General features: G+C 42.7%; 1 protein-coding gene across 1 annotated transcript; it reads left to right on the top strand.

Annotated features, from left to right (window-relative positions):
• Positions 1-5,922: 5,922 nt before the first annotated feature.
• Positions 5,923-101,822, top strand: TRAPPC10 (trafficking protein particle complex subunit 10). Its single transcript, XM_065416068.1, has 23 exons — positions 5,923-6,031; positions 31,866-31,947; positions 32,643-32,778; positions 41,826-42,022; positions 44,271-44,466; positions 46,556-46,667; positions 47,894-48,141; positions 49,610-49,756; positions 51,716-51,830; positions 53,208-53,284; positions 56,749-56,840; positions 58,337-58,477; positions 59,640-59,752; positions 66,263-66,777; positions 77,930-78,071; positions 79,163-79,321; positions 81,228-81,457; positions 82,662-82,762; positions 83,243-83,369; positions 86,205-86,375; positions 93,204-93,381; positions 96,539-96,733; positions 101,513-101,822. Exons 1-23 carry the CDS (start codon positions 5,923-5,925, stop codon positions 101,749-101,751), a joined length of 3,822 nt encoding a protein of 1,273 aa, XP_065272140.1. The 3' UTR covers positions 101,752-101,822.
• The last annotated feature ends 8,222 nt before the right edge of the window (positions 101,823-110,044 follow it).

The following is a 110,044-nucleotide window of genomic DNA, read 5'->3' on the forward strand; positions in this document are numbered from 1 at the left end:
ACTGGCTATAAACCACTCCACAATCATATATTCCTTTCTAATCGCCTCATCATCTAAACTGCAGTTGCAGCCCTGTTCTGCTGACATGGATGTCTCCAAATATGACTAGAGAAAACTTTCAGGTGTGTGACACAACAGAGATTGAAATGATAAATAGCAAAGATTGCTGCTTTGCTCACTGGGCTCAAGACCACAGTAGTGCGTGGTGGTTTGTGTATGAAACTGTGATTTTATCTTGCTGACCACAAAGAGATAAATTGAAGACAATTCTGGCACCACAATGGCCAAGCAACCATAAAATGATCAGTGTTAGTGTGTTCTGAAATACAAAATTAATGGCCACTTACAAATATATGATTTCAAGACAAGATAGCTCTTTAGGCACCATCAGAGAAAACAAAGGGATAAAGAAAGCAAATGAATTAGAAACCATTCAAAGAATTAAGAATATCTTGTTTTTCACTTTACCCTACTCTTCCCTTTCCATAATTACTTTGACCCTTTTGTCTCCCCCTTTCCTCCTGAAGGATACTAGCAATGTCTTGCCTCACTTTTCAAAACATAGTTCAAAACATAATTTTGCTTAACTTTGAGTTTGTATTTGTCTTGTTTAATGATTCTCTACTCTTGGAATTATTATTATGTATGCAGGATATTATCACAATAGTAACTGAACCATCAATTCCTTTATTCAATCCAAAGGCCAAATGGTATCCATACAATTGCTCTAAACATACCTAAACAGCCTAAATAAACAATTTAGTACATTCAAACAATAACAAAACATGTATAAGCCAAGTGTAAACAAGGCTGATGGACTATTACTTGCTAAGTGGCCATTCTTTGATTGGAAAGTGGGGTGCAGGGCCAAAAAAATCTACATCTTAGCAAAGAAACAGTATGGAGTTTCTTTCCACAAAGACTGCCTGTTGCCTTGCTTCCAGCTGGAAATGCTTCTCAAAGTGGGAGCAGGACTATAAAAGGAAGGGGCAGATGCTCCTATTTCTCTCTCCCTGCCCATTGCATTCACTGTACCTGAAGAGACAAAGGAAGCAGCTGTTGCACTCTGGGGGAGGGGTCTTGACTTAAAGAGTATGTCAGTAAAACTGCTGAAAGCATATGGTGAAAGAACTTTGCTTTGAATCTAATGTAGTTTGTTAAGTTAGGCACCAGTAAGCATTTTATCTTTATTCTTCTTGTAACCATTTCTGACTTTTATGCCTCATTACTTGTACTCACGTAAACTCTGTCTCTTTGTAGTTAATAAATTTGTTTTATTGTTTTAATTAATGTGTTCAAGTTGAAGTGTCTGGGTAGCTCCATTTGGAGTAACAAGTTGTGTGCATATCATTGCCTTAAAGGAATAGTGAAATTAATATATTGGCACTGTCTAGGAGAGGGCTAGGCAATACAGGACAAATGTTTCTGGGGAAAAAATGTGAGACTGGGAGTGTGTTGGGGTCACCCTGTGGTAATTTTTAAGTCTGGTAAGAGCCAGGGTGGGGCTGGCTGGCTGGCTGCAGCACATACACAGACATAGTTGGGAGTTTCAGAGTAGCAGCCGTGTTAGTCTGTATCCGTAAAAAGAACAGGAGTACTTGTGGCACCTTAAAGACTAACAAATTTATTAGAGCATAAGCTTTTGTGGGCTACAACCCACTTCTTCGGATGCATATAGAGTGAAACATATATTGAGGAGATATATATACACACATACGGAGAGCATGAACAGGTGGGAGTTGTCTTACCAACTCTGAGAGGCCAATTAAGTAAGAGAAAAAAACTTTTGAAGTGATAATCAAAATAGTTGGGAGTGACTTACATGCTGGAGGCTGTTTGTGAACAGTCCAGGTTGGAGGCTACAGCAGCAAGGCATTGTAAAGGGCAGGGGTGAGACAGCTACTCATTGGCCTGGATTGTACCCTCATATGTCACCCTCTCAAACCAACAACTTTTAGTAGCACAAAACTAATTAAAAAACAAACAAAAGACTACCCCCTGCCACGCCTTCATTCTCTAATATGTGTTGGACAATATCACTCTGCCTAGATCCTATTAGTTCACTTTTGTCAGGCTTATTTACTGCCAGTTACTACCATTTTAATTACTTTACTCACATAGGCAGTGAGTCTTGAATAGGTGAGGGTTTTGACAATTTAAAAAAAAACGTAGTCTGTTCTCAATTTAACGCTATAATGGATGATTTTTGAGGGGTTTTGTAGGTCAGATTTCTCAGACATTTTATGAGTGGTCACATCAGGATTTGGTGGGGATGGGGGACTTCAACTACCCTGATATCTGTTGGGAAAATAATACTGCAGCACGCAGATTATCCAACATGTTCTTGGAATGTATTGGAGACAACTTTTTATTACAGAAGGTGGACTGGCAAATCCATAAAAAAATAAAAAACAAAAAACAAACAAACAGCCACTCTGGTCAAATACTGGCCAGGTGGTAACTCTAGTTTTCACCAAAAAAAAGTTAACAATAATCAGATGACTAACATAGTGAACATCAAAAAGAACAAGTTAAAAATTACTTAGACAAGTTAGATGTCTTAAAGTCTCCAGGGCCTGATGAAATACATCCTAGAATACTTAAAGAGCTGGCTGAAGAGATCTCTGAGCCATTAAGCAGTTAGCTTTGAGAACTTGTGGAGGATGATGGGAGAGATCCCAGAGGACTGGAAAAGGGCCAATATTGTACCTGTCTATAATAAGGGGAATAAGGACAACCCAGGGAATTACTGACCAGTCAGCTTAACTTTGGTGCCCAGAAAGATCATGGAGCAAATAACAAACAAACAAACAATTTGTAAGCACCTAGAAAAAAATAAGGTGACAAGTAACAATCAACATGGATTTGTTAAGAACAAATCATGTCAAACCAACCTAATATCCTTATTTTACAGTGTAACAAGCCTTGTGGATGGGGGCAGCAGTAGATGTGATATATCTTGACTTCAGTAAAGCTTTTTGTGATGCTGTATAAAAAAGAATGATAACTAGTTACACTAATACAGTCACCACTGTTGCAAAATTGCAATAAATATTGTGCAAAGTATGTCATGTAAGGCAGTGGTCCTCAAACTAGGGCCGCTGCTTGTTCAGGGAAAGCCCGGGGCGGGCCGGGCTGGTTTGTTTACCTGCTGCGTCCGCAGGTTCAGCCGATCGCGGCTCCCAATGGCCGCGGTTCGCCACTCCAGGCCAATGGGGGGTGCAGGAAGCGGCATGGGCAGGAAGCGCCTGAGTGCAGGGGACTGGACTAGATGACCTGTCAAGGTCCCTTCCAGTTCTACATTTCTATGATGCTATCATAATAGAGTTATTTTCTCCTGAACACCCTTTCTTTCACACATGACTGCCTAGACCATATCCTCTCCTAAACATAATCACACAACTACAGCAACTGTTTTCATACAAAAGTAATAGTAGGAAAATTTTAGTTTATTTATAGCTATTTTATTTGACTGTAGCTGCTAGAAATGAGAGGCTGCGCTATATGCCTATTCAGTTCTCTGCAGCCTGAAGTTTGAGAATCTTTTATATTGGTTTGCACTGGCTAGAGGCAACGTCATGGTTCTTTGCAGAGCAAGAGAAAAGTAATGTCACAAGTCATCACTGGCTCCTGGTGGGGGTCTCCAGTGTAAGGGGGAAGAGGCACAGTATCACAAGTCATAGAATTGCCTCTACATTAGTGATTACCCTCGCTCCTATAGAAGAGTCAAGGGACTAATTAAACTAATGGTCTGTTTGCTAAATTTCTCCCTCAAGTGAAGCTGTGCTCCATTGTAATCCTCTATCCGTCCCTAAACTTGGGCATAAACGAATGCTGCTGAACTATTTACAACTTTTATTTGCAGTATTGTTGTAGCTAGGGTGACCAGATAGCAACTGTGAAAAAATGGGACGGGGGTGAGGGGTAATAGGTGCCTATATAAGAAAAAGTCCCCAAAAATGGGACTGTCCCTTTAAAACCAGGACATCTGTCACCCTAGTTGTAGCTGTGTTGGTCCCAGGAGATGAGAGAGACAAGGTAGGGTTAAGTGAGGTAAAGTTGGTCCAGTAAAAGTTATGACCTCACCTACTTTATCTCTTTATTTACAACTTTGTCAGATATATGATTGTGGGCTGGGTCCACCAGCACCTGCAAGAATCTAGGCACAGGCTGGGCCAGTGTCCCTGCTGCGGTGTGAGCAGCATGAACCCTGAGATGCCTAGGCCCAGTTACCTCTCACCTCAAGGGAAGGGACTGGCCACCCATGCCCTGGCCCAGCAGCTTTGAGTGGCGTGCTATGCTGGAAACTGGCCTGAGTTCCACCAGCTTGCTCCAGCTAGCCCCTCCCAGACTGAGGCAAAAACCAAAACCCCACTCCCTGCCCCTCACTGTAGCCAGTGGCTCTGGGGTCTGTGACAATCAGGGTCCAGATATTCAATGGGAGAACAGGGGGGCTGAACCCCAAAGAAAAAGCAATTGAATCAACTGCTTATATACCACGTTACTGTGTAAAAACATGTTGAGTGAGGTCTTTTATGAAAGCTTGTAATGTTCTAAACTTGATGGTCATTATCAGATATGTATACAGACTTCAGTTACGAATTTATGTATTTGTGCTGCAACATTCAGCTCCATCTCACCAGAGGTGGTCAGCAAGGCAGGGACAGTCTGCCTCCCTACCCATATGAGCCTCGCTCCAATCACCTAGCATTGTACAACCCAGAAAAAGATGAGGTGACCCATTAAAATTCATGGGAAAACATGGAAACAACTTGATATTGAAAAGAAAACCGCCAGTCTTGCAAAACCAAACAAGGGGGAATTTCCCCTACCATGCATCACCATAGGCTGGCAAAAAGGAAAACTCCCCTGCAATTTGCAATCCCTGTTAAAAGAAAAGGAGATTGAAGTGATGAGGGCCAGCATCTAGGCGGTCTGCTGTGTGTGCAACCCTGGAGCCCGGTGCTAGGCCAGAGGCTATGCCAGCCAGGAACTCAGCAATAGCTGTATTAGGTTAGAAAAGGAATTTTTAACTTCCTAAGTGTAAAACCTGAGGTTGCATCTTTATGTTTTGTGTCTGTGTAACTTGCACCCGTTTGCTTCTCTTCACTAGTTCACCTTTGAACACGAGATTTGCTATTAACCTTGGGCTTACTCTCCCTCCCCCAGCTCTGGGGTGCAACCTGCCTGGAGTGTGCCCCGAAGAGAACTGATGGGAGGGGGCGGGCGGGTTTGCTCCTTGGGGCGAGAGGAACCAGACGGGAGGGTGCCAGGTAGCGAAAAACTCAGGGAGGTGGAACTGGGGACCGGAGGGGGCTGCCGGGATGCCCCCGCGAGGAGCAGCCGGGGCCCGGAGAGCCAAGGCGCGAACTCAGCCTGGCATCTGCCGGGCCCTGCCCCACGCAAGGCGGTCCTGACAGCGCCCGTCTCCGGGGCAGCTCGGGGGGTGGGGGGGGGCAGGGGCTCAGCCGAGGCCCCGCGCGCGGCTCCCCGGGGTCTCCCGCCGCGCCCTCGCTAGCCTGTCTGTCCCTTCCGCCACCCGCCCCTTGTCCATCTGCCCGCCCCGCCCGCCGGGGCTCTTCTCTTCAGCTCGCACCCGCCCCGCCCCCTGCGTAACCGTTCTCCCGTCCCCGCCCCCCCCTTAAAACGTATTTTGTGTCGGCAGCGCACCGCCCTCTTCCCTTTAACCCCGCCCCTCCCCCCGGAAGCGGTAATGCTCCGCCAGCCACACGGGAAGTGGGGGAGCTCGAGACTCTGGAGCAGGGCCGCGGGGGCAGCGCGTGCGGCGGGGGGGAGGGGGATCCCAGCACGGACCGGCCCATCCCGGCCCCCGGCGCGGGGCAGGGGGAGGAAGGCGGCGGCGGCAGCAGCGCTGGTTCCATGGCGCGGAGCCGGAGCCGGGGCTGAGGACCCCGCCCACCCATGGACCCCGCCGCGGCGGCGGCCGCCGAAGAGGAGGAGAAGCAGCAGCCGCCGCAGCAGCAGCAGCCCCCGGTGATCTACACCATGGAGAACAAGCCCATCGTGACCTGTGAGTGACCCGGGCGCCGCCTGCGGCGGCTCGGGCCGGGGGGCTCCCGGGTCCAGCGGGTTTCGTGGAGGGCGGGTGGTGGCGAGTCCGCCCGGCGGAGGTGACCGGGCCCGGCCTGTCGGACTGGCCTCGCGGGCAGCCCCGAGGCTAGCGGGGGTCAGGGTGGGGAGCCCGGGCGCTCTGGGAAGGGGCACGTCCGGGGACACTTCAAATCGCCCAGTTCCTAACGCCTCAGGAGAGAGAAAGTGGCAGCTCTAGGAAGCCGGGGCGCCGCTCCCTACGCTGGTTCCTTTTCTGTTCTTCCCTAGTTTTTTGGAGCGCCAGTGATGATGATGATTAATAGCCAGTGTGATTTTTCAGGTTTATAACACTGCACTGTTGGGTTTACAGCCCGTGCAGGGGCACCTACGTTTCTCTAACACTAAACGTTTATGTGGATTTTTTTTATCCGAAAAATCCGAAGAAGTGAGGTTTTTACTCACGAAAGCTTATGCCCAAATAAATCTGTTAGTCTTTAAGGTGCCACCAGACTCCTTGTTGTTTTTTGGCTTTGATGTTACTCTGGATAGTCTTATCTACAGAAACAGTAGTTAATTCTAACAGATTTTAGAAGAGATGTTCATGCTTCATAATGTAAACCAATCAGTGTTGGAGATTAGGATGAGAGCTAATGTTTGGTGCAAGCTTCCTTCCCTATGCCTGCCAACTACACAATTTTTTTAACTGTCTGGTGCTGGCTACTGTCAGAGACAGAATACAGGACTAGATGGGTTTTGGGGATGAGCCATTATGACTATTTGTATGTTTTTACAGAACCACAAGTTCCCATTAAAAAACAAAAATTTCCCTTAAGCGTATAAGAACATGTCTTCACAACTGACATAGTGGAACATGCGAGAGAGTTTTCAAACTTTGCTATGTTTTAACTCTTGGCACCAGAATTTGAGATCCATTTGTAGGCATTATCAGTTGCTAGCAACAAGGAATTCATTCAAGTATGGCCCAATCCTAGCAAATGTTTTCATCCTTCAAATTGCAACAGTCAATTCCATTCAGGTATGATTGTGGGAAGAGGGAAAGGCATGAGAATGCTACTTTGTCCCATCTGTCACTTAAAATATTGGTGCTTCTCTGCAAGTCCTACTCAATCCATCTGTCCAGTTTTATGGGGTATCTACTGGCAGTTGCACAGTTCTTATAAGAATTATTTTTGGAATGCATGTTAACACTTCAAAAAAAAAAACAACACCTGATCAAATGTATAGTTATGCTGTGATGAACTGCTTTTGGAAGAAGCTGAGGGAGAGGCAGGACAGAAGTTAATTTTAGAGGGCGTTGGTGATTGGGCAGGAGCAAACCTGAGGCTTGGAGAAGGATAAAGTCTAGGGAGGGATGGGATCAGATCAAACACAATTAGCAGATTAGAGTTTAGTTGAATAACAGTGTAACAGTTTTAATACTGTAGTGCTGTCTCAGAATATGTAATCATATCAGCTTCATACTGGTATGGTCTGACTTGGTACACGCCAAAAGCAGCAGTTAACTTGGAATTATATCAGGAAAAAATCTTCAGTATTTTATCTAAGTATTTATAGACTTACAGGCACTTCCAGTTATAACAGTGAGTGGTGGTCCCTGTAAAAACATCAGAGGCTCTTAATTGTTGTATGAAAAGTCCAGAGAAACAGTTAAACTTAATTGAAATTAGCAACTTCTTCCCCCATTTAACAAAATGGAACTGTTAACTGCTTGTTCATAGTGTCTGTTGGACCAGAGTTATCGTTTTTTTTCTCCCCCCACTTTCATATTAGCAACATGAGAAATAGCCTATTCAAAAAGTTCTGTCAGTTGAGCACACTGAATATTTTAGTGCTATGTGCTGTGCTCACTTCCAAGCTATCTATAAAATAAACCCAAACCCATTGGGTAGACAGTGCACCTTCTTACTTTAACAATGTTACATTTTTGTATATGAGTTCTGTAAAATCTGTCTGATTTTCTAGACTGATTTGGTACATGGAAAAGACTCCTAACTATAAACTTAGTAGGATTTACTTATGCAGTCTGGAATGATGTTTTCACAGCTTGCAAAGTACTTAAAAATACGTGGTCTTTTTTAATACGAGTACCTGTGCCTGTTTGTTTCTTCATTGATACTGCTTGTAAGCTAAATTTAATGATATGTAGAACCTTCCTTCTATTTCCACCTACTCCAAGAACCTTTCAAATTAGTTTCACTCCAAACTTGCATTAAGAAAAATACACATGAATGAAACTTTAAAAATGTCATCATGCTTTCCTTATTACAGTATTACGTTAATATTATAGGGCTAAGGAGGAGGGCATTCATAGACTCACTATTTTTAACTGTTACCCACCCTTGCCAAATGTGACTTCAGACTGAAATATTTTGTGCTTCATATCAGGGTCTGTTATTCATCTGTCAATTCTGATGAAACTTGATTGAGTTGTTTTTGAACTGAAAAATACAACAAAATTCTTTGAGTAACTGCACTCATACCCCTTAAAACTTTTCAAAATGCCACACTTAGAATTCCATTCTCATTTAGCACCAATCACTTTGGAATTAAAAATACATCTGTGTTTTTACAAACTGTAAGTGAACTTAGTGCTTGTGAAAAGTGTTGGGATGACAGCCCCAAAGACTGAAATCACCTATACACAACATAGATGTGGTAGACCCAGCTTGTGGGAGATGAGGTATGCATTGTGGATGTGCATAGCTGAGGATTTTTCAGGGCTCTGTGGAAGTACTTCTACAGATCTATATGTGAATCTAGATATGAGCTATAAGACTACTAGGGCCCTTCTTTTTTGGTTTTTATTTTGTTTAATTTTCCCCAGGAATTTATCAGTGTTTATTACCACAATAACAAAAACAGGTGAAAATCAATGCAAAAAAATATTAATAATTTTTGTGGGTAAATCTCAAGGTTTATTTTGGTGGACGGAAAGATGTGTGTGGGGGGGGAAGTATTCAGTAGATTAGTGCTTTGAATTCCGTTCATCAATGTGGTTTGCTGCAGAAACTAAAACCGAACTCAAAACACGCTCCTCTGAGTTTAAGAAAACAATACATCTCTAATCCCCAAATAAAATTTTCGTTTGAATAAACCGTTTTCTGTTGTAGACTTAGAACTATTAGCCTATAAATATTTACATATAATAATTGGGCCACACCATTTGCAGTGCATACACTCAACTTCATCCTTTTCTCCTGTTTGTTTTTTAAAAACTTTTGAATACTTCCTTATGTTCTGAAAGGTACTCTGATACAGATTTTCATTTTCTTCCCATTTTAGTGTATCATCTTTAAACTGTTACCTGCTAACAGCTTGAAATGTGTGAGTGAGATTCATCAGTATGTTCAGATGCTCACGCACTTCAGAGCTTGTGTGTGTCTCTTTATTGTGTGCATCTTCTAGATTAATACATAGTATACACATTAATGTATTCTCAAAATACATACATCTCATGCAATGTATTGTATATCCTAATAAAACAAGTTATTTATATATTCAAATAATATACATCATTCAAATGATACAAAAGTAGGGTGGAAATCAGAAAAAAAATAATGTACTTTATGTAAAACCTGGGAATTTTTTTGGTAAAAATCGGTTTAAACTGAAAACAAAGGGGCTTAAAGACTACATACCTAAGTCTGGCGAGTTCATAGTAACCATGACAGTAAAGCTTGAATGGTTTGTGACCTCATCAGAATTCTGAGTTGTTTTCTATACCTTGTCAATTTCCTGCGATCTTTTCTGTACTTGATATCACCTGAGAGAAAATGCTTTAAATCTTACACCGTACAAAATGTTCATGTGGCTAGTACAGAAAATAATTTAACATAAGTACTTTATTGGTAGCCAGGTTATGATGTTAGAAGTAATTCAACACGTAATACCACCGCTTACTTTGTATACTGCTGTTCTTTTTTAAAATAATGTGAATATTCTCTTGTATTTAAAAAGGTTTTGTGATGTACAATCTTCAGGTACCTATGACTAGGAGTAATATTTGCCCACGGTTGTCAGTAGGCTCTTTATGTCTGATTAAATGTATAAAAATTTGATGTTGAGGAAGTGAGATACAAAGAAATAATGCCAACCAGTTTCTGGTTATATGAATTAAGGGTGAACATTGAATAAACTGTTTTTTATACTCTAAAAATATCTTTTCTGTTACAACCACAATTGGATCCTTCTTCACTGTTCAGCGTCTAGTAAACACTTATATTGTGAAATAGTCCTCTTTTAGAGATATTTCTGCCAATCTAAGAAACCTGTACAGCTGTTCTAAATTTAAAAAAAAAAGTTGGAGGGACCCAGTCCTTTCTAAGCTGAAACTCATTTTGAACACAATCCTTTTCAACAAGCTGTATTTTAAAATAAAAAATTGTTGCTGCCATAGGAAATCATAGGAAGCCTGGAAATTGCTTTGGGAAAAGTGCTACTTTTTTCTAAAGCAAAATGTAACCTCATGCCTGTGAGTAGTTCTGCTCTGTCAAAATAATTCATGGCAAGATCAAGAATTCCAGCTTTATCTGTGTTTGCTGCTTTATAGTGGGATTATTATGTTTAAATACAGTATAAAAAAGTAGTAATTTAGTTTGATACAACCCATCTTGTGAAGTCCTATCAGTGATTGTCATAAGTGTACCTTGGAAAGTAGTCTTTACTTAACCTGGAAACATACCTGGCTTAAAATCTTCTTTACTCGCCAGTGGTGACTAGTCCTCAAATGGTCAATATCTTTTCAGAATTCAAGCTTGGATTTCTGAAATGGAAATGTTACACGTTTTGGTGGTAACAGAGTGAAACTGATAGACAAGTCAGTTTAATGATCGCTATTCAGAACCCTGTAAGTAGTTTCTGTTCTATTTAGGTTCTTATACTATACAAATTGTTTAGGTGTCTGAACACCTTCTATTTCATATCCGTAAAATTATTCACCCCCAACAGAAATGTGACTGTTAAGGAGGGATTGAAAGGTAACATCTTTTTCAATAGCATCACTGCAAAGCAGTTTAGGACAGGAACTCAAGACTGCTTTGTGAAATTGAAATTGCAAGAGGAATTTAGGTAAGAGAATGCAGTTGGCCATTTTTGGCATTTGGCATATAGGCTGGCAAAATATAAATATTTTTAAACTTGACAGACTAATATAGTTCTTATTCACTTATATCCCCAGGAAAAAAATCCTTAAGGTTGAGAATACATATAATTTAGGACCAACAGTAATTTAAGCAATAAAAATCCCAACATGAATGTGGTAGTTACTTGAAAAACAAAAAAACACATTAGAAATCTAGGATGTACAAAGTGAAGAAATTATCATTGCCATGGAGGTCTGGCTACTTCTTCTGAAATAGCCATTGGGGCTCTGTATAATGGTATGAGTAGCTATTTCATCACAGCCAGTTTCTGCTGGGTTGCAAACCAGAGGGTTAAGCCGGAATCCAACACACTTTGTGCATGGCTGTGTTGGACTATGGGTATATTGCCAGCATAGCCCTGATTTATAGTTTCTCTTTCTCATTCATGTTTATTCTGGAAGCATAGGAAGATAATTACTGAACAGGAATATACTTTAGCTTTCCATTGTAGTATCTTCACGCAACAGCTGGAGTCTGGAAGATGACTAGTCATATTAAGTGGTTCAAGTAAGTTTCAAGCTTTTGGAGCCAATGCTGCTGCAGAAGTATTACTGTGCTGCAAATTTATTAATTAACGAATGTTCTTTTAATGTGAACGGGCAGTATTTGAAAGTCAGGTAACTGAAGGGGAAAACTGACAAGTCTTGAACTCAGGTCTTTGTTTTCCTTTGAATTAACTGATCTCACTAACACCTTAAAACAGTACAGACTGCATTCCTTGGTATCTTAAGTTACTTTTTTAAAGGTTTGAAATTTCACATTTGTTCTAAAATGCTTAATACTATCATCCATACATTTTGAAGAATAAACAAATTCTAAAGGATTTTAGATGCTCTGAACAGTAATTCCCAGGATATTCATGTACTAGCATGTCAGAATGTTCTTACAAATATATATATAGACCAGTGTTCTGATGATATAGCCTGGTTTCCTTTAACTGACTTGCTATTAAATTGTTGTTACTATCCATACTCTCCATTTTTAATCATACCATTTGGCAGGGATCTGTCAGTGAGTCTTCTCTAGTCCATCTCCTGCAGATTGACTACATTTTCGCTGAACTATCCCTAATAAAGCAATACCTCAGATGCTTGTTTTTGCAATTTCCTCAGCGGCTGCTTCTTTTGTAGTTGTTCTTGTAGTTATGCAGGTCTTTAATTTTCCCTGCTGTAGCTTAAGCCCATTATTTTGTTATATTCTCACTAAATGAGTATTGGTCCCAAAGAAGTAGAGAATTGCACATAACACTTTCTCAGCAGAAGAAAAAGAAAAATCTAAATAGGATTTCATCATTTGCATTTTATCCCTGTCATTGCTGCTGCAGAAGCACTGTAATGCAGGGCTAGCAGCAAAACTGCCACTGGTGCAGTTCTGGGGATGAAAGCTGTATATGCAGAAGCTAGGGGAGAAGTCAACAGTACAGGTTAAGAGAAACAAGGGGAGGGATGATCCAGGGAAGAGATGCACACAAATGGAGAAAGAGGAGACAGGAAAAAAATAGGAAGAGAACTGTTGCAGTTTGTGAGGAATAATGGTCTTGTAGATAAGATCCTGGACTTGGGCCGGAGAGTTCTTGTTCATATCCCAGCTCCTGTATCACAACCTTTGTGACCTTGGACAAGTCACTTGCACGGTTATGCTATATCTGTTCCCTTTGTGTAAAACAGGACTCAATACTTTATCTCACAGAGAGGTTGTGAGGATAAATTCATTAATGTTTCTAAAGTGCTCAGATACTAAGTGTCCATTTTTGGCCCAACAGGGTCTAGAAGTGCTATGCAGAGTGTCTTTCATTGTTCTTCTAAGCAACTGTCGCCTTGAAGGAGAAGCATTTGTGGTCTGTAGAGGGAGATGAGTCCAGCTTGTTGCCAGAGAAATGTATGCTGTCATTGCAGAGCCTTTGAGGGAGAGAAGTTTTAAAGAGGTCACTGAGGGATGGGAGGAGATAATCCTTCTCTCAGCCCCCCCCCCCCCCCAAAAAAAAAACCAACAAGAAGGAAGTGCCTCCCTGCCTGGGAGGGAATAGAAAGATCTACAGAAACAAGTGCAATGTGCAACCCAAATCAGAAAAATGTGTGGGAGTGAATAGTCTTTTTAATTTTTTTGTTAGCGGTAATTGTTAGATTTTTTTTTTTTGGTAGTTAAAGTGATTCATATTACCTAGGGTTGTGCTACAGGTGTCTTTAAGCTGTGAATGTCTCTCTCTTGCCCTCAAACATAATTAAATCTCTGTAGCCCATTATTACTCTCCAGCCAACACTTTGCCATTCTATACTTAGTTGAGGAAGAATTCTCCCCCTGCCCCCTTCCAGATGAGGGCTGGCTTACATTAGCCAAATTTAAGGGATACAACAACAAAGGATGCCTCCTTCTAGTAGTGCATCTTCATAATTTTTATGTCTACAAGGAAATCCAAGGTTTACCTCAGCCAATTCCAAAAGAACAAATACTTTCTCTTCCCAGGAAGCAGCCTGGCTTCAATCCTGTGGAAGGTTCCAAAATTGTTCATTTCCCATTTATGCACACCCTTTCACCTCCCTCCCACATCCTTTGCTAAACTATGGGTTGGAGGTCCTTTCCTTCTCCACAGCTGATTTGTGCCCTCTGAGTATTCTTACAGTGAAGGCAGATGGCTGTATCCCATCCAATGAGAAGGGAATTTACTGTTTGCCTGCCAGTTGAAGGATGGGGCCTATACAACCTGTCTCCGTTTGGTATCTTTCTGAAGACAGAAATTACCTGAAATTCTGCTGCTTTGAAGTTATCGTCACACAGGATTTCCGTCACTTTGGGATTCTCCTTCACTTTTATATTTCAAGAGTTGGTTTATTGACATCCTTGAAACATGTTCCTTTTTGTGAGACTGTTTGTATTTGTGTGCAACTGAAGTTTGTGTGGGAGCTCCTCTTGTGACTTTTAAGAACTCACTCTAAGTAGGTTCTAGAGGGGGCTTGAGGTAGTGGCATTTGAATAGAGCATGAGGGAATAAGCGCATGCTCCAACTACTGATGCCTGACAGCCAAAAATCACAGAGCTAGAGGAGACTTCCAACATAGCTTGTGCTAGAAAGTTGAGACCCAAGAGTGGGGATCTTGCATGACATAGCCTTCAAAGGAGCAGAATTAGTTATGGGATATTTCCTTCTGCTGTTCTGGACTTGCACTTCTAGGTTTGTTTGTCTAAATAATCTCATGAGTCTTCTCTCTTTAGCAACGGAAAGCACACTAACTACTTAATTGATAAGTGTCTGGCCTTTGTCCTATCCTGAGTATCATCTTTTAATATTACACTCTGTTATAAATAGTCTAGGTACTTGTCTTGTTTACCTACAACATCTCTGACCCTGTATGCCAGTATTCTGTAGGTGATGTTTGCATAGAATAACCTTAAGTGCTACTACTAAATTAAGCCAAATTTGCTGATTTTCTTTATCCCCCACTAGACAATCTCAGAAATGTTTATATTCCTTTTGGTGATTGTAGTATTTGGTAGTTGCATTTGTTCCATTTTTGAGATCGTTGATATCGCCAGGAAAAAAGATGCTTTTCCCCCCCATTCATCCTCCGACTCCTTCTGCCCAGATCATAAAACCTGCTGACAATTTCTGGTATTTGCTTATAAAAATTATTATAAGTAGCACTATTGTTCACATTATTTATCTTTGTAAAGTTGATTTTAGGGCCTTGGTTTCTTTCCAGACAAGGAAAGGACCAAAGTCCTTCAGTTTCATTAGATATTCTCTAGAATTATAGATTTCATGTTTTGTTTCAGTAGTACCTAAATCTAAAGGCCTTTCATATTTATTACAGTAACTTGAAATGGTGCCATCTGATTTAAGCTATTTAAATACTATATTTAAACGGAGTATACCACTAAATACTGTACATTTTTATTACCAACGTTAATAAAAAGCATAAGAATGAACTCTTCTGAGGAGATTAGGTAGCTTGAGCGCTTGGTTGTGGGACATATAATACATTCTATATCTTGGCCCCCCGTTAAAATCTAGCCTGCGTTGGTAGGTCACCAAACAGCCGTAAAATAGGAATGGTTTTGAATTACATACCAGTGCACATTGGATTGAATCCGAGACTAGCAGATTAAAGGCACTGTGGACTAACACCTTGCCTGAATGTTTAAACACCAGTGCAAGGTGAGTGTACGATGCTATAAATCTGTAGCAGCACTAAGAATTGAACACTAGTCTTCTGAATCTCCGTGTACAGTGCCTTAACCACAAAACCATTTCCCCCCCAGATATGTAGAAAGTTAGGTACCCAGAATTATAAGCTACTGTGACATTACCCAGGGTACAATTTAGACTGTTGAACAGCGGTCCCCCCCCCTCAATTCTCCAATCTGGGGTGCCTTTTACCCTGTTTTGCTGTGAGAGCAACCACTCCTGGTCTGCTCTCATACAGCCTCCAGCATGTAAATTACTCCCACCTAGGGTGTCCAGCTAACAAGTGTGAAATATTGGGACATAGTGTGGAGGGTAATAGACACGTATATAAGGCACAGCCTGGAATATCGGGACTGTCCCTATAAAATCAGGGCATCTGGTCACCCTACTCCCACCTATACTGTATGAGTGCTATGGCCAGCCACTCTTGAAGTACACTGCAGAGCATCACCAGCCAACTTCCAGTCCCAGACTTTCCTCCAGAAAAGTACATCTTATACTGCGCAGCCCTCTTCTGGACAATAAACGCTCATCTAATTTTCATTAATAGAAAATGATATGCACAAATCCTGTTATCTCAAATGGAGTTTCTCAAACACTTCAGTCCAATAAAACAAGTTTATTAATGACAGAAAGATTTTAAGCAATTGCAAGTAACGAGGCATAAAAGTAATTGGTTACAAGAAAAAAGGTAAAATGCAGCTAATATCTAACTTAAGCTAAATGAATTCAACGAAAAGGTCTCTCACCACATGCTTCAGCAGGCATACTGGCCGGATTCCTTTCGGACAGGACACCTCCAGTTCAGTGTTAGTTCCCTTGTCCTTCAGGTGTTGTTGATGCCACCTGTGGAGACAGGAACCCCCAGCTGTTCTTTTGCCAAGATATAAATTTCTCGCTCACACCTTTTCCTGCCAAATAATAGCCACTTGACCAGCTGATAGTCCATTTGATATTGTTGACACCTGGCTGAGGCATTGGTTTACCTTTTGTTTCTGAGGAACTAGTTTGTGGTTGTTCTTGTAAACTTGGAACATGTCTCAGAAGTATTATATAGTAGAATCTTAACTTTATATACAATGTTGCCACACCATTTTACCAGGACAATAATAATCAGCAAATTGTGAGTTTTCAAATGATCTCTCACAAGGCATACTTTGTACAAAATTTTGTAGTCTTATAAGAGGGGTAGACATAAGGGTACAGACTGCCACAGCTACTCTTGAAAAAATTGTGCCTGGTTCCCTTTCCTGTAAAATGGACATAATGCCTGTATTACAGAGTTAATTGGTTTAGGGCCTAATTCAGCACCCATCGAAGTCCAATGAAAGACTCTTATAGATCACCTGTGCTAGATCCAGATCCTCTCTTTGCAAAGTGCTTTGAGACCCTCTGAAGAAAGACAGTGTACAAATGCCAGATATATTTCACATTGTTGTATGACCCTTCTTGCATCTTCCAAACTCCTGATGAAATTGATGGGTCAACAGTGAGTAATTGAAGGAAAAAAATAAAGTACTTACTGTAGGTTCAGACATAAACCATTTGCAGATAGGTGGTTTATGACTCTGCGATTTTGCTGCTCTACTCTAGATGCCTTCCTGCATGCTCCCCTAAGGAACAATATATGTGCTGTCATTCCCTTGTAAAGATCTTTGCCTCATCTCTTAAAGTCATGGAAACATTTTTACTAATCAGAAGTATGCGTCTCCGTTTGAGTTAAGATGAACCAGACTTTTTAAACTTGGTGTGGTAGCTTTAGTTATATTTAGGGCCCTACCAAATTCATGGTCCATTTTGGTCAATTTCAGTCATAGGATTAAAAAAATTGTAAAGTTCAGGTATTTAAATCTGAAATTTCAGTTTTGAATCCCTGGGGGTCCCAACCTGAAAGGGGGCAGTAGAGGGATCCCAAGGCTATTGTTGGGGGGGGGGTTGCAATATTGCCCCCCTTACTTCTGAGCTGCTGCTGATGGCAGTGCTACCTTCAGAGCTAGGCTCCTGGCCAGCAGTCTTGGAGCTATCTGCAGCTTGGGGAGGTTCCTGGAGGTGGGTCTGACCCGACCCCAGTGGCCCCTACAGGGGCCACTGGGAAGTCCAGTCACTTCCCATCCCAGCCGGGATTAGTATCTGGAGACCAGCACACAGTAAGAACCCCCAGCCCTGCTTCTCTCCTACACTAGCCAGATTTCACGGGGGAGATCAGATTTCACGGTCTGTGATTCATTTTTCATGACCGTGAATTTGGTAGGGCCCTAGTTATATTCTAGGTTTTCAGCATTAAAAGGCTGAAATATTGTAAATATATATCTAACAAAAATAAAATTACTTTAAGAGGTGGAGGAATATGTATAGAGCCAACAAAACTGACTCTCTGATCCATCTAGCATTGCTTTTTTTTAGTCTGCATGAATGGGATGCATACATGACTACATCTAACTCAATACCTCTGGTTCTTTGCTCACGGGGTGCTATTTAATCTGGTATAAACTGTAGGTCATGTGAAATGCTACATACTTACAATTAAAAATCCTGGGACTCTTGCTATTTGGAAAAGTATTGGTGTAACAAGGTTGTTCATTTAAGGTTAGGTTGTTTTCCAAATTTCCAAATAGCTTCTTTTATCACTTAAAATAATAGTCTCTGTGTACAGTATATAGTAGAGTGCTTTATCAGTTTGCAGCGATAGATCTCCTATCTAGTCTTCCTCAGATGTGGAAGTTATGATCAGTCTGTTAATGTTATTACTTTTTTGACTAGGGGTCATCTAGGCTTTCTTCTCTCCAGGTCTTTTCACCCTGCCCTTGCCCTGAGGGATTCTGTTATAGTGTTGATCCTTTTGGCTCAAGAGTCTAAATGCTGAAGTCTTCGGGAGTATCTGCTAGCGGGGTCTCTGGGGAGCAATGTGAAGTGTTCCATTTCATTACATTCACTCTCCAACAATAAATGTTGGGATTTTTTCTTTTTAGCCTTTGATAGCCCTTGGATCAGAACTGTCATTTCCCATCTATGTGCCACCGAGCCGTTACTAGACCATTAAGGTGTAATTCATTTTGTACAAACTGCTGTGACTTGAAAATCAGTAGCTGTCCTCTGTGGCTTGGCTTCTCCAGCTACTACAACTTGCTGTTAACACAAAATCAGAGATAATGGGGATTAAATTTGTTTCAATGTTAAACTTACAGTAAATTTCACAAACTGTAACCTTAAATCAGTTGTAAGGTCTGGTGTAAAGCTCCTGGATTGCAATGCAGGAAGAGTACTATGGTGAAGACTGAGTAGCAGAATTTCTATGGTACAGTACAGGCATCTGGAGATCATAGTCTGAAATAGAACTGTACAGTCAATCTTGAGAAACCAGGGTGGATGAAAATGGATGATTAAAAAAAATATTTAAATTGGATTATTTTGATTTTATTTAATGTTTTTCTTTTTAAAAATAAACAGTTTAAAATGAAATCTAAATTTAATACAAAATTTATGAAGCCCTACACATTATCTCTTAAAACATTTAAAAATAAATATGCTGAATCCATGAGCCTCTATCAAAAGTTAAAGGCTGCTTTTCTATCTAAAGAAAGAATGAGGGGGGAAATGATTTAACTTTTGAGGTCAAGGTTTATTATATACATGGCACTAATAAGTGGTACTGTGTAAGGGCTCATTTTGTTTAATAACTTTATATGCTGTTTTGTGTTTGTTTAAATACCAGTTACCATCCTAATATCACTTGACACAATAATCTAATAAATAATAGATTATTCACCATTTTCTAGCATACTGCAAGTGTACAGTTAATTAGAATCTGAAAATATTAAGCTATATGATTGCTTAAATAAATATATATAGTTTTAGTGTACCCACCTAGGTAGCACAAATGTTCCAAATCTAGTGTAAAGGCTCTATTTAGTTGTAAATCACAGATTTTAATGGTTCTATTAACCAGTGCAAATGCACCTTTCTCTAGAAAGTAACTGAAGTACAAATGGAAAAGTTGATTAAAATGGATTTAAATAGCCTTGATTTAAATCAATTCACCCTGTAAGAAACTGTACTAAGTGAATAATGTCTATTAAATATGTCACAAGAAATGAATATTTTGCTGACAACACTGTTGTGCTCCTATGGGACCATATTAAAATCTTTTCTCCAGTTTGCTATGTAATGGGTCAGAATGCTTTCATTTTAACAGGCTTCATGGGGTTTCAAGAATCATGTTGTAGGGAAGGTTCCCTATATAAATGCTCAGTTATGTTCATGTTGATGTCTATACTGAATTTAATGTGTTTTAAACATGTAGTTATAAGGAACTGTTAATTAAGGTAATGTGGCTAATGGACCCAGTGATTCAAAATGGAGTCTGGACCATTAACAACTCTGATTCCATATCATAGATTCATAGATTCATAGATTCTAGGACTGGAAGGGACCTCGAGAGGTCATCGAGTCCAGTCCCCTGCCCGCATGGCAGGACCAAATACTGTCTAGACCATTCCTGATAGACATTTATCTAACCTACTCTTAAATATCTCCAGAGATGGAGATTCCCCAACCTCCCTAGGCAATTTATTCTGTCGCCCTTCTTCTTGTCACTTGTGGCGGAAAGAGCAACAGCCACTAGGGGTCCAGTTCAGACCAGTTCAAACCTGGAATGTTTGCGCCATAGAATATATAAAAGGACTGCGCGCCCTAACCAACAGGCTGTTCATCTGAGAGGCACCCGGTTTCAGTCTTGTTTGCACGGGCTTCAAGGGTCACCTCTACGGATCAAGATCTACCCCATCGATCTGGATGACATCTTACACCTGAATCAACGTCATCTAACACCTGAGACAACCTACCTGATCCTGGTTCCAGCGTTGCTGTTTCCTGGTTCCTGTACGTGGATGGTCCAGTGTTCCTCCTGCCATAACCAGGCTGCGCGGTCAGTCGTAGGTCCAGGATCCAATGAACCTGAGCTGCAAGGACAGATATCACCATCAGCTACCTAATTCAGACCAAGGTTATCCGTTGTGACACAGCATAGTTTTGGGGTGTTTTTGTTTAGGATTTATTCTGTTGGAATTTATTGCTTAAGGGGTTGTTGAAGACCAGGCTTCACGCCTATCTTTCTGGGGCAACCACAATTGTAGTTTATTGCTTCCTTTATAAATCTTCTGTGTGTTTTCAAAGAATATCTGTCTTTTCTTTATGAAAGTTAAGAGGGCGGTGGGAGGAACTGACATCTCTACTCCATAGGAGATAGATACTGTAGGCCAGCTCAAGTACCTCACCTGTCTACTAGTTTGAACGTAACAATATGCCTGAAATAATAGAAAGTCAATGGACTAGAGTGTTTTGACAATCTAATATATTGCAACGTTAAACTAAATGCTGACGAACTTATGGAGAATGAATATTGGTATGTTTTATGTTTCACAGTATTTTTATATAAATACTTTGGCTCCATTTCTATGTTTATATTCTTCAGCAAGATTCTTCTGATCATGTTTAGATCATGGATATTGTCTGTTACCCCCTGTGTTTAGGTTGGCTAACACTTTCCATTCTAAAATATTCTAGCAGCCACTTTTTTGGTGAAGCTCAAACATCTTCATTGTTTGTAGCAGGGCTTTGAAAGTTGACATGGGGGAGCCCTCTGGCTAGTCTTTTCTTTCTCATGAAATTCCCTTGAGATTTATCTGAGTTAAACTGTTAATCCCCATCAGACTAGAAATAAGGGAAAAAAAATTAAGTGAGAGTAATCATTGAAACAATTTAAAGTCAGTTAGATGTTGTTTTGCTAAAAGATATGCTCTAGGTCAAATAAGAATTAACTTAGGGAAGCCCTTTGGCCTGACTGAAGAAGGTTTATAGCTATTGCTTTGTGGCATTATGTATATGGAGTAACACTCCATTCTGTGGTACCAAATTTGGCTTAAATGCATAGCTGAATTTTTCTCTCTACCTTGGCCAGGTACAGAGAGATTTGAGAGGCCTTGAAAAGGGTACATAAAACTGACCACAGTTTCAAATAATCTGTGAAGTACTGCCCTAGGGGGGTCATATACAAAAGTGTCTTTCTTACTAACATCTGATACCTTGCAGAGAATAAAAGATGACTACATTTTGCCCTACCACCTCTTTATCACAGTCTCCTATGTTCTACACTGAGTAGTGTGGCGGCTTAAATCTGGGGCACTTTCTATTCTGCTTTCCACTTCAGTATCCCAGAAATTAAATGTAGTATTCAAAACATGATCTTGTGGACGCAGTAACAGTTGGCTGAGTTGCACATGGAACCTTGGATGAACTACACCATTGCACTAAGAAATTACAGGAAAACTGAAAACTTTCCCTAGGTAAGAAGTCATCACCACCAGGTTAAAAAATAGATATTTCATAAACTTCAGAAAGAGGGATGTTGCCAGTAATCTTCATGTAATTAAGGGTTTCCTTAATTTCTTAAATTTCAGAGACTGCTGAAGTAGGAAAACCCCCTTAAATATTTGCCTAATTAATATACTTGCCAGCAGTGTTCCCTCTAATTTTTCCCACACATGTGCGGAATGAATTTTATGTGCACCATTATGGAGGTGATGCGTGACACATCACCTCCATATTGGTGCACACAACAAAATTCATGTGGTGGAGGTGGAGCTGAGGGGTTCGGAGTGTGGGAGAGGGCTCAGGGCTGGGGCGGAGGGTTGAGGTGCAGGGGTGTGAGGGCTCTGGCTGAGGGTGTGGGCTCTGGGGTGGGGCAGAGGGTTGGGGGTGGGGGCGGTGAGGGCTCCAGCTGGGGGTGCAGGCTGTGGGGTAGGGTTGGGGTGGGGGGGTGAGGGCTCTGGCGGGCGCTCTGGCGGGCGCCGGGGATGAGGGATTTGGGGTACAGGCTGCCCCGTGGCTATGGTGGGGTGAGAGGACTCCCCTCTCTCTCCCTGCAGCAGCACCTGGGCTGGGGGGGAAAGTGGCCCCTCTCCCCATGGCGGCAGCTCCAGGGCTGGGGCCGTGGGATAGGTGCCTGTCCCCCGGGCCACAGCAGGGCTGGGGTGGTTGGGGCTTGGGTGCCTGTCACCCGGCTGTGGCAGGTCCACCGGGGCTGGGTTCCCTGAGCACCTGTGTGGCGCTTAATAGGCTGCTGCTTGGCTGCGCAACTTACAGGGAACTTAGCTTGCCAGTTGTCATACAAATCGGTTAGAACTTTCACGTTTAGGTGAGCAGGAAAGGCCATTGATCTGGTCAATTTACTGTACCCTCTCTATACATGCACGCGTCATACGTCATTAGAAAGCTGCTTATGTCTACTTAATATGAGGTATGATGTGGAACTGTTAAGTGGGGCCATTACCATAGAAACAGGGATAAACAATGACATCATCGATGCATTAAAATGACCACTTTAATATATTTGCATTCATTTCGGTTAGCTTAATGACTATTTCAAGACATAAAATTGGATTTCTTTGATCTCAAAGCATCACAACAACAAACCGAAGGGTAAAACAAAATCTAATAAATTTTTACAGGTATCATTGAAATGTAATAGCACTAATGACATTTCTAGTCAACGTTTTTATTATCATCATCTTCATCACTTTGATCTCTATTGAGAGTGCTTGGGTTACCAGTCTTTATTGCCTTGGCATGTACACAGTTCTGTGCAGGGAAGAGTATGCTGACTGTAGATAATTGATTTTTCTTGCATACTTTTTCATGGCAAGTCGGTTCTGGGTCTGTTCTAGGTTTTTCAAACACTGCATACTGTATAAGAGACTCTGATTATCCAGGGAGACTACGTGGTATTTCCTGTGATGCAGCACTACCTGCAAACTGTTCTTGAAACCCACTCTAGTCATTAAATGGGATGTATTCTTTCCAGCAATGGTCTGTATGTTGGTGTCTATATTGTCTCCTTCATGAATGAGATTTCCACCATCCTGAAGTGGTACAATTCCATTTGGAATGAACGTGCCTCCTTGGAATCTTTCTGCTTCAATTTTTGCAGCCTGATTGATGAACCCTCAGCTCACCATAATTGATGCAGAATTCATGGGGTAGTTGTGCTGCAAGACTTACGTGCAGTAGCGTGATAATTTTGGAACTCTGCAATTGAGAGGTGCCTTCTTTGAATGTCGTCTAAAGGATGATGCTCATTGCTGGCTGAATATATGCCTCTTTATCAACCAAAGGACAAACTCCTGCACCAGTTGGGGCACAAAAGTAGCTGACCTCTTAACTACAATCACATGGCTTTGGGTTATATTACGAGGCTTTCATTTTGGCTATTTCAGACTGAGTGACTAAAGAGACATAATACAAACCACTTGAACAGCTTTCAAATGAACATCAGGCTCACTCATCAGAAGAACACCCAAAAAATATTTGAATGACTTAAGTTCCTGCTTCAGATTACTAGTAGCTTGGATAGCATCAGCTGCTGTTGCACTGCATAGAACAATGGTAGACTTGCCTTATCCATGCTGCGCATAGAATTAAATTGCAGAACCATACTGTTTTTTTTAATTTTGCCTGTAACTTTCTACTGGAATAGCTTGCAGTTTTTCCATCTGAGGGAAGTAGGGCATTATATCTTTGTAACAGCCTGGATGTGGGAGAGGAGCCTTGTACATAAAATCATTCTCTCTCTCTCTCTTCAATCAACTGATAAAATGTGGTGTGACAAGGTGATTGTGTTGTTGCAGCGTAACTAGACGATTTTGCTTTGATTCATTTTACTCCGTTAGGAAGAAAGACATGTTGAGGGATAAACTGCATCCTTAGCAATCAAGTCAAGCAAAAAACAGTGCAACAGGTCTGATTGCTGGAAGATGTGCTCGCTCTGGTGGCTACAGAAGCAGGTGAACGTGATGCTCTGTGAACAGATTCAGAGTCTGTTTTCTTTCCTGGGTTCAATACAGACTCTGACTTGTGCCAAAGTCGACTTGCTTGTGTATTTCTGTGAGCAATCCCTGTGATAGCATATTGGTGGCCCATCATCTAAAACTATAAAACTCATCCAGTAGCCACCAATTCATCTCTTCTGGCTTCTGCTGCCAGCATCACAGAATTCTGTCCAGCACTGGTAGCTTTTGACAGTTTTATGCATTCTTTTGATTTTATTGACAAAGCACATTTTTCAAAGTTTGTGGAGAGTCGTTCTTTTTGATGTAAGATTTAAGGGGCTTGTATCCTCTGTCTTCATATACTGCCCTGTAGAAGTAAAATTCCCAAAATGTATTGTTAGCATTAGCATCACCACTACCAGTTTTTCACAAATATACAGACTCATGCTAAATTAGATATATATTAGTAGTATATTAGTAATTGCACCTTTTGTTTAATGAGCACTTACTTTGAAGCCCAATATGAAGCTGTATATTGTCATCTTTAACACAAATACTGTGCATAAGTGTCACTGAATTAAGCTAGTTTCTAGGATATTTCAAAGGCTGGTACTACATGCATAGGCGGTTACAAATTAAAACCTTCTAGCAGGCAGACATGATGCTTTGCTGTAAGTACAATAGCTTACAAATGGAGAAGCATTACATTAGGAATTCACATACATTTATATCAACCCACTATGCAGTATGGGCATGCAATCTGCTGCTACTGGTGTACAACCTTCAGTATAAAACTTATCTGGTCAGAAAATTTCAATTGAAAATACAGAAAACTATTATCACTTGTGAGATACTTTGACAATTAAGAATATGCAATGTGAAAACATTTCATGTTTGTATATTGCAAAATGTTATTTGCCGTTTTTGCCACATGCTAAAAAAAAATTTCCCCATGCAAAACCAATAAGTCTTTTAATACATTATTTGGTAGCTTTAACCAATAAGCACCACATTAAGATATTGAAATTAACTTAAACAGTAAAAATTGTAGTCATAATCATGTTGCAGTGTTTTTGGAACTGCAAGAAGTGATGTGTTCTCATTTTAGGTACCACTGTTTTACCTCACCTACAGGCTTGTGAACCACTTGACAGCTCCACATCATACCTCATCTACATGTACAGAAAATAAGCTTTCAAATGATATATGATCATGTGTATAGGGTGGGCACACTACACTCCAAAAATGGAGAATTGCCGCACGCCTAATTGTAGACAACCTCTAACTTGCACAATGAGTGATCTTTAAAAATGAAGCCTGGAAAGGGATTTTAAATTCTAAGTTGGGCAATTACTTATGGCTTTTGCTGTGTGAGAGATTGCATATGGGGAACTGAAAACTAATTTTTCATTTATTGTAAGATATGGGAATTCATTTTTGATGAATAGAAGATAATAGTCCATTGTGAATACTCTAATTATTCATGAACAGTGTTACACAAAGCCAATGTCAATTGTGTCCACCCTAATTCATTCTGTATTACTATCTTGTGTTTGCAATACGTTTTATACATATTATGCAAAATGTTTGCAGGAAAGTGTGATGCAGTTGCATATATTATGCTAAACTACTTATTACACTTTGAGCAGGGTGATTTCTAGCAACATTATCCTCTTTGCCATATTGTTCAATTTGTTAAAATGTTAAATCTTCAAAAACTTCATTCAGTTCTATTTTTGTCACTGAGGCATAAATCTTGTAAGAAGATACTGATATCTGTAAAATTTCATGAAGTATTCATGTACCTGTGCTTGTCTGTATTGCACAGTCATTACCTTAGCTTTAAAATTTTTGAAAAGTATTTTCTATTTCTAATAATCTAATGCAATCACTGAAAGCTGAATATTAGAGGGAAGGGAAATACTGTTGTTAAAAAATACACTGAAACCTAATAATAAACAAATTAACAATCCCATAATTTTCTTTAAATTCTGAAATTACAATTCTAGAAGTGACAATATCTTTTAACATCAAATGTTGCTGTTCTGCAGCATGTTAATCTTCCCTCCCTAGCAAAGTTAACTGCAACGTCCTAAACAGCTCTGAGATGAGTACAGAGCAGTATGATTATGGGATAACGTAATTCAGTGGTTCTCAAACTTCTGTACTGCTGACCCCTTTCAAATAGCAAGCCTCTGAGTGTGACCCCCCCCCCTTATAAATTAAAAACACTTCTTTATATATTTAACACCATTATAAATGCTGGATGCAAAGCGGGGTTTTGGATGGAGGCTGACAGCTTGAGACCCCCCCATGTAATAACCTCGCGACCCCCTGAGGGGTCCTGACCCCCAGTTTGAGAACCCCTGACGTAATTCATGTTCAGATTCCCGTGCAAGCACTTAATACTGACTTGTGCATGCATACAGTACTCTTCCTTTACTGTGATATTGCTGTTGAGTGCTAGAAATACAGAAGGTTTGTGGTTCTGGTCACATTTTTCTCTTGTGTGCATATTCATTGTCTGTACATTAGGTTTTCTGCCTTTTCCTTGTTTAGGGTTTGATGCAAGGTTCCTCATGTGATCACCCAAGCTGAAAGCCAGTTCCACTTACTGGCACACAAAAAGGTACAATAGCCACATTGGGGGACCATGCTTATGTCTGTCTGGAAGGAAGAAGTGTGTGGGGGAGGAGGACAGGAAGCCGTTCTTTGAGGCTCTCTGGGCCTTTCTTTCCAGCCAGAATTGTTCACCTTTCTTTCCTTCCTGTTCCAGCTAACAGGAGTTTTGATAGGCTAAGGGTCTTTTGCCAGTGTTTTAGAGCAGTTGCGCTCAATCTTTCCAGACTACTTGTACCCCTTTCAGGAGTCTGATTTATCTAGCGTACTTCCCAAGTTTCATGTCACTTAAAACCTGCTTGCTTACAAAATCAGACATAAAAATATAGACATGTCACCGCGCACTATTGAAAAATTGGTTATTTTCTCATTTTAACCATATAATTATAAAATAAATTTGAATATAAATACTGTGCTTACATTTCAGTGTATAGCACGATATAAACAATTCATTGTCTATGAAATTTTAGTTTGTACTAACTTCACTAGTGTTTTTTATGTAGCATGTTGTAAAACTAGGCAAATATCTAGATGAGTTGATGTACCCCCCTGAAAGACCTCTGCATACCCCTAGGAGTATGTGTACTCTTGGTTGAGAACCACTGTTTTAGAGGAACAGGGGAATTCCTGTTGCCAATTCCTCAGCACAGTTAGCAGTTGAAGTGAGGCTCAGTGCTTTAGTCCCCATTCCTGATCTAACCGTGTGCTTGCATCCTCTCCCATGCTTTCCAGTAGCACTGGGAATGGCTGTCTAATGAGGTTTGTGGCTGATTTAAAGCAGGGTCTTGTTTTAGCCTGATTTTTGAGTTTTTTTCTCCATTTTCCCCCTCACCCTTCGAGGAGGAGAACCTCAAGTCTTCCACAATGCATATGTGATGCTTTAGCACAGTGGTCTCCAAACTTTACAGGTTTGCACCCCCACACACACACTCCAGTGGAGAGCTAGGAGCGAGGCTGGCCGAGGCCTAGGGTTTGCCAGGTGCCCGGTTTTCAACTGGGAAGTCAGGTCGAAAAGGGGACCTGTCAGCGCCCAGTCAGATGTACTGACCGGACACCAAAAGTCCAGTTACCGCATGACACTGGGAGGTGCCTGGTCATTAACCCATGCTAGCCCCTGCTCAGCCTAAGCAGCCTCCTACCTGCAGGCAGGCTCCTTTTCAGGCTCTCCCAGCCCCAGAGCAGAGGGAGCCCAACCGGGGGGGAGGGGGGAAGAAGATGTTAGAGCGAGTGATGATGGGGAGATGTGGGGGAGAGGAGCATGTGATAGGGGAGGCAGAGCGGGCCGGGACCTTGGGGGAAGTGGTGGGTCAGGGCCTCAGTGGTCCAGTTACCAGCAATTAGAAAGGTGGCAACCCTACCTCCCCCCCCGCACTCCCCAAACATTCCTCCATGCCCCTTAGGGGCACATGCCCCATAGTTTGGGGACCTCTGCTTTAACAGCTGGAGGCCACCAGAAACCTTGCATGGAGAGTTGTTTAAAAGACCTGTTGGCCATTGTCATCAGCTGTGAAAATCACACATGTTGCGCTCAGCTGACAAGCTTGCTGCTCTTGCCAGAAAATCCCATCTGAGGAAAAAGTGAGATCCTTGTTGCTTGATATAAAAAAAAATATTTTCCTGCTTGCACAACCTGTTTTGAATGTCTCACTCAGTTTGATGGGGAGCTATGGCCTAAATGAAATATGAAGGGATCAGAAATTACCTTCCTTATTGTTCAACATCTATTCCCTCCAAATACAAGGTATTACTGTTGTCAATACCTTTTTAGTTTGTTGCAAAGATTGTTGGAAGGAAAACATGCTTTGCTATTTCAGTACATATCACTTGCAAGGCCACACAGTGGAAGATTTTCTGATGACTTGAAATCATTCTGACAAGTTTTCAGCCTGTGGTTCACGGACTCAAAGACTTCAATGTTAGAAGGGACCATCATGATCTAGTCTGACGTCTGCATATTGCAGGTCATAGAACCTCACCCACCCACTCCTGTAATAGACCTCTAACCTCTGGCTGAGTTACTGAAGTCCTCAAATCATGGTTAAAATACTTTGTTACAGAGAACCCACCATTTACACTAGTTTAAACCTGCAAGTGACCCTGTGCCCCATGCTGCAGAGTTAGGTGAAAACCCCCCAGGGTCTCTGCCAATCTGACCCGGGGGAAAATTCCTTCCTGACCTCAAATATGGTGATCAGTTAGACTCTGAGCATGTGGGCAAGATCCACCAGCCAGACACCTGGGAAAGAATTCTCAGTAGTAATTCAGAGCCCTCCCCATCTAGTGTCCCATCACCAGCCATTGGAGGTATTTGCTGCTAGCAGTCGCATATCAGCTGCATGCCGTCGTAGGCAGTCTCATAATACCATCCCCTTCATAAACTTTTCAAGCTCAGTTTTGAAGCCAGTTAGGTTTTTGTCCCCACTGCTCCCCTTGGAAGGCTGTTCCAGAACATCACTCCTTTGATGGTTAGAAACCTTCATCCAATTTCAAGCCTAAATTTGTTGATGGCCAGTTTATATCCATTTGTTCTTGTGTCAACATTGCTGCTGAACTTAAATAACTCCTCCCCCTCCCTGGTATTTATCCCTTTTATGATTTCTTTCTATAAATACATATCTCCCCATAGCCGCCTTTAGCTTAGGCTAAACAAGCCAAGCTATTTGAGTCTCCTCTCGTAAGGTAGGTTTTTCCATTCCTCGGATCATCCTAGTAGCCCTTGTCTGCACCTGTTCCTGTTTGAATACATCTTTATTAAATATGGGAGACCAGAATTGTGCACCGTATTCTAGATGAGGTCTCACCAGTGCATTGTATAATGGTACTAACTTCCCTATATCTACTGGAAATAGCTTGCCTGATGCATCCTAGGTCTGCATTAGCCTTTTTCACATCCGCATCACATTGATGGCTCAGTCACCCTGTGGTCAACCAATAAACCCAGGTCTTTCTCCTCCTCTCTCACTTACAACTGATACGTCCCCAGCTTACAGGAAAAATTCTTGTTAGTCCCTAGATGCATGACCTTGTATTTTGCGCTATTAAATTTCATCCCATTTCTATTACTCCAGTTTACAAAGTCGTCCCAGATCATCTTGTAAGATATTCTGGACTTCCTCAGTATTGGCAATACCTCCCAACTTTGTGTCATCGGCAAATTTTATTAATACACTTAGACTGACTAAGATTTCCAAAGGGGTCCACACCTCAATTTGAAATTTTTAGGGGTCTGCAAATGAAGAGGTTGAAAATCACTGTTCTGTGATGCTGCCAACAGGGAGCTCAGAAGCAGGATATAAACTCTGTCCTGTCATTCTTGTATTAAAGATAGCTGGGATCTCGGAACCAAACTTTTGGTGTTAAAATGTTTCAGATTTCACGTAATTTAAACTAAATATGGCTAAACATCCAATATATCTGTGCATTTATAAAGATGAGTTAACGCTAGTTGAGAGATCTTCATGCTAAGCAACAATTGTTTTAAAAAAAAAAAGAAATACATGAAATCTAGTGCCTTAATATGATTTTTGTTCAATGTTTTTCGAGATCACACTTGTAGTTGCATTTTTTTTTTTAAGGAGCTAAAAATATCCAAATCACCTATTTAGATGCAGAACGCAGGAATTACTTCTCCTTTTGGTACTTTAGGTGTTAGTGATGATTCCTTCCTTTTTACTAAAAACGAAACTACGCAATAAGCGTGCTGAGCTATGCTACCAATCCAAAATTTGATTGTGAACCAAATTTAAAAGCTGAATTATTCTCCCATTCCAAGGTGTTATAAGGCAGGCTAAGGAAAGGCTGGATCTGTAAGTGTTGGAGTTTTCTTTCTTCTCGGTTCACACTATCACAGGATGAGGTTGTTCTATACACTCGGTGGTGACAATTCAAGTTGAAAGGCAGAAAACCTCCCACACTTCTTACAAGTCTATTCCTTTGTTAATTTACCTTAAATGCCTTGGGATGACATTACCCCCAATCTTAACTACATCAGGATTTTTTTTTTTTTTTGATTGTGTGAATTCATTGTGTTCTAGGTTTTGGATAATCTTGTTTGTTTTTATAGGTCTAAAATTTGACACACTTAAAATTTTAATCTGGCGAGCACTATTCTCCAAATGGTTTATTGATAAATTTAGTTTCCTAGATCAAATATACAATTTGAATCTACTCTGAGCTGCAACACTAGTTACTGATGTCATTTTAATGGAGAGGTGGTGCTCAAATGATGGGAAGAACAATGTACTGAATGAAAAAAAAAAAAAAAATCAATGGCTGACTCATGCTCTATTTTAAAATTGGGCAAAAATTGATGTGTAGCAATTAGATGATCAAATCCCTTGGGAAAGTAAAAAGTTCTTGAGGTTCTAAGTTTATATTATGAATAACTTTTTTTTAAAATGTAACTTAAGGAGTATTGAAATGAGGGATGTAGTCTTTACTATTTTGTAATTTTATGTAATACATAATAAAACAGTTCTAAAACTAAGATTTTTTTTTTCCTGATCTACTTGATCTTTTTGGGGGGCCGGGGGGTGGGGGGGAGAGAGACTAAATGGTTTGGGCAACATCCTATTATGTCTTGTTGCCAAGGATGTAAATGTCAGCTGGATACTGTTATATTGCTGAAAATCAGTTACTGTTTTCTGTGCTGGATTGTACATTTTGTTCTATTTATCTTGCTTCATAGTACAGTGGTATTAGTACCTAGGGTGTCTTGTGTAAGCTGATTGAAGTTTTTGGAGGCTGTTTGGTTTTTGTGATGATGTACAACATTGGACTGCTAGCTGTAGCTGAGTTTCTTTCTCACACCTTCTGTGGAATTTTGGGACAGCTATATGAATGGTGTTTCATAGAGATATTCAATAACAAGATGTTATTTTAAAGCATTTTTCTATACATCAGTGTTATCCATGCATTCAGTATGAAAATGAGTCTCTTAAAAATGTAACTATGGTATAGTTCCCTTTTAAAATATATATGGACAAGATTTAAGAGTAAACTTTTTAAAATATGGGTCTTTAATTTTAGGTGCTGGAGATCAGAATTTATTCACTTCTGTATATCCCATGCTTTCTCAGCAGCTTCCAAAAGAACCCATGGAATGGAGAAGGTAGAGTATTTCCGCCCCTCCGCCCCCCATTGTTCTATTTTCATGCACGTTGTTGAATTTAGGAAAATGTGACTAATAATGTGACACTGTGCAGTGAATTGTGTTGGTTTGGAAGCTGAACAGGAGGAAAGATTTCTGGTTTTCAGAGCCAGTTTTCCCTGAATTCTGGATGTTGGGCCCTTTGATATGTTTGTTCCCACATTTAACCCAGGCTGAATTTAAAATCCTAAAGAGATTAGCGGCACTAAAGATTAGTTTTACTGGTATCTCCAGGTTGCACTTTGGGCAACCATGCTTTGAAGATAAGCCTGGTTCCTGCTTTAATGGGCATATGGGAAAGACTTAAAAACAGAATTGGGCTTTGGACCCTGTGACGTCCACAGTCAAAGGCCACCTCTAATTTTGGAGGAACACAAGAACATGTAAAGGAGAATCTTTTTAACATGAAAGCTGGAAGTTTCCAGCCCTTTTCCTTGCAAAGAGAATATATATGTATCTTATTTTCAGAGAAAAGAGATGAATTTTTGAATCGATGCTACACAAATCAAACCATAGAGAGCACAGTTAAGTTTTGTGAGGTTTTTTAAAAAAAGCTAAATTTGTAATAAATGTTTGCCCTGTCATTTCTGTTCTGCTTTTAGTTTTGCTGCTTATTTCTCAATTACTAATGGTAATTCTTTTAAAATTCTGCATAGGTCTTATGGACGTGCTCCTAAGATGATTCATCTTGAATCTAATTTTGTTCAATTTAAAGAGGAGTTGTTACCCAAAGAAGGAAACAAGGCTCTCCTGACTTTTCCCTTCCTTCATATTTATTGGACAGAATGTTGTGTAAGTATTAGGAAAATATTAAGCGTGAACCATGCACATAATAAGGGATGAGAGTGGAACTGAAGGTAAAATCAGCTCTGCCCTGTCCCAGTTTGGTAAATGGGATGTGCTGGTTCTACACTCTGTCCCTTATTCCTATTGGTTACATTTGTTACTACCAGGGTCACTAATGGGTGGGGGAGTTGCATTGTCCTAATATGAGACAAGTTTGATGTTATCAGATGGCACTTGAGAAGACTGAAGCTTTGGGGAACTTGAGTTTCTCAAGTGCATTAAATCACCAAGGTAATCTGTTGTGGTTTCTGATGGAAGGTGAGGTGTGAAATGGTATGCAATATACTAAAACTAGCAGATTAGAACATAAGAATGGCCATACTGGGTCAGACCAAAGGTCCATCCAGCCCAGTATCCTGTCTACCGACAGTGGCTAATGCCAGGTGTCCCAGAGGGCATGAACCTAACAGGTAATGATCAAGTGATCTCTCTCCTGCCACCCATCTACACCCTCTGACAAACAGAGGCTAGGGACACCATTCCTTACCCCTCCTGGCTAATAGCCATTAATGGACTTAACCTGCATTAATTTATCTAGTTCTCTTTTAAACCCTGTTATAGTTCTAGCCTTCACAGCCTCCTCAGGCAAGGAGTTCCACAGGTTGACTGTGCGCTGTGTGAAGAACAACTTCCTTTTATTTGTTTTAAACCTGCTGCCCATTAAATTAGGAAATCACTAATGTGCAAATCTGTCTTTGATAAATTAAGACATTACAGGAGATCTGGAAATTATGCCTCCTGATAGTGGGGAAATGGATGGAATGTAAGGATGGTATAATAAATGCTTTTTAAAGTATTGATGGTGAACTAAATAAAGGAAAAATCCTGCTCTAACCATCTAGAGTTATTTGAAAAGTTAACAAAATAATAAAGGTAACCACAAAAATGTAAAGAAAACTAATAAAACGTGGTCAATATGTTATGGATTAAAAACTAATCCATTTAGTTTTTACAACAGATAAGAGTCATAGTGCATGGCAACATGTATGACTGCATAGTTTAATGTGGGGCACCGTGGAAGTCTGTTTTGGGAACAATTGTATTAGTACAGGGGTCGGCAACCTACGGCATGTGTGCCAAACACGGCACGCGAGCCAATTTTGAGTGGCACGCAGCTCCCTGCCGCGGTCCCGGCCCCCAGCCCCACTCAGCCCCCGTGCCCACCGCTCTTCCCTGTGGGGGCAGGAGGCAGAAGCTTGGTTCTGCGGCAGCCAAGCTTCCCCCCCACCCCACTTCTTCCCCCAGCGTGGTGTTTTCCTGCCCCTCCCCCTCTCCTTCCCTGCGCCAATCAGCTGATGGCCCTAGCGAGGGGGAGGGGGAAGAGCAGCAGCGTGCACACAGATCCATAGAGGACGCAGAGAGAGGTAGGGACGGAGCCTGGGGGAAGGGGGTGGAACAGGGCATATCCCTTCCAGCCCCCTGCCATGAGCTGCTCAGGGCAGGGGGCTGGGAGCACCCCCATGAGCCGAGCACCCCAGCCTTCGGCCCTGCACCCCCCACCCCTCTGCCCTGCACCCCCCACATCCCAACACACATCCATCCCTCTGCCCTGCACCCCCACACCCCCCAGCCTTCTGCCCTGCACCCCCCCAGCTCTCTGCCCTGATCTCTGAACCCCCCACACACCCCAGCCTTCTGCCCTGAACCCCCTTCCCCAGCCCTCTGCCCTGACCCCTGAAACACCTCCCCCCCCCAGGTCTGGGGTCCTGGCCGCAGGCCCTGATCAGCCCGCTGCTGGCCTAGGTGAACAGAACCCCAGGCTGGCAGCGAGCTGAGCAGGCTGGTGGCGTAAGATCAGCATTTTAATTTAATTTTAAATGACGCTTCTTAAACATTTTAAAAACCTTGTTTACTTTACATACAATAGTTTAGTTATATAATATAGACTTATAGAAAGAGACCTTCTAAAAACGTTAAAATGTATTACCGGCACGCGAAACCTTAAATTAGAGTGAATAAATGAAGACTCGGCACACCACTTCTGAAAGGTTGCCGACCCCTGTATTAGTATATTGGTTTGAAGGAGATAGTAGCCAATGACTTGGTGACACTTAGTGACATTGTTTGTTTAATAAACACTAGGGGTGGGTTAATAACACCAAAAAACCCTGCAAGTATTCACTATAATTTAAAAATGAACTTTTTGACTTTTCTGCTGTCCCGGTACACAACTTCTTTTGTTTGTTCAAATGATCATGGAAGGCAATCAAGTCTTTCTTGCATAAGTGTTCATAAAAAGTAAATTTTAAACTTGCCCACTTGAGCATTTGAACTGTAACTTAGAATCATAGAATATCAGGGTTGGAAGGGACCTTAGGAGGTCATCCAGTCCAACCCCCTGCTCAAAGCAGGACCAATTCCCAACTAAATCATCCCAGCCAGGGCTTCGTCAAGCCTGACCTTAAAAACCTCTAAGGAAGGAGATTCCACCACCACTTCCCTAGGTAACCCATTCCAGTGCTTCACCACCCTCCTAGTGAAAAAGTTTTTCCTCATAGCCAACCTAAACCTCCCCCACTGCAACTTGAGACCATTACTCCTTGTTCTGTCATCTGCCACCACTGAGAACAGTCTAGATCCATCCTCTTTGGAACCCCCTTTCAGGTAGTTGAAAGCAGCTATCAAATCCCCCCTCATTCTTCTCTTCTGCAGACTAAACAATCCCAGTTCCCTCAGCCTCTCCTCATAAGTCATGTGCTCCAGCCCCCTAGTCATTTTTGTTGCCCTCTGCTGGACTTTTTCCACATCCTCCTTATATTCTTCTTAGAGTGCTTGTTCATGTCGATTCCAATCAGGTGTGTGCGTGCGCATGTGCACGATGGCTGGAAGATTTTTCCCTTAGCAGCATCCCTCGGGTCGGCCTGGGCACCCCCTGGAGTCGCGCCTTCATGGTGCCTAATATATAGCCCTGGCAACCCGCCACCCCTTCAGTTCCTTCTTACCGCCAGTGACAGTGGCTGGAACTTCCCTTGGCTCTTGCTCAGCAAGTTTCTTTGTTATTCCGTGTATATAGTTAGTTAGCTGTTGGTAGTACTCCAGTTAAAGTTTAGTATAGTAGTTGGGGGGGGGGGGGAGGAGAGGGTTCCCCCCTCCTAATCTGGCCCTGGCACTGTGGTATGCCACGGTCCCCGGGATTTAAGAACTGTGAGGCGTGTGCTTGGCACATGCGTAAGAGTGATCCGCACTCGTCATGTCTTAGGTGCCTGGGGGAGACCCATCAAAAAGATCATTGCAAGATCTGCCGCGAGTTCTGCCCAAGAACACTTAAAGAACGGGAACAGCGGCTGAAGGTGATCCTCATGGAGAAAGCCTTGCGCCCCCATTCTGACCCGGGCTCGAGAGATGTTGGCGCCGAGGAAGGACTCCTCCAGGGACGCTCGGCACTGACACAGTTCCTCACGGGGCCAATCTGATAATAGGCACTGCTCCCACTCGCCGGTGCCTTAAAAGAAGAAAAAGCCGGACGACCGTTCTCCTCCGGCTAAGCCTCGAAGTGCGACCCCAGGCGGGCCACTCCTCGGCGTCTCCTTCTGGGGCCGTGTCGACTCCTGTCCTGGTGAGGCAGTCGAGTCCGTCCCCACCTCGGTCTCCGCCGCCTACACAGCAGCTTCAGCTCCCATCCACACCGGAAGCGTACCAGGCCGCCAGAGATCTCCTCGCCTGCCAGGGAGGAACCCTCAGCGCCGACGGAGCCCCGTCCTCCAATGCACTCTAAGGGAAAGTCGGCTATGATGTCAAGGCGCTCCCCTTCGCCTTGTCCATCGGCACCTACATGCTCCGACAGAGAGCCTTCCCGCTCCCTGAGCTCTTGACGTTCGAGGCACCGAGGATCGGCTCCTCCGTGGTCTTCAGTGTCTGAGACCTCGGAGCCCGACTCCTATCGCTCAAATAGGAGCAGAAACCCGTAGCGCGAGGTCGGCAGAGATGGAAGGGAGCATCAGGCGTGGCCTCCGCAGTGGCAGAACCTGCCTCAGTGGCCCTTCTGGACTCGCTGGGCTTATCACCAGGGCCAGGGAGGAACCTAGGGCCCATGCTCAGCGACGTCTTTAGTCGCTTCCGCCACTTTTGTGCCGCCTTCCACTGTGCATACGCACCCGGCGCCTATGGTCCCGACGCCTTTCCCTACAGCACCGTCATTGATTCTGGCACCGTGCTGTGCTCCGACTTCGGCACCGGCCTTCGTGACGGCGACACACCCGTCTCCCACGCCTGCACTGTTGTTGACGTCTACCTCGATGCAGGCACCTACAGACCAGGTGCCGATGTCGGCACCTTCCTCCCCGACCCCGGTGGCTCCTGTGAGTGTGCCGATGCAGCTCCCTCCTGTGAGACTACTGCCGACGTTGACTACGGCCCTGGCACCGACATTGGCACCACCTCCTCCAATGCTGCCCCGGGGGTCACATGACCCATCCGGGGCAGATGGCAGGGAGCTTCCACCACCGGCACACACTTCCTCCTCGTTGCCAGACGAAGCGTTGGCAGGGACGTCCATAGCTCCTGCGTTAGAGGACAGAGTTCTACAGCAGTTGCTCCGCAGGGCTGCCCAAAGTCCAACAAACAATTCAGGACCTCCCGTTTGAGGGTGAGACTCCGTTTTCAGAGAAGACGGACAAATGGCTCCACAGCCTAAAAGATTCCTGAGCCACCCTCAGATCCTTGGGCTTGCATACCCCGCTACACAGCGGAGACACTTCCACCCACAACCTCCTCAAAGGTTCCAGCAGCAGAACCACCAGGATAATTCTAGGAGGAGGAACCGGAGCGGTAGGAGAAGGCAACATCCCTCCGCTAATCAAGGCCAGCCCAAACCGCCCTCTGGCCCTAAACCGGCCTTTTGAAGGTGCAGTCGAGGACGGCGTACCAGACCAGAGACTGGATTCACCCTGCCTTACCTTTTCCTCCCGACTATCTCCTTTCTACTATGCATGGTCCCATATAACTTCAGACCGCTGGGTGCTTTGCATGGTAGAGAGGGGATACTCCATCCAATTCTGTGCCCTCCCGCCCTTCCACCCCCCTTCCCCGTCCCTCTTCAGGGACCCTTCTCACGGGCAACTTCTCATTCAGGAGGTGCAATCGCTCCTAGCACTAGGGGCGGTGGAGGAGATTCCACTGCAACATAGGGCGAGGGTTTCTATGCCCGCTATTTCCTAATACCGAAGGCCAAAGGCGGCCTAAGGCCTATCCTGGACCTGCGCGACCTCAACAGGTTCCGGAAACTCAGGTTCTGCATGGTCTCCCTGACCTCCATTATCCCTTCACTGGATCCAGCAGACTGGTATGCCGCCCTCGACTTGAAGGACGTGTATTTTCACATAGCGATTGCGCACAACCACAGAAAGTTCCTCAGGTTTGTGGCCAACGGTTCCCATTACCAATTTACTATCCTCCCTTTCGGCCTGTCAGTGGCACCTCGAGTCTTCACCAAGTGCATGGCAGTCGTCGCCGCCGCCTTTCTGTGGAAACATCAGATACAGGTGTTCCCATACCTTGACGACTGATCAAAGGCCGATCCAGGGCTCAGGTGGAAGCTCAGGTGGCATTCATCAGAGTCACCTTCGAGAATCTGGGCCTCCTACTAAACGAAATCGACTCTGCCCCAGTCCAGAGGATAGAGTTCATAGGGGCCGTTCTGGACTCAACCCAAGCTAGAGCATTCCTCCCACGGGCGAGATTCCAGGCCCTCAACGCCATGATCCAGGGACTCAGGCAGTTCCCCACTACCACCGCAAGAAATTGTCTCAAATTTCTCAGCCACATGGTGGCCTGTACGTAAGTCAGCACACCAGACTCATGCTTCGGCTGCTTCAGTCAGTGTACGTTCCTGCCAGGGACATCTTGGACAGGACTGTGACCCTACCTAGCCCTATCCTCGACTCGCTCCTGTGGTAGACGGACGCTCAGCAGGTGTGCTCAGGAGTCCCCTTCCCTGCCCCACAACCATCCCTGATGCTAGTGACGGACGTGTCAGACTTGGGGTGGGGAGCGCATCTGGGGGACCACAGGACGCAAGGCCTCTGGTCACAGACAAATCTCCATCTTCATATCCATGTCAGGGAGCCCAGAGTGGTACGCCTAGCGTGTCAGTCATTCTGCCCATATCTAGCAGGCCAATGTGTATCGGTCATGACGGACAATACGACCGCGTTGTTCTGTATCAACAAATGGAGGTGCACGCTCCTCTCCCCTGTGCCAGGAAGCCCTCAAGTTATGGGACTTTTGGATAGAGCACTCAGTCGATCTAAAGGCATCGTACCTTCCAGGGGTCCAGAACTAGCTGGTGAACCGCCTCAGCAGATCTCTTCACAGACACGAGTGGTCCCTTCGCCCGGACATCGCATCTTCGCTCTTCCAGGGGTGGGGCTGTTCCCTGATCGACCTCTTTGCCATGCGACGCAACTAGAAGTGTCAGCAGTTCTGCTCCTTCCAGAATCACAGTCCGGGCTCCACAGCGGACGCATTCCTCCTCCTTCTATACGCCTTCCCACCCCTACCGCTCGTCCCCAAGGTCCTGCTCAAGATCCGCAGAGACCAGGCTCGGGTCATTCTCATAGCACCAGCCTGGCCCCACCAGCATTGGTACACGTCTCTCCTAGACATGTCAGTGGGAGCCCCGATTACCCTGCCACTCTTCCCGGACCTTCTCATGCAGGATCATGGGCGGCTCCAGCACCCGAACCTGCAGTCGCTGCCTCTCACAGCCTGGAGGCTCCATGGCTCAATACTTTCGAGCTTTCCTGTTCAGAGCAAGTCAGACAGGTTCTCTTGGGTAGTAGGAAACCCTCCACTAGGGCCACGTACCTGGCGAAGTGGAAGAGAATTTCAATCTGGTCAGCTCAGCGCAACTTTTCCCCGATGCTGGCCTCAGTGCCCCAGATTTTGGATTACCTTTTCCACCTAAAGCAAGACTGTCTCTCCTTGTCTTCCATAAGAGTACATCTAGCTGCCATCTCGGCTTTCCACCCGGGGGTACAGGGCCGCTCGATTTTCGCTAACCCCCTGGTCAGTCACTTCCTGAAGGGCCTCGACAGGTTGTACTCGCACGTCCGCCAACTGGTTCCTGCTTGGGACCTTAACTTGGTCCTCTCTAGGCTCATGGGGCATCCCTTTGAGTCTTTAGCAACATGCTCCCAGCTCTACCTCTCCTATAAGGTCGCATTCCTGGTGGCAATAACTTCAGCCTGGAGGGTGTCTGAGCTCAGGGCTCTAACGTCCGAGCCGCCCTACACAGTGTTTTTTAAGGACAAGGTTCAGCTCAGGCCCCATCACGCCTTCCTCTCAAAGGCGGTATCGCAGTTACACGTCAACCAGGACATTTTCCTCCCAGTTTTCTACCCCAAGCCTCATGCGACTAGCAGGGAACAGAGGCTCCATACTCTCGACATCCGCAGAGCGCTGGCCTTTTACATTGAAAGGTCGAAAGCGTTCAGGAAGTCGGTACAGCTCTTCGTCGCAGTAGCGGACAGGATGAAGGGCCAGCCTGTTTCGACACAGCGCTTTTCATCATAGATTGTGGCCTGCATTACTGAGTGCTACAATCTAGCAAGGATCACAGCGCCCCTGATAATGGCGCACTCTATAAGGGCGCAAGCTTCATCAACAGCTTTCCTGGCTCAAGTCCTCGCCCAGGAAATTTGCAGGGCAGCGACGTGGTCATTGAGACGCGCTTTCGCTGCACACTATGCAATTACTAGGCAGGCCAGAGATGATGCGGCCTTTGGTAGAGCAGTACTCCAGTCAGTGGACAGCTCCGACCTGCCCCCTCCTAAATTTGCTTGGGAGTCACCTGATTGGAATTGACATGAACAAGCACTCGAAGAAGAAAAAACCTTCTCGTAACTGTTGTTCTTCGAGATGTTGTTCATGTCCATTCCAATACCCACCCTCCTACCCCTCTGTCGGAGTAGCCGGCAAGAAGGAACTGAAGAGGTGGCGGGTCGGCAGGGCTATATATTAGGCGCAATGAGGGCGTGACTCCAGGGGTCGCCCAGGCCAACCCGACGGATGCTGCTAAGGGAAAAATCTTCCGGCCACCGTGCACATGCGCACGCACACACCTGATTGGAATCGACATGAACAACACATCTCGAAGAACAACAGTTACGAGAAGGCGAGTAACCGTTTTTTTTATAGTGACACTGCTTGACGCAGCAGGAGTACAGGTTTTCCAAAACACTTTCCCAGAGCTCTGGCATAGTGGAAACTAAACTATACAAGGATCTGACCACATCCTTGGCAGCAACACAATGCATACATGCACTGTCCCAGTATGAAAATGGGAGATATTTCACACAGTCAGTAAATCAGAATTTAATCTGTTAAAAGAATCATGGTTTAGATAAGATTCGTGATCCAAAAATGGAAAAATTTAATACTCCCTAATCTTATTTGCAATGTTTCATTCACTGGGAGTTATCCTCATTATAGGAGAAATTCTCATACAATCAAAAAAAAAAGACACTAACCATCTGACTTGACCAATCACAACTAACCAAAACAACTTTGCATCGTGAATATTCATAGCAACATGTTCATAGTTGAGCTATAAAAAGAAAAAAGTTACAGAAAATGAGTTACTTCAATTGTTTAAATTTGTCATTGAAGATACAAACAACTTAAAACTTTCCAGCAGTGTTCGAAAGCCCAAATGCCACTGCACTGTTGGTGTATTAGAACCAGAAAATGAAATTAATCAGTCTAGTTTCATTGTCTTAGTTGAATCAAGTTCCAAATTTCAATGAGTTGTTCAGGGTAAATTTGATTTTTAAAAATCTTTCATTTGCAATAGTCTAAAGTAGTAATAATAAAGTAATCAATCGAAAGAATAAAACCTTACCTTGACATTGTCCTTGTTTAACTTCTCAATAATCTGTGTCACTAATTCCGTTTGGTATCATTTGAAATATTTTTTTCCTGTTTTAACAAAATAAATCTTTCAAATTTGTCCAGATTGTCAATTTGATTTGCTAATTCATTACTTATAATCCCAGGATACAGAAGTGTACAAAGCTACAGTAAAGGATGACATCACCAAGTGGCAGAATGTTCTGAAAGTGCACAGCTCTGTGGATTGGTTAATTGTGGTAGTTGAGAGCGATGCAAAAAAAAAGAACAAAACCAACATCCTTCCCCGAACATCTATAGTAGATAAAATAAGAAATGACTTCTGTAACAAGCAAAGTGACAGGTAAGGACTTTTTCAAAAATATTGTTTATAATTGTAAAACTAGTTTTCTGGCTAATCATTTAATAGGTCCAGTTTTTCACTTAAAAGAATAGTAACTTCCCTGATGCCTAACATTAAGCAAATGGCATTGGTAAGATGTATGTCCATCTGTCCCAAAATATGAACCAATGGAGGAAAAAGTTTGCTGCATCTTTTCCTGAATTAGTAGTGGTTGGAATAAAAATTTAAAAAAAAAAAAAAAAAAAAAGGGGGGGGGGGGGGGGAAAGTAGTTCTGTAGGGCTACAGTTAAATTCTGGATGTTCACCTCTTCCAGAAAAGATAAAAGGCTTTAAACATACTGAAGCTATATTTTTGTAGACACTGATTCAGAATGAATGAAGTAACCAAAATCAATTTTCAGAACTTCAAATCCTTGGTTTTTCAAGGTTTATGTAAACCCATCACCAGTGAGCCAGAGGAAAAGTACAAGAGTAAAGTCTTAGGCCATGTCTACACTATTTGACTTAAGTTTTGTTGACGATCATAAGTCGCTTTAATAACATCAGTGGAGCATGTCCACACAACATTCCTTGTGTCAGCTGAGCGTATCCACAGTCATTGCTTTTTCATCGACAGCGTTGTTGTATCAGGGTAGCTATCTCACTGTGCAACTCTCCACCCTCTGCCGCTGGGAGCTCTGGTAACAGATTACGATGCACCGTGGGGACATGCTCGCTGTCACATGATGCTTTTTTTTTTTGTCCCATCATTCCATGGGCTTCCTACTTCGTTTTGTGCTGTTTTTCAACAGTCCATGTAAACCGTATGCCTGCCACCTCTGTCTGACAGCATAATTCCAGAGCTACTGATCAGTCTGGTGCTGAGCATTATGAACACAGTGTGGCTGGTCTTGCAGTATTTCATGAGCTGTGACAGAGAATGAATCGGTGATGCCTGCCCTGCTGTCTGCCATGGAAACAAATAATTCAAAATTGCTGCAGGCGTTCATGGGCCAGCCTGCCATGGTGGACTGTTGGTACTGGGCTCGAGAAACAAGCACTGAGTGGTGGGATCACATCATGATGAATGTATGAGATGACGAGCAGTGGCTGCAGAACTTCTGTATGCAGCAAGCCACCTTCCTGGAACTGTGTGTGGAACGTGTCCCAACACTGCAGTGCAAAGACACCAGAGTGAGAGCTGCCCTCACTGTGGAAAAGCGAGTGGCGATCGCTGTGTGGAAGCTGGGAACTCCAGACTGCTACCAGTCAGTTGTAAACCAGTTTGGAGTTGTAAAGTTCACTGTGGTGGCTGCGGTGATGCAAGTGTGCAGGGCCATTAATCACCTTCTGCTTTGAAGGACAGTGACTCTCAGTAATGTCCAGGACAAATAATTGATGACTTTGAGGCAATGAGATTCCCTAATTGCAGGGGGGAACTCGTATCCCAATTTTGGCCACAGACCATATCGTGACCGAGTACATCAACCCAAAAGGGCTACTTCTCCATGGTCTTACAGGCGCTGGTGGATCACCGGGGCCATTTGACTGACATCAGTGCATGGTGGTCAGGGAAGGTGCATGATGCACGCATCTTTCGGAACACTAGACTGTATAGAAAGCTGCACACTGGGATTTTCTTTCCAGACCAGAACATTCCACCAGGGAATGTGCAAATGCCCATAGTGGAAACCCCACCTACCCCTTGCTCCTGTGGCTTATAAAGCCTTACACCAGGAACCTACACAGCAGAGCTTTTTTTGTGTTTTTTGGATTTCTAAAACATATTTTTATTGATTTTGAAAATATAGAATACTCATTTTGTAATCTCTCCTGTCTTGTGGAACACAAATTTAAATTTCTTTCTAAACCTATCCTAAAATCATAAAGTGTAGGACTGGAAGAGACCTCGATACATCGTCTATTGCACTCCCCTTCCAAGGCAGGACTAAGCAATAACTAGACCATTCCTGACAGGTGTCAGGACCCTCCCGCCTACCCAACGAATGCTTCCTTTCTATCTACAGTACAAGGCTGTTCAATATACATTATCATTTTAACGCTATTATTTGTTACCTCCATTGACTGTCTGTCCTTAGTTCATACCATTTACTAATAAAAGTCTTGAATTGATGTTGAGCAAGGAAACTCAGATTTCCATTCTTTCGATTTGACATTGTTTACAGTAGTTAATTGCAGGGGCTATTATAAGTTTGTCTGGATGTTACTTTTTATTCCCACAAAATAATTTCCATCAATATCTTTACAGATGTGTGGTACTGTCTGACCCCTTGAAAGACTCTTCCCGTTCTCAGGAATCCTGGAACGCCTTCCTGACAAAACTCAGGACGCTGCTTCTCATGTCTTTTACCAAAAATCTAGGCAAGTTTGAAGATGACATGAGAACTTTGAGGGAGAAGAGGACTGAGCCAGGGTGGAGTTTTTGCGAGTATTTCATGGTCCAGGTACAGACTTAAAGAAGAAATTTTTAAATTTTTTAGTCCTTTGTTTTGTTGAAAGCATTCTTTTTGGCTGTATTTTTTTTTTTAGATCACTCTCCTTTTTAAAAGATACGGAGGCTAGTATTATGGCAAAACTTGTCACTATTCTTGCCTGCAATGTTTTTGTGGTGCTGTGTTCACCTGCAAGATCTGTTCAGGCTTCTGTGTCTCTTAGGACCTTGGATAGCAGAAAGGCTATGGATTAGTTGTGAGCACAGATATTTTTTTTTAATAAGCATTTTATTAGTTGTTCCATTGCCTTTACACAAAGGTCTTTAAAAATTAAAATATATTATGGCTGTGCAAATGAACCCTTCAAGTTAAATTATTATACCAATGTGCTCTACATATTACTAAACTTTCTTTTGCTTAGAATGTTATCAGAGTATAAATGACCTTAAAGTTTTTTAAAATGGAATCATGTAATTCTCTGGAGAGAATTCTGTTTTCAGATGTTTTGAATTTCCCGATCTGCATGACTCCTAAATGTATCTGATTTGTTCTAATAAACATTTAAACACTTACAGAAAAAACTGCACATTCAAACTACAACATTAGGGATTGATTTGATTAGAATATTTCTCTTAAAATGTAGACTAGAAGGTATTTCCCATGTGTGATGCCATATAGTTTTGAGTTTTTGCATTATGTAAGATCGGTCCCACCACCTCTTGAGACTTCTCGCATCCCCGCCAAGCCCCCCCACCCCCAGCTCATTATATAACACAAAACCAGGTGGTTGGACAGGAGAAGTCTCATTAAGGTGGAGTTGAGGGTGAGTACAGATCAGTAATTTAGGATAAAATACATATTACTGGGATGTTGTTGCAATTATCCCAAACCTAAGTGTGTTGAACACAGTAAATTATCAGTTAAGGTTTTAAAAAAAAATAAATCTAAACATGCTTAAGCCTTAACTCTGCTTATGATGACAGTGGGGATGAGAAGTGGGGAAGAGAAGAAAAACAAATGTCTTAAAATTCAGTGTTATCTGAAACCACAAATACTAAATACCTTATTTGTAGTCATGTAGGGGCGTAGGCTGAAGTTCAAAGCTTTTGCATTATTCTGTTAACCCTATTCAGGATGGAAAGAAAGGTGACACCAAGTGCTACATTTCTTAAAGGACCTGTTTAGGAGTTAAAATTAGTTAAACTCATTAACAGATTTACTTGTAAATTCCCAGAAAGTTTATTCTATGGAGTAAACGCTGTTGTTTGGGGGAGAATAGGTAGAATTTTTCATACATAACATATGTTGAATCCCTGCTTTAAGTGTAAAACTGAACTTTAATTGTGGACAGGGGCGGCTCCAGGCACCAGCGCAGCAAGCGCATGCCTGGGGCGGCTAGCCGTGGGGGGTGGCGTGCCAGTCGCTGTGAGGGCGGCAGTCAGGCAGCCTTTGGCGGCATGCCTGCGGGAGGTCCGCCGGTCCCGTGGGTTCGGTGGCAATTCGGCGGCGGGTACGCCGAAGGCGCGGGACCGGCAGATCACCTGCAGAAACATCGCCGAAGGCCGCCTGACTACCGTGCTTGGGGCAGCAAAAAACATAGAGCCGCCCCTGATTGTGGAGCTGCAACTAGTGTCTCCATAATACAAATAGAATGAATAAATTATAAGTACATCAACAGTGTTTTCTGGAAGAGGTGAGTTTTATGAGCTTCCTGAGAGTTAAGGCTTGTGCTAAATATTTTATTATAGTGAGTAAGGGCTTGTCTGTACAGGAAAAAATTACCAGTATAATTATACCACTATAACTTTTTCCATGTGGACAGGCTTACTGTAGTTTATCTTTTCCCCGTTTAGCTTTGGAAGCAGTATAGGTTAACCTGGAAAAAGGCACTCTTATTCTGGAATTAGGGTGTCCATCAGGGGAGTTATAGCAGTATAATTAATTGTGACATTACATTGTCCTGGGTATTCAAACCCTCAGAGACAAGTTTGGAGAAGTCCTTTTGGGTTAGTGAGTCCTTTTCAGTTAACTTTTAAAATCCACAATATTGACTGCAACACATTTTGATAACTTGTACCTTTCTTTGTCTGTGTGCTAAAAGGAAGAGCTGGCCTTTGTCTTTGAAATGCTGCAGCAGTTTGAAGATGCCTTGGTCCAATATGATGAACTTGATGCCTTGTTCTCTCAATATGTTGTTAACTTTGGTGCTGGTGGTAAGTGCTTTAAATCAACAAGTGAATGTGTGCAGCAGATTAGTTAGTTCCACTCCCTGTTCTGCTCAGGACCAAATTAAAGTAAAACAGGGCCCTAGGCACAGCCTATATGGTTCTGCCACACCCTTTCCTGGGGTGGCAGCAGATTTCAATTAAGATGAATGAGACAGTTCATGATACTTAGAGCTATTGTTTCATGCTCTCTCCAGATTCAGACAGGCAACAGTTATACTCTGGTCGTGTGTTCAAGCTTTTCTTTGCATCCGTGAGGTCTAGAAACATTATGAAAGCTGAGATTCTGGTCTCATGTGAGTCCAAGAATTGGGGCCCTAGCCATGGGTCTAAAGTACCTATGTCTTGATCTGGCCCTGGTGCTGCTGCTGCTTGTTCCCAAAGCTTGCTATTGAGTCATTAAAAATCAAATCTTCCTGTATGCTATTTTGAAGGCTTCCCATTGAATCTAATATGATTTTTTAAACAACATGCGTGATTACAGGCTACCTTAGACATCGGCTAAAAAGTGGTTTTCAAATTAGATACAGTAAGGAATTCTAGACACTGTAGAGTTATGCCATGCCCAGTTAATGCATATGTATACAATTCTTTCCTTGTATATTTAATATAAATTGTTTTCTACAAGCAGTGTGAGACTTGAGTTCATTTCAGTTTGGCAATAACATGGGATACATACCTTTCGAGACCTGTCCAGTAATGTGAAATCAATTATTTTGTATAAGTGAGATGTTATGATATTTCATAATACGACATGCGGTGTTCAGATACCACTAAGTGTAGATGTAAAAATACAAAGATGTATGGAACACTTAACAAATAACTTCTAGTGAATTAGTGGGAGAGAGGCCGAGATCCCTAAACTAAGGGACACACACCTATCATGGTGAGGTGTAATTAATGGGTGCTCAGACAGATAAAGTTGCTCAGCTTGCTTTCTGTAATTTCACTTGCGATTTACTGTAATCACCCAGAAATGCACTGTACACCCGTTGTCTTACAGCTTATAGCTGGCAGGTATTTAGGTCAACATTTTGAAAATTGGGTGCCTAATTTTAAGTATTTAAGTAATGGGAGGTGTGGGTGCCACTTTTGAAAATCAGGCTTCTTATATAGGTATTGGCCCTAACGTTGTTTGTGGGGTAAAAAACAAAAACAAAAACCTTACTTTAAAATAATGGGTTTGGACGTTAACTGTCTATTTGTTTACTTAGATGGAGCAAATTGGTTGACATTTTTCTGCCAACCAGTGCGGAGCTGGAATGGGTTGATTCTCCGTAAACCAATAGATATGGAGAAACGAGAGCTAATTCAGAATCAAGAAGCCACTCTGTTAGACTTGCGCAGTTACCTGTTTTCTCGCCAGTGCACGTTGCTGATCTTCCTACAGAGACCGTGGGAGGTGTCCCAGCGAGCACTAGAGCTTCTTCACAACTGCGTGCAGGAGCTTAAGCTACTAGAAGTGAGTTAGTGTAATGTAATTCATTATGTAAATAACATCTCTTGTTTAATAACAGAGGTTTCTGTCCAGTTGTCACTCGCCGCTGACACATTTAGCACTGCTAGTGTACTATCAACATAATGGTGTAAAAATTTCTAATTGTAATATTGCTACAATATTACATATATATTACTATATGTTTTAAAATAAATATCTACCTGTGAGGATCATGACCTGTGCAGTGGGAGAGTCTCAGAGCAGGGACTCGAGCCAGAGTCCAAACATTTTCACAGCAGTGAAACAGTCCTGCAGCCTGAGCCCCGCGAGCCCGAGTCAGCTGACATGGGGCATAAAGGTTTGTTTTTTTGGAGGTAGCATTATGATTGTCTTGTACTGTTAAAATGTTCTGAGCCTTATCTGAAAAACTAATATAAATGTACTATGAAGCTGATAGTCATTCATATGCTTCTTTCCTGAATTCATTACCAATGTCTGATCTATAGCCAATAATTAACTTATATGTGGTAACAAATGTATAGTTGTGTGGGGAATAGGGCAGGAAGGCTATCTTCTTGATATGTGGGCCAGCAGCTCACTTCAGAACTGTGTGTGTTACTACTGTATCTTAGTGTTATACCGTGGCTTTATCAGGTATGCTGGGGGGATAAATTTTGATCATCCCCAATGTATATAAGATGACCAAAGTTAAGTATTAGTACGCTGATCATATATCAGTTTTCAGGAACAGTACTAAGTCATTATGGGAAAATGTCTTCCTGACTCAAGCTTGTGATTAATTCCTTATTAGTCTTATCCTTGCTATTGTAACTGCAGATACTATTCTTAGTCAAAGTTAATCCTTCTGATTGTTTCTAAGATACCATGGTAGTGAAAACTCCATGAGATAATTATTAGTTGCACTAAAAAACACTTCCTCTTCTCTATCTTAAATTCGGTGCCTTAGAATTTGATTGTCACATTGCTCATGTATCCCAACACAGAGTAAGTAGGAGTTCCCAATGTATTTATACCATTTGTTGTTTAATATGCTTTTATCAGATTTTCTTACTCCTTTCCAAATTGAGCAAACCTAGGGCTTGTCTACACTACCATTTAAGTTGATGTAACTTATGTCACTCCGGTGTGAACCCCCACCCCCCGGAGCAACGTAAGTTTCATCAACTTAAAGCGGTGTCTGCACAGCGCTATATTGGCAGGAGATGCTCTCTTGCTGACATAGCTTCCACCTCTAGTTGAGGTGGGGTAATTATGCTGACAGGAGAGCACTCTTCCATTGGCGTAGCATGTCTTCAGACATGCTACAGCGGCGCTGATGTAGCAGTAGTGTACACTAGCCCTCAGTCTTCTAAATCTCCTTAAATGGAAGCTACTTCCCATGCAGTGCACCTCTTCCCCAGTCTCTCAAGCTATGTCCTAATATGATCAAGCAATTATTCATTTCTCAATCACCTTTACTGTTCATCTTCAGGTCTCTGTTACTCCTGGAGCTTTGGATTGCTGGGTATTTTTGAGCTGTTTAGAGGTCCTACAAAGAATAGAAGGCTGCTGTGACCGAGCACAAGTAGATGCCAATGTTTCCCACACAGTTGGCTTATGGACCTATGCCACTGAAAAGGTAAGCAAGCAAGCTCAGTTACAGAGACATCACTTGAAATGTGCCATGGCTCTGTGTCAACCTGGGACATATTTTATTGTGAATCTAGAAGTTCTTTAATACACTGATCTGTAGACTAGCCTGGTAGTACTCTGTCGTGCTACCTGACATAATCAGGTTTACATTTTTTCTATTTCTTCATTGGGAGGCAAGGGCTGGGAATACTTAAGCACATGCTCAGCTCTTTGATGTAGGGAGGGGAAAAGAAGTGCTTCATGTTGCTAAGCAGTGACTGCTCTAGCTAATCAGTAGTGGTGCTGATTAGCTTTGAAATGAACCTACGAAGTCTGTCAGCTGAAAGGAGGAGGTTGCTGCGAATGTGTTGCAAAAGGACAAACCCTGAGCTGAATGAGAGCCTCTACCCCTCCAAACTTCCAGCATATTATGGATTTTGTAGAAATCTGGTTACAATATAGAAATCATGGCTGTTATATAATTACAGTAGAAATAATTGATTCTCACTGTTGACAATGTTAGCTTCAACAGCCCACTTATCTGCTACTCTCCCAAGTTGCTGGGAACTTTCTGACATTTTCTTTTTATTAATTACTATTTTTACTCTGTTTATAATATGGTACCTCCTAAAATCCCCCATCAGGATTAGGGCTCCATTGTTCTAGGTGCTGTATAAACATAGGAAGACAGTCCACACCCAGAAGAGCTTATATCCTAAAAAGGCAAGGCTAAAGGATAAAATGGAAAAACATACAAGCAAAATAGTCAAGGAGGTGATGGGTACATCAGGCTACTTACAAGTCATTATTACAATGTATAACTGTTTATATTAAAACTTCTGGGGGATGCCCTTGGCTTTGAAATAGGGTTGAGGAGATAATTGTTGGAGTACAGGTGGAGTGGATAAATGGGGAGGGACAATGTTGAGAAACATAATGGGCAGGGAGCGGTTAGTCTGTAGAAGGATTGCAATGTTAGAGGCATGGAGTGAAGAGCACCAGAACCAATGGCAAAACAGCAAATGAGGTGGGATTACAAAAAGTCCATTTAGAACCATTAAAAGAAAATATTAGTCCACACAGTGTGAAATTTACTACTTCGAGGGGCAAGACAAGTAATGAGACCCTATTATAAAATAGATTGGATAACTTGTTGATCAGTAACCTCTGTTATGCTAAAATGACAATCTAATTCTTCACATCAGAAAATAATCACTAGGGTTGACCTTCAGTCAGATAGCATCCTTTGACACAGAATTTAGCAAACTACCCCCAATTCAGTCCCATGATGATTGGTAACTATTCACCTACATCTTTAATGGCACTCTGTTCAAGAAGAAATGTTTCACATCACATACAGCATTATATAAATAATTAGATGTTTTATGAGTTTTCAACCTGTATATCCATCCAATCCGTACATTGGAGGCTCTGGACTTCATACAGTTGTGTAGTTTAATTTTTTTTACTGAAACACAACACTAATTAAATATTATAAACCTGGTATTTTAAATGCACCTGTCTGTTAGTAACTGCCAGACAGATCAAAGTTGTTCTCTATACATTAAAAAACAAACAAACACAAAAAACCCAAACCCTTGGGTTTAATAAGTATCGATATTTCAGATGTTTTATAAAAATAAAAGTGCTGAGTGTTTACATTTTTAATGTCTTTAATACCAAAAGTTATTTACTCGTAAATATAATTTAGTCTTAGATAAGATTCCTTTCAGCTTTTCAAGTAAAATGCTCAGCCACTTTTAGAAGGCTCTCCTGTCTGTCCCTTGAGGAGACAATTTTAATAAAGGTTTTATAAGTGTAGAATATGACAACAGTATTTATTATCAAAACATCATGTACTGATCTGTTGGGAGTCATGATGTGGAAGACATTTGTTAGCAAGGCTTTTTGTATGGATATTCGTAACTTTTTGAAACCTATTTATGGCTTGTATTTATTTCCATAGCTAAAGTCCCTTGGTTACCTGTGTGGACTTGTGTCAGAAAAGGGACCTAATTCAGAAGATCTTAACAGAACAGTTGATCTGTTAGCAGGCTTGGGAGCAGAGCGCCCTGAAACAGGTACTACCAAAAACGTACATACTTTATGTAATACCTTGCTATCTGTTTAAATATGTGGTGGCTTTCCTCTTATATTAGCTCTTTAGATGGGGAGAATTAAATTCACTTCTGTAAGTGGATAAATGTACACGTGATACTGTGGGGGTGAAGGAAAAAGGGGGAGCATATGTTCTTTGAGTGGTATAGTGTGTGTATTTCATTTTTTTTTTTTTTTTAATTATAACCCTTTAATGCGGAGTGTGGATTTCCCAGTATATATTCAATTTGTCAACATTATGAGGTGCCACAGCAGACATCTCAGATCACTCTTGGTTCTGAATTATACTTTTATTACTGCTCCTACTACAAGCCTTAAAATTAAAATTCAGTTTGAGAATGAAACTGAAGAATCCTTATCTGATATTTATAGCCCTAGTTACATACAGGGTATACAAGTGACATAATTGTACTGTATTAGTCAGAACCACATAGATTTAGTTGGCTTTCTGTTTCTGTATTAGTCTGAATCTCTAAACAATTAATGGAAAAAATTCCATATGTTAAATATCTACTAGTACAATTAGTGTATTTGTACTGTTTGCCAAATGCTGAGATGTAATTCTACTTTTGCAGGTGGGATAATGAGTGAAAGGGAATCCAGCAATATGCAGTCTACTGCAATTCCATTAAAAGCGAGTTTTCCCTTTTATAATTTTTGACTTGCTGCAGTTGGTAGTTTTTTTCCTCACCAAGTGTTTGGAGTGACATAAAGACGTTAAACCAAACAAATTTTTTTCAAGTTCCAGTATTGCAGACTTTTCTAGTAGAATGCAACACTTTAAAGTCATTTGAGAGACTAAAATACCATATAAAGTACAGACCTGAAGAAGAGCTCTCTGTAAGATCAAAAACTTGGCTCTTTCACCAACAGAAGTTGGTCCAATAGAAGACATTACATCACCTATTTTGTCTCTCTAATATAAAGTACAGAAGCTTCTCATACTGTTTTTTATAAATCCTAAAATGGGTAAGTATGAGAAGTATTAACCTTGTTAAGATACAGGGGAGTATCTAAATATAATTTTATGTTCTGACAGATTTTGGTGAATGTGATATAGAACAGTATTTTTAAAACAGTGTAGGGAAGTTTTCTTAGCTGCTGTAATGTCATTTGAATTTTGACTGGAGCAGCACATGTAGTGGTCAGTAAAATAAATCCTGTTAACTAGACATTTTAATTTAGAATTTGAAAAAACAAGATTAAGTTACCTAAATAGTCTGGACCATCTTTAACTGTAGCACATAACATAAAAATAATGTTGTTCTCGCTCTACATTTGATTATTGCATGTTAAAACAAATATCTGTAAGTCAGTATCTTGTTCACTTTATTTTGAAGCCAACACCGCACAAAGTCCTTATAAGAAACTCAAGGAGGCCTTATCATCTGTAGAAGCTTTTGAAAAACACTACTTAGTAAGTATGGCATAAAAGTATTTACACTGTAGTAAATATACATACAGAAAATGGTGAACATATTATGCATATTCATGGAATGGTTAAGGCCATCATTTTCAAACCTTGGGTACCTAATGTTAAGGTCTCAAATCTGTATTCTGGCATTTATGCAGTCTGAGGCCTGGTCTACACTGGGGGGCAGGATCGATCTAAGTTAAGCAACTTCAGCTACATGAATAACATAGCTGAAGTCGACGTACTTAGATCTACTTACCGTGGTGTCTTCACCGCGGTGAGTCGACTGCTACCGCTCCCCTGTCGATTCTGCTTGCGCCTCTCGCCGAGCTGGAGTACAGGAGTTGACAGGAGAGCGCTCGGGGGGTCGATTTATGTCTAGACTAGATGCGATAAATTGATCCCCGCTGGATCGATCGCTGCCCGCCGATCCGGCCGGTAGTGAAGACATACCCTGACATTCAAATGTGCGCACTGTCCTTTAGTTACTGTCACAATATGGAGTTGGGAGCCTAACATTAGGCACGAGGTTTTGAAATTTTTGTTTTAACTTGAATACCTATTACTATGGGGATGTAAATGGATTTGTAACTTGTTCTAAAAAAAAAAATTGGCCATACTTTCAGAAACTATATATTATTTTGAGCTTAGATAATATGATGGATAAATTAGATCTGTTCAGGAAACAGGCTGATGTTTGCATCCAGCTTTTTGGGACATTTTCTTAAGCTTTGCTCTTCAATGGGATTTTTTTCCTGAGTATAATGTTAGTCCCATTGAAGCTGATGACACTCAGCATAGGTGTAAGGGTTGGAGATAGCATATCTTGTTGAATGATCAAGACCTTAGTTGTGTTGTAAAAGAATCATAACTTGTTTGTTTGTAATGTGGTATCTCCTTTTCTCTCTTATGGAGCCACGGTAATAATTCTGTAATTATATTTGTAAGCTACTTAGTATTAAGTCAGACTTTTCATGTCACCCAATTTTTTTTCTTTATGAAAAAGCTCCCTTGTGCCTGAAACTTGTACATACTGTTAGGCCAGTGACATTTGGTATGGAAGAGGTTAAGGGAAATTGAACAAGTCACTTTTAAAATATGGGACTTTGAAAATTGTGCCCTTTTTCAGTTTTGTGAAAGTATCTCAAAAAGGGTTCGGTCTAAACACTTCAAATTTGATGTTCTACATTATTTCTCAGTAAGAACTAATGCAAATTAGTAAACTAGTAAATTTTTGGAATGACAATGCAAAAATTTGAATTGAACTTCTGAGAGCTTTGTAAAGGTCTCTAGTAATCTCTGAGATCTTGCAGAATTTAAGAAATTGTAAGCTAAATAAATGCCTGCAGAGCTTGGAAGTTACATTAGTGAAATTCCTTTGTGCTTCTGGCTACACAGAACTTATTTGAATTTCTAATGCATACAAGTAATTAGTGCACACTGTAAAAGTGTATATACTTCCAACCTCAGTTGCATCAATAAATATAATTTGAAATTAAAGCACCTTCATATTTTTATAACGAGACATTTCTATTTACTGACAACACAATATCAAGATAATATCTATTTAATCAAAATTAGAAAAGTAAGGACATTTTCAACTAAAACTAAGAATTCTGGATGTTGAAAAATTTTGAAATATTCATATACACTTTAAGTAATGTTGGAGGGTTTTTTAATTTTGAAAGTCAGAAAATGCTGAGCTACAACTCCACGAACTACTTTCCCTGATTCTGTAGTGTCCTAATTAACAAAGATTAACAAGTCACAACAATTTTAGAAACTTTTTCATATCAAGTGTAAAATCTACTACACACATGTTGGCTCCTATCTTTTGTGTGTATGTAACTGAGGTGTCTATAGCCAGTATGTCTACAGTTGACAATGTAGGGATTTGTTTGATCTATCTCAGCGGTTCTCAAACTGTTTTAATGGGGTCGCCAGAGCTGGCATTAGATTTGCTGGGTCCCAGGGCCAAAGCCCAAGCCTCACTGTCTGGGGTTACAGGCTGGGCTTCAGATCCTCTCCCCCCCACTCCTCTCCTGCCCAGGGCAGCGGGGCTTGGTTGGGCTCAGGCATTGTACCTCCCTTCCAAGATTGTGTAGTATTTTTTGTTGTCAGAAGGGGGTCGTGGAATGAAACTTGAGAACCCCATCTGTAGGGTGGTCTAAAACCATCATGAGATGTTAATGAGAGAAAGACGGGGTTTTAGTCTGTATATAGAGACTCAACAGGGAAGATCTTAATTGTGAAATGTTGAATGGGAAAGACTGTCTTTAGACTATGTGGGAGGTGAAATGTTGCAGAACATAGCAGGAAGGGAGGGTTGTGTTTCTAGCCTGTATATGGATAGAATGATACAAAATGTTGGTATCTGTGGCCCAGAGTGGATGAGGAGACTGAAGGAGTTGGGGTTGCCAACGTGTGATCTATTTGGTGGTTTTCTGGTTAATGTGTTTGTGGGGGAGAGAGGTCTGTAGCCATATTAGAAATTTAGCTGGGGGAAGGGGGGGGGGGGGTTAAGGAGACTGAACAGCAGGTTGTGGATATGTAGGGAATGGGGCTCAAGGTTGGTTGTGGAACCTTAACTCTGGGTTGCTTGTCTTCCAGCATAGTGCCTCAAACTATTTATTTAACTGTATAAATATTTTAAAATATATCTATGTACAACTTTAACTCTTAGTTCTTTGTTTGGGATTTGTACCTGTTGATTGAGGTTCCTCTTACATTCAGATTAAATTTATTTCAGAATAGGACCAGTTACATGATCTCTTTCACTCCAGCAGTACATGCACACATTTCCAAGTAGTGCTGCATAATGTTTGATTAGAAACCCAAATGACAAGGCTCTTGTACAAACTTTTAATGATCTGACAAATGTGAACAGGATGCACAAAAATCTAGCCTAGAGGGTAACAGAATACTGTAACCTAGAAATGTAGTCACTTTAAAAATGAGTTAGAAGTAGTTTCAAGTACTACATCTGCCCTTAATCCCTGTCAGTTTTTGTGGTATTAAAATCTCATTGTCCTATTTCAAAAGATGTTTTTCTTTCCTCTATTGCTGTGTGTAATACTGACATAGAGGGTTACTGATTATACAGGGGAAACAGTGATGGCTACTTAGATGCAGTGTTACCAGGTGTAGAAAATCTGTGCCCCTGCGCGGCCCACTCCCCCCCAAAAAAATCTTTTTCCAGTTTCTTTCAGTTGTTGTAGTAATTGCTAACTTGTTTCAAGACATTTTTATTTTAAGATGATGATTGTACCTTCAAATAAACTAGCATAATTGTGTGGCATTTCCCTTGTGAAGTATCTTATGTGTACAATTGCTAAACAAAATCTTATACAAAAATCAGCATATAATTATGTTCACTTTGAACTGTTCACTGGGTTTTTTGGTTTATGAATTCTTTTCTGTTCCATGTTTTGCACTTGTTACATTCTTGTTTCTTTACTTTTAAACAGGATCTGTCCCATGCCACCATTGAAATGTACACAAATATTGGAAGAATTCGCTCGGCTAAACTTGTTGGAAAGGACTTAGCAGAGTTTTATATGTAAATGAATTTTTAAAAAATGTCTTCTAAAAATACCATAGTGTTGAAAAGCTTGGACACGGTCCGTAAGGGAAATTAACTGTATTCTGAAAGGTGCATTTAACAATAGAATATTTTTAATAGTCCAGGTACTCTTAATACAAGTATTCTAAATAGGTTTTCTTTCAGCAATAAAATACATAATACAAAAAATTAACGAGATACACTAATAATCTGTCATGGCAAACTGCAATACCCAAAATAATAATCGGGCAATCCGACCACTAGCCATCCTATATTCTTCAACTGGTCACCTCCTCAGTAGCTTGGGAAAAATCACCCTAGGTTCTGCTGTGCCCAGGAGGACAATGAGTTCCATAGTTAAGAACTCTGCACAGAAAATGGATGCAACAATTTACAGCCCAAATAACCAACTACAGAATAAATTTATGCTGCTGGATTTAATATCAAAGGCCTCTAAAGCAGTGGTTAAGTGATTCCCTTCTCTTCTTCTCCCTCCCCCCCTTTTTGGAGTGGAGTGGGGGAATAATAAAGATAACTATCCAGATGTGCTGAGTAAGCAGTTAGTAGTGAATTTTTGGCCCTGAGCCCTCCTTCCTTTTGTTTTTATTAACTGGCTGATGATAGCTGTATCCCTTGCACGTACTCTAGGCTAAAAAGCTTTCAGGCATGTTTTCTAATGTGATTTCCAACACATACTGTATGTGTTAATGAGTTTTTATTATTAATTGCAGTATGCTCAACATTAAATTACACTGGAAGGTAAACCAATGTGCAGTTAAGCTCTTCTGAAGAGATTTCATTAATGCTTCCCAGTTTTACATTTCAGGTAGTTTCAGAGTAGGGCAGTGTTTTGGTTTGGGTCCCGTTATACTGGAACTTGTTTCTCTTGTTGATCCATCATAGCTAATCAGACCTTCCAGCCATAGTATGAGGGTCATGAATTCACTCAGGTTTTGACCTGAAGGACACGAGATGGGGATTGTATAGAGCTATTTTGTAATTAAATGGTCTATCTCCTCTGGGTGTGGTTTTTTTTTTTTTTTTTTTTTCAGTTTTAGTATACTTAGAACTTGTTGAATAAGCGTGTTTTTAATTATAAAAATGAGACAGCTGCATCACACTAATGAACCCCAATGGGCTGGCAGGGGGAGAACCTTGACTTTGGTTCCTGTGTTTTCCGAGACAGATTTGTGTTTGAATGCTTTGTGTAGTCACTGTGTAGTATTTCTAACTAAAAATCAACTTTTGGCTTTGGGTGAAATGCATAAGCAATCCCCCTATATACAGTGTTGGCAAAATTAATAGCATGATCATCCATTACAATACTTTGTCAAGTGCATATTCAGTGCGTATATCTCAAAAAAGTGGCTGCTTTTTCAGTTTTGTTAACTTGCTAGAACTTTGGGGCTTGGGGTATATGTAGAGAAGTGTTGTGTCCATGGCATTCTGTTATACCTAGATCAGTTGCAAATTATTTATTCTTTATTTTCCAGGAGGAAGAAGGGTCCACAGAAGGCAGAGGTCTATCTTCAAGGAGCACTAAAAACTTACCTTGCTGAGGGCTGGGCATTGCTTATCACACATACAAGAAAGCAGTTAGCAGAATGTCAGAAACACCTTGGGCAAATTGAAAAGTATCTTCTAAAATAAAGAAACCTGGAAAATTCAGATTGGCGTACCGCTGACATGCATATTTTCTGACCTAAATATGTTGGATGTGAGGCTGGAGAGAGTCCAGTCAGTAGCCAATGAGATTAATCTGTTGACTTTTCTACAGTCCATTCAATGTCTTTGATCTCTTTATACAGGTTGTTCTTATGTTTGCCTGTTTTGTATTTCAACATCTGAGTCCTTGTGACAGAGCTGACAAAGCATAGATCATGTGATGCATTATATTAGACTAACAAATCTAGTGTACACATTTTCTGTTGGCACCTGTAGAAAAGGGTATGTTGGCCCTAAAGTTTGTATGATGTTACTTATTTTTGGTCCAATAAACATCACACTATACAGAGTTTCTGCCTACACGTTAGCATAGTGGAGGCTAAGTCCAACTGATTTTCAGTTAGATTTAGGGCCCTAACTGCTTAAGTCTCCTCTAATAATGGGCCCTAGGCTCCCAAGTCACTTGGGCACTTTTGAAAATTTTATTCTGTATGTTTCAAAATGTGCTCTTACAAAAAATGCCGTTGAGCTAATGATAATGTAGTCTTATTGAATACTGTACTGCAGCAAGTCCTTGTACTCCAAGAGAATATAAATTCCTTTCTTACGATTAGTTATGGTAAGTGCTGCTATCACATTTGGCAGATTCCCAGAGCGGAGTTCTGTGCACTAAATGTATGGTACACACCAATAAACTAGAATTTAATCAAATGCTAGAGCTTATTTAAAATTTAATTTTTATCACAGTGTAATGTAATGCATCAATATTTTGGCCCTGCAGTTCATTTATCTGTGGTTAGTAAAGAGCAAGTGAATTTTCCTCCAGTCAGTAATATGTTTGAGACAGTCACTACATTTTGCTATATAAAAAACTAAGTGTGGTGGATAACTTTGTATTAGATAATCTGCAGTAAAATAAAAAGATGCTTCTGTAATGGGCTTTAGTGATAGTGAACCCTTCCATTGCTTTATTTTCTAATGGGAATTTTTGTTGATGCTAAAGCAGCTTATCCAGTATCTGGAGGATAGAAAAGCAGTAACACAAAAATTAATCACATTTCCCCCACCACCAAAGTGTTTCTGAAATGGATTGTAGTCCTTTCCCCTCAATTCCTTAACGTGGTGTGTCAGCTATCTTCAAACAAGCAGTCTTTTAGCCAGTGATGATCACTTAACAAAAGATGAGCGCCAGCACTTCTGCCAAGAAATTTTAAATTTTGCCAACCAGCAAACAGAGGGCAAAGGTGAGACTAGATTTAAATATTTGACTGTAATATTTCAGCTGATCGGATCTTTAACCTTTCTTTTCAAAAGGAGATAGCAAGTCTTTCTGATCAGAGCTCACTGCTCTGTGTGTAACTTCTGGACCACAACCCCACATGTATTCAATTATTTATTTGATTTAATTTCACTTTTATCTGACAAATCGGGATCTTTTTCCACCTCTCTCACCTCAAGCCCCTCAAGTTTTTAGGGATGTGTGTTTTTTGGGGGTACTTTTGAGTGATTTTTTTTTCTCCAGTTCTACTATAGTAGTCCTGTTTTTGTTTTTGTTTTTGTTTTTTTCCCTATGGCTGCATCTACACTAGCATATCTTGTATCTATAATTTGCTGCTGGAGCATTGGTGTTAGTGGTGTAAGATGTAATGTAGACAGGGCATGGGCATTTTTACCACAGTGTTGTCGGCCGCCCTCTCTTCGCTACAACTCCCAGCACTGCTTCAGCTAGTGAAGCTCCACCAGTAATGAATTATAGCTATGAAGTTTGCTCATGTGGTAAGGTCTTCGTTTTTTCAAATGTTTCCTGCCTTTTGTGGTCTATTGATATATCCTTCTTTTTCTGCATATTGTTGTTCTTGTTCACCTTCTCATCCCCTTAGTTTCAGCTTGTTTCAGTAGTCACACGTGCTCCTACACAAGTTTGCCCCCAGAAGGGCAGAAACCAATATGAAACTGTCTGGTGGTAACATGGTCCCAGTTGCTTTAATCAATAGTTGCATGTAGATGTGACCTAAGTGTTCTTTAACTCTGCTAATGCCCAGTGGCCTTTGTTTGGTTGCAACGTAGTTAGGTTCTGTCTGTCTTCTTCTTCGGCTATCCCTCAATACGAGGCTGATGTCTGCCAAGGGGGTTCATTGGTGAGTTTTTAAGTGGCTGAGGAGCCCAATTCTTGCCCTGCAGATTTTCCCACAGAAGTGACAGGTGTAATCTTGGAGGAGACATAGCTGTTGGCTGGAGGGTTGTGCCCTTTCTTTCCTCCTTTGTTGCTTCTCTGTCTCATGAGCACGTCTGTTCTCCTCAAAATGAGCTGTGGCTTGGTGTATGGTGTGGCGTCACTGTGTTCTGTTCCGCACCAAGTCCTCCCAGTTTGTTGGGCTGATGCCTCCTTTTTAAGATGTACTTTCAGTATGTATTTGAAATGCTTCTGCTACCCTCGGCGAGCCCTTCTTCCCTGACTTAACTGAGAGAAGAGTACTTTGTTTCAGGAGGCAAGTGTTAGGCATACGTACACAGCGGCCAGCCCAGTGGAGTTGGTGTTTCATGACCTGTGCTTCTATACTACTGATGTTGGCTGCAGAGAGAACGCTGATGTTAGTACCTCGGTCTTCCCAGCTGATCCTGAGAATCCTCCTGAGGCAGCGCTGCTGGAACCACTCCATCCGCTTGAGATGATATCTATAGGTTACACAGGTCTCTCACCCATAGAGAAGTGTGGGGATGACAACTGTCTTGTAAACCAAGATCTTGGTACCTGTTTGTAGATCCCTATCATTGAAGACTTGTTTGAGTAATCTTCCAAAAGTTACGCTGGCACAACGGATCCTGTATTCAATTTCTGTGTCAATGCTGGCTGTTTGGGAGAGGTGGCTGCCAAGGTACGGAAAATGGTCCACATTTTCCAGGGGTTCTCCGCTGATGGTGATTTGTGGAGTACGAAGAGTAGTTTGTGCAGGTGAGGGCTGGTAAAGTACCTTGGTTTTCCTGATGTTGAGAGAGAGACGCAGGCTGGGATAGGCATCTGCAAAAAGATTTAGGGTGCTTTGCAGGTCGGCCTCTGGGTGTGCAAGAATGATGCAATTTGCATACGGTAGGTCAGTGATGCCAATTCTCGTTATCTTAGATTTTTGTTTGGAGACATTGAAGATTGAGGAGTTGGCCATCCATACGATACTCAATCCTGATTCCATCAGGACGGCAGTCGTGAATGAGAATCAGGATCAAGGCAAGGTAAATGGAGTAGAGTGTTGGAGCAATGACACAGCCCTGCTTGACACCGGTGCAAATGGTGAATGGTTCGGTCTCTGAGCCGTTGCACAAAATGGTGGCAGTCATCCCATCATGGAGTAGTCTGATGGAAATGAATTTCTGTGGACAGCCAAACCTACATAGCACCTTCCATAGGGCATCACGATTGATAGAGTCAAAGGCCTTGGTTAAGTCGATGAATGCCATGAACATTGCTGGTGTTGCTCTCTGCACTCTCTGCATGAACTGGTGTTGCTCTCCGCACTTCTCCTGAATCTGTTGTGCCACGAAGGTCATGTCGATTATGCCTCGGGATGGCCTGAAGCCACACTCTGATTCAGGGAGGAGTTCCTCGGGAGGGGGGAGGAGACAGTTTAGTAGGATCTGGGCAAGAATCTTCCCTGTGATGGAGAGGAAAGCAATACCTCTGTAGTTCCCACACAAAGTTTTGTCCCCTTTCTTGAATATTGTAACAATATTGGCATTCTTAGTCAGGTGGAATTTCTTTGCAGGTCCAGATTTTGTCGAGGAGTTGGCAAAGTTTGTGCTGGAGCATTGTTCCACCAGCTTTAAAAGCCTCAGCTGGGATGCCGTCTGGGCCTGGTGCCTTGATTTTTTTTTTTTTTTTTTTTGTCTGAGTGATGGAATGCCAGACTTCGTCAAAAGATGGAGGATCAGCAAGATGTTCCATTGCTGGGCATTGTGGAATAAACTTGATGGTGTCTTCAGAGACGGTTGGCCTGTGGATTAGTAGGCTCTCAAAGTGCTCCTTCCAGTGTTGTTTAATAACTGCATTGTCCTTAAGGAGGGTGGAGCCATCCTGAGAACGTAAGGGGGTTGGGCCTTTGGAGCTTGGCCCATATATAGCTTTTGCTTGAAAGAAGCTTCTCATGTCATCGTGGTCTACAAAATCCTGGATCTCAGAGGCCTTCTCTTGGCACCACTTGTTTTTGATGTCACATAGCCTACTTTGGCTTTAAGCAGATGATAGTCCTCATGTTTTCGTTTTAGAGGAATCATTTTGCCAGTTACAAAATGCATTTCTTTTCTGTTGAATTAATGCTAGGATTTCCTCGTTTTCGTCAAACCAGTCTTGGTGCTGATGAGTGGAATATTCTATGGTTTCAGCACATGCATTGTGAATGGTGTTTTTAAGTTGATCCCAGTGCTTTTGAATGTCAATGATGTCAGGCAGGTTAGAGTTTCTCAGATGTTGCTGGAACGTCTCGCGGCTGGCTTGGTCTTGAAGTGCTTTGACGTTGTACCGCTTTCGTTTAGTCTTTGGGTGTTTGTGGTGTGGTGGAGCGAGCTGCAGGTACATGACTGATCTTATTAATCGATGGTCTGTCCAACAGTGATCGGCACCTCTCATAGCTCGTGTTATACGGACGTTGGTATAGTCTCAGGGTCTGACTATAACATAGTCAAGGAGGTGCCAGTGTTTGGACTGAGGATGTTTCCCGGTGGTCTTAAATTTGTTACTCTGCCTAAAGATGGTATTTGTGATGAGCAGGTCATGCTCCACACATTTGCTGAGAATACCATTGGGGTTTACATTTCCCACCCCTTCTTTGCCTATTGTGCCTCTAGAGCTGGGAATCCCGTCCGACTCTGGCATTGAAATCTCCCAGGAGGATGAGTTTGTTGGCCTTAGATTGGTTGTGAGGACTGCATCAGGAGTTCTATAAAACTGCTCCTTATTGTCTTCCTCATCCTAGAGTGTTGGGGCGTATGTGCTGATGACTGTGGCTTATTGGTTGTTACTAAGCTTGAGCCAAAGAGCCATGAGACGCTCATTTATCCCCACGGGAAGCTCCAAAAGCTGACTGGCGATCTTATTTTTGATGGCAAAGCCAATCGTGTGAATGTCTGTCTTTTCAGGTGGCTTTCCTTTCCAAAAGAAGGTATAGCCACCTCCATCCTCTTTTAATTGGCCCTCATCGGCCCGGCAGGTCTCTCAGAGCTGCAATGTCAGTGTTGAGTCTTGCCAGTTCTCTGGCAATTATGGCAGTTCTTTCTGGGCATTCGCTGCGCTGAGAGCCCATAAAGGTGCAGACATTCCAGGTGGCAAAATTCATTGTCTTGTATCTCTTGTTTCAGCCGCAGAGTTGAGTGATCCCACTGGATACGGCCATCCAGTCGGAACAGTGTGAGACTGCCTATGTTTGGGGCACCTTTTCTAGCCCCCTCCCCGTTTGGGGTGATCAGAGGGGATCCTGAAAAGGCCTGGTCAGTAACAGCCGCTGCTGCCGAAATGCACTTCTGTCTCAACCAAGCACAAAACGACCATAACATGGCTGCCGCCTGCATGCAGATTTGTGACTAAAGACTCCCAGAGATCACTGCTCTGTCTTCCCTGCCGCTCGTCCATCACTGCAGGACTTTGTGCTGGTGTGAACCCTTTGGCAGAGGCCTGTGCATGAAATCTTTTAACGTGGGGAAACTGGTGCGCAGGCGGTAACCACACGAAACTTGACAGGAGGAAAACCCTGACCCAGTGGCAAGGAGATCCAAGACAACTAGGGGCCTCTCTCCTGCAGCCCTCATCCGCCTTCACAGCTGCAGAGTACTAGAAGGTCCTCTCTATGCACACGATCCACTGTGGGGGTCTTTTTGAAGTTTGGACCATGGTTAATCAGGAGCCTCACCTCAGACCTGCTCGCCAAGGGGGACCCTACCAGGAGTATAAAAGCTCTGGATGACATAGCTCTGAGGGTCTTTAGCCCATGCAAGCCTCTCCACCATGACAAGGTTGCGGTCCATCAGAGAGGGGTTCTGTCTGTACCACAAATTGGAACCATGTTGTAACTGTAGTATAGACAAACCCAAAGGGTTTGTGATCTGGAGTCACTGGAGATGTTACTTGTATACAAAAACGTTATAATAAACAAGATGGTTCCCAATTCTTTGGGTTTTTACAACTGTTTTAAGAGAGCCAAATTTTGAGCCCTCAGTTTCTGCTTCTATGGAATTAGGTGCAGCTCTGTGAGTAGAGGATAGGGCCTGATAGGATCTGTAACTCTGAATTTCCTGAAGGCTTTTGCAGGTTTGTTGTACTGTCATGCAGTGGATTCTTTACTATAATGTATGATTCTGTTTCGTTTTATAACCCATAATAACTCTATCTAAATTCTGGTCTGTCCACTTTTTGTAATGGTATTAGGCTGAGAGAGACTTTTGGAAGCTCTTCTTAGTTCATGCATTATTGGCAATAATGGATGATGCACTAATTAACATGTTCAGTTTGAATACCAGAAAGGTTCTTTAGTTTTTCTGTTTTTCCTCACCTTTCTACTTCCCTGTTGCCTCTACCAGGGCAGCCCACAGTTCATCTCTGACCATCTTATACTCCCTGATTTACCTTTCTGCCTCTGGATCCCACTCCCTGTAGCTCTGAAATCATGCTCTGCAGACTGTTGTCCTGCCTTCTCTAGTGTCAGCCTTGTGCTCCCCTCTGGCTAATGGCTTTTCTTCTGACTGCCTTGATAAATATTTGATTTTCTCCTCTCTACTCCAGCCTGTACTTTGTCCTCAGAAGCATTTACTATGATTTAAACTCCGAGCACACTTCGCCGCAATTTTTTCTGAAGATATACTGCTCATCTTTATGTGCATATTTCTTGATGTTCTGCTTAGATTACAACAGTGAAGACACCTTGGAAATACCATTGATGTGTCATGCTAGACCTGCTTCCTAGTTGAAATTTTTTTTTAAGTGTCTGTCACTGTTGTTTTCTGGCATCTAGCAATGATGTAAGAGTGAGGGGAACCTGACCTGGTGTAGATAATGGTTCCAGGCACCACTCTGATCACAACTATCATGAGTTTGCATTTGCTCCGGTGGTATGTCCTCTGGAATATTTTCTGTCATGTTAAATTAACTGTTCAGGTGTACAGGAGCATAAAGAATAATAGCCCAGCATTAGTCTTATGATACTGTGCTACAATAGTAAGTGATTCTGAAGAGGTTCAATGAATAACAGATCTTGCTATGGGTACATCTACACTAGCCCCTTCCCCCCGCAAAAAAGTGCTCTGAGATCCGCTCCCCTCTTTCGGTTCCAGAGCCTGGGCTCCAGCCCAAGTGGGAATGTCTACACTGCTATTTTTAGTCCTGTATAGCAAGCCTGAGTCAGTTGAGATGCGTACTCGTTGCCATGAGTGTGGAGTTTTTTTGTTTTGGGTTTTTTTTTGCGGTGTAGGTATACTATATTGCTATTGACACGAACAGTTCTTTTGTCAGATTTTCTCACTACAATAATTGTATTTGAGGCAGAACTAAAGTTGTAACTTTAAAATATATTTCATTTTAGGCATCATCTAGAATTTAAAATTTTTTATTCCGTTTAGTTTAAGAAGAAGGTGGTGTTTTTTGTCACTTTGGAATGGGCGGGAACATAGTTTTAAAAATTTCTAAACTTTTTAAAAAATGGATTGCTGTAAAGGCTAACCTTGCATTACCAAAAGCAGAGTGGAGTAAAATACCTTGTTCTTGTCTGTACTTCCAGGTCAAAAGGTTACACTGTCTATGCATTCCTTTGCACAGCTGAAAACTCTACATTTTGACCCTCCAAATGCTGTTATCCATGTGGGTGGAACATTGTCTATTGAGCTGACTTTGCTGAGCCAAATGCCCGTCCCAGTCGAAGTGGATCAGATTGCCGTCAATGTCCACTTCAGCATTGAGAAAAGTAATTACCGGAAAACAGCTGAATGGCTCACTAAACACAAAACTTCCAACGGTATTATCAGCTTCCCGAATGAGGTTGCAGGCTTCCCTTTGTCAAGAAATAACTTGCCAGCACTGGAGTTATATGAAATGTACGAAAGGAGCCCTTCGGATAACTCTTTGAACACAACAGGAATAATCTGCAAAAATGTGCACATGCTACTGCGAAGGCAGGAGAGCAGCTCTTCTCTGGAAATGCCCTCAGGGGTGACTCTAGAGGATGGGGCTCACATGTTAAGATGTAGCAACTTTATACTGGAACCAGGGGTCAATACAATAACATTCAGAACTCAGGTATGTTTTTACAATTGAGTGAGCATAGCACTCATGAAAGAGAAGATCTAAAAGCACTGATTAGAGAAGGGCGTAGTGCTGGCAAGTGGTATCCAGTGTTGCTCCCCTGCCACAGCTTTGCCAATGCAGCTTAACCTCTTCCTGGCTCGCCCCTGTTATTGCAGACCTTGGCCTATTGTGAAGAGAGGCTGCTAACTCTGCTAAAGTGTGTGGTTGGTTCTCTGATGTGTAGAAATCGGAGACTAGAATGATCCCACCAAACTCATTAAGTCATTTTTATTTATCCAGTTAGCACTTTCATAAAAATAAAACACTTATCTAACAACTAGAATTCAGATGAGTATTGCATCTGTCACAAACTGCAATGTTCATTGTCCATCATGTTCTAGAAAAGGTAAGATTCTCTTGTTCCATAGTCAGACTTGCTCAGAGTAATGCATAAAAGGTTCCAGGCAGGGAGGTGTTTTTCTTATTGTGTTCTATTACAGGTAATCTTTTTTCCAGAGTCAGTATCAGCCAGTTTTAGCTGTAGCAATACATAATCATGTTGGTGGTTGCTCATTTCCAGAGTGTGGCGTGATAGCAGCTATAGTAATCGTTGCATACGAAAAAAAATAAGAATATTAAGATTGCAAAGTCAACCACTTGCTCTTAGGAAATGTCAGAATTAAGGTTGCTTGTGTAACTTCAGTTCTTCCCTGTGAGTATGACAGTCTTTAGCTATGTTACCAATACTCTTCCCCAAAGGACCTCAGTCTCATTCATTGCAGAAGATAGAAGGTGTGTAGTGATTGAAAGAGAGCTGCAAGGAGAGAGAAATGTATATACAGTTAAGCCCAGGGCCGTCCCTAAGGGGGTTTGGGGCCCAGGGCGAAAGTGACTGATTCGTCTCTTCCGGGACTGACTGCACTGGCCAATTCACCAGCCCACGGGGTCCCCCAAAGCATGGGGCCCAGAGCGGTCGCCCCGATTTGCCCTACCCAAGGGATGGCTCTAATTAAGCCAATTGAATGCTGCCAGGAAAACTGGTTGTATTCCTGCCTCTGCCACAGATTTTTTTTATATATATGATGCTGGGCAAGTAACTTTAAACCAAAATTCTTAAAGATGGTCACTACTTGTGTGTGCTTTATTTTCTGGGTGCCCAACCTGAGATCTCTGGGGCCTGATTTTCAGAAGTGCTAAGTACTCAGTTGCAGCTGAAATCACTGAGGGTATGTACACTGCCATTAAAAAACGGCAGCTGGCCCATGCCAGCTGACTCGGGCTTGTGGGGCTGTTTATTTGCATGTACACTGCAATTAAACAGCCCCTTAGCCTGAGCCCGACACAACCTGAGAGCTGTTACGCTTCGGACCTCTAACAGTAAGGCAGTATGGACTGGAGGAATGAGTGCATGGGGTTGGGAGTTAGGAGATCCTGAGTTCTAATCCTGGCTCTGCCACTCATTTGCTGTGTGGCTTTAGGCAAATCACTTTGACTTTTTTAGTGTCCCCACTTGTAAAATGGGGATAATAGTAGTTACTGACCAGCCTGACAGGGTATTGTGAGGAATAATTTGGTATGTCTATATAGCATTTTAAAATATTCTGAAAAATAGGTATTTCAGAATGCAGCCTCTTGCAAAAAACTTTTGCCGTAATCATCTTGTGCTTCAGTTCCCTGTCTGTGTATTTAAAAAAAAAAAAGTCTTCAGACCTCCAGAGAGGGGTGTGCATTAAACTTGGATACTACAGTGATGAGCAAACTGTAGATAAACCACGAGGAAATGAATAATTCTGTATTCAATACAGTGTCTAGATGGTGTGCAGTAAGTAAAGCAATGCATTGAGTATAAAAACAAATACTGAATTTTTGCCTCATTTCCTGAGCTCTGCCTGTCCTGTATACTGAGTGAGGCAATGGTCCTGTGACTAAAACCGTATGTGATTTTGTAATTATACACTGCCTCATAATACATTGAATTAATTTTGGCATTTCCTAATGTTTTAGTAGTTAACTTTGCAACCTTATACAGAACTGAACAAAAGCAGAACTATAGATTATTTTAAAAATTGGAGGTTTTAACAGTGCTGGTCACTGAATTTTTTCCAGTGGTCTCATAATGACCTGTGTGTATTACCCCACTTCTCCTGAGACTCAAATTAATCTTTCATTCTTCTTCGAGTGCTTGCTCATATCGATTCCAATTAGGTGTGCGCGCGCTGCGTGCACGATCGTCGGAGAATTTTCTACCCTAGCAACACCCGGTGGGTCGGCTGCGGAGCCCCCTGGAGTGGCGCCTTCATGGCGCTGGATATATACCCCAGCCGACCCAGCGCCCCCTCAGTTCCTTCTTACCGCCCGTGATGGTCGTTGGAACTGTGGAGCGCGGCACTCTCCCTAGCTTTACTCGTTAGTTCTTGTAGATAGTTGTTGGTTATATTCTTTAGATTAGTAGTTTATTAGTTTGTAGAGTTGTTATAAATAGTTAGCGGGGGTTAAGGGGGCTATTATCCCCTCTTTTCCCCCCGGCGCGCAGCCGGGCTCATGCCCAAGGCTCCTGGCTTTAAGCCGTGCACGACCTGTGCTAAGCCTATGCCACCAGGAGACCCTCACGACTCTTGTCTGAAGTGTTTAGGGGAGTCTCACCAGACGGACAAGTGTAAGATCTGCAAGGCTTTCAGGCCCAGGACCAAAAAGGAGCGGGACTTTAGACTTAAGCAGCTCCTTATGGAGGCGGCACTTAGCCCAGATCCTCCTTCGGCGCGCCAAGTTCCGGCACCGAGCGCCTCGGTGCGCAGCACCCCAGCGGCACCCTCCGGTACTGCACCGCGAGCAGACGCGGATAAGGCCCCACGGCACCGTCCTCCTTTGGCACCACGTCCGCTGCAAGCCCCTCGGCGCCGTTCCCTGTCTCCGGGACATAAAAGACCCCGCAAGACCCAGGACGCTGCCGTCCAGCAAGCACCGGCTCCCCCCGCACCGGTGGTAGAGCCGCGTCCGGCTTCGGAGCGCCAGAGGGTACAGGCATCGTCAACACCATTGACTCCGGCACCGGGTGTAGGGCCGTTGAGTCCAGTGCGGACTGGCTCACCGCCTCGTCCTGTGGTTGAGCCCTGTCTCCCTTCTACACCGGAGACTTTTGCAACGGCGAAAGACCTCATCACCCTCACGGAGCCGGCGCCGTCCCAGCCCGCGGCACCGCATCCCCTTCGCATGGTGCAATCCAGGGGCAAGCCTGCCCTGATATGCCCGCCATCTCCGAGCGTGGACTCGCGGCACCGCTCCCGGTCTCGGAGCAGGTCCCGACGCCGCTCGCAGTCCCGGCACCGATCTTCATCTCGGCGCCGGTCGTACTCGCGGCCCACATCTTCCTCCCGGTACCGGTCTACTTCTCGGCACCGACCTGAGCATCGGTACCGGTCGGAGTCCAGACGCAGTTCCCAGCACCGGTATGAGCGCTGCTCCCGTTCGCGAGGCCGCTCCCGGCACTGAGTCTACAGACGGTCTTCGTCTTCGCAATCCAGATCTGGATCCCGGTACCGGCATGGCCATCGGCACCGTTCTCGATCCCGGTACCGCTCACCGGCACCGCGCAGAGACCGCTCGCCTGTGGACCAGGACGAGCCCCTGCAACCACGCTCGGCACCGCCCTGGCCCTCAGGATCGGCGTCTCGCTCATCGGAAGGAGCTTCCCGATCAGCATACCCTGCTCAGGGTCAGGCGGCAGACGACTTGGGTCATTAGCAGGAGGGGGCAGAGGACCCTAGACAGGACCTTGCACATTGGTCTTTCTGGACCCCATGGGCATATCACCAAGCTCAAGGGGCTCCACCAGCGGCCTCTCGCTCGGCACACTCTGAGCCCAGGCTTCCTGAGGCCACCATCTCCCGTCCTCCCCCAGGGGGCATGGAGGCTCCAGTGCCGACTCCCACACAGGCCCCAGACCCCGGTGCAGGGGATCCTGCACATCATCCTCCCCAGATGAGGCGGTGGCGGGTACAACATCCTCAGGCCCACCTCCAATAGACCTCCATGCCCACCAAGACTTGTTGCGTAGGGTGGCACGGAACATGGACCTACAGGCTGAGGAGATAGTGGAGGTGGAGGACCCGGTGGTGAGCATCCTCTCAGCTGATGCCCCAACCAGGGTGGCGTTGCCCATCATTCGGACAATCCAGGCTAACACTAATGCCATATGGCAAACCCCAGCCTCCATCCCTCCCACTGCCAGAGGTGTAGAGAGGAAGTACTTTGTCCCCTCTAAAGACCATGAGTACCTCTATACACACCCTCCGCCGTGTTCACTGGTAGTCTCCTCAGTGAACGCAAGACAGCGTCATGGTCAGCAGGTGGCAGCGCCCAAATCGAAGGACACCAAACGCTTCGATTTGTTTGGGCGCAAGGTTTACTCAGCGGGGTGTCTGCAGCTCAGAGCCACGAACCAACAGGCGCTCTTGAGTCGGTACAATTACAACTCACGGAATTCCATGGGTAAATTTAAAGAGTTGGTCCCCCGGGACTCGAGGGAAGAGTTCGGGGCCCTAGTGGAGGAAGGTAAAAAGGTGGCTAGGACCTCCTTGCAGGCCTCCCTGGACATAGCGTCTGGGATAGCCATGAGACGCGTCTCCTGGCTCCAGGTTTCGGGGTTACCGCCAGAACTGCAGCAGACCCTGCAAGATCTGCCGTTCGAGGGCCAGGGGTTGTTCTTGGACAAGACGGACTCTCGGTTGCAGAGCCTCAAGGACTCCAGAACCATCATGCGCTCCCTGGGGATGCATGTCCCAGGACCCCAGCGCAGGCCCTTTAGGTCCCAGCCACAAAGGTTCTACCCTCCTCCTCCTCGTCCGAGACAGGACTTCCCCAGAAGGCGGGGACGAGGTGGTAGACGGAGGTCGACCGGCTCCCAACCCGGTCAGAACCAAGGCCCTCCTAGACCACCTTCAGGACCTAGGCAAAATTTTTGAAGGTGCGCTCGAGGACGGCGTGCCAGCCACTACCCAGGATCCATTTCCTTTCTTTCGAGATCGCCTCTCCCGTTTCCACCGTGCTTGGTCCCTTATAACCTCGGACCGTTGGGTCCTTCGCACGGTGGAGAGGGGATACGCTCTCTAGTTTTCTTCGTCCCCCCCCTCCCCCGTCCCTCTTCAGGGACCCTTCTCACGAGCATCTCCTTACACAGGAGGTTTTTGGGCTCCTCTCTATGGGGGCCATAGAGGAGGTTCCCCCAGAGTTAAGGGGCAGGGGGTTTTACTCCCGCTACTTCCTGATCCCCAACGCAAAAGGGGGTCTGCGACCCATTTTAGACTTACGCGAACTCAACAAATTCATAGTAAAGTTGAAGTTCCGCATGGTCTCCTTGGGGACCATCATCCCTTCCCTGGATCCTGGAGACTGGTACGCCGCCCTCGACATGAAGGACGCATATTTTCATATAGCAATCTACCCCCCACACAGATGCTTCCTTCGATTTGTAGTAAACAATGTGCACTACCAATTTGCCGTCCTTCCCTTCGGCTTGTCCGCGGCTCCGAGGGTGTTCACCAAATGTATGGCTGTTGTGGCAGCATACCTTCATCAACAAAGGATACAGGTGTTCCCGTATCTAGACGACTGGCTGGTGCACGGTCGCACCAGGGAGCAAGTTCAAGCTCATGTCCAGATAATACTACAAACATTCCACGAGTTAGGCATTCTACTCAACAAAGAAAAGTCCACTCTGGAGCCAACCCAGAGAATAGAGTTTATCGGGGCAGTCTTAGACTCCAGACTCGCCCGAGCTCTTCTGCCAGACACTCGGTTTCACACCATCACAAACCTCATCCAAGGACTCCAGGTCTTTCCGATCACCACAATAAGGACGTGCCTCGGCCTGTTGGGACACATGGCCTCTTGCACTTACGTAACCAGGCATGCCAGACTTCGGCTTCGCCCACTTCAGGCCTGGGTATCGTCGGTGTACCGTCCTTATCGGGACAACCTGAACATGGTGGTCACGGTTCCGAACTCGGTCTTGACCTCTGTCACCTGATGGCTGGATCACAAGGCGGTTTGCGCAGGAGTGCCATTTCACGCCCCACAACCCTCCCTGCACCTGATCACGGACGCTTCATCTCTAGGTTGGGGCGCTCACCTTGGGGAGCACCATACCCAGGGCCTGTGGACCACATCCCAACTAGCTCTGCACATCAATGTTCAAGAGCTGATGGCGGTGCGCCTAGCCTGTCAGGCATTTCTCGGTCTCCTACATGGCCGTTGCGTGTCAGTCCTCACAGACAACACCACGGCCATGTTCTACATCAACAAGCAAGGAGGAGCCCAGTCGTCTCTCCTATGCCAAGAGGCCATTCGCCTGTGGGAGTTCTGCATTGCCCACTCGATACATCTCATGGCATCGTTCCTCCCTGGAGTCCAGAACTCTCTAGCGGACCGTCTCAGCAGATCCTTCCAGACGCACGAGTGGTCGATTCGCCCGGATATTATCCACTCCATCTTCCAGAGGTGGTGATTTCCCCAGGTCGACCTGTTCGCCTCACGAGCCAACAGGAAGTGCCACGTGTTCTGCTCCCTCCAAGGCCGATCTCCAGGCACCCTGTCGGACGCTTTCCTCCTATCGTGGAGAGACCAGCTGTTCTACGCTTTCCCTCCATTCCCACTGGTTCACAGGGTGCTGCTCAAGCTACGCAGAGACAAGGCACGTATGATTCTAGTCGCTCCAGCTTGGCCAAGACAACACTGGTACACCACGCTTCTGGAGCTCTCGGTACAAACTCCGATCACGCTTCCCTTGGGCCCAGACTTGATCTCTCAGGACCACGGCCGACTCTGTCACCCCGACCTGCAATCGCTCCACCTTACAGCGTGGATGCTCCATGGCTGAATCGGACAGAGCTACGATGCTCACATCCCGTGCAACAGATTCTGCTGGGAAGTAGAAAGCCCTCTACACGGACCACTTACTTAGCCAAGTGGAAACATTTCTCCTGTTGGTGCGAGCAGCGGGCCACGCCCCCCTTGCAGGCGTCTATTCCTCTTATACTTGAATATCTCCTATCCCTAAAACAGCAGGGCTAGCCGATATCTTCAGTCAGGGTTCACCTGGCCGCTATATCGGCGTTCCACCCAGGAGAACACACTTCCTCGGTCTTCTCTAACCCGATGGTCGTCCGATTCCTCAAGGCCTTAGACCGGCTATACCCACACCAACGCCAACCTGTTCCGGCGTGGGATCTTAACCTGGTTCGCTCACAGGGCCCCCGTTCGAGCCATTGGCTACCTGCTCACTCCTTTACCTATCTTGGAAGACAGCCTTCCTTGTAGCCATCACTTCAGCGAGGCGTGTTTCTGAAATCAGGGCGCTCACGTCTGAGCCTCCATATACAGTCTTCCATAAAGACAAGGTGCAGCTTCGCCCCCACCCTGCCTTTCTTCCCAAGGTGGTATCAGCTTTTCATGTGAACCAAGATATATTTCTCCCGGTCTTCCATCCTAAGCCGCACGCCACCCGTCAAGACCAGCGCATGCACTCCTTGGACGTACGCAGGGCCCTTGCTTTCTATATTGAGCGTACGAAACCGTTTAGGAAGACGACGCAACTCTTCGTTGCAGTGGCCGACCGGATGAAAGGCTTACCGGTCTCCTCGCAACCCCTCTCCTCTTGGATCACGTCCTGCATTCGTGCTTGCTACGACCTGGCTGGTGCCCCAACGCCACGCCTCACCGCCCACTCCACAAGGGCCCAAGCCTCCTCAACTGCCTTCCTGGCTCACGTCCCGATCCAGGACATTTGTAGAGCTGCGGTTTGGTCATCGGTCCACACCTTCGCCGCTCACTATGCACTTGTACAGCAGTCCAGAGACGATGCTGTATTCGGATCAGCGGTTTTGCATGCAGCAATGTCTCACTTCGACCCCACCGCCTAGGTAAGGCTTGGTAGTCACCTAATTGGAATCGATATGAGCAAGCACTCGAAGAAAAAACGGTTACTCACCTTTGTAACTGTTGTTCTTCGAGATGTGTTGCTCATATCCATTCCAAACCCGCCCCCCTTCCCCATTGTCGGAGTAGCCGGCAAGAAGGAACTGAGGGGGCGCTGGGTCGGCTGGGGTATATATCCAGCGCCATGAAGGTGCCACTCCAGGGGGCTTCACAGCCGACCCACCGGGTGTTGCTAGGGTAGAAGATTCTCCGACGATCGTGCACGCGGCGCGTGCACACCTAATTGGAATGGATATGAGCAACACATCTCGAAGAACAGTTACAAAGGTGAGTAACCGTTTTTTTTCCCATCCCCTTCTTTCATTGTCTGTCACCATCTCAACATGTAACTTTTCTATTTAGCCTACAGGCTAAGTGCAGTCTGTGCTTTCGTTTTTCAGTCTGCAGCATTAAGACGGCAAGCACTAAAGAGAGAGGTGCTCATACAGGGGCAGGCTGGCACTGTGAGCCTGTATGGGTAGCACTTACCTGCTGGAGATGTAAGTTCACATTGGTGCAGCAGGTGCTTGAACTGAGAGCTGGCAACCGTGTGATCTGTGCACTACCTACTGATCTAATTTTTAGGTTTTTGAATACCTCCTGTGAGTCCGTGGCTGTTGCATACCACTCAGACAACCCATCTCTAGTAATAGAGGCAGTGCAATGCGATGTGGAGATTTCAGAGGGCCACGTGGCTGCAGATGCAGTTTCATATAAAATTGGATCTAAGTCTGAAGAACCTGACTGGGAGAAGGCTGTAGGGGATTAGTGTGTACAGTGTTTTTGGCTTCATGAGTGAGGAAGCAATCTACTAAACTCTGGAAGCAGAAAGATGGAATATAAATGAAGATACAATTTACTACTTGAACTATTCTTTATATCTCATACTATGTACATTTCTGGTGGCCAATACTGAAGGAGGGAGAGTTAACTTCCTAATTCTCCTGTTTTCAAATCTCTTCCTGTAGTGAAGGAACAGCAAGAGGGGAAATTGTGCTGTTAGATTCCTTCATGCTGAGTGTTGCATCCAGCATTTATCCTCTTCTGCTAAGAACAGAATTTTAATTTCTAGAACTTTGACAATATCAAGTAACTTAGATATCACTTGGTGATATTTTCCTTAAAAATATATTCGAGGTGGTATGTTTATTTAAAAAAAAAATTGAGTGCACCTACTGTAGGATGATGGCTTCATATTTGTTACATTATCTAACAGGACAAGGGATTAAAAAAAGGGATTATAGAAACCTCTCACTTGTGTAGGATGAAGGCCATGTCTACGCCAAGCATAGCTGTACTGCTGTAGTGCCATAGTGTAGGCACTTCCTATGGCACTTTCCATCGTTGTAGGTAATCCATCTCTCTGAGCTGTGGTAGCTAGGTTGATGGAAGCATTCTTCTGTCTACTGAGCTGCGTCTACACTGGGGCTTAGTTCAGCCCAGTTATGTCAGTTGGGAAGCAACATAGCTATGCCAATCAAAATTTTAAGTGTAGGCCAGCCTAACAATTGCATTGAGGGAACAATAAAGGGAAAAGAAAATGCCCCCCTCCATATGGGATGTATGTGCACTCTGCTTTGTGTGTAGGTTTTTAGACTGAGCATAGAACTTGCTTCATGCTAAATGTGCAGCAGTCTCTCTTAGCCATACTCCAAACTGACCCTCTTTAAATGTATTCATTCTAAAGTTTTATAGCAGGTCAGAAAATGTTTTCTGGGTTCTTTGGATCTGTATTCCCCTCTCCTATGACGCCTAAAAATTGCTTAGGTTTACATTATGTGAAATCTCCCATGACATTAGCACATAATATGCGCTAATGCTTTTGTCTATTTACAAGATGGGAAAAAGTTTTGAGAAAACACTCAGATGGTAAGGTTTTAGGATTGTAATTTGGGGGCAGGTGCAGTACCACTAACTTACAACTGAAACATTTTGAATTTGATTATTCACTGTCAGACAAAAAACAAATGCTTCAGGCTGCATAAGGTTTGTGTATTATGGGTTATTTCCACATCAGATGTGATGTGATATGGCACACACAACACAAATCTGTACATTATGCTCAAGAAAATTAGGAGCATTTTTTAGAAAACCTGCTCTACCTAGGTGAAAAAATTCAAAATACTATAGATCTCTGAGAGGCCAGCATTTTCCTTCTGTTAGCATGATGCTGTTTGGGTGTTCATATGCCCTCAGTGCTTTTAACAGTATAAATAGCTGTATCATTTCAGTTTTTTGTTCAATTGACTATAACTGCTTGTTTGATTAAAACTAAAGTTCATTCCAGCGCCCAAAAAATTCTAATTCTGCTGTGAGAGCAGCCTATGACATTAACAAAGATTTGTAGCACTTTCAATGCTGTGCAGTAAGAAGTGACCAAAGGGGGGGGAGAACCACTTCCAAACCTCAAATCTTGTTGATCAGCAGTGACTAACACATGATCCTTCACCAGGGATAGAACTGATGCATCTTCTGGAATCACACCTACCGGTGTACCATTTTATTATTTTTTATAATGGTGCTATCCTATCATAACTAGCCGCCTTAAGGTAGAGTTGGTGGAGAGTTTGAGATTAAAATATATTCATTAATAGGTGTCCACACAATGTGGAAGAAAGTATGAAAACATCATAGGCTTATATTGATTGAAGTCTGTGCCTTGCACAGTGTGGGATTTTATGAATGCTAGCCAAATAAGCACTCTGCTGCTTGTGACCTGGTAAAGTCCATAATATCATAGATGATCATATTCATTATATTTTAATGTATGTAGCCCTCACTTCAAATATATATATGTATGAGATATAAATAATCAGCAGAGTGGGTTGCTATGCTAGGTACTTTGGGTAACAGAGTATTTCAATTGACAGCACTTGACTTTATTCTTGAATCAAATGGACAACATTCCTGACCCCCTCCCCCCTGCCCATTATTAGGTGGGGTCCTTTGCAGTTATTAAAATTGCCTTTGGAGCACTTGAGCAATTTCATGAATTTCTTTTTTTTTCTCTTAGTTCTTTTTATTCACCTAGTTGTACAGATAAAAGCATACAAGTTAGAAATGGGCTGAGACGTGTATTTGTCCTTCATTTGTCAGAAGTTCAGTGGAGAAAACAAAGGGTTTTCTTGAGAAATGTAAAAATAATTGCTAGGTTGAAAATCCGCTCTTCAGTTTCACTTTTTATTTTTCAAAGGCCAAAGAACCTGGGACATATACTCTCAGGCAGCTGTGCACGTCAGTGGGTAAAGTGCACTTTGTCCTTCCTCACATTTACCCAGTTGTGCAGTATGATGTGTACTCTCAGGAGCCCCAGCTAAAAGTGGAGCCATTGACTGGTAGGTAAACTTGTAACACTAAGAATGTGTTGATTGTCCGTGTTACTTTCTCACTACATGACATGTTTCTTACTTCTCATTTCATCTAAAACAAGTTACTTTGCTCTGTTGTCTTTTGCAGTTTCCTTTTAAAACTACTTCTATTGAGAACATATGAGAGTCTTTAGGCTTTAGTGAGTCTGAACACTATCAGTCCCACTTGTCAAGTGACATGACAACTAGTATTTGATTGCGAATTTCAGAATCTGGCTTAGTTGGAGTGCATATATATGTCTGTATCCTTTTGAAGGATCAAGTGGGGTTTGATCTTGCATCACTAGACACGTTGATGGGGAGAATAGATAGTGATTTGACTGCACCATTGTGAATTTCTTACTAGTTTTGTGACACTGTATTGGCTTTGGTAATTTAGCGAAATCCCTTTACCTTGCACATTCACCTACCAAAGAGGCTCTGATCTAACTCCCTTTAAAATGAACAGGAGTCTTTCCTTTAGTGATTCGCTTTCCACTGAATTCAATCTAAGAGCTTTCTATAGAACCCGTCACCATGTTTAAGAACATTCCTGGTAAATTAGATTTTACCAGTGAGGTCCCCTAGGCTTCATGAAGTCTTCTACTTCCCCCCCCCTTCCTTAGTAGAAGAGGCTCTGCTTGGGCTGTATCTCTAACACACATTTTTCCCCTTCTTCCTACATCTTCACATATTCCGTATCATTCTGGTTAATATGGGAAAGCTGTCTCAAAGAGGTGGTCACACTTGAATTAGTCTGACTGCCTCTGGAAGCTTGTTGCACAGCTGCACCTCATTGATTGAGAATGATTTGACTTCAGGTGAAGGGAAACAGTGAAAATTGCCCAAAATTGAGTGGCTGAAACTCTCCCTATTTCTTGGACAATTTCTTAGAAAACCACTCCATAACTGAGCACCAAAAAGTAAAATTTTCCAGTTGATGTTAAGATGTACTTGTGCGAAAAATAAGCTGTGAATGTTTATTTGTAAACTCCTAGCAAACATTAGCAGCTAATTGTAACCATTTAATAACTAGAGTGCTGGAATACACTGGCACTGTTTGCTTTCTTTTTCTTCAGACAGCCTTTTGGCTGGTATTCCTCAGAGGGTGAAGTTCACAGTGACTACTGGCCATTATACCATGAAGAGTGGAGATACTCTGCAGCTCAGTAATGCCGATGCCATGCCTTTCCTGTACCATCCAGAGAGCAAAGCATTGATCTATTCCAATACCAAGGGTAAGCAGTATAGCCAAAATCAATTATCTCTTACCAGACTGTGAAAATGCAGAAATCCTATAAGCATGATGTAAATATTATTGCATAGCAGCAAAGTGGTCTATAAGATGTTAGAACATTTGACAACATTGTTGTCAGTAACCATCAATTAGGAACTGGCAACTCAGCATTTCAGAGCACAAAAGCTTCTGGAAGTCCTGGCCTTTTTCTACAACTGTTTGGAAACTGTGTGCATGTGACCAGTTAGTCTTAACTACTTCAGGTATAGGTCTTATCTCAATAACAAAGAATAGATATATTCTGGGAAAGATTAATTTACTGTCTGTGGGCCCTTCACTAGGAAATTTAACTTGCCTCATAAGCAACTTTTAAATCAATGTAGTATAATTGCAAGTGGCACCATACAACAGAGGAAACCTTAGCAACACTTTCACCTGTTGCAGGGAAGGAGATCATGGGAACAGCTTATAGGACCTGGAATGAAATCCAGTTACAGGGTTCTCTGTACTACCCTGTCTAGCTTTGAATTTGCATATTTTGTATAAAACAGAGTTGACTACTTAAGCCTCCTGCACACATGAATCCATGGTTGAGTTCTCATTGTATTTGTTCTAATTCTTGAGGCAAGTGATTGCCTCAAGAAAGAAGTATTAACTTTCAGTCAACCAGATTAGTCCTGGCAATACTGCTTTTTATGGATAGAGGTCAGTGTAGGGAGGAAGGAATAGTTGAGGATTATTAGAGAATTTGAGTGAATTAGACTATTTTGTGTTGCTATTGTGAGACATTACCTGTACAGAGGCTTTGTACCATAGCAAAATGATGTAATAATTATTAAGCAGCTAGGATGTTTTTATAAAGCAATGGTTAGTGCTCAGGGAAGTGAAGAATTATTTGCCTTTCTCTAGCCAATGTTTCATTTAAGCAGGTCATATCCCAGCTTCTCCCAAAGCTCTGCTAGTGCATCTCACCCCTCTCCTTCAGTTTATATGTAAAAGCAAGAAGCGAAGACTCAATAGTTGAATAAAGAGAGATTAAAAATAAGATAAATGTAGGCATCCTGTATGAAATTTAAGATACGTCACTAATGCTGGTTAAATCCTCATTATCAGTACATAGTCTTGTGTTATCAGTAATGAAGCTTGTGTAAGATGAAAGGAATGAAGTAATAGGATATGAGGAGTCACAAGGACTAGTGGTGAAAAAAGGATTGGGTAATGGGGCAGGTGAGGACTGAAGGAACATTGATAAGATTCAGACTAGTCATTAAATTGCTCTGTCAAGAATTTTCTTGAAAATTGAAATGGACTACCAAGGAAGGTAGCCAGTAGCCATTCAAGAAGAATTAGGGAAACACTAGTGGAAATAATGAAGGGTAAGGTTATTCATGATGTGGGGTCTTTGACTTGATCTACACTTGAAAGTTATGTTGGCATAGCTACATTGGTCAGGGATGTGAAAAAACCCACATGCCTGACAAACACCAGGCATAGTCACAGCCATGTTGATGGAAGAATGTTTCTGTTGATGTAGCGAACATCATTCGGGGAGGTGGTGTTCCTACATGGACAGAAAAGCTAGTTCGGTCAGTGAAGGTTGTCTCTACACCGCGGGGCTCTGCCAGCCTAAGCTTCATAATGTATTTGTAGCCAGAGACTTCATCAAGGAAGCCAGTGTGGAGTTCTTGGAGTTCTACAATGAGTCCTATGGCTGCAGTCCTCGCTGACAGGGAGGTGTGGGTTATAGACACTATAGGTACCAAGCCTTTAGGGCTCCTTCTTGATGGAAGAAGGCATTTCTAGCCTTTCAGTAAATGATCTCATGACTTGATAACTAGAGATGAAAAATGGAGGTTGTGGAAGGGAGGAATATTTCTAAAATTACTTCATATTCTACACAATTGTAGAAAAAGTCTCAGAATCATCATTACTGATCCAGTCTTCTGAAAAGATCACAAGCATCACCCTGCCAGTGGCTCCTGCATATCACGTGATTGAATTTGACTTAGAAGTTATCTATTTGCCATCAACCCCAACAGCTTCAGTGGAAAGTGAAAATCTGGTAAATAAAGAACTGCACAGGAAAAGCAAAGAGAAGCAGAAAATGGACAACTGCATGGCTACAGTTGACCAAAAAGTAAGATGACAAAAAAAGTTAATGTTTGACCACAAGTGCTTAAATTGACCAAAATATGGGTGAGAATAACCTACTTGTACAGAACACCTTCTAGCTTAAAGGATATGAAAGCACTTCAGCCTGTATGAAATAGATGCAAATGTACGTGTACAGAATATTTAAAGTATGTACAAAAATATACAGTGCTTTATAGGTGGATGAGTCTCCCTTCACCAAATACTAGCCTTCTCTGAGGTTTGAGATTCTGTGCCAATAACCCAAGTTGGAATTTGGCCAACAGGCCATAGTTATCACCCTTACTTTTGTTTTAAGTACCATGGGATCTTTAATGACTCCAGTGATCAAAGCCTCTCTTCTGATCCATCAGAAAGATGTAATTTCTATCTGTATAATATCCCTGCACCATTCTGGTACACTGCTTCAGTATTAAGAGAAAAGAATGTTCGGATTAAACCAGTAACACCACTTCCTTATACTGCTGGGACTTAATTTGAGAGCTCTATCCCATGTTACTGATTTTATTGCCCTGTGTTTATAACTGAAATTGTCTGCACAATGTACTGGCACTCTTACTTCTCACATGCTTAACTATTGTTAAAAGAAACTGCAGATTGGTTTTGGAAACTAGTGGTGGGGGGCATTTGGTGTTCATAAAGAATATGAACATATATGAAAAAAGTTATTTCACTTAGTGTGTGTACACATTAAGGGGAAATCTGCATTCAGTTCAGGAGGAACTTTTTTTGAAGCTCTGTGCTGAAGTTCACAATGCAGATCCATCATCCCTTACGTTATGTTATGAAGTTAATAGGTTTGTTCCCTTAGATTTTGTCAATCTCAAATAAAATTACTATGTGGTTATTGCAATAAGATGCCACTGGCGACAGGATTGTTCTCGCTTGACATTTGCCAGCCCTTGAAGAAAGTACTCTGAAGAGGCAGATCCCATGGATAAGTCAGCTTAGGGGTTGAGGTCAGGGACACACCAAGCTGTAAGTGCGTGTGCACACACGCACGCACACACTCCTCTTCCCACCTTACCAAGTTTTAGTTTGATAAATCAATTTTTTTTCTCCCTTTTGGGTGCATTAGGTTTGACTGGTCAAGACCAAGTTTCTGGGAAATGTTTGAGTATTTGGAATTGGAAAATAAAGCCATTATGCAAATGTATACCATGAATAAGAATTCTGTTTCTTTTCTCCAGGTAACCATTGATTGTCCATGGTCAATTTACTCCACCATTATTGCATTAACGTTCAGTGTACCTTTTAATGCCAAGCATTCCTTACTGTCAGCTGGCAAACGGTAATGTAGTCTTTAAATATTTATAGTCTCTTTCCTCTTAGAAAATGTTTGTAGAAGTTGATGTTCTGTATGTAATCTTTCCACGTAAGCTTTTATTTTTTGTAAGTGGGTGGTGAGTTTTGCCACTTATGAAATGCTCATTCTTGGATTCACCCATTCTCCCTTTCACACTCCCCCAGCAGAACAACAAATACATTATTGGTGGTATATTTTAATCACATAGTCATAGGCTAATTTTCTCCATCTTTTGGTTTCCATGTTAGAACTCAGTAAAAGTAAAACTACATATAAAAAATAACTCTACCATAGACCTACTTCTGCAGACTCTCAGATTAGTAATTAAGCAGAGAGGAAAAGAAATATGCCTGTCATTTTTACTGTTCTTGCCTGAGTGTCACAATTAGAGAAACTCTATAGCAAGGATTAAATTTTGTTATATACATTGTATATAATTGTATGTTCAATATGCTTAATTTTCAGGAAATACATACAGGTTTGTGTACAGAATTTGTCAGAACTCTGTTTCCAGCTGTCCGACAATAACCTAAAAAATTTTGGTAACTGCATAGATCTACAGCTGGTACCTCTGAAGCCAGAATCCCAACAGGTAAAGATTCTCCTTGGTGGTTCATTACCTTTTAGGTATGCGGAATAAGATGAGTGTACCAAGGCACAAATGAAAAAATTGACACTTGTATTGCTGAAATGCTTAGTATCTGAGTAAATGGCTTTCGTAAGAGATAATATAACATGACTGACACACCCAAATGCAAATATTCAGATCTTTGCAATCTCTGAAAAGCAGATCAGGGTGACCTTCCACTCAAGGGTATTTTGGGAGCTAGGTCACTCACTGCAATAGACTTTCACATCTGCAGACTCAAGATAAAATCCTAACCCGGGTCAAATTATTAGTTTTTTCTTTGAATGATGTCTCTATGGGTGCTCCACTGTAGGTGCGGCAACACCCCATGCACCTGGGATCGGAGATCTTCATTAGCAGTGCCTATTGAAACACCCACACCCACACACACACCCCCTACCTCCCCATCTCATGCCATGAGCGACGTGTATATATAGCACTTTGCGGTCCAGCCACCCCTGAGTTCTTTCTTAGCCACCTTTGGTCTGGGATGGAATCTGCAGAGGTGCCTGCCTTTCCTTTGAGCTATTAAATAGTGCCTTACCTGTTAGTAGTTAGTTCTTTCCTTCCTTGTCCTCTCCCTTAAAAAGATAAATTCCTTCCTCTTATCCTCCCTGTTAAGTTCGTAGCTTAGGACATAGCTTCCCAGTCGAGAAGAACAGGGAGCAGGAAAACTATCTCCCTCACCCTTATGCCCGGATCTCTCTGGTTTAAGAGATGAGTTTCCTTTGGGACAACTTTCCAATAACCACGGTTATCTACAGTGCAGCCGCTGCCTGGGAGAGGGACACGTCCTGCAGAAGTCTATCCATTGCCATAACCTGACTGCCAGGGCCAGAAAAGACTGGGACGTTTGGCTGCAACTTCTCATGGTGAGGTCATTACGTCCAGCATCAGACCCTGGCCTGGACACTTCCCCCGCGCGGGTCTCATGCTCCGCTAGGTCGTTCTCCTACCCTCATTCTCCATGTCCTAAGAGAAAATCTTCCCTTTCTCATGCTGATGGGAAGGAATGGGCTCCTCCATCACCCTTTGAGACACCGCCGCCTCCATCCTCTGCAAGGTCAGTAGCCTCGACATCTTCGGGGATGAGACATAGCTTTAGGGCCATCAGAGTACCTCCAGTACCACCGCTAAACAGAGGTCTAAAGACCCTACATGGGCAGACCTTCAGACGTTGGCACTGTCTCGGCACTGGAGACTCTGATATGAGACCATCAAAAATGGTGCCCACTGCCCTGACCAGATCAACTTCGGGCACCACGACATCAATTAAACCATCTGCATTGGTGATGTCCATTTTGGCACCAGCCAAGCTCTCGGCACTGACTATACCTTTGGCTTTGAGCAAACCCTTGGCACCAAGCAAGAACTCTGCTGGCTGCTCAGGAGAATGCACCTCTCCCTCAGCACCGATACGTTAAACACAGCAACCAGCAGGAAGCGGCATTACACACCCTTGGACATCAGATGAGCATTCGCCTTTGACCTGGACAGAACTAAACCTTACAGACAATCGCCACACTTATTCCTATCAACAGCCAAAAGATAGAAAGGCGTGGACATGTCTAAGCAACGCTTTTCCAACTCGATCTTGCAGTGTATACACCTGTCCTACCAACTATACAATTGATGACTTCCTCCCAGAAGTAAAGCACATTCCACCCTCCCTCTCTGCACCTCGATTACCTTTCTCAACAGTGTCCCAATTGCTGACATTTGCAAAGTGGCCACATCAGCATCCTCTATTATGCATTACTCAGCATCTGATACTGTGCTAAGACACGCTGTCCTATCATCCGCATTAAATGCCACTCCAAAGCCCCAGCCTTCCAACTAGGGGCACTACTTTATAGTCCCTACAGTGGAGGCATCCATAGGGACATCACTTGAAGAAGAAGAAGAAGAGATGGTTAATCCGCTCTGTGCAGTAACTGAAATTCTTTGAGATGAGTGTCCCTTTGGGTGCTCTATTACCCACCCTCTACCCCTCTGCTTCAGAGCTGAAAGATGAGTTCTGCGGTAGAGAAGGAACTGGGTGGTGATTGGATAGCACAGCACTATATATACATGATGCTCATGGTGTGAGACCGGGAGGTGCATGTGTGCAGTCCAATGGACACTGCTAATGAAGATCTCTGATCCCAGGTGCATGGGGTGCCGCCGCACCTACTGTGGAGCACCCGAAGAACCTCAGTTCTCAAAGAACCACAGTTACTGCACAGGGTGAACAACCTTCTCGTTGGTCTCCTAATCCCTCCTTGTTCCTCTTGCAAAAAAGCTACCACATAGTTTGGTGGTTTTGGCCATTCTGTGGTCAAGAATGGCCAAAAAGTGGAGTAGCTCAGGAGCTGCACACTAGGATTGAGATGCAATGACAAAACAGTGCTCTGTAATAGGTATCAATCTGCTTTGTGCCTGGTTTTAAGACAGTCATGTTTTGTGTATTTTCCTGAGCAGCAAACTTAATTTTTATTTATTTATTTATTTTTAACTTTTTTTATATTTACTCTTCAGAAAAATGTTATCATGCCTGGAATACTGATTCTGTCAATGAAACTTTTCCCTCCTCATTGTAACAATCTGAGCCAGTACATGTCTGGGGATTTTAGATTGTGAGAACTGTTAAATGGTTATAGTTTCATGGTTTGATGAATGTATAAATAATATAATAAAAGTTCTGGAGGTAGTGTATATAACAAGACTATGGTAAGAATTCCCCTTCATTAGACTAGCAGTATCGAAAGCTCCTGATATTAAGACATGAGTTCATACTATGGATGAATAATTTTCTTTCAGCACATATACAGTAAGCAGTCAGTATTCTTTGTATGGGAATTGAAGTGGACAAAAGAACTTCCCCCCTCTTTGCAGTGCCAGTTTTCGGTTAGCTTTTGTCCAGATACCTCTGAAGAGCAGTCATTCTTCTTGAAGCCGTACACTTACGAATTCCAAGTGGAAAATTATTTTGTAAGTATTTTTATCTACATATAGTGTATCTTAGACTTAAAGGGGGAAGGAAGAATCTATTTGGGTGATGGGAAGTCCAGGGATAGGTCTCTATTAACTGTAATTTCTTTGAGTGATTGCACATGTCCATTCCACTTCAGGGGTGTGTGTGCCCAGTGCACTGAAGCTGGAGAATTTTTACCCACACTGGTAGGTGCATGGAATTTTTACTCCACATACTACTAGCTGATGGCATAAAGGGCAGAGCTGCTCCTACCATTCCCTCAGTTCCTTCTCACTACCTATGGTCGGTAGCCAGTGTGTGTCTCATCGTACAACTTTTCCTTTTCTCGCAAAAAACTTTTCTAAACTTTTTGTAAATAGTTTGTATAGTTAATGGTTCTTGGTTTTTTTTTCTTTTTTATTGCTGTTTTGGACTTCTGCTTTGCCTCAGGACCAGGGCATGCCTAAGTCCCTGCACTTAGGCAGATTTAAGCACTGCTCTGGCTGTAATAAATCTGACTAGTATGGGGCGGTATGGCTAAATTTTTGTGTACAGACTTACTTTCACTTGGCCTAGTCAGGATCAGGCAATGATTACTGAATCTGGTAGCCAGAACCTCACTTCAGGTGGCCTTGGCTGGTGCAGATTCTGTGACAAGAGTGATGGCATTCAGTCACAGTGCATCACTTTTCCTAGCTGCAGTCATCTGGGATATCAACAGAAGTCCAGTAGACGACTGAGGATCTTCCTTTTGAGGGCTGTAACTTGTTTTCTGGGAAGATGTACAAAATTCTGTGTTCCCTAAAAGACAGGGCTCTACCCTTAGGTTTCTGGTGACTTTTATCCCAGATCCTAAGAGGAAACCGTTTCAGACTCAGCACAGACCTCTTTTTCTATCCAACAAGGCAGCCTGAGCAAATGAACACGCCATAAGTTCCAAAGAAGATGACCTCCTTTTGCTTCAACTTCATTGAGACAACCTGTGATATCTAAACAGTCTTATTTGACTCCAAAGTCAAGGCAAAGTACCACCTTGTCAGTGTCTAATATCTCCTGTCCTCCCTTTCGCAGCAGACTATATATCTGACTTCCTAGCTGCTTGGTTGCTAACTGGTAACCGATAACTGGTTGCTAAGCACCATAGAACTGGGATATGCCTGCAGTTTCTCTCTGACCTCCTGGTCGTCCTCCCTCATCTCTCTTCAGGGACCAATCGCACAAGACTGTTCTCGTTCAAAAAATGTAATTTTTTTATAGCCAGCGGCCATAGAAGTACCACCCTCCTCAACATCAGGGAAGAGATTCTATTCTCAATACTTCGTTCTCCCAAAATCCAAGGGAGGCCACAGACCTAATCTAGTTTTGCAGAACCTAAACAAATACATAATAATGAAAGTTTTGCATGGTTACTAGCCTGTATTATCCCGTACCTAGATCCTGACGATTGATGTGTTGCCCATGATTTAGGGCTTGTTTACACTAATGTTTGCATGTCGTCAGAATCCGCATAATTAGTCTGCAGCAGGCTAGTGCCCACATCCCAGCTTACCGCAAACTCATCCTTTGTGTAGACAAGCCCTTAAAGGACACTTACTTTCATGTGGCCATTCACCAGAGCCACAAGAGGTTTTTAAGGGTTTGTTGTGGTAAAAGTTCATTATCAATTCTGTCGTCCCCTTCGGTCTGTCTTCAGCCTCTCAAGTCTTCACAACATATAGGGAAATGGTGGTGAAACATTTCAGGAGGGCAGGTGGCCAAGTGTTTCCATACCTATAAGATTGGTTGATTCAGGAAAGATCCAGGCAAACAGGTAGAGGTTAGCATCGAGAAGATCCAGTCCTCCTTTAATTGCTTAGGCCTGTTGATCAACGAAGGCAAGTCAGTGTTGCTCTCCATGTAGACCAGAGGTGGGCAAACTTTTTGGCCCGAGGGCCACATCTGGGTGGGGAAATTGCATGCAGGGCCATGAATGTAGGGCTGGGGCAGGGGTTGGGGTGCGGGGTGTGGGAGGGGATGCGGTGTACAGAAAGGGGCTCAGGGCAAGGGGTTGGGGCAAAGGAGGGGTGCAGGTGTACAAGGGGGCTCGGAAGGGGATTGGGGTGCAGGAGGGGGTGCACAGTGTGGGAGGGGGCTCAGGGCAGTGTTGCAGGGAGAGGATTCAGGGCAGGGGGTTGGGGTGCAGGAGGGGTGCGGGGTATGGCAGGGGGCTCAGGATGGGGTTGGGGTGCAGGAGGGGTGTGGCAGAGGGTTGGGGTGCAGGCAGGAGGCTCAGGGCAGGGATTTGGGGTGTGGGCTCCGGCCCGCTGCCGCTTACCTGGAGCAGCTCTGGGATGGCAGCTGCGTGCACTGGGGCCCCTCCGGGAAGCGGCTGGCACCATGTTCCTGCGGCCCCTGGGGGAAGGGGGGCAGAGGGCTGAGCGCGCTGCCCTTGCCTGTGGGTACCTCCCCCAAAGCTCCCATTGGCCGAGGTTCCCCGTTTCCAGCCAATGGGAGCTTCGGGAGAGGTACCCCCAGGGGCCGCAGGGACGTGGTACCAGCGGCTTCCTGGAGCGGAGTGGGTGCCACGGGGGTGTCAATCCCGTGGGCCGGATCCAAAACCCTGAGGGGCCGGATCTGTCCCGTGGGCCATAGTCCCCTGGTGTAGAGGATCAAGTTTATAGGAGCAGGTCTTGACCTCAAGTCACCAAGCCAGAGTTCAGGCAATACTGGACCTGTGCAAGGACCTCAAGGTCCATCCTTGTACAACAGCGTGCCATACTTCAGCTCAGAAGCATGTGGGGGTGTTTGAAGTCTGTATACCATCAGTCTCATCCCCTGCTGGACATACTGACTCAGATACAGGTGGATGGACCCTGCCAATGTATGCAAAGGGGTCTCTTTTCCCCTGACTCTGCCCTCCAGGACTATGGTCATGGATGCCTTATCCCTCACTTGGGGGAGACTTCCAGACTCGGAGGCTTTGGTCAGATCAGGAATTCTCTCGACACAAACGTGTGAGAAATGCAAGCAATTCACCTGGTTTGTTGTTTTCCTTCTACAAATCAAAGGATGCACTGTGCAAGCTCATGGAAAATGCTGCTGCTATGTTCTGCTTGAATAGGCAACAGGTGCCAAGTCAGATTGCCTTTGCCAAGAGGCTGTAGATATCTGGGATCTTTGCATCAAAAATGTTGTCATACTCAATGCTTCACACTTCCAAGGTGTTCAGAACCATGTGGCAGATCATCTCAACAGAACAATTAACAGGAATTACAAATGGTCCCTCAGAACACACATTGCAAAATCCATTTTTCAAGCTTGGGAAAAGTGAGGCTAGGTCTACACTACCCGCCTGAATCGGCGGGTAGAAATCGACCTCTCGGGGATCGAATTATCGCGTCCCGTTGGGATGCAACAATCGATCCCCGAATCAACACTTACTCCACCAGCGAAGGTGGGAGTAAGCACCGTCGACAGGAAGCCGCAGAGGTCGATTTTGCCACCGTCCCTACAGCAGGGTAAGTCGGCTGCGATACGTCGAATTCAGCTACGCTATTCGCGTAGCTGAATTTGCGTATCTTAAATCGACCCCCCCCCCCCCCTTGAGTGAAGATGTACCCTCAGAGAAAGATCTGTTCACTATGTAACTGAAGAGGAAGTGTTACCTGTTACCTTCTAGAGCAGGTCACAGCCCAGGCTCTATCTCAAGCTATGTCTACAGTACAAAGTAGGGGTGTGATTCCCCTGCTTGCGTACACAGTCGTGCTAGCGCTCATTGAGCTAGCTTGACTATAAATAGCAGTGAAAATGCAGCTAAGTCTTGCCTCCGTTGCCACTCCCGGTGCTACCATGGCTACATCGCTGTTTAACTCGCATTGCTATGTGTACCTGAGCAGGGGACTCTCGCCCTTAGCTCGTTGTGTAGATGTAGCCCTCTGCTTCCTTTTTGTTGTGGAAGGACATGCTGCTGTTTACATGTCTTCCCTATTCTTCTGATTCCAAAGGTGGTATTCAAGCTCAGACAGGATCACACTACTCTGATCCTGATAGCTTCAGCCTTGACAGCATTGTTTCTCAACCTACTGATTCTTTAGAGCCAGGAGGATCCCATGACTCTCCCTCAAGACACGAATATTTTACAGGACCATGGCCAGATGCTGCTTCCCAATCTTCGCAGTCTTCATATGACCAGTTGAATGCTCAGTAGCTAACACTTGAGGAAACTGCATGTTCCCTAGAAGTTCCGAACATTCTCTAAACAGCAGAAAGCCATTCACCAGATACATTTACATGATGAAATGGAGATGTTTCTCTCTGTGGTCCCAGCAGCAGGGTGGTACTCCTACAAAGTCCTCTCCTCAGCTTATTCTGAAATACTTACTTTATCTAAAGGAAAAATGGCTCTTCCATCAGCTCCCTGAGAGTTCTCTTGGTGGCATTCCATCTTCCTATAGAGGATTAAATCTGTTTTTCAACTCAATAACTTTGATTTTTTTTTTTAAAAGAAATTAGACTCTTTCCACCTATCAGACCCCATGCCCCCATAAGATCTAAATGTAGTTTTGTCAGCATTAATGGGTCCACCTTTTGAACCTAGGGCTGCTTGTTCATATTTTACATCTCCTATCCACTTAACCTTTTTTTCTGAAGCCTCAGTCTCATAAGGATGAAGAAAAAGCTCCATGCTTTGGACCACCACAGGGTGTTTGCCTGTTACCTGGGCAGGACTAAAGCAGTGATGTCCCCGTAGCTGTTCATTTCCTTTGCTGATACAATGAAGGGGCAACCTTTCTCTATGCAAAGAATAGCTTCTGGATCTCATCCTGCATACTGCTATGACATTACCAAGGTTTCTCCACCTGAGAGAGTTTCAGCTCCAAGAGCACAAGCAGCATTAGCTTAGCTGCATTCCTGTGTCAGATGCCCATCAGTGACACGTGCAGGGATGCAACTTGGTCATTGGTACACACTTTAACTGAGCTTTATGCTTTCTCCCAAGCCTCAAGAGATCATGATAGAGTTGGGAAAGTTATGCTGCAATCCTTGTTCAGGTAGACTCCAAAATGCTTCTCCATTCTGAACTGCTTCTGTCACCTGAAACGGAATGGACACATGCAATCACTTGAAGAAAAAACTGTTACTAACTTGTTCTGTAACTGTTTGAGATGTGTTGCATGTTTCCATTCCACGACTCACCCTTCTTCCCCTCTACACTGGAGTCTAAGCATACTGGATTCTGGTGTGAAAGAACTTGAGGGATGGTCAGAGTGGCTCTGCCCTTTATACCATTGGCTGTCAGCACAGGCATGCAGTGGGTTGTGTGCTGCCCCAATGGGTAGCGCTGTGGGGGAAAGAATCTCTGGCTTTAATGCACTGGTTGTGCACACACCTGAAATGGAATGGATGTGTGCAACGTATCTCAAAGGACAACAGTTACAGAACAGGTAAGGAACCATTTTTTCTGTTACTTCTTTTTAAAAGACACACACATGATGTCAGCATCCATTTCACAGCTCAAGAAGACTAGAGATGATGATGAGCCATAAAGATGAAAAATGAGATCATTTAGCTATCAGTAACATCTTTTCTGAAGAATTTGACTTTTTGTTTCTCCTTCCTTCCTGCCCTGTGCAATGGCTTCATGTCATCAAGGGTATTAGACTGAGAAGACGGTACTGAGCTGCTTTCTTCCTGCTAGCTTGATGAGGCCTTCATCAATCAAAATGCCATTGTTAAAAATTATTTTTGGCTTGCTGTTTAAAGAAAGATGTTGGAAAAATCTCACCTTTCTTGTGACTTAGTTTGTGAGCTCGTCTGATGTAATAGTTTGGGTTTCTTTTGGTCTTTATCTTAAATGCTTTATCTTTCTCTTCACAGTACAAATTCATTGCCTTCTTCATCAATTAGAAAGCTTGACTGGATATAACTCAAAATTAAATAGTATTGGCAGCACTCCATGTGTTGGCCTCTCCTTGCCTAGTGAACAAAACTGACACAAAGTCCTCCATTTGAACCTTTCTTGGGTTTTAACCAGTGAAGTAGGCATTTGACTCTGTCTGAATGTTACATTAGATCTTTACCTGCTTCTGTAAACTGGCTTTAAGCAAACCTTTAGGGGAGTGTGTGTTGCCTACCCACTTTCAGACGTACCTATACTTGACTGGTCTCTTGGATCAGCCCAACCCTCCTCTGTTACTTTCTGTTTCCTAAAAATTGGTAATAAGCATAACAGTATATTTCCATTAAACTTTTTGGCACCATTAGTTTTGTAGTAATTAACTTATACTTGCCTCTTTGAATACATTTAGACTATTAGAAGATCTTGAGAGCAAGAATGGTGAAATTCCTTTTTTTCTTCATAGATTGTGTCTAAAATTAGTAGCATAACAAATGACACTACTTGTAATTGAGGCCAGGTTTACAATACGGGCCTATATCGGTATAACTACGTTGCTCAGGGGTGTGAAAAATCCTGAAGCCGAACACCCCTGAGCGACAGTTATACCGATCAAACTCCTCCCCGTTCCCCCGGACCCTCCCATCCCCGTGTAGACAGTGCTATGTTGACAGGAGAGCTTCTCCCACAGACATAACTACCGCCTCCCGAGGAGGTGGATTAACTACACCAACAACAGAAGGTCTCCTGTTGCCATAGTAGTGTATTCATTAAAGCGCTACAGCGGCTGCTGTAGGGTTATATGTGAAGACAACCCCTCAGTCTCGTAATACGGGTTGTAGTATGGCATGGAAGTTAAGTATGAGCTTGTAACTTCTATAGTGTCATGTGATCAGTTCGAATTTATACATTAAAAAAAGTTGTATAATTGATTCAGTACTTACAGATCATTATTTTTTCCTCTTGCCAGACATTGTATAATGTGAAAGCTCAGATTTTTCCACCATTGGGGGCGGAGTATTGTAAAACAGGCTCACTCTGCTCTTTGGAGGTGTCAATCACCCGACTCTCTGACCTCTTAGATGTGGATAAAGATGAAGCATTAACAGAATCAGATGGGTACTGCACGACGAAACTTATGTATGAAGGTAGGGATAATGACTATTTTTTCTCCTGTAATTTTTGAGAAATTAATGCAATTTTCATTATTGGTTTTGCGTCTGTCTTGATACTAATATCTGCCAAACTTTCTAATGATCATAATGCAGTCTTGTAGACAAGGTTGGATATTAAAAATTTGTCTCTGTCTTAAAATAAAGACTAACATAAAAACAGGTTAGAACATAATTTACTTTTCAAAAATTGTTTCAGTATGGGTAGATATTTGCTTGAGCCTTCAGTAGGCAACAACCTAGGGAACAGATATTTAAAGCTCCCCTAGTGCAATCTCCTCACTTCAGTCTCACTCCATCTGTCCCCATGCACTTTTGCTTTCCTTCCTTCCCTGACCTGTAATTAAGGATAAGATTTTTGTCACTGAGATCACAAATTCTGTGACTTTCAGAGACCTCTGGGACATTATTCTCTTCAGCTTCAGCCCTGGGGTAGTGGGGGCCCCCCCGCAGCTCTCAGGCACTGCTGGGAGTGGGGCCCGCAGCTCTCAGCTGCTGTGGGGGGGCCATAGGGACATCTCTCAGCCAGCACAGGGGGGCCTGCAGCTCTCTATCCATCATGTAGGTCAATGAGTCTCAAGGCCTTCCTGTCTAGCGATGGCTCTGCCACATCTACCTTCACTGCAGGCCCACTCCTTAGTTTCTGCTTAGCCCAGGGAGTCTAACCAGGGCCCTGAGTAACATGGAATTTGACACAAAAGTCACACACCTCCTAAAGGAAGGGGTTACAGCACTTTGTTCATTTTTTTTGTTTGCTGCTGTTCTCTTAATTTTGCCACTTTATTTGAAGTAAGAATAAGTGCTGAGCAGAGCAGAACCCTAAAACCTTCCATGAAAATGGCGGAAAGATGTTTTGTACATCATGCGATGTACCTGTTGATTTTATGAGAAGGTAACTGTGATAAGCATCTTGAAAGTACAACTCGTCAGCACAAATGAGGCATTAAAAATGGATGAAGATAGAAATTTTTAAAAAACAGAAAACTGTTGCACTACTTTTTAATACCAAGAGTGAGAAGCGGCTTTATGGGAGAAATGAACTGTTAATTTGAACATAAGACTTCTCTGCTGCAAATATCCCCCTGCATGCCCTTGACAATCAAAAACTGATGGCATAACACCTACTTTGCTCTCTAAAAACCAAGTGCAGATCAACTTAGAAAGTTTTACCTACCCAAAGTGTTTGACTGTCATATTGAAGAATTAAAGGAAAAGTTGCACACCTGTAAAGGAATTGTTGTTGAGCAGATAAAACTACTGATGCTGAACACAGGTATGTATTTAACATTCTTGCTGTCCCCATCCCAACAAGCAGTGAAAATGCAGGCACTTCACATTAAGAAAAATATATCCTGCGTCTGAAGTTTTGGAAGCAGTCAATTTTAAAACCGTCAGCAATGCAATATGGGGAACTGAAAATTTTGCAATACCATTTGATCGCATCACTGTGTTTGTAACAGATAATGCCACATATATGGGGAAAGCTTGGGATCGAGGTTTGAAGCCTTTGTTTTTAAATGCTATTCACCTTATGTGTATGGCACGTTTGCTTAACCTTGTGGGTGATCTATGGAGGAAGATACTTTTGAAAGTAAATTATTTAGTTGTGGCTATAAAATATGCTTTCACTGCCTGCCCTGCCAGAAAAGCCTGGTTCCATATATGTCTAATAGAAATAGGGAAAAGTCCTTCCGTCCCACCAACCTCGGTAATAAACAGATGGAACAGCTGGTTCAATGCAGCTGTTTATCACATGAAACACACTGAGGATTAAGTTTCATTTTTTACTGAGGAGAATGGTTGTAGTAGTTGTTGAAGTGTTAAAGAGATTGTGGATCTTTGCCTATCCACAGCGGTTATTGAAGAACTCCAGGCTGTAAAAGAGTTTGCACCCTGAATCATGAACAGGCTTACAGCTATGAAGAGCCCACAGTTCATGCTCATCAAGTCACAAATGACGCGTGTGATCTTGTGATGTGGGCAGAGAGCTGTTCTGAAACTTGCTGACAACCAACAGCAAAAACAGCACTCTTGGAAAGCTCAAAAGGTCATAATTGGACACTGACTCAACCTCCAACTTGTGACAGTCTGCTGCCATTTTCTTCAGTATATGCCATGTATCTGAGCCAAATCAAACAAAACATGTTGACATTTGTGAGACCACAATATTTGAAAATATACCACTGTTTGACGACAACATTCCAGCACAGAGAGAATATTGGGCTTACTGTGGAGCAGTTCAAGAATTGAGGAAAGAGGACGTTTTCCAGTTCTGGAGAAGCACGATGGCCAGATTTCCAGCTCTGTCAGTAGTTGACTGGTACTGCTAAGCATCGCAGGGCAACAGCATAGACCCCCAACACGCCGTCTCATCTTATAAAAATGTGCTTGGGGACAACAGACGCTGCATAACAAGTTATACATAGACAGATGGTTATTTTTTATATTCAAATTGCAACAGTGTGAAATAGGGTCTTTAAAAAGAATGTTATTTTTGTTCTATAGTTTTTCGTTATTTGTTTGAAAAATGATTTCACAATATGCATATATAATCTCGAAATAGTTTACTTTGTCAAGCAAGTGAAAACTATTGCATCAGTGTTGCTTCTCATGTAAATGTTACACTGTAATACTTTATTATTAAATATTACACATTTTTGTTATGACCATACCATGGTTTTGTTCATTTTTGCCATGACTGTTCCATGAATTTTGCCTGATTTCACCATGACAAAATCTTATCCATATCTATAATACATTTAATGTAAATAAAAATAAAGTAAACCAAGCAAAATTTCTACCCTGTTTAGGGAGGGACGGGGAGGTGGGGGTGGGGGGAGCAGGAGAGAACCTGAAACAAAAGCAAAAATCATAGAACTAATGACTCTGGTGAATAATCACTTTGCTTTTATAAGATATCCCTTTCCCCTACCTGTGTCTGTCTGGTCTATTTAAATTGCAAGCTGTTTGGGATAGGACCATCTTACTCAGTATAGTCATTGGCACAATAGGGCCATGGGGTCTCTTGGCACTGCTGCAAAACAAAAAATACTTTAAATGTATGAAGAAGCATAGCTATTTTTTATTTTCAGAAATTTTTTCATTTCATCACATTTTCTCTACTCTTTTTCAGTTGTTGACAACAGTAGTAACTGGGCAGTCTGTGGAAAAAGCTCAGGGGTAATATCTATGCCTGTAGCAGCTCAAGCAACTCACAAAGTGCACATGGAAGTGATGCCACTTTTTGCTGGATACCTCCCCTTTCCTGATGTCAAACTATTTAAATACCTCCCTCATCATTCTGCTCACTCCATGCAACTTGATGCTGGTAAGGCTGTCTTGAATATGTGACCACATAGAAAACCTGGTTTATAGAAATGGCACTCTGTCTTTGGCTTTCCTGTTTTTAAAGAAAAACAAAGCTCAAAGTAATGAAATCCATTCTTGGTGTAATTCTGTTCCAGATTCATTGTTTTTGTTACTTTTCATTGACAGCTGTTTGTAATTTTCAAAACAGGGCACTGCTTTCATGAGAATGAAATCTCTCAATTTTAAACTTGAAATTCTGAGTCTAGCTTTAGTCTGTAACAAGGAACACTAACCAGAAAAGACTTTTTTTTAAAAAAGTTTTATGTAACCTTTAAGATCGTTAATGCCTAAAATATTGAACAATCATGGAGTTAAAATGCATCATTACAAATTAGCAAACTCTGAGTTAGTAGGTAAGATCCCATGGGAAGCAAGTCTAAGAAGAAAAACAGTTCAAGAAAGTTGGCAGTTTTTCAGAGACACATTATTAAGGGCACAAGAGCAAACTATCCCACTGCGTAGGAAAGATAGGAAGTATGGCAAGAAACCACTGGCTTAACCAGGAGATCTTTAATGATCTGAAATTCAAAAGAAAGTCCCACAAAAAGTGGAAACAAGGTCAAATTACAAAGGATGAATATAAACAAATAACACAAGTATGTAGGGACAAAATTAGAAAGGCCAACGCACAAAATGAGATTAAACCAGCTAGAGACATAAAGAGTAAGAAGAAAACATTCTACAAAAACATTAGAAGCAAGAGGAAGACCAAAGACAGGCTAGGCCTGTTACTCAATGCAGGGTGGGGGAATAACAGAAAATGTGGAAATGGCAGAAGTGCTAAATGACTTTTTTGTTTCGGTTTTCACCAAAAAGGTTAGTAGTGATTGGACGTCCCTAGCCTCTGTTTCCCAGAAGCTGGGAATGGGCAATGGGATGGATCACTTGATGATTACCTGTTCATTCCCTCTGAAGCACCTGACATTGGCCACTTTCGGAAGACAGGGTATTGGGCTAAATGGACCTTTGGTCTGACCCAGTATGGCCGTTCTTATGTCTAACATAGTGAATGCCAGTGAAATGATCAGAGCCTAAAATAGGGAAAGAATAAGTTAAGAATTACTTAGATAAGTTAGATGTCTTCAAGTCACCAGGACCTGATGAAATACATCCTAGAATACTCAAGGAGCTGACTGAGGAGATATCTGAGCCATTAGCAATCATCTTTGAAAAGTCATGGAAGACAGGAGAGATTGCAGAGGACTGGAAAAGGGCAAATATAGTGCCCATCTATAAAAGGGGGAAATAAGGACAACCCGGGAATTACAGACCAGTCAGTTTAACTTCAATCCACAGGAAAATAATGGAGCAAATAACTTTAAGCAATCAATTTGCAAACACCTAGAAGATAAGGTGATAAGTAACAGTCAGCATGGATTTGTTAAGAACAAAGTGTGTCAAACCAACCTAATAGCTTTTTTTGACAGGGTAACAAGCCTTGTGGAAAGGGGGGGAAGCAGTAGACACGGTATATCTTGACTTTAGTAAGGCTTTTGATACTGTCTCACATGACCTTCTCATAAAGAAATGAGGGAAATACAACCTATATGGAGCTACTATAAGGTGGGTGCATAACTAGTTGGAAAACCATTCCCAGAAAGTAATCATCAGTGGTTGACAGTCAAGTTGGAAGGGCATATCGAGTGGGGCCTGGAGGGATCAGTTCTGGGTCCGGTTCTGTTCAATATCTTCATCAATGATTTAGATAATGGAATAGAGAGTACGCTTATAAAATTTGTGGACAATACCAAGCTAGGAGGGGTTACAAGTGCTTTGAAGGATAGGATTAAATTCAAAATGATCAGACCATTTCTCCAGTTTGTCCAGAAGTTGGGCTGTCAAGCTATTAAAAGAAAATAATCACAATTAATCCTGCTGTTAAACAATAATAGAATACCATTTATTTAAAGATTTTTGGATCTTTTCTGATTTTTCAAATAGGATTTCAATTACAACACAGATTACAACACAGAATACAAAGTGTACAGTGCTCACTTTATATTTTTTATTACAAATATTTGCACTGTAAAAAACGAAATAGTATTTTTTCAGTTCACCTAATACAAGTACTTTATCTCTTTATCATGAAAGTTGAACTATCAAATATAGAATTTTGTACAAAAAAAACCTGCATTCAAAAATAAAACAATATAAAATTTTAGAGCCTACAAGTCCACTCAGTCCTACTTCTTGTTCAGCCAATCACTCAGACAAACAAGTTTGTTTACATTTACCAGAGATAATGCTGCCCACTTCTTGTTTACGTCACCTGAAAGTGAGGACAGGTGTTCTCATGGCACTGTTCTAGCCGGTGTCGGAAGGTATTTACGTTCCAGATGCGCTAACGATTCATATGTCCCTTCATACTTCAACCACCATTCCAGAGGACGTGCGTCCATGCTGATGACAAGTTCTGCTTGATAACAATCCAAAGCAGTGCGGACCGACGCATGTTCATTTTCATCAGCCGAGTCAGATGCCACCAGCAGAAGGTTGATTTTATTTTTTGGTGGTTTGGGTTCTGTAGTTTCCGCATCGGAGTGTTGCTCTTTTAAGACTTCTGAAAGCATGCTCCACACCTTATCCCTCTCAGATTTTGGAAGGCATTTCAGATTCTTAAACCTTGGGTCGAGTGCTGTAGCTATCTTTAGAAATCTCACATTGGTACCTTCTTTGCATTTTGTCACATCTTCAGTGAGAGTGTTATTAAAATGAACAACATGTGCTGGGTCATTGTCCGACACTGCTATAACATGAAATATATGGCAAAATGCGGGTAAAACCACAGAGCAGGAGACATACAATTCTCCCCCAAGGAGTTGTCACAAATTTAATTAACATATTTTTTTTGTAATGAGCGTAGTTAGCAGGGATGCATGTCCTCTGAAATGGTGGCCGAAGGGGCATACGAATGTTTAGCATATCTGGCATGTAAATATCTTGCAGTGCCAGCTACAAAAGTGCCATGCAAATACCTGTGTTCACTTTCAGTTGATATTGTAAATAAGTGATTGGCTGAACAAGAAGTAGGACTGAGTGGACTTGTAGTCTCAAAAGTTATTATAGGCTTTAAAGTTTTACATTGTTTTGTTTTTGAGTGCAGTTATGTAACACAAAAAATCTACATTTGTAAATTGCACTTTCACAACAAAGAGGTTGCACTTCAGTACTTGTATGAGGTGAACTGAAAAATACTATTTCTTATTTTTATTACAAATATTTGCACTGTAAAAAAGTGAGCACTGTACACTTTGTATTCTGTGTTGTAACTGAAATCAATATAATCGATAATGTAGAAAAACATCCAAAATATTTAATACATTTCAGTTGGTATTCTATTGTTTAACAGTGTGATTAAAACTGTGATTAATTTTTTAAATCACGATTCCTTTTTTTTAGTTAATCGCATAAGTTAACTGAATAATCGACAGCCCTAGTCTGAAGTAAATAGGATGAAATTCAATAAGGATAAATGCAAAGTACTCCACTCTAGGAAGGAACAATCAGTTGCACACATACAAAATGGTAAATGACTCCCTAGGATGTAGTACTGCAGAAAGGTATCTATGGGTCATAGTGGATCACAAGCTAAATATGAGTCAACAGTGTAACACTATTGCAAAACAAGCAAATATCATTCTGGGATATATTAGCAGGAGTGTTGTAAGCAAGACATAAGAAGTAATTCTTCCGCTCTACTCCATGCTGATTAGGTCTCAACTGGAGTATTGTGTCCAGTTCTGAGTGCCACATTTCAGGAAGAATGTGGACAAATTGAAGAAAGTCCAGAGGAGAGCAACAAAAATGATTAAAGGTCTAGAAAACATGACCTATGAAGGAAGATTGAGAAAATTAGGTTTGTTTAGTCTGGAGAAGAGAAGACTGAGAGGGGACATAACAGTTTTCAAGTGCATAAAAGGTTGTTACAAGGAGGAGGGAGAAAAATTGTTCTCCTTAACCTCTGAGGATATGACAAGAGGCAATGGCCTTAAATTGCAGCAAGGGCGTTTTAGGTTGGACATTAGGGAAAGCTTCCTAACTGTCAGGGCGCACTGGAATAAATTGCCTAGTGGAGGTTGTTGGATCTCAATCATTGGAGATTTTTAAGAGCAGGTTAGATGAACACTTGTCAGAGTATTATCTGTCTAGATAATACTTAGTCCTGCCATAAGTGCAGGGGACTGGACTAGATGACTTATTGAGGTCCCTTCCAGTCCTATGATTCTATAATAGTACTTGAATGTTGAAATCCTAGGATGTTGGCTTACAAGCAGACTACAGGCACATGGAAAACACTTACATTCACTCTCTTATCTGAATTAGCCTTTTTCCAAAAATTCTCCCAGTGGGCAAAGTATTAGAGTAGACAAGTTACTGGTGGTCCCTGGCATATAGACCAGCTCTGAGCAGGTGTAGAACTTTCTAGTTAAAACACCAGGGCCTTCTAGAGCCTTCTGTAATCTAGCACTTCCACCATTTTTTTCACAATAGTGAAGCTGCACCCATGATGGCAATAGTGGAAAACTTAAAATAAAATGTATATAGCCTGTATGGCCAGAGAGGGTGGCAAATAGTCATGATTGTTGCTAGGATGGTGAAGTCTTTCTTTTGTCCTCACCAATGAGTAGTAACTCCAGTGCTGCAGTGCAGTCAAACTACAACGTTTTAATTTAAAGCTATTTTATTAATTCATTTCATAGAATGATTGTGTTTTTTTTTTTTGTTTTTTTTTTAACAGACAGTTGGATTGAAAATGATAACCTATCTGTGGACAAGAATATGGATGATCAGGCTGACAACAGTAGCATAAAGAGTAGAGGCAGTTTACATTCGGCAGCCAGTGGGGAACATAAAGGTCTGCCAATGCCCCGTCTACAATCCTTTTCACCTGGTCAGGTCTTCAACTCCAGCACGAGCATGCAAATCCTTGTCATTCCCAGCAAGGATGACCATGTTCTGGAAGTCAATATCACATAACTAAATATAAATAAACAAGGAAAACAAAAACCATTAGAGACTTGATATGAATGCACTTTAATAGATCATAACCTGATTATTCTCCATTGTAACATTCTGATTTAAACCAGACCTATGGCAACTCAATGCTGACTGGCCATGGAAGCATCAGACAATTTTATCAATTTAAATGTACAGTGGAGGTGTGTCAACTAGTTTATATTGCTACTTTAGTATGTTTTGTGTCAAATGATTTTCTGTTTTTCCCTTCAGTCACATCCTGCTGGTAAAGTCAAGATGCTTGCTGCAGTTGGTCTGTTATTTGTGTTACTGGAGCACCCTCCAGATCTGCTGTTTTCTTTTAAAGTAGTCAGATTTCTGTTCACACAAATGTTTCAGGTTGACATACAGTAAGCCTTGCAATGTGGCTGTTAATGACTCAAATGTGTGCCTTTCTAGTCACACGACTGTCTGGTTTCCTGGACCAGGGTAGCTTTCCAGATTTCTAAAGAATAGGGTGAGTGATTCTGAATCCCACAGCATCTAGAAGGGTTTAAAAATTATATATATATTTTTCCTGAAGACTTGCTTAACCTCTTCTGTGCCTTGGGACATATGAATTATTTACCCATATAAGCCCTTTTGAATCATACCAAGACATTCATTTAAGTCAGACCTTTTAAAAGGCATGGCCCTTGATGTGAACAATAGCATGGCATGTAAGTGGTTAAGTTAGGAATAAATGTTCATGGGATCATCATTTTCCCCCAGAGATATTTAATTAATGAGAAGCAAGTAGCATCAGATCAGATAGGTAACTTTTTATTAAATACTAGCTCATTTTTTAAAAACCAAAGTCTGTTCCTTCTGACTCCCTGGCCCTAATTAGTGTTTACTGTTATGGACTCTGGAGCTATATATATTTTTGCACCTTAATCCTAGTTTTCCGAAAGTAAATGTCATTTAAAGATTACTTTACTCTTTCCATTCTCATTAAGGGGAAGGATTAAGGTCCTAGAAAATTGAACCTCTTCTGGTCCAGCAAACTGCAGTCATACCATACCAACTGATTATTTTTCAGTTGTTAATTTTATTGTATATATGATTGATTATTTAAAAAAAAAAAAAGTCCAAACTAACTGATATGTCTGTGTATAAGTTGCACCAAAAATCAAGGAGAAAATAAATGTGTGTTTTTATTGGTGTGAAAGTCACAGCTTGTAAATAAGTGTGTAGTGTTTTAAACCTTTTCCAGTTCTCAAAAGCTCTGTATTTTTGTATATATGTATTTCGCTGAAATTCACTGGTAAAGTCTTTGGGAGGAAAAAAAATCAGTGTGAACTGATGCATGATTCCAGCAGATATGTGGCCTCTTAGTGAAAAACCTGTACGATGCGAATCTTAAAGGAATCCTCTGCAGTTGTTTCCGTAGGTTCTTAATACTTCTAAGTATAGAGGAACATGGAACAAAGAAAAATCCAAATATTTAAACTATCTTCAGTCTGATTTTTTTTATCTTGCAGTGTTCAGGGTTTTTTTTTTTTACTTGTTCATGACTCCTTTTCTTATGCTTTGAAATTCACTCAGACTTGAATGATGCAATCATCAGTTTATTATTATGTTTTGTTTTTTAGCTAGGAAAAGGTAAGTAACTTAAAGGTTTTCCATAAATCTTCCAAAAATATTTGATCTACAATGTACTGAATTTAAAATTAATAAACTCATTCAATTTGCTACCTGAACTACAACCTTAAAGTGGTAGTTGCTCTGCTGATTTTTCCTTTCTTTAGCATCATGAACTTCTTTTGTAGTTTTCTGAGTAGCTACAGTCTATTGCATATTTAAGAATCAAAAACACATGGAAGAGGAGGGACCAACAAAAACAACCCGAGTGAACAGTCAGCTGTGCTAATTTTTGCTTCTCACTGAGGGAAAATAGTAGGTTATACAGTCTGTATACACTGGGATCTCCCCTACACTACAAAATCACCTAAGTTGTGAGTTGCCATCCTGCACTGACCTCTACTGAAGCAAGAGTGACTGGAGTTCAAAAATTTATTCAGATAATGTAAACTACTTGGTTTCTAATTGAGTTCCCAGATAAAAAAAACTTTATTTGCATTTAAGTGGTTTGTATTTTCTCTGCCCTGGTTTTAAAACAGGAAAATGTTTCAGTATAAATGTGACATCTAAAGAATCAACTTTCATCACAAAAACTACCACAAAGGCTTAGTCTAATTATTACTACTTAGAGGCAAGACTTCTGCATATAGGATGGATGAAGTAGGTTGGTTTTCTATTTAGGAAAATTTGCAGGTGTAGAATAATTGTGAAGCAAAGTTAAAGTGTGTGTAACTGAAGATAAAGAATTTAGCTATATATACTTATCTGTCAAACATTGTAAATACTATCAAATGTAAAAAAAAAAAAAAGAGGTATAATTTTTGTGAATGTCACAGTTTTGTGTGTGACTGGAAAGATTATAACTCTCCTTGTTGTTTTCTCCTGCTAATATGGAAATTGTTGCACTTAACGTGAGATTGTGACTTTCTACCTGCAGTTGTATAAAGTCCCATTGTCAAGGCACTGTACACAGGAAAATATCCCATACTAAATATTTGTCAATAAAAATAAACATATAAAAGAGAAATTATGAGGATAGGATCTCCTGATAAACTCTTCCTCATTTTTTCTTTTGTTTTTAAACTCAGGTTATGTGAAAGTAAGTAAAGAAATAAAACCATCCTCTTTGAAAGGGAATGGAAAAGAAATTGGAGAATGAGTAAACATCTTGTATTAATCTAAATATTTTACTTAGACCAAGATTGCTAAAATATAATTAGATGTGCTAGTACAAAGCCTTATCTTTATTCCATCTTCTTTCTGTGAAGGAATGCCCTTTCTTTGTGGAATTTATACTTAGACTATAAAACCCAAAGCAGCATTTAGTATGGATGGCTGCTGGGATTCTTTGACTGGAAAAGGTGACAAGTTAGTGACTTTGACACTGCGGGTATTATGATTAATTCCATTTTCTTGGTTTACTATTAAAAATCATTTTTCACATTGTTCTGTAATATATATATTGTTAGACTAAACACAAATTGTATTAACATTGTTTAATGAAAATGTAAGCATTATAATTCTAAAAATATACATGTTTTAAAAAGAAATCCAGATTCTCTGTTGTGATTTCTCACACTTTTGCACTTTAAATAGCAAAGTAATTATAAATCCATTTACTACTATTTCTATTCAAAATGTATACTTTCCTTCCTCTGATTGGGCTGAAGTAGATTAATATTTTTCCTTTAAGGAGGTCTTAGTTAAATTTAAATGGGAGATATTTGAAGCATAACTGTTATAGAAACAAAGCACTGGAGAATAGTCTTCTCCATACATGATTGGACTCCAATCAGTTATTGCTTTTGCAAGGAGGCAACCCAAGTCTGGAATCTCGGCTGCTGCTCCTCACTGTTTCAGGTAACTCAACTGCTAGTAGCTCCGTTAGAGCCCCTTTTACTGCAATGTGTAGTCACTGCAGAACAGGCCTGATGCCATCTGCTCCATGGGACTTCACCATCACCTAAGGAAAGGGAGAAGACTAAAAGATGCAGCCTCTCTCCCCAACTGGCCAGTGGCCTGGTAAGTTGTCCTCTGTGGGAGGGGTGGATAAGGTACAGACTCAGAGGAGAGAGCACAGTGCCTGATCCCTCCTACATCAATCTCCATATTGCTTTAATCCTGTGTTAGGAATACTGGTATATCTCCTGAGCCAGCAGTTTTTTCATATGGTTGAGATAGGGCCATCTCTGTTTTGCCTGGAGGTACCATGGTCAGTCAACAGAAAGGGATCTCACCTTTGGTATGGTGAAGGTCTCTACCATAATTTAGAACATGTTAACTTTTTACTTCAAATCACTTTAAACCGGGGGGTGGGGGAGGAGAATGCAGTCTTTTGCCATTAGTGCCACAAGGTTCTGGGAATCTCGGCTGGGATGCAAGAGTACTGAGAGCCAGTGTGTTGGTTGAGGTGGACTTCATTTCCACTAAGGTGCTGGTGTTCTGTCATGGATTTCGGCAGATGGGCTTTGGAGAACAAGATCATCTCCATGCCAAGGTCATTCATGTCAAGGGATAATCCCCACACTGGATTTCCTTACCATGAATATAGTGAGTAGATTGTCAGGGAAAGTATCTTACTCTTTTCCTTGGTGCTTTGACGTCTATTGTCTTTTCTGTTGCATAATTTGAACTCTCTGGTGGTAGCACTGCCTTAGTTTGGTCTTTTAAGACATTTCCTAGTCTAGATATGATCAATGTGTTAACATACTTTTAAAGTTGACCTATTTTCCTAGTATAGATATGGCCTTGCGGCATGTTGAGCAAACCCCTCTCATGGGAACAGAGAGTGGGATTGACGTGTCCCCCACCGTAGACTGATCTGTGCCACTGATGGAGCATAACTGCACATACAAATCTTCTAGCCCAATAACCATGTTAAAAGAAATTAGGATGTGTTGGCATGATTTAAAATGTTCCTGATCTGTCAGAGCTGGCTACTCATAGCCCTGTTAACCTTTACGTGTTAAACTGATAATATGCTGCAGTATTTTTCCAGCTATCAGAGTTAAGCTGGCTAGTCTATTAATTGCCTAGATCCTCTTTATTCCTTTTTTAAATTAAGTACTATGCCCTTCTCCAGCCCTGAGACCTCCCCCCTCCTCCCATGAGTTCTCCAAAATAATTGCTAAGGTAGGGTTACCATATTGCAGTCCTGGGAAAAAGAGGACACTTCAAGGGGCCCTGGCTCTGCCCCAACTCCACCCCTTCCCCAAAGTCTCCGCCCCCTCCCCTGAACGCTCCGCTCCTCCCCCTCCCCTGCTTCCCGCGAATCAAATGTTCGGAGAACGGAGTGGTCTCTAGTAGTCAAAGACCCTTCTTCCCTGTCCCCTCCAGTCTATGTCTATCCTATTGCTGTCTAACCCGTCCCAGCTCCTCATCTGATTTCAACTGCCCCCCACTACCGCTCTGGATTCCTTGTCCCAGTTTCCTGGTCCTGTCTCACTCTCCTCTCTCCCCACCCCCATCCCTCAGATGGGATGTTCGTTCCAGATTGGCAAAATTATAAGGCTTCCCAACATTTCAACACTTCCCATTCTAAATTTTCGGTTGCTTAACTATAGGCTAGTTCTGCCTATAACAAAGCATATTCAGAACTTCCGATTAAAGGGATTGTAAGTGTAGCAACCTCCATCATAGCTAGTCACCACAGATTGAACCCAAGCCATCCAGACTTAAAAGCATGAGCTTCTACTACTTGAGTTCAAGATATAACTCCCTTAGCTGGTAGCTATACAGTTATCCTCTAAAAATCCACCAGAGGAGGGCACAAAACACATGTTGGACCGTGAATTACAAAAGTGCCAAATATTATTATTAGACCTGCAATACTTTTCACAATGAACATCAGTGGGGGATAAACTGGGAGTTTAAGAATATTTGGAAAACAATTTTAGAATAACATTCAGTGCTGTGGTTTAAAAGAAAAAAAATGTTAAAACTCATAACTTAGCAGCATTCAGTGTTTGAAAAAAAACAACTTCTAGGAGGGATACAAGTTAAGAATGTTGAAACAGGAAAATGTTATGCTTAGTTACCACTTGGGCAAGATGGTGTGCTATGTAATACTTGCAAGATTTCACTGTAATGTTTTACAATATATAGTAGCGCAATGCTGATTCCATTGATATTGTTGAGCAATTCATGCTGATTTTATTTCAGCCCACATCTTAATAGTTTTGAATACAAGATCACAATTTTCAGCTCAGTTGGTCTGAACATGCAGAGCTTTAAAATTGCTATGCTCTAAACTGTATATTAACTACAATTTTATAAACCTGCACGTCAGAGAACTGTGTGCCACTACTACTAGACAGTGCCACAAGGCAATTCAGTGTGAATCACAGAAATGTAGGACTGGAAGGGACATCAACAGGTCATCTAGTCAAACCCCTGCACTGAGGCAGGACTGAGTAATAACAACTAGACCATCCTTGACAGGTGTTTGTCTAACCCAGGGGTAGGCAACCTATGGCACACGTGCTGAAGGTGGCACTCAAGCTGATTTTCAGTGGCACTCACACTGCCCAGGTCCTGGCCACCGGTCTGGGGGGCTCTGCATTTTATTTTAATTTTAAATGAAGCTTCTTAAACATTTTAAAAACCTTATTTACTTTACATACAACAATAGTTTAGTTATATATTATAGACTTATAGAAAGAGACCTTCTAAAAACTTTAACATGTATTACTGGCACGCGAATCCTTAAATCAGAGTGAATAAATGAAGACTCGACACACCACTTCTGAAAGGTTGCCGACCCCTGGTCTAACCTCTTAAAAAACTCCAATGACTGCTATTCCATAACCTCTCTAGGTAATTTGTCCAGTGCTTAACTACCTTTACAGTTAGGAAGTTTTTCCTAATGTCTAACCTAAATCTCTCTTGCTACAATTTAAGCCCATTGCTTCTTTTTCATGCATGTCCTGAGTGGGACGGGGGTGGGTCCAGGCAGTGGGATGGGGGGGAGGGAGGTCGAGGGAGTCGGTGGGTGTGTGGGGATGGACCGGGGGAAGCAGGGTGGAGGAACTGAGGGGGACAGTACTGGGACTGGGGGGGGGGGCTGAGGGGGATGGGACGACTGGGATGGGGGGAGTAGGGTAGGGGCTGAGGGGAGCATGAATGGGACAGGGTAGAGAGCTGTGTAGAGTGGGGTGGGGTGGGGGAGGGTCAGGGGGTTGGAGAGAGGGACAGGGTCTGGAGGGGGATGAGACAGAGGGGAGCAGTACTGGAATGGGGGGAAGTTGAGGGGGTGGGACAGCAGGGGGAGCGATGGGGGTGGGATGACGGGGGAGGCTGAAGAAGAGATTTGGGGTAGGGCAAGGCTGAGGGCAGTGGGTTGGGGGGAGCAGGGGGACTGTGGGGGAGGCTGTTGGAACGGGGGCAGGGACTGAGGGCAGTGGGTTTGGGGTGGGAGGTACAGGGGGGACTGCGGGGGAGGCTGAGGGAGCAGGGTCAGGGTGGAGGCTGAGGGCAGTGTGTCGGGTCTACACTGGCACCTCTCAGCATTGCTGTGCTGGGCGGCAGACCTGCACCAGCGCTACCCTGGTGATGGAAGAGCCCTCAGTGGAAATGCAGACTTCATGACACAGACCCTCGTCACTTCAAACCTGGCGCTGCTCTAGTCAGTCGCTAGGCTCTTGTCACTTTCAAACCCATGCAGGGTATCTGGCTCTTTTTCAGTTCTCAGGTTAAGAAAAGCCTCTGCATTTTGTGAGGGGCTTCAGCATTCACATTCCTACTTGACTGTCTGGCTGACACATTGCTCCCAGGGCATTCATCTTCATTCATTATCGGCAGGTCCATCAGATTAACGACCAACACAGGGGGAAGCAACACAATGGTGTCAAGGATTTTTAATTTTTCAAACCACTTTGGCCTCAACAGGGATAACAGCAAATCTGGACAGAGCAGATGGGTGTCAGGATGGGTTTGGGTATTTATTTATTTTTTTAAGTGAAAATGTTTGGGTCTGAGCAAAGGCTGCAAACTTCCCTTTGGAAACCTCTGCTGATCTTTTGCCCCAGGGGCTAACGACAGCCTGGAATCCGGGACAGATTTCCACATCCATGCAGGGTGAGATGATGGGGGGAGGGCCTGTGGGGGAGGCAGAGGGAACAGGGTCAGGGGGGCTGAGGGCAGTGGATTGAGGGTGGGGGGCACAGGGGGCACTGCGGGGAAGGCTGAGGGAACAGGTCAGGGTGGGGGCTGAGGGCAGTGGGTCTGAGGGGAGCCCCCCCAGAGGGACCTGCCAGGGGGCCAGGTGAGCCCAGCAGTGCTTACCTGGAGCGGCTCCCAGGAAGCATCCAGCAGGCAGGTCCCTCCCAGTCCCTCTGGCTCCTTCCTACGGTTGGGTCGAGGGGAGGGATCTTGCTACCCAAGATCCATAAAACCGGAAACCCTGGATGCCCTACAAGATCTTTATCAAGCATTCTTAAAACTACACTTCAATCTCCCTGGTCATTCTATTACAGATTTAAAAGTCACTATCATTGAACAAAAAAACTTCAACAGACTTCAAAGAGAAACAGCAGAACTAAAATTCATTTGCAAATTTAACACCATTAATTTGGGCTTGAATAGGGACTGGGAGTGGCTGGCTCATTACAGAAGCAGCTTTCCCTCTCCTGGAATTGACACCTCCTCATCTATTATTGGGAGTGGACTACATCCACCCTGATTGAATTGGCCC

This window comes from Emys orbicularis, chromosome 1 (genome assembly GCF_028017835.1).
Source record: "Emys orbicularis isolate rEmyOrb1 chromosome 1, rEmyOrb1.hap1, whole genome shotgun sequence".
In the NCBI taxonomy this organism is placed as follows: Eukaryota; Metazoa; Chordata; order Testudines; family Emydidae; genus Emys; species Emys orbicularis.

Excerpts from the sequence above, each read along its gene's own strand:
- TRAPPC10 (XM_065416068.1), top strand. The coding sequence starts at position 5,923 with ATGGACCCCGCCGCGGCGGCGGCCGCCGAAGAGGAGGAGAAGCAGCAG. Across the intron at positions 32,779-41,825 it reads TTTATTGGACAGAATGTTGT|GATACAGAAGTGTACAAAGC; the intron begins GTAAGTATTAGG and ends TTATAATCCCAG. Across the intron at positions 42,023-44,270 it reads TGTAACAAGCAAAGTGACAG|ATGTGTGGTACTGTCTGACC; the intron begins GTAAGGACTTTT and ends ATATCTTTACAG.